This window comes from Eumetopias jubatus, unplaced genomic scaffold (genome assembly GCF_037043125.1).
Source record: "Eumetopias jubatus isolate StellerSeaLion01/CBP00866 unplaced genomic scaffold, mEumJub1_p1.0 scaffold_55, whole genome shotgun sequence".
Lineage (NCBI taxonomy): Eukaryota > Metazoa > Chordata > Mammalia > Carnivora > Otariidae > Eumetopias > Eumetopias jubatus.
The window spans coordinates 1-144179 of record NW_028274861.1 but is presented as its reverse complement, the minus strand read 5'-3'; the positions used below and the strand labels follow the sequence as shown (position 1 = coordinate 144179).

Genomic DNA, 144179 nt, shown 5'->3' with positions numbered 1-144179 from the left:
CTCTCCAATGTAGTTACATCTGTGTGATTTCAAATTTTAGTCAAGCAAAATATGATAGAAAGAAACTCACTGCTTCCCATCTGGTTTGATACCTCAAAAAAAAAATTAAAGGGTACATCAATCATATATCAGCATATATAAGCAGAAAAAGAGCTATCGGGAACCTAAAGAACCATCTGAGTCCGTCTCCCTGCTCACAGCAGGTAGATGTTCGATTAACTAGAAGAGATGTCTGTTCCCTATTCCAAGACTGTCACAGCCTTCTCAGCAGACCATTAAACAGCCAAGAGTTTTCTTTCTTATGGCCCAGCAACTTCCCCAACCATAAGCCCACTTCCTGGTTAAAACCTCTGAAGGTAAAATTGTCAGCTCCTCAAACAAGCAAATTTTAACAGGAGACAATCAATCCTCATTTTTCCATGTACAGTTGATCCTTGAACAATATGGCTTAGAAATGCACAGGCCCACTTACAAGTGAATTTTTTTAATAAATATAGTACAGTAATATAAATGTATTTTCTCTCCCTTATGATTTTCTTAATAGTTTTCTTTTCTCTAGCTACTTTATTGGGAGAATACAGTATATAATACATATAACATATAAAATATGTGTTAATCAGCTGTTTATGTCATCAGTAAGACTTCCAGTCAATAGTAAGCTATTAGTAGTTAAGTTCTGGATAAGTCAAAAATTATACACAATTTCCAACTGCACAGGGCCAGCGTCCCTCACCCCCACGGTGTTCAAGAGTCAACTGGGTATCTGTCTCTATGTGTTTCTAAGGATAGGGTTAATATCGATAAAAGCATTGTAATACTTCAGGTGAATTTTTTCCACATTTATGCCCAAAGGTGTGAATTAAATTTGAAGAATTTATGACATCAAAATTTGAAACAGAACAAATGAATTTTAAAATACATACGAAATCCTGTTGACTATGGCATCTTCGTCTTCTTGTTCATCTGTAAAAATGGTTAAGGTATTAATTTTTTTATCTTCAATAAAATGTTTCATTAATTTATTAGGAAATTAAACAAAAATAGAAACTTAATTATTTTGAAAAGAACTGATTTTCAAAATGCACTGTATTTATTTCAACATGGATCCAAATTTAAATCTCATTAAATCACGTAAGATAGAATGTAGTTAGGTAAGAGTGTTGTGATTAACCAAAATCCTGATTAACAAAACTACCATATGTAAATTGAAATTTTCCAAATATTTATTGCTCAAGAAAATAAAACTCAGTAGAACCTTAGGACCACTATCAAGTTTACTGTCATACAATATAAGTAAAATTATAATTGCTAATGAATGAAATGTTTTCGTTGATAGTATCCAACAAAAATCTTTACTATAAAATTAGAAGTCAGAATCTTAAAACTCATGTAGTTTTCTATGATTTGAGTTTGTCATTATTAATGGTACTAAGGAAGATTCTCTTCGACCAGTCTAAACCATTTAGATACCACTGCCTCAATACTTCATAATTATTGTGCAAGTTATAGAGTGGAAAGTATCAAGTTCTGTATCTCTTACAAGTAGCAGATACCCTCTGCCCCAATGCTCGCTCACCTCCTCTACGTCTCCCTCATGGCTGCTCGCCTTCTCTCTGTCCTCCCACATAAATTTACCAGCTAAAGAAAGTCTGATCCAATTACAAGAATATTGCACAGCACCCCCTGGCCCCTCCTTCTCCTCAATACCTAACTGGGGTTGTCCTCAAAGGCTCTCTCTCTAAGTCTCTGTAATTATGAGTGTCCACCTGCTTCCGTGTCAATGGTTTATTTGAGCCATTCTCTTACTCCAATCTCCATTCTTAATTATGGGCTGCCCAAAATAGCTTTACAACCAAAAGGACCATAAAATAACAGTCACAATTTTTATACTGTTGTACACACCCCCAATTAACCATCCACTACTGAAGAACGTTTTAATAGCTTCATATAAATTTCAATTCTTCTCCCTACACTCTACTAAAGTCCAGGGTATTCATCACCTCTCCCTGCCATTACTTTAAAAATCATCTGATAAGGGTGCCCAGGTGGCTCAGTCAGTTGAGTATCCAGGTCTTGATTTCCACTGGGGTCATGTCTCGGGATCATGGATCAGGCCCTGCGTCAGGCTCCGGGCTGACTGAAGGGGTCAGGGGAGTCTGCTTGGGGCTCTCTCTCCTCCTCTGTCTCTGCCCCCCACCCCTGCTCACTCTCTCTCAAAATAAATAAATACTTAAAAATCATCTAAATCATCTAATAAATCTCCAATTTTCCTGCTCATCATCCCCTAATTTCCCCTAAAATGATGCATTTATATTCATTAATTCTCCCCCCACCTTCTATGTCCATAATCATTAAAACCTGATGCCAAAACAACTTTAAAAATAGCTAAGATACTGTGTTGAATCTGCAGGTCTTCAAATTTTTGAGAGATTATAGATTCTAGGAAGTATTTTAGTGTAATCATAGAGCCAAACTAAAACACTAGAGAGCAAGCATTTACTGACTGCTTTCAAAAGTCTAACAAGTTTAATATTATGACATAAAGAGTCCCTATTATATGGAATCCTTAAGTATTCATATGGTACCTACTATTAGCCCAGCATCACAGGTAGAAAATCCTGTGATTTATAGAATATAGCTGAGATTTAACAGAGGGCAGTAAGGCAACTCTTTAGGTCCTTACAAAACCCTGGCACAAAAATCTGTGAATGAATTAGCACAAAGTTCATTTTTAAAAAAAGAATAGGGGATGGGATGCATGGGTGGCTCAGTCAGTTAAGAATGTGCCTTCAGCTCAGATCACGATCCCAGGGTCCTGGGATCAAGTCTCACATCAGGCTCCCTGCTCAGTGGGGAGCCTGCTTCTCCCTCTGCCTGCCGCTCCCCCTGCTTGTACTCACTCTCTCTCCCTCTCTCTACAAATAAATAAAATCTTAAAAAAAAAAAAAAGAACAGGTGCCTGGGTGGCTCAGTCAGTTAAGTGTCTGCCTTCAGCTCAGGTCATGATCTCAGGGTCCTGGGATCAAGCCCCACACCAGGCTCCCTGCTCAGCAGGAAGTCTGCTTGTCCCCCTCCCTGTCCCTCTGCTCCTCCCCCTGCTCGTGCACATGCACATTCGCTCCCTCTCTCTCTCAAAAATATAAAATCTTTAAAAATAATAACAATGCTGGAGTGGTGGGGGGTGGGAGGGAGGGGGTGGCTGGGTGAAAGACATCGGGGAGGGTATGTGCTATGGTGAGCGCTGTGAATTGTGCAAGACTGTTGAATCACAGACCTGTACCTCTGAAACAAATAATGCAATATATGTTAAAAAAAAAAAGAAGATCATAGGAAGGGAAAAATGAAGGGGGGGATTCAGAGGGGGAGACGAACCATGAGAGACGATGGACTCTGAGAAACAAACTGAGGTTCTAGAGGGGAGGGGGTGGGGGGACGGGTGAGCCTGGTGATGGGTATTAAAGAGGGCACGTTCTGCATGGAGCACTCGGTGTTAAACGCACACAATGAATCATGGAACACTACATCAAAAACTGATGATGTAATGGATGGTGATTAACATAACATAATAATAAAAAATATGAATAAAAAATAAAAATAATTTTTTAAATAAAAAAAGAACAAAGATTTAGTGGTCCCTCTGGTAGACACGATATATATGAAATAATAAAAAGAATAATATACGATTGAATCCTAAATTGATACTAAATGGTATCATGGAGACTCTACATTCTGTATTACTTTAGAGAAAGAAAAGATAGTCTAGTAGTCAGAGAAAAGATGGGATAGGGTATGCATGTTCAAACTCAGAGCCAGTCACAAGAACTCATATATCCTTATAAACTCTAGAATTTCCCAGATACTGAGCAGCCCCACACTGTTCTTGGTTGGACATAAGAACGGTAGTAAACGAGGGCTCAGGTCTGAGAATGACGACCCTGCAAGCAGTCAGATTCCCTGAAGGTTACTGTTTACTCTTAGTACCAGGCTATCGTGTCCTTCAATCATGGCCATACTGAATATATATACTACCACACTGACAGGCACAGTATACAGCCCAAATACCACAGACCAGCGGACATGATGATCTAAGTTTTAACTACAATGTTTCTACTTGCCTGATTTTCTCTTGTATCTTGTGATGATGAAGTAGGAAACAATGTAGAGAATGGCAAAAAGAAGGAAACATATCTGGAAAAAAAAATTAACAGTTCATTTACATTTGTGGCATATTTTTTTAATAAATTATAGAAGATACATCTTTGGTATTTATATGCAAGAAGGATTTCATCTATTAAAAAAGTAAAAATTTTTAGATATTTTGCTAATATAAAGTTTTGATAAAATACTAACTTATATGAACTAATAACTCAAATAGCCCAGTGTTTAATATCATTGCAGAAGAAAAAGCCCAAGGAAGATCTTTCTTTTCATAACTTAACCGAATTGTTTTCAAAATCATATGGAAGTGTAAAGAGCAAGACCAACACCAACAATTCTGAAAACCAAAGTCAATGAGACGCTACTATCCCTTCCAAATATCAAACACACTATAAAGCTTCAGTAACATTTAAAGAGTGTGATGGCACCAAAACTTGACAGACAAATGAAACATCTACTACACAAAATTTATATAATTTGGTTCTACATATAGAAAGCATCACAAATCAATGTGGGGGGAATAATCATTCAATAAATAAACCACATATCAAAATAAACAGCAGTTGAATGAGAAACTTCTTAAATATTAAATTCAAATTAAATTCCATTTAATTTCATGGGAACGATAGGTAAAAGAGGGTGGGTCAAAGAACGGGAGACCTCGTCCCTGTCAAAGACCAAGTGTGCAGAAATACAGTCTCACTAGAGCTATGAACCAGGGTAAAAATAATGTGAAGACTCTCAAATGAAACAATTCAAAGTGACGATAGTCTAGGGAGCACCCCTATGCATAGATTTCTGAAGGACTGTTGGCCACATGACTAAAAAGGACCTTAGATCTAGGTGTGAACAGCCACTGTGAAATGTCATCTAGGAAATGACAAACTAAGAGTGGACAGGAAGACCACGAGCCTCATGTTCTTCCAATACCAGTGGAGTGGGAAAGTGACAACGGACCATAATGACAGTGACCAAAAAGGAGCCAAGAGTCAAAAGCATCAAACTGGCCTACTGCTGGGAGCCCACTAAGAACTCCAGATGGATAAGAGAATGTTAGCACCATCACTACTTCCTCCCAAAATCCTATGAGTAGGGGAAATGGGTCAAAAAAGGAAACCAGTTATTGGTGAAGAAATGTAAACGGAGGGGGTCTCCTAAGAAGATGTTGAGGGCGCCTGGGTGGCTCAGTCGGTTAAGTGACTGCCTTCGGCTCAGGTCATGATCCTGGAGTCCCGGGATCGAGTCCCACATTGGGCTCCCTGCTCAGCGAGGAGCCTGCTTCTCCCTCTAACCCTCCCCCATTTCATGTACTCTCTCTCTCTCTCTCATTCTCACTCTCTCAAAATAAATAAATAAATCTTTAAAAAAAAAAAAAAGAAGATGTTGAGTGTCGGGGGAGACTGTTTATAATGGAATAGTGAAGTCTGAGTAGGGCTGCAAGAGCACTAGAAACAGGGTAACTGGGCAGAATCTCCGTGACTTACAAGGTTAAAGTCAGAGGGATCGAATGACCAAGGCAATTAATATTTATTACAGAAGCTAAATGAAATTCAATTCATTCAACAATTACTTGTCATGAGCTTACTGTACACCAGGCATTCTTTTCAGAACTGAGAACACAGCAGTGAACAAAACAAAACTCCCACCCTCACTGAGCTTACACTCCACTAAGAAAACAGCCCATCAATAAACAGGCAACGGGGCAAATGACAATTGGTGCAGGATTACGGGAACAGGGAGTGCGAGCTCAGGTGAGGGGGCACACTTCACTAATAAGGTGACATCTGAGGAAGGACTTATGGGAGAAGAGAGAGCAAGACATGCAGAAATCTGGAGGGAGGGTACTCAAGGGACAGAGAACAGTCACACCAAGGGTCTGAGACAGGAAAAGCTCTGGTGTGTTCAAACAGCAAGAGAGAAGTAAGAGATGAGGTCATACAGGAGTTCGTACTAAGCGTCAGTTCTCACAAACAGTGAAGAGTTGGTTTTTACCCTGAGTGAGACAGGAATCCATGCAACGAGACTCTGAGCAGAAGGGTGACAGGATCTGACAGAGGGCAAAAGGCTCACTCTAGGTACAATGTGGAAAGTAACTTAGAAGGGACAGGTCAGAAGCAGAGAGACCAGTTAGGAGTGCCCTGCAATCATCCAGAAGACAGGTCACTTGGACCTGTGTAGTAGAAATATCAAAAATTATTAAGTTCTAGGTATGTTTTGAAAACAGACTTGAGAGGGCTTGCAGGCATTAAGGCTTGGCCGAAGAAACTGGAAAGAGAGAGTGGCCATTTCCTGAGTCAGGAAAGATTATGAGTAAAGTTAATTTGTGCTGGAAATAAAAAGTACAGTTTACACTGATGAATGTGAAATACTTATTATTCACTCAGGTGGAGAGGGTGGATGAGCTGTTGGATATACAAATCTGTACAGTCCAAGGAAAGGAGCCTGGCTAGAATTTTTTTCTAAGCTGAGGAGCAGGGGGGACATAAGCAGATAGATAGCTAAAGCCCTGAGACCAGATGAGATTTCCACCCCAGGGAGTGAGTACAACCAGAGAAGTCGGAGAACCAAGCCCCGGAGCTCTCAAATATTTAGAAGTCAACTTGACAGAAGGAACCAGGAAGAGCTAACTGATAAGCAGCAGTCAGCAGGTAGGAGGCAAACAACAGACTGTGATGTCCCAAAAGTCAAATGAAGAAAGTTCATGTAGGAAAAGGGAATTATCAGCTGTGTCAAATGCTGCTGACAGGCCAAGTTAGACGAGCACTGAGAATTGACAACTGGATTTAGCAACATGGAGGTCATCGGTGACCTTGACCAGAGCTGTTTTTCTGAAGCAGTGAACGTAAAACCCTGACTGAAGTAAATTAAGACAGAAGAAGCACTGAAAATAAAATGTACATAGACAGTTCTTTCCAGGAATTTTAAGGTAAAGGGAAGCAAAAGAAATGGGATGGGAACTATGAAGAGGGCTTTTTTTTTTTTAAGATGAGAAAAGTTACACATTGCAATAATAATCAGGTAGAGAGAAAAATTATTGATGCAAGAAAGAAAAAGGAGAAGTGCTAAAGCAATGCATTCAAGGTGAGGAGCTAGAAATAAATGTATCCCTAGTCAGAAGGAGGAGGAGCAGAGGACAGAACATTTGAGTTCCACTGCAGCTAGGTCAACAGATGCGGGGTAAAAGCACAAAAACATTCCCTTTAGATGGTTTCTATTTTCTTAGTAAAATAGAAGCCAAGTTCCTCAAATAAGAGTTACACATGGAGACAGAATGCACACAGGAGGAGGACACCGTAAATGGAGTAGAGAATATGAGGGAATCCTGAGAGCCACGGCAAGATGAAATGGACTTCACAGCTCCAGGCAAGCCCAAGCTGAACCTCCGAGCCAGGCAGGAGGCCTACTGCTGCTCTACAACACGACGGCCTAGCTCTTAGGTGCTGGGGAAGCTGCAGGTACACCAAGCAGAGCTTTGAGGATTCTAACAACGACCCTATTCTCTCCTCCCCTGTACAGCCTACACTGGCAGACTTGTGCTAGGTACCGCTCACTCACTCCTCCAGTCACAGATCTGACTTCATGTCCACTGACCAACTCCAAGTGCTCTGGCAGTGGTCAGTCAAGACCCAGCATCCGAATTCCACTCTCACAATTTCACCTGATCTCTGAGCAGCCCCTCCTATTCCAGCAATCATCCTCCTTCTCTGATTATTCACCCATTTTCCATCACTAGCTTCCCTTTTCCTGCCAGTCTTTAAACATTATTCTTCTAAAACAAACAAAACAAAACACAGCACACTATTTTTCTTCTCCATGATTTCAGGGCTGAGCCAGAAATCTGTTCTCAATCCACAAACTCTTCACAGGTAACCTAATCTGCTCCCAGGGTTTTAACCATCAACCCCAGAAATCCCTGGACAACAGTGTGAAAACCACTGGATTAGGGTATTAGCAAAAGTAAGTAAAGGGCACCTGGGTGGCTCAATCGGTTGGGTGTTTCCCTTAGGCTCAGGTTGCAATACGCTGGGATTGATCCCTGCGTCAGGCTCCCTGTTCATAAGGGAGTCTGCTTCTCCCTCTCCCTCTGCCCCTCCCCCACACAGCTTGTGCTCGCTCTCTTGCACGCTCTCTCTAAAACATAAATAAAATCTTTAAAAAAAAAAAAGAGTGAAATGAATGGCCATAAATCCTAAGTAGATTGGGGGGGGGAAAAGGAAACCAAGTACACAGTGATGGATAAGTGGAGATGTCTATCAACTGAGGCTCCCAGAAGAACTGCAGGAGACCAAGGAACGTGGAAGAAGAAAAGGTTATGATTAAAGAATGTTTATAGATTTTTAAACTTAGTATTTGAATTTAGAGAACAAAAGTGTCAGGAATTCCAGAAAGTTCATGCAGAAGCAGAAGATGAGAAGGCATGAGAGGTAATGAACAAAATGAAATTAAGAAACCAAAATGCATGGCATAAAATGAAAAGACTAATGGAAAGCGATTCATTTAAGAATGGAAATAAGGCTAACAATTATAAAAACAAATATAAGTATTACTAATTTAAATATAAAAGCCACACATTAGGAAAATAAAAATACAACTATAACGGATTAGAAAACTCACAGAATGGGTTAGACTATTTTTCTAGTTCCAAAAGTGAGACTAGGAGCAAATGCCTCCCCTAAATGAGTGCATCTTCAACAGAAAGCAACCCAGAGATGAGTGAAATGAAAGCAAGCTGTTGTGATGCCTTTTATTGTCCCTATATCTGGTGGGAACAAAAGGAAATTCCTAACCAAAAAAGGAGAAAGGCGGGGCACCCTGGGTGGCTTAGCTGGTTCCGCACCTGCCTTTGGCTCAGGTCATGATCCCAGGGTCCTGGGATCTAGCCCCGCATGGGGCTCCCTGCTCAGTGGGGAGTCAGCTTCTCCCTCTCCCTCTGCCACTCCCCCTGCTTATGCTCTCTCTCTCTCTAATAAATAAATAAAATCTTAAAAAAAAAAAAAGAAGAAGAAAGTCATTACAGCTCCTCGCCATTAACAGTGAGTAAGACACAGCTGATAAAAAGGGAGAGGAACAGGCTCTCATGGTTCTCTAAGAAGACTGAGCTCTTCCCTTCTGGTCAGGGAGGAAGAGCAAGGTTACTGAAACTCAAGCAGAAACAATACCAGTTGCATGTCTTCTATGCCAGCTAAACTAGACAGCAGAAAATTCAGCCCTCTCGGGGGCCACATGGCTTTAGTCCTGATGATGATCAAGGATGGCTATCCTAGAAACATACACTCTTCCAAAACTGAAACAAGAAGAAATAGAAAATTTGAACAGACCGATTTCTAGTAATAAAATTGAATGGGTAATGAAAAACCACCAACAAACAAAAGTCCAGGACCTGATGGCTTCACAGGTGAATCTACCAAACATTTAAAGAATGGTTAATACCTATTCTTCTCAAACTATTCCAAAAAGATAGAAGATGGAGAAAAACTTCCAAATTCATCTTATAAGACCAGCATTACCCTGATACCAAAACCAGACAAAAACCTGAGGGGAAAAAAAAACAAGCTGATATCTCTGCTGAACACAGAGGCAAAAACTCTTCAACAAAATACTAGCAAACCCAATCCAACAATACATGAAAAAAATCATTCACCACAATCAAGTGGGATTTATTCCAGGGATTCAAACATGGTTCAATATTCACAAACCAATCAATGTGATACATCATACTAACAAGACGCAGGATAAAAACCATATGATCATTTCGTAGATGCAGAAAAAGCAACTGACAACATCCATTCATGATAAAAACACTCAACAAAGTGAGTTTAGAGGGAGTAATACCTCAACATAATAAAGGTCATATATGAAAAATCTACAGTTAACCTCATACTCAATGATGTAAAACTGAAAGCTTTTTCTCTATGATCAGGAACAAGGCAAGGATGTTCACTCTCACCACTTTTATTCAACAAAGTACTAGAAGTCCTAGCTGCAGCAATCAGGCAAGAAAAAGAAATAAAAGACATATATTGCTGAGGAAGTGGGGTGCCTGGGTGGCTCACTCGATAAGTGTCCAGCTCTTGATCTCAGATCAGGTCTTGATCTCAGGGTCGTGAGTTCAAGCCCCACATTGGACTCCATGCTAGGCATGGAGCCTACATTTAAAAAAAAAAAAATTGCTAAGGAAGAAGTAAAACTACTACTGTTTGCAGATGACATGACACAATATACAGAAAACACTAGAGACTCCACCAAAAAACTATTAGAACTGATACTGAATTCAGTAAAGTTGCAGGACACAAAATTAATATTCAGAAAACTTGCATTTCTATACACTGATAACAAAGTAGCAGAAAGAGAAATGAAAGTATCAATCCCATTTACGATTGTACCAAAAATAATAAAATACCTAGGAATAAACTCATCAAAAAGGTAAAACACCCATATTCTGAAAACTATAAGACATTCATGAAATAAAGATGACACAAACAAACAGAAAGATACACCATGCTCATGGACTGGAAGAATATTATTAAAATGTCCATACTAAAGCTATCTACAGATGCACTGCAATCCCTACCAAAATACCAATAGCATTTTTCCCAGAACTAGAACAAATAATCCTAAAATTTGTAGAGAACCACAAAAGACCTTGAATAACCAAAGCAATCTTGAGAAAGAAGAACAAAACTGGAGGTATCACAATCCCAGATTTAAAAATATACTACAAAGCTAAAGTAATCAAAATAGTACAGTACTGGCACAAAAACAAGAAACACGGGTCAACAGAACAGGACAGAGAGACCAGAAACAAACCCATATCTATATGGTTAATTAATCTACAACAAAGGAGGCAAGAATATACAATGGGGAAAAGACAGTCTTCTCAATAAATGGTGCTGGGAAAACTGGACAGCTACATGCACAAGAATGAAACTGGACCATTTTCTTACAACATACCCCAAAATAAATTCAAAACAGATCAAAGACCTAAATATGAGACCTGAAATCATAAAACTCCAGAAGCAAACAGAGCTAGTAACCTCTTGGAAATCACCTTAGCAACATAGTTGTGGATATGTCTCCTGAAGCAAGAGATACAAAAGTAAAAATAAACCATTGGGACTACACCGAAACAAAAAGCTTTTTGCACAGCAAAGAAAACCATCCACAAAACAAACAGTCAACTTAATGACTGGGAGAAGATATTTGGAGCAAATATCCAAAATACATAAAGAACTTACACAACTCAATACCAAAAAAACAAACACTCCAATTTAAAAATGGGCAGAGGACCTGAATAGACATTTTTCCAAAAAACACATACAGATAAGCCTCTGTGAAAAGATGTGCAACATCAGGGAAATGCAAATCAGAACCACCTTACACCAAAAACAAACAAACAAATAAATACGACCTCACACCAGTCAGAATGGTTAGTATCAAAAAGACAAAAAATAACAAGTGTTGGTGAAGATGTGGAGAAAGAGGACCCCTTGTGCACTGTTAGTGGGAATGCAAATCAGTGCAGCCACTCTGTGAAACAGTATAGACGATCCTCAAAACATTAAAAAAAGAAATACCATATGATCCAATATTTGCACTACGAGGTATTTACCCAAAGAAAACAAAAACATTAATTTGAAAAGATGTATATACTCATGTGTATTGCAGCATTTTCTACAACAGCCAAGATACAGAGACAACCCAAGTGTCTACCAATAGATGAATGAGTAAAGAATATGTGGCACATATATATAAATAAAATAGAGTATTACTCAGCCATAAAAGAGAATGATATCTTGCCATTTGCAACAACATGGATGGACCTAAGGGTATTATGCTGAGTGAAATAAGTCAGACAAAGAAAGACAAAATACCATATGATTTCACTTACGTGTGGAATCTAAAAAAAATGAAAAGCAAACAACCAAACAAAATGGACTCTTAAATACAGAAAATAAACTGGTGGTTGCCAGAGGGAAGGTGGGTAGGAGGATGGGTGAAACAGATAAAGGGCATTAAGAGGTACAAACTTCCAGTTATAAAGTAAGTCAGTCACTGAGATGAAAAGTACAGCATAGGAAATATAGTCAATAATATTGTAAAAATGTTATACGGTGACAAATGGTGACTACATTTATTGTCGTGAGCACTGGGTAATGTACAAAATTGTTGAATCAATAGGTTGTACACCTAAAACTAATATAACATTGTATGTTAACTATACTTAAATTATAATTTTTTAATTAAAAAAAGGGCTAGGCATTTGGGAACTGAATTACCCGGTCACAAATAATCTAATAATGCTTTCAAAATACAATGTTAAAAGCTAAAATTCTTAAATTCCAGGTATAAGATTTGAACCTAAATTCAAACTGGTACATTATAATCAAATGGTACTACCTAGTAGCTTTTCACTCAAGGCCGATAGGCTTCAACTATTTTAGGGTAACCAGAAGGAATGAGTATCATAAAAGAGTCATGGGTGCAAAGACGCTCAAGGACTGTTACCGTGAACACATTTCTGACAAAATCTTGGCAGAGAAATGAGGAAACTATAATTGAGCCAATAATCTCATACCACAGCTGAGAGCCAATAGACACTGCTTTATTTTAAGGTCACTAAATCAAAAAATAGAGACGTTAAGTATCCTTTAACATTACAAGCTAACCACCAAAATAAAATTAAAATTCTTCAAGTTACCCTAAGAGCCAGGAAAACAACAATAAAACAAAGAAAAATCCAGACTATGTAGTAAAAGACAGGAAGACACCAACATTATGAAAATAATAATACAACAGATTAAAGATGAAACACTAAAACCAAAATTGTAAATGAGACAAATGATTAAAAGAAAACTCTCACAGATACAGACATATCTAAAATAAAGTGACTCATGCGCTTGGGTGGCTCAGCTGGTTGAGCGCCTGCCTTCAGCTCAGGTCCCTGACCCCAGACTTCTGGGGTGGAGCCCCGCACCGGGCTCCCTGCTCCGCGGGAAGACTGCTTCTCCCTCTCTTCCTTGCTCTCGCTCTCAGTCTTCCTCTCAAAAAATCTTTTTAAAAAATGAAATAAAATAAAGTGACTCAAAAAGATTGAAAACAAAAGGATAAACAGAGACAAACCAGGCAGATACTAACAAAGAAGCTGTCGTTTTTTTTTTTAATAAGGTGTGAAGACAAAATAGGGTACTTTATGAACAACAGTATCACCCACAATGAAGAAAGAATCCTCATGTACCAAAAACACCAAGATAATTTTTCAAAACTGAGTATGAAAGGGAAAATGTAAACCACTACTTTAGTTGGGAGTCTTCAACTCACCATCAAAGAAAAAGCAAATGCAAACCAAATACATAATAATAAAAATGAATTTTTTTAAAGTAATAATATTGCTCCAGTAAATAAATGGCTTTATCATACTCAATGCTATATACCTATAAATCCATGTCCTGCCACCCCAATGTCCTAGCCCCTCACAACTACTGCTTTCTGTTTCTATGGATTTGCCTATTCCGGATATTTCATATAAATGAAAACATAATATGCGCCTTTTTGTGTCTGTCTTCTTTCCTTAGCATAATGTTTTCAAGGTTCATCCATGCTATAGCATGTACCAATACATCGTTCTTCCAGACTTTTTACAAGAAAAATAAAACACTATGTAATTAAAAACACAGTGAATATTTTGTTGCTAGCAGCTGCAAGCATTCCTTTCAGATACATTTGCATATGTTCATTGTTTATAACTGCAACAAACCACCTTTTAAAGAGATAAGAAAACAAAATTAGCAATATTCTATCTCCCAAACAATTAACATGACTTTGAAACACAAGCTGATATCCACTTTTCTGTTATCGGCACCATCATAATAAATTGCCCTGTGTCCATCAACTTGTGCTTCAATAAAGGTAAAACAGTATTTCCTCATAAACATCTAACAGAGACCTTTAACAAGGAGTAAATATTCTGTTTTTCAAGATTATCACAGTAAATGTCAAATTCAGTAATGTCATCTACAATATTACACTTTATTACTTATTGAGATTTTTCAGATTCTGTCTAATCTTACATTGTATGTCACCAGCCAAAAGTTCTCTAAAAGAACTTTTAGAGACCCAGAGCATTTGACAAAATCCAATACCCATTTATGATAAAAGCTTCTGAGACCCAGACTCCAGCAAAACGTAAACGAAAGACAGCTTTACCTGAGAGAAGCTGCCACCAGAGCCAGCTGTCACTCACTTTGTCCTTCGTGTTCTACATCCCAAGCACAGCTATTCTACCCACAAAGCCCCCCTCTTCTGAACCCTCACAATACTCCTAGTTCACAGTATTTCAGCACAACCGCTGATTTCCATTAAATGTTTCATGTAAATAAAATGTGTCTCCTAAAATTCTTATTATATATAGTTTAGGCACATTAAAGGTACTAATACAAACAGGAACTACCTTATACATCTCTTGAATCTTCCTGAGTGCCTAGATAAATAATTTTAAAATAAACAGAGTAAATTACAATCCTTCCCACTTCTGGTTCCTTAACCTCCATGAGGCCCAGTCACGGCAAAGGGGAGACACTTTGAATAGGATGAAAGACAGAAGTTTAAAATCGACTGGACTTGATTTTTCAATATGTGAGAGTGACCATAAAACTATTAGATGAGCCAAAGTTGTCACCAAAGGAAGGGAACAGAGATCCAACAAAGGATCCTTGCAAGCAGCAGTGGGAGAAAATGAAACTGCTTTACAACTATTTCCTACCAAGTTTACCCACACAATAACCAGTTAAGTACGACCTCTGAACGATACTAAGTCTTCCTTCCAGGAGAGGAACAGCTCTCCACTAATTATCTTCTTTGATTTTTTTAAATCAGAGTAGTTTTCCTCATATAGATCAGGTACATGTTTTGTTAGCTTTATACCTAAGCACTTTTTTCTTCATGCTAATGTTAATGGTTTATTTTTAATTTCAAATTCCAATTTTTCATCCCGGTATACAGGACAGCAACGGACTTTTGTGTATTAACGTTGTATCTTAATGTCTTGCTATAATCTATTAGTCCCAGGAGTTCTATTGTTGTTATTAACTTCCTGGGATTGTCTACCTAGACTATCATGTCATCTCTGAATGAAGACAGTTTGCTTTTTCTCTCCCCAATTTGTAAACCTATCAGTTCCTTTCCTTTTCTCACTGCATTAGCTAGGACTTCCACAAAAAAGCAGTGATAAAAGGGGACATCCTTGCCTTGTTTCTGATCTTAGTTGGAAAGCTTTTGGTTTCTTCATTAGTGTGATATTAGCTGTAGATATTTTGTGGATGTTCTTTATCAAGTTGAGGAAGTTCCCCTCTATTCTTGGTTTATTGAGAGCTTTTATCATAAATGGGTATTGGATTTTGTCAAATGCTCTCTCCGATAGGATATTAATAGGATTATATGCTATTTCTTCTTGAGTCTGTTGATGTGATGGATTACACCAAGTGATTTCGGAATGTAGAACCAGGCTTGCATACTTGGAATAAATCCCACTTGTCGTGGTGTATAATAATTCTTTTGATACGCTACTGGATTTAGTTTGCTAATATTTTCTTGCAGAACTGTGCATTTATGCTCACAACAGATACTGGTCTGTAGTTTTCCTTTATTGCAATGTTTTTGTCCAATTTTAGTATTAAGGTAATGCTGGCATCCTAGAATGAGCTAGAAGTGTTCGCTCTGCTTCTATTTTCTGTTCGAGATTACAGAGAATTGGTATCACATCTTCCTTAACCATTTGGTAGAATTCACTGGTGAAACCATCTAGGACTGTTTGGAAGGTCAATTGCTGATTCAATTTCTTTAAAAGATACAGGCCTACTCAGATTATCTGTTTCTCATTCTATTACACTTTATTTGATTTCTACCATTCCTTCGTTCTTAAAGTTTCCATCTCTTTGCTTACATTATCCATCTGTTCTTGCATATTGTACACTATTTCCATTACCACCCTTGGCATATTAATTAGTTATTTCAAATTCGGGCTTTATAAACCCCAAGTCTCTGTCATATCTAAATCTGCTTCTGATGCTTGCTTTGTATCTTTCAACTGTATATTTTGCCTTTTGGTTCTTAAATTTTTTCATTAAAAGTCAAGGCATTATAGGGGCACCTGGGTGACTCAGTCAGTTAAGCATGTGCCTTTGGCTCAGGTAAGATCCCAGGGTTCTGGGATCGAGCCCCACATCGGGCTACCAGCTCAGCGGGGAGCCTGCTTCTCCCTCTCCCTCTGGTGCTCCCCCTGCTTGTACTTTCTCTAACTGCCAAATAAATAAATAAACTCTTTTTTAAAAAAGACATTATACTAGAGGAGCTAGGGAAAAAACAGCAAATAAAGCCTAAACCCAGCAGGAGAAGAGAAATAATAAAGATCAGAGCAGAAATCAATGAAATAGAAACCAAAAGAACAGTAGAACACATCAACGAAACTAGGAGCTGGTTCTTTGAAAGAATTAACAAGATTGATAAACCCCAGGCCAGACTTATCCAAAAGAAAAGAGAAATGACCCAAATCAACAAAATCATGAATGAAAGAGGAGAGATCACAACCAACACCAAAGAAATACAAACAATTATAAGAACATATTATGAGCAACTATACGACAGCAAATTAGATAACCTGGAAGAAATGGATGCATTCCTAGAGATGTATCAACTACCAAAACTGAACCAGGAAGAAATAGAAAACCTGAACAGACCTATAACCACTACAGAAATTGAAGTAGTCATCAAATATCTCCCAACAAACAAAAGCCCAGGGCCAGATGGCTTCCCAGGGGAATTTACCAAACATTTAAAGAAGAATTAATACCTATTCTCCTGAAACTGTTCCAAAAAATAGAAATGGAAGGAAAACTTCCAAACCCATTTTATGTGACCACCATTACCTTGATCCCAAAACCAAAGACCCCATCAAAAAGGAGAATTACAGACCAATATCCTTGATGAACACAGATGCAAAAATTCTCACCAAAATACTAGCCAATAGGATCCAACAGTACATTAAAAGGATTATTCACCATGACCAAGAGGGATTTATCCCTGGGCTGCAAGGCTGGTTCAACATCCACAAACCAATCAATGTGATATAACATATTAACAAAAGAAAGAACAAGAATCATTTGATCCTCTCAATAGATGCAGAGAAAGTATTTCACAAAGTACAGCATCCCTTCTCGATCAAAACTCTTCAGAGTATAGGGATAAAGGGTACATACCTCAATATCATAAAAGCCATCTATGAAAAACCTACAGAGAATATCATTCTCAATGGGGAAAAACTGAGAGCTTTCCCCCTAAGGTCAGGAACGTGGCAGGGATGTCCACTATCACCACTGCTTTTCAACATATTACTAGAAGTCCTAAACACGGCAATCAGACAACAAAATCAAAGGCATCCAAAACAGCAAAGAGGAAGTCAAACTCTCACTCTTTGCAGATGATATGATACTGTATGTGGAAAACCCAAAAGACTCCACCCCAACACTGCTAGAACGCATACAGGAATTCAGGAAAGTGGCAGGATATAAAATCAATGCACAGAGATCAGTGGCATTCCTATACACCAACAAGACAGAAGAGAGACAAATCAAGGAGTCGATCCCATTTACAATTGCACCCAAAACCATAAGATACCCAGGAATAAATTTAACCAAAGAGGCAAAGGATCTGTACTCAGAAAACTATAAAATACTCATGAAAGAAATTGAAGAAGACACAAAGAAATGGAAAAACGTTCCATGCTCATGGATTGGAAGAACAAATGTTGTGAAGATGTCAATGCTACCTAGAGCAATCTACACATTCAATGCAATCCCCATCAAAATACCATCCACTTTTTTCAAAGAAATGGAACAAATAATCCTAAAATTTGTATGGAACCAGAAGAGACCCCGAACAGCCAGAGGAATATTGAAAAAGAAAAGCAAAGCTGGCGGCATCACAATTCCGGACTTCCAGCTCTATTACAAAGCTGTCATCATCAAGACAGTATGGTCCTGGCACAAAAACAGACACATAGATCAATGGAACAGAATCGAGAGCCCAGAAATGGACCCTCAACTCTATGGTCAACTCATCTTGGACAAAGCAGGAAAGAATGTCCAATGGAAAAAAGACAGTCTCTTCAACAAATGGTGTTGGGAAAATTGGACAGCTGCATGCAGAAGAATGAAACTGGACCATTTCCTTACACCACACACAAAAATAGACTCCAAATGGTTGAAAGACCTAAATGTGAGACAGGAGTCCATCAATATCCTAAAGGAGAACACAGGTAGCAACCTCTTCGACCTCAGCTTCTTCCTAGCAACATCGCCAAAGGCAAGGGAAGTAAGGGCAAAAATGAACTATTGGGATTTCATCAGGATAAAAAGCTTTTGCACAGCAAAAGAAACAGTCCACAAAACCAAAAGACAACCGACAGAATGGGAGAAAATATTTGCAAATGACATATCAGATAAAGGGCTAGTATCCAAAATCTATAAAGAACTCATCAAACTCAACACCCAAAGAACAAATAATCCAATCAAGAAATGGGCAGAAGACATGAACAGACATTTTTCCAAAGAAGACATCCAAATGGCCAACAGACACATGAAAAAGTGCTCAACATCGCTCAGCATCAGGGAAATCCAAATCAAAACCTCCATGAGATACCACCTCACACCAGTCAGAATGGCTAAAATTAACAAGTCAGGAAACGACAGATGTTGGAGGGGATGCGGAGAAAGGGGAACACTCCTACACTGTTGGTGGGAATGCAAGCTGGTGCAACCACCCTGGAAAACAGTGTGGAGGTTCCTAAAAATGTTGAAAATGGAGCTACCATACGATCCAGCAATTGCACTACTGGGTATTTACCCCAAGGCTACAAATGGAGGGATCCGAAGGGGTACGTGCACCCCGATGTGTATAGCAGCAATGTCCACAATAGCCAATCTGTGGAAAGAGCCAAGATGTCCATCGACAGATGAATGGATAAAGAAGATGTGGTATATATACACGATGGAATATTATGCAGCCATCAAAAGGAATGAGATCTTGCCATTTGCAACGACGTGGATGGAACCGGAGGTTGTTATGCTGAGTGAAATAAGTCAATCAGAGAAAGACATGTATCATATGACCTCACTGATATGAGGAATTCTTAATCTCAGGAAACAAACTGAGGGTTGCTGGAGTGGTGGGGGGTGGGAGGGGTGGGGTGGCTGGGTGATAGGCATTGGGGAGGGTACGTTCTATGGTGAGCGCTGTGAATTGTGCAAGACTGTTGAATCACAGATCTGTACCTCTGAAACAAATAATGCAATATATGTTAAGAAAAAAAAAAGAAGATAGCAGGAGGGGAAGAATGAAGGGGAGTAAATCGGGGGAGACGAACCATGAGAGATGATGGACTCTGAAAAACAAATTGGGGGTTCTAGAGGGGAGGGAGGTGGGGGAATGGGTTAGCCTGGTGATGGGTATTAAAGAGGGCACATTCTGTGTGGAGCACTGGGTGTTATATGCAAACAAGGAATCATGGAACACTACATCAAAAACTAATGATGTAATATATGGTGATTAACATAACAAAACTAATGATGTAATGTATGGTGATTAACATAACAAAATTTAAAGAAAAAAAAGACATTATATAGAGGGTAAGAGGAACTAGGGTAAATAGGTCTTCAGTGAGGTTTATGTTTATCTGGCTGTGAGCTGGGCTGTTTACTGTTTGATGAAGCTGTAGGAGCCAGAGGCTAGAATGTCCTCTAGGGTGCTTGGTTTTGTCTCCCCTGTTGCCTCTGGTTTTCTATAGACTTCCTCTTAAAGAGAGTCTGAGCCTTGCAGTTCTTTTAGCTGTAATCCCCTGTTATTATACAGAAGCCTGACTGATATGGTAGAAAGGGGTGGTTCTGGTAAAAACAATTTCCCTCGAGAGCAGGCCTTTTGTCAAGGTGAACAAAATGTTCTGGTTATTGTCCAGAATGGTTACTTTCCCTCCCCCCTGCCAGAAGCACTAGGGGACTTTTTTTTTTTTTTTTTACCTGAGAACCCAATAGAGCTCTTAGAAGTAAAACTCATTAAAGTGTAGAAGCACCCCCTATGAAGACTAGACCTCTGGAGGTTCAAACTCTGGTTAGTCCACACTAAACCTCCATCAATTAATTAATTACAGCTTAAGTGTTCCTACCAGTACTAGCTACTTAGCAGGCTTCTGCTATATAGGCTTTTGTTCTGGGTAAGCTATGATTCTAGGTACCCACCTCTCTTTCCAGTTTTCAAGGCAGCAATGTGCCCTATGATCTCAATTCTCTGACGAATCTAAGAAGAGCTGCTGATTTTCCAGTTCTTCAGCTTTTCTCACTATTGGGAGTTTGGGAATGATGACTCCAAGCTCTTTTCAAATTGGACTGGAAACCAGAAGTCACCTATATGTTTTATTGTTTTAGCTCTTAGCTTTAGGTCTTTGATTTACTTGGAAATTATTTTTTGTGTATGGTGTATATGATGTAAAATACTGTTTTAAAAATACTTATTCTCTTGGAGAACTCTCTTGGATTCATCATTTGGCAGCTGCTTGGGATCTTCCTCTGATATGCAGTCTCTGCATAGACTTAATCCAGATGAGTTATGCCAGGGCTTCTTTCTAACTTATTCTGTTTTACTTTTAATTTTAAATATAAGTTTCTGGTTGGCAGAGTAAACATTATTTTAATCATTTTTTAAAAAAACACAAGGTGTAAGATCATAATGGAAAGTGCTTTCTCCCCCATTTTAATACTAAGTAGTTTGGAATGATCTATCCTTTAATCTCTTAATGTGCCTATTTTTTTTAAAGAGAAAGGAATTCAGTTATTACAATGTTCCAATTAAATTAATATAAGCATTTCCTACTAAGGCAACTTATAATAGAAAACAAGCATTACTTGTAAGAGGCTATTCAAATTGTGTTGATTATGTAATTATTTCTGTGCTTATGTATTTTTTGGCAGTTAGTCTAAAAGAGAGTTCCTCCACCCTGGCACTCTTAACATTTTAGGCCAAATAATTCCTTGTTGCTGTGAGGGTCCTTGCAATGTAGGAGTTTAGTATCATCTTGGTCCTCTACCCACTAGATGCCAACACATAATCCACCCCTCAAGTTGTTACACTACTACATGTTTTCTGGGGGGGTGGGGAGGGGACCCAGTTGAGAACCAGTGGTCTAAGAAATGAATGCTAAATGTGGAAAAAAGAAATAATGTAAAAATTATATTACTTGGTTTTAATTTTTTCAAATAATGTAAATTTTCAAGTGAAGGAATGGAAGCTAAATCTCTAAGGAATGACTTAAAAATTGTTCTGTCATTGTGCAAGACTCTTGAATCACAGATCTGTACTTCTGAAACAAATAATGCAAGATATGTTAAGAAAAAAGAAAAAGAAGAAGATAGCAGGAGGGGAAGAATGAAGGGGAGTAAGTCGGAGGGGGAGACGAACCATGAGAGACGATGGACTCTGAAAGACAAACCGAGGGTTCTAGAGGGGAGGGGGGTGGGGGGATGGGTTAGCCTGGTGATGGGTATTAAGGAGGGCACGTTCTGCATGGAGCACTGGGTGTTATGCACAAACAATGAATCATGGAACCCTACATCAAGAACTAATGATGTAATGTATGTGATTAACATAACAATAACATATATATATATAAATTGTTGTGTCAGAGATATACATGCATGTGATATACAGACCTCAAGGAAAGACTGCCAGGGGCGCCTCGGTGCCTCGGTTGGTTAAGTGGCCGACTCTTCGTTTCTGCTCAGGTCATCATCTTGGGGTTGTGAGATCAAGCCCCACATCAGGCTCCGCATTCAGCGTGGAGTCTACTTGAGATCCTCTCTCTCACTCTCCCTCTGCCCCTCCCCCTGCTCACACAAACTCTCTCTCAGGAGAAAAAGTATTAAAAAAAAAAAACTTCCATCCAACTCTCCTCCATAGGCAATCTGTTGTTTTCCTAAGCCATTTCCGTAATACTAGGAAATGTTTCAGTTTACTGACATTAACAATATATACTGACTACCCAATACAGAAGTTCAGAATTTACCGATTAGCTTTCTGATACTGAGGATTTACGCCAATCAATGACTATTACCACTACTACCTGTCTTCCACTTCCTCCTCTGGCATTTATTATATTATTACTCTTTGTTATTCTCTTGGGTAACCCGCTAAGGATTTAAATCTTTACTTCTTGTCTTACCAGTTTATTCCCAAAGGTGTAGCTGACAGATGTCTTCCTGCTCCTAAATTCTCTAGTAGCTGCTATTACATTATTGTGATTATTAACATCATCATAAGTAGTAAAAAAAAAAAAACTAATTAACAATAGATGAACGGTTCTCTTTAGTTTTTCATGGTTTAAGATAATGAGACAAAGAAAATTTTAATGCATACAAGTCACATTTTTACATAAATGCAATATAAATTCCCAGGAATAAGGTTATTGAATCATAGTGTATAAATACTCCATCATATTGCTTTCCAGCATGGTTATTAGAATCCATTTTATTTTGTTCATATTGAAAATAGTGTTATTTTTTTCCCAATTACATAAATAAAAATCCTTATTAAAAATTCAATCAATTCAGGGGCACTTGGCTGGCTCAGTGGGTAGAACACGCAACTCTTCATCTCAGGGTTGTAAGTTCAAGCCCCACAGTGGGTATGGAGATTACCTAAAAATAAAATTTTTTTAAAAAATCTAATGTATTCAAAGAAGTATAAGGAAGAAAGTAAAAATATGAAATTCCACATTTAGTATAATCCTTCCTGTTTTTTTTTTTAAGATTTTATTTATTTGAGAGAGAGAGAACGAGAGATAGAAAGCACGAGAGGGAAGAGGGTCAGAGGGAGAAGCAGACTCCCCGCTGAGCTGGGAGCCCGATGTGGGACTCGATCCCGGGACTCCAGGATCATGACCTGAGCCGAAGGCAGTTGCTCAACCAACTGAGCCACCCAGGTGCCCCTTCCTGTTCTTTTTAAAAAATATTTAAGTAATGGGCGCCTGGGTGGCTCAGTTGGTTAGGCGACTGCCTTCGGCTCAGATATTCATAATACTAAAGACAAAAAAGGATTATTACATGAGTAATACTCCAAATGGCTGAAAGACCCAAATGTGAGACAGGATTCCATCAAAATCCTAAAGGAGAACACAGGCAGCAACCTCTTCGACCTCAGCTGCAGCAACTTCTTCCTAGAAACACCGCCAAAGGCAAGGGAAGCAAGGGCAAAAATGAACTATTGGGACTTCATCAAGATAAAAAGCTTCTGCACGGCAAAAGAAAGAGTCAACAAAACCAAAAGACAACCGACAGAATGGGAGAAGATATTTGCAAATGACATATCAGATAAAGGGCTAGTATCCAAAATCTATAAAGAACTTACCAAACTCAACACACAAAGAACAATGATTCAATCAAGAAATGGGCAGAAGACATGAACAGACATTTTTCCAAAGAAGACATCCAAATGACCAATAGACACAAGAAAAAGTGCTCAACATCGCTCGGCATCAGGGAAATCCAAATCAAAACCTCAATGAGATACCACCTCACACCTCATAGAATGGCTAAAATTAACAATTCCGGAAACAACTGATGTTGGCAGGATGTGGAGAAAGGAGAACCCTCCTACACTGTTGGTGGGAATGCAAGCTGGTGCAACCACTCTGGAAAACAGTATAGAGGTTCCTCAAAAAGTTGAAAATAGAGCTACCCTACGACCCAGCAATTGCACTACTGGGTATTTACCCCAAAGATACAAATGGAGGGATCCGAAGGTGTATGTGCACCCCGATATTTATAGCAGCAATGTCCACAATAGCCAAACTATGGAAAGAGCCAAGATGTCCACTGACAGATGAATGGATAAAGAAGATATGGTGTATATACACAATGGAATATTATACAGCCATCAAAAGGAATGAAATCTTGCCATTTGCAACAACGTGGATGGAACTGGAGAGTATTATGTTGAGCGAAATAAGTCAATCAGAGAAAGACATGTATCATATGACCTCACTGATATGAGGAATTCTTAATCTCAGGAAACAAACTGAGTGTTGCTGGAGTGGTGGGGGGTGGGAGGGATGGGGTGGCTGGGTGAAAGACAGTGGGGGAGGGTACGTGCTATGGTGAATGCTGTGAATTGTCTAAGACTGTTGAATCACAGACCTGTACCTCTGAAACAAATAATACATTATATTATACATATAATACATTATATGTTAAAAAAAAGAAGATAGCAGGAAGGGAAAAATGAAGGGGGGGAATTGGAGGGGGAGACAAACCATGAGAAACTATGGACTCTGAGAAAGAAACTGAGGGTTCTAGAGGGGAGGGGGGTGGGGGGATGGTTAGCCTGGTGATGGGTATTAAAGAGGGCACGTTCTGCGTGGAGCACTGGGTGTTATGCACAAACAATGAGTCATGGAACACTACATCAAAAGCTAATGATGTGATGTATGGTGATTAACATGATAAAAAAAAAGAGTATATGAGGATTCACCGTGCTATTTTTGCAATGTTTCTATCACTCTGAATTAATTTTAAAAAATCAAAAAAAAGATTTTATTTATTTGTCAGAAAGAGAGAGAGCACACAAGCAGGGGGAGCAGCAGGCTCCCCACTGAGCAGGGAGCCCAATGCAGGACTCGATCCCAGGACCCTGGGATCATGATCTGAGCCAACAGCAGATGCTTAACCAACTGAGCCACCCAGGCATCCCTAAGGTAGGTGTTATAATTCCTATTTTCACAGACAAGAAAAGAAACATTAAGGTTCCAAGAGATTAAGGAACTCACCCAGTAGCACACAGCTAGTAAATAGCAAATATATGACTGGAACCTACACTGCCCCAATCCAAACCCAACAAATCTACCTCCTTGTTCAGCTTTCAGCACTGTTGTGCAATAAAGAGAAGCTCAGGCTCTCAATAAGTTAAAATTTGGAGTTTTGAAAGAAAGTATTACACTATGAATAACAACGGTATAGGCCTCAATAATATATCTGATATTCAAATATACAACATCAATAAACTCATCCATGAATCCCATAGAATCACTATAGAATCATGAATTAGCATGCTAGTGAAACAATCCTGCTTGCAGTCCTGGATGGCCAGCTTTTTGTCAAATTCCATATTTAGTTATGGTGCTCTTTGAAAAATACACAGATTTGAGAAAAATTAAAATACTGTTAGATGAATGACTTCTAAAGGCCAAAAACTGTACTTTAAAGACTATGTGGGGCAGGTGGCACCTAGGTGGCTCAATCGGTTAAGCATCTGACTCTTGGTTTCGGGTAAGGTCATGATATCAGGGTCATGAGATCAAGCCCTGTATCAGGCTCTGTGCTGGGAGCCTGCTTAAGATTCTTTTCCTCTGCCTCTGCCCCTCCCCCCCCACTCTCTCCTTCTCTCTCTAAAAAAAATTAATTCATTAAAGGATATGTGGAATGTTCCTGAAGCCTAAGCCCCGAAGACATGTGAAAAACTGATATTAAGTATCAGAATACTTTAACAATTCTATCTAGAGAATCTATGGCCTACACAACTGAAACACAAGTTTTATTATGAGTACTGCCACAAAAAGACCCACAAAGAAAAGAAAATGATATTTTATTCCCTCTCCAACTTCAAGTTCCCCTCACACAATTTGAAGTCCATGCAAATTTAATTATACAAAGCTTTTTAAAAAAAAAAAATTTCTGGCACCACCAAATTTCAAGTCACTCCTGGTGGCGATGGGTCAGCAAGGGAAAGACAAGTAAAGTGGGATGACAGAGAAGTAGTTTTTACAATGTCACCTCGGGAAGGCAAATCCGAGCTGCAGAGGGACCGCACTACCATCTGTGGGGGCAGGAGAAAAACAGGAACATAAAAGATAACAAGTGCTCTGACACAGAGCTAGGGTTCTCCACGCAGCAATCGGGAAAAGTCACCCAAAGCATCCCCCACCTCCAGCACACAAGTTCTTCTGTGCCAGTGGAATGATAGTGAGGAGTTGGGTCCCAGGAGTCAACAACTCTGAGCCAAAAATCAGAAAGACATCTGGATGAAAGAACAGACATAAGGAAATACTTCTCATAATGCATATTATTCAAAACAATCCAAAATGCATCACAAGGATCCCACTGAAATTCTAGGGAAGGGGATTCTGAAAATTCTAACATACAACAGATAACAGATATTAACTGTAAAATTAGAATTTATTGTCTTTATTGTGTACCCTTTCTGAACTGTTTCATCTTAAGTGTTAAAACATTTACAAGGGCTTTCAAAGATAAATTCTGAACTTTATCACCTCATGTGTGTTTTTTCTTATGATGTCTTAAGTTCTTTGAATTATCTTACCACCAAGGTTTTCAGAAAATTAACCTATATTACTATATTTGTATATAATCTTCAAAACCATATCATGAGTAAATATCTACAATTACCTTCTACAAATACAGTGCAGAATAAAACAAAAGCATACAGCTCTCAGAGTATATTCTATCCTACTGTATAAAATTAGCTTGGAAACAAAAGGAAAACTAACACTAGAAATCGTCCTGAAATGATACGGCATTCTTTGGATGCCTATACCTCTCAGGAAATGTACTTCCAACTATCACTTAAGATGGAAAGAATAAAAAGAAAAAAAAAATCTTACACGCAATCAGAAATGCCTCAGTCTCCTTCAACCCCAAGTAAAAAACTAGAGAGAAGTGAAGTATACTCACAAGGAGAGCGGTGAAGGTCAAAGCCTCCTGATAAAGGATTCTGAGTGGCTGCTGTAACCAACTACCGCAACTGAGCACCTAACATAAATTTATTACCTCATAGTTCTAAAGGTCACAAATCCAACATGGGTATCACTGGCTAAAATCAAGATGTCAGCAAGGCTAGTTCCTTCCGTGATGTGGACTCTAGGGAGAATCCATTTTCTTGACTTTTCCAGCTTCTAGAGGCTATTCAATTTCCTTACCTGCAGAGTGCTTCACTCCACCCTCCGCTTGTTGTCACATCTCCTTCTCTGACTCTGACTCTCCCACCTCCCTCTTAAAGGACCCTTGCGATTACACTGCATTCACCCAGATAACCTAGGACCATCTCTCCCTTAACACAATCACAGCTGCAAAGCCCTTCTGCCATTTATGATAACATACAGGTTCCAGAGATTCCCACACGAACATCTTCATGGGCTACTGTGCCACCTCCCAGAAGTTCATTTAATCCAGTTTAGCAAAATCAAATACAAAGAATCCTCTATACCTCTATCCCGTTCCTTTTTGCTCACCTATGTTATAAAGTCAATATATGTCAGCTATTGGATTTGTATCTACTATGCCGTTCAACTGTAAGACTTTACGGAACACACTGAGAAAGAGAAAAGCAGCCCCTGACATCTGGAAGCCCTGCTACTATCAGCTAGGCCTTGTTGCTACAAACTGGCTAGCAGCTCAGAGTGAGGCACTCACAGCTAGGTCTTGATGATTCTCCTCTTGAAAATAAACAACTTCAGAGAACATCAACATCAGAGAAGGGCACTCTGTGACCATAATGGACAAAGAATAAACATCACTCTGTAATCATGCCTGAACAAAGCCAAAAACATGAATACCATCCAAATCATAAAAATGACTAAATATCTCCCCACCATGGCTTACATGAATGACTTGCTTCTTATTAACAATAAGTTTTAAGTTCAACCCACCCAGTCTTCTTTCCTTCTATATAAGATTAAGATACTCAATCATAGAATTATCTCTGCTTCCTAACAGCATCCAATACAAATCAAAGCCCCATTTCTTTGAACTCTTTCCAAATCACCCCACACAAGCCCAAATCCTATTTTTAAAAGTTCCTTTCAAATGCTCTCTTATTGAAACACCCCACAATTCCCAATGGTGTGCATTTTCCCTTACTGCAACATGCAATCAACCCAACTTGTCCAACTACCGGTATATTCCTGGTGGTCTTTGGCTGGAGAGCAGTGACAAAGCTCAGAAAAAACTTACAGACCTCCAGACACCTGCATTTCAAATTTAGATACAAGACTGATGATTGGCTCCCATCTTCTGCCCGACCTCTATTCTCAAGAGGGAAGGGCTAAAGTTTTTATCTGCAGTACATGGAGTGAGCCATGGAGATGAAGGCAAGACCCTGGTAGAAAAAGGCAGGTAAACTGACCTAGGGAAGCAGTAGAGAGAGCATGATTCCTGGCATCTCCAGTATATCCCCACTCTATGTGGCCAAAAGGAAGCCAAGAAAATTAGAGGGTCCTAAAATCTCCCCTGTTGTAAAAGTCCTAGTGAACCCCAGAACTGCACCAAAAATACTACACCAAGTTAGGGAGCTTAAACCATAGCCAGAATAAGGAAGAATTTAAATTGTGCAGCTAGACCCCAAAATTCCCTGCCAGCTAGTTGCACCAGTTCTCCTTGGTCCTTTCATTAGCCTTACAACAAGCATTTTATGTAACCAATCTAGCTGGATCCGACATAACCCTGTTATGGTGGAGATTTAAACTTTATAAGACTGTAAATATAGTACAGGCTATGAAATCAGCCTGCCTGGATTCAAACTCTCGTTCCATCACACGCTGACTATGCCGCCTTGGCTACATGCTGCGAAATACCTACTTCATATGCTTGTTGTGAAACTCAAATGAGATACCTAGTAAGCACTCAATAAATGTTATTTATTATTAATTTAATGAAGGGATTATGAGGCTATTTTGGTACTGTTATGTATTAATCTGTGACCATTTTAAAGTAACAGCTATATCAGTGAAAGTGGCAACATAAGAAAACCATTTGGAACGTACCATCTAAGTAAATGCACTTGAAGAATAGAGTACTGGGGTGCCTGGGAGGCTCAGTCAGTTAAGCGACCAGCTCTTGATCTCAGCTCAGGTTTTGATCGCAGGGTTGTGAGTTCAAGCCCCCTGCTGGGCTCCATGCTAGGTGTGGAGCCTACTTAAAGAAGAGATGGACCAAAAGACAAGTGATGCTGTGCAACTATGGCAGATATAAAGAACAGGAACATATAAATTACTGTCCATATTTCAGTTCTCCTGCTGGATACTTAACAAGCTCGAGTCAGTGGTTTAGTATCCTGGGTAACAGTTCATGTGTGCATACTATTTAAAAATAGGTTAATCAAAAGCAGGTCACACATGAACCAATGAAAAATTTGTGTATGAACCAAGGATTATAATTAATCCAATTCTGTGCACCTGAAGTTCAAAATAAAAAGGAAAAAAAAAGCCAGCAACAGGAAGAAAGAAAATAGATCATTGCCACCTGGTTAATAGATTTTAGCTACGTAATCATTGAAGTAATTGACAAGAGAACTCAGATATTCATAATACTAAAGACAAAAAAGGATTATTACATGAGTATTTATAAGTTAAACACTACACAATATACAAAAATTAACTCAAAATGGATCAAAGACCCCAAATGTAAGAGTTAAAACTCTTAAGAAGAAAACATAGATAGAAATCTTTATGACATTAGATTTGGTGATGATTTCTTTAATATAACACCAAAAACACAGGCAAAAAAAGAAAAAAAAGATGTATAAAATGAACTTCATCAAAATTAACAACTGCGGTGCATCAAAGAACATCATCAATAGAGTAAAAGGCAACCCACAGAATGGGAGAAAATATTTGCAAATTGATATTTAATAAGGGATTAATATCCAGAATATATAAAGAACTCCTGAAAGTCAACAACAAAACAACCCAATTCAAAACAGGCAAAGGATTCAAATAGGTATTTCTCCAAAGAAGATATACAAATGGCCAGGAAGAACATAAAACAGTGCTCAACATCACTAACCATCAGGGAAATGCAAATAAAAGCCACAATGAGATACCACTGCACACCCGTTAGGATAACAATTATATTTTAAAACAACACGTGTTAGTGGAGAAACTGGAATCCTGGAGCGCTGCTGGTGGGACTGTGAAATGGTACAGCCACTGCAGCAATTTTTCCCAAAAAAATTAAACGTAGAATTTTTTTATATGATGCCACAATTCCACTTCTCGGTATACACATACCTAAAAGAACTGAAAGCAAGATTTCCAAGAGGTATTTGTATTTGTACACCTGTGTTCATAGCAGCACTATTTACAAAGGCCAGGAAACAACCCAAATGTCCAGTGATGAATGCATGGGTAAACAAAATAGGGTTATGTCCATACAAGTGAATATCATCCAATGTCAAAAAGGAAAAAAATTCGGACACATGCTACGAGATGCATGAAACCTGAAAACCTTATGCTGATTGAAATAAGCCAGACATGAGAGGACAAATACTGTACGAGTCCACTTATATGATAACTGGAATAGTCAGATTCATAGAGACATAAGTAGAATGGTGGTTACCAAAAGCCGGAAGAAGAAAGGAATGGTAAGTTAATGACTCATGGGGACAGTTTCAGCTTGGAATAACAGCAAAGTTCTAGAGATGTGCAGTGGTGACGCTTGCACAAGATGTGACTGTACGTAATGCCACTGAATTGTACACTTAAAAATGTTAACCACATGCGATGTATACTGTATCAGAAAGGTAAAACTTACAGCATTACATGGCAAAACCAAAAAAGAGTTAACTAAGAATTGGCAGCATGTCCTAGAAAAAACTCAAGTATCTATGTTCACTCTAAATATGAATGATTTGAGAAAAGAATGCCAAAGACGGGAAACCCAGTGAACGTGCTCACTTCTGCACAGCTTCTGTAGAGGGTGAAGTACGTTCACCACCCAGAGGTGCTGGCTCAGAGGAAGCTGGGGTGACAAGGGGCAGAACTAAGGAACTTTAAAATCAGTGCCAAAACTAAGTCGTTTTCAGAGTGGCAAAGGTAATAAAGCTCCTGGCTACTATAACATGAGTCTTTTTCTCAATCCAAATGACAGAATATCTAATTAATTAAAAAGTAAAGCCGAAAACAAATAGCTCAATGGAACAGCATGGATTACAAAATTAAACCCCACGATTATAGTTACCTAAGTCATGACAAAGGTCCTAAATGGTGCTAAAGCAACTGGACATCCAGGTGGGGGGAAACAAAAAGACTCCTACCTCAAAACATACACAAAAAATAAATTCCAGATGAACTGCAGATCTAAATGGGTGGAGAGGATCAATAAAGCATTTAAAGAAAACACAGAGAATATCTTCATAATTTTGGAATAGGCAAAGATTTCTTAAACAAGACACAGAAAGAACTGACCAGAAAACAATTTCTGTTAAAGTGAACTATATGAAAATTAAGAATTTCTCATCAGAAGATATATCACTGAGTGTGAAAGCATCCACAAAATGGAAAAAAAATTGCAATACATATATTCGACCAAACTATCCTATTCGGAAAACATAAAAGTTGCAAATCAATATTTAAGAGATTAAAGGACTAATTCAAAAATGGGGACAAGGCTTGAAGATGCTTCACAAGAGTGGCAAATGACCGTAAGTATATGAAAAGGTACTCAAATTCATGAATCGTCAGGGAAGTGCGAACACAGTTTTTGTGCAATAAATATGAGACGCTTACTGCAATGGCTTACATTAGAAGAACGTGCTGAGCGTCGGTAAAGAGCAGCCAGCGGGCCCGGCGCGGAGCTGCGGGAGGGCACCGCGGCCGCGCACCCGGGAACCGGCAGGCAGGGGTCCCCCTCCGAGGCACAGCCCCGACCAGAGGCGCACACGGCCGGGCACCAGAAAACACGACGCGCTGCAGCCCAGGCCGGGGACTGCCGGAGCGCCCGTCGCGAGGGCGGAGAGCGGCTACAGCCACACGGCCACTCGCTCAGAGCGCTCTCTACCGCAAGCTACGACTGCGGCGGTCCCCCGGCTGCAGGGTCCAGAAGGGCCCGAAGGAGGCAACGCCACGGCAGAGCTTTCCCAGCCGCGGCGAGGGCCGCGGGCGAGCGCGGGGCTGACGGGCGGGCCGGCCGCTGGGCGAGGGGACGCGAACACGTACAACGGGCCCCGGGCCGGTACGAGACACAGAGCCGAGCACACTCCGCGCCGCGCGGCGGAAGGCAACCACAGCGGACGTCCCGGCGGCGCCGCAGCGACGGAACAGGGAGCCCCCGCGCCGCCGCCCGCGCCGCCGGGCTCCCCACGCAAACCCGCAGGGCTGAGCCAACGGCGCTCGGCCGTCCGCACAGCCCGCGCCGCGGCCGGGCCGGGGCCGCCCCCGGGTCCCGACGCGCGCTCCGAGAAGGGCGCCGAGGGGACCACGCAGGTGCTCCCCGCCGGGAGGTCCGCCCGCCCGACGGCACGGCGCTGCGCCCCCCGGAGCTCCGGCGCGGGGGGCCCGTGGAGGAGGCGGGGGCTCAGGGGCAGGGGGCACCCCGCACCGAGGGCGGGGGGCGCCGGGCGCGGCGGGGGGAGGGGCGGGAGGGGGCGGGAGGGGGCGACGGGCCCGGGCCGACTCACCGTGGTCTCCCGCACTTGGCTCTGGAAGTGCTGTTCCCGCGCCGACACCTCGTCCTGCCCCTCCATCCTCCCTCATGCCTGCCGCCGCGCCGCCCGCATCCGCGCGCTCCGCCGCACCATCGCCCGCCGGTCCGGGACGGGAGCGGACTGACAGCGGGCCGCCGTCCGCAGGGTCGGCTACCGCGACCCCCGCCGCCGCCGCCTCGGCCCCCTCGACCGCCTCAGCCGCCTCAGCCGCCTCAGCTGCCGCCCCAGCCGCCGCCTCAGGCGAAGCCGCTCTAGCTGCGGAGGGCGGGCGCGGGGCGGGGCTGGGGCGGGACCTGACGTCAGAGGAAGACGCTTTTGCGTCAGAGAAGCGCGCCGTGACGTCTGCGAACGGGAGCCGCCGAGGGGCGTGGCCTACTGGGGAGAGGAGGCGGGGCCACGCCCCCAGGAAGTGGAGGCCGGAGCCAGGCTGTCAGGAGCAGTACCCGGCCCGGTGGGGACGGGGCGCGGGTCGGTTTGCTGGAACGGGTTCTTCCCTCTGTCGCAGTGGCAGGTGGGCGGCCGGCCACAGTCTCGGTGCAGTTGTTCCCGGCAGAAGGGAATCATCGTGGCCCGGCGCCCGGCCCCGCCGGCAGAGCACTGCGCAGGGTCAAGCCGGTCTCCCACGAAAACTTGGGCTCGGCCAAAGCGGGTCAAAGGCCAGGAAGGACTGGCTTCGGACACGTTTTGGGCGGACCCCTGGAACCCTGGCTTCTGTGGCTCTGCTAACGGGTTTGCCCGCTCGGGAAGCGTAGATAGCCCTGAATGTGAGGCCCTTGCCAACTCGGTAGAGTCGCCTCCCTGCCCCCGGGGTGTTTTACGACCCCCCGGAGACCCTCAGCAGACGTTGATATTAGGGACCTCCAGACCTACCGAACACAGTCATTCATCCCCATGGTACGTTCAGTATCTTTTTTGGATTTTTTGGATTCTTGCCATGAAAAAAGTTTGAAGGAATATTTATCATTTTCCTTTTGGATTTATTTGACTATAAAGAAGTCATTTAAATTGCTATTGGCTGTGTGATTTTGGGGGGCATCTCTAATCGAAAATTCTAAGGAAGTAAAAATACCTAGAAATTGCTTTCAAATTATTTTAATGATATATGTGCATTTAGATTTTTCAGTATCTTTTGCAATTTTGAATTAAAAATGTTTTCATGACTCAAAAAAAAATGTTTTTAAGGTCTCCAAAAATCCTGTCAACCCCATATACTGTGCTTATGATGCAGTAGGCTGTAAACGGTTGGTAGTGGGAGGACTCAGAACATGAGGTTTGTTCTGAGGGAGTGCCCCTGCAGCCATAGGCTGATTAGAAACCAGGAATGCTTCCAACTGCTTAAATGCAGTGTTCACTTTTATTTTTAAAATGTCTCAGAATCCAAAAGAACCAGGGAAAGACAAAGTATCTGAGTCTGTTTTTCGAGACACCCGGATTCTGAGAGCTGGGTTAAATACTTGTCCAAAATGCTCTGCATAACTTCTGGGTTAATCTCTCCAGATCAGAGGGTAAGCAGATCAGATTTTAAGATGTAAGGTATTTAGGCGCATTCCACAAAGTGGGTGCATGTATTTCTGCTCTTTCTAACCCAACCTCCAAGCATGTAGAACTTTATGTTTTCTTCATCCCTTAGCCCAGGGTAGGAGGCTTCAAAAATGGCCAGAACCTCACCCCTCCCTATACGCCTCCTGTTTGCCTTGCCGTGTTGCCCCTCCTTCCATCAAGAAGTGGTGTTGGGGCACCTGGGTGGCTCAGTCATTGAGCATCTGCGTTCGGCTCAGGTCATGATCCCAGGGTCCTGAGATAGAGCCCTGCATCAGCAGGAAGCCTTCTTCTCCCTCTTCCATTCCCCCCGCTTGTGTTCCCTCTCTAGCTGTCTCTCTCTGTCAAATAAATAAACTCTTTTTAAAAGGAAGGGAGGGAGGGAGGAAGGAAGGAAGGAAAGAAAGAAAGAAAAAAGAAAGAAAGAAAGAAAGGGAAGGAAATGGAAGGGAAGAAGGGAAGGGAGAGGAGAAATGGTGCTTATTTTCCACCCCCTTGAATCTGGGCCTGAACAGGTGACTTGCTTTGGCCAGAAGGACAGCAGAAGCTATGAAGCTACTTTGAAAAGTGCTTGTGCATCAGGGCTGGTCCCTTCTTACCACCCCTGGGCATCCTCCAACCGCTACTGTGGAAGTAAGCCCCAACCAAGCTAGAGATAGGGATCCCAGTTTTCTCTGGCACCTATCTAACACACTCTTTTTTGCATCCCTCTAAAACATAAATCTTCCCAAAACAGTTTTTCTCCCCTGCTAAATGTACTGCAATGCAGTTATTCTCACTAACTGTAGAATTAAATTAAACTCCTTAACTTGGCATTCAGGAGCTTGACTTTGGGGCCCCACCCCACCCTTCCAGACATCCCCCCACTTCATTCCCTGAAGAGCTCTTGGCTACAGCCTGGGTTTCCTCCCCTCTCCAATCCCCAATTCCAAGGGCCAGCCCCTTTACTTACTCCATATCCTCTTTCCTACTATTCAAAGTCAGTGCTACCCTTCAGCGTTCCCACCAAGACCTTCCTTCTCCAAAAAGGGAACCCTCTTACACTGCTGGTGGGAATGCAAGCTGGTATAGCCACTCTGGAAAACAGTATGGAGTTTCCTCAAAAACTGAAAATAGATCTACCCTACGACCCAGCAATTGCACTACTAGGTATTTACCCAAAGGATACAAACGTTCTTTCATCTCCGATCTCCTGTTAAGTTCGTCCAATAAGTTTACTTCAGATATTGTATTTTTTTAACGCTAGAATTTCCATTTGGTTCTTTTTCCTTAAATATATATTTTTTTCTGTACTGTGGTTTCCCATTGCTTTAGGAGAAGATTTTCCTTTAATTCTTTGAGATGTTGAAATTGCTTTGAAAATCTCATCTCTTAATTCTGATATCTGCTCATCTCAGAATTCGTCTTTATTGATTGAATTCTTTCCTGAATATGGATCTTGTGTTCTTATGTCTTCATACGTCTAGAAGTCTGTTTGGATGGTGTCTTCAGCATTTCTAATGATACATTATAGACACTCTGGATTGCCTTATGGTCTTCTAAAGGGTACTGTGTTTTGAATTTGGTTTTGTTCTACTTGGTAGTTCACTGGGCTGAAGTCGAACTCTGAGCTCTAGCTTCCCTGCAATTGGGGGTCTTTGTTCACTTCTTTCAGCTGGACTGCTGGAAAGCCGCCCCGCATGTGGGTCATGTGGGGTCGGGGTGAGAGGATGCCAGAGTTAGGGCCCCTCCGAGGCACTCTCCCACCTCAGGTCTCCACGTCCCCCGTCGCTCCTCAGCCGCTGTGGTTACCCCCATCTTTGGCCTCTGAGTCTTCATGCCTTCAAGTGTGTGATTTTTCTAAGTGCGGAAGCCACGCTAAAACATTTATTCTGAGGCAAACCCACAATATAACAAATAACAAAAAATGAAAATGAGAACTATAAAAATGGTAAACTCTCTGTTTTGGGGGACCTTCAAGACCACCCCCAGTTTTAATGATTACCTGGGAGAATCCCCCAGGACTCAGCACATAGTCCTCCTCATGACCATGATTGATTTTAGCAACGGGACACAGGGCACAGACAGCCGAGTGAAAGGCCCTGGGGTGAATCTGGAGGAAGCATGGCGCACGGTTCCGGAGCGCCTCCCAGTGGACCCTCACAGGACGCGCTGCACACCCCCAGCAGCTCGTTACGAGAACACAAGTGAGATGGTGCCTACCAAGGAAACACAGGAGAGACTCATGGAGGCATTCCTCTGTCTGGCACATGTCAAGGTGCCAGACTCCCAGAAGGAAGCCTATGTTCGGTATAAACCACGCTGCTTGAATAAATCATTCAGGCACAGTGAGTCTTTCTTATCTGGGAATGGTGGGAATGCTCCTGAAATCCACATCTCTAGACCTCACCCAAGGGCCAGCCTTGCTTGTGAGCAGGCCTTTCTCAAGTCTGCGTTCCTTTTTCTGCACAGCCTACTGCCTCAGCCAAGGTGTCTTCACAGGAGAAGTGCTAGCAGTATTGTTCTGGGACCTCACGCAGCCGGGTGAGACCAGTCTGCATGCCTGCTGCCAGGTCTGCCTCGTATAGGCCCTGGCCAGAGCCCGTTAAAACAGTACCGTTCACCTTTTACCACCATGTCCAAGTGAGAAATCCCAGCTGCCAGACGTGCTGTAGGCCTGGCAGCCCCTTTGGATCTCAGATGCCAATCACTGGCAGCAGGAGGGTTTCCTGCTGGACTGGAGAGCCTGCCGACAGTTGTGAGAAGCAAAAGTGCCCTCTTTCTCTGCTCCTCCCCAGTGTTGTGCCACCAGGGGTCTTCATGTTGTCTTCCCAGACTTTCAGCTGAAAGGGTTTTATGCAAGAAGCACAAAACATTTGGGGAGCCTGGGTGGCTCATTTGGTTGAGTGTCTGACTCTTGGTTTTGGCTCACATCATGAGATTGAGGGATCGAGGGACCTCAGGGTCATGAGATTGAGGCTCCGTGCTTGGCGGTGAGTCCACTTGAGATTCTTTCTCTGCCTCTCCCCCCACCCCCGCTCGCTCTTTCTCCTGCTCTCTCTCAAATAAATCTTAAAAAAAAAGAAGAAGAAGCACAAAGCATTTTTTACATGAAATTATTTTTTTCTTTAGAGAAAGAGAGATAGTGTGGGGGGGGGTGGAGGCAGAGGGGCAGAGGGAGAAGGAGAGAGAATCTTAAGCAGGCTCATGACCCTGAGATCATGACCTGAGCCAAAATCAAGAGTCAGACTCTTAAGAGACTGAGCCACCCAGGTTCCCCATACAGGAAAATACTTTCATACAACTTAATCCTGAAGACACATCATGTTTAGGAGTTGGTCAAGAGGAAATCTGAATCTTCAGACCATTTCAAAATGGCTTTACATACCCCACCACCGCTTTTGTCCCCATCATTTATCTGGGGAATGGCCCACAGAGATCATGTACTTTCTGGGGCAGCGGCACTGACTAATCAAACTACCTTACTCTCAGGTGCATACAGGGGGAGGTGAGGGAAGTGGGTTCAGGCTCGTGGTCCACTGTTGCAAACTGCAACTGATCTGGAATGCCAAGCACAAGTTAACAGCAGCCAGACACTCCCGAGACAGATGGGGCTGTGGAGGGTCACCAGCATGGGATGGACCTCCCTCTTGCAGCTTTGGGCAGGGGTCACAAGTTGGTGCCCCTAGCATCTTGATTTTAGATGGCCCATCAGAGCATGGGCCCTTGATCGTGGGCAGCTCAGGGAAACCAGATGGCCCAGCCAGCATCCGGGTTGTTTTAATGGTTCATTTCCCTCCAGGGCTTGTGAATTCTTGCACCTGTTGCAGGTCCCAGCTCTGTTTGCGAGCCTGTTCCTCGATTCAGCTTGGCGCTGATCGTGCCATGCTTGAAACAGCCCTGGCAGACCACGTAGGGTCCAGCTCAGAGTCAAGTGCAGGCATTTGGGGTCTGTTGAGTCCAGGGTTCCAGATGATGGGACTTCCAGGCCATGCTGGGAGAGCTGTGCTAAGACGCAGCATCAGCCCTGCTCCAAGGAGGGCTTGAGGGGACGGTGGAGATGGGGGAGGGGGGTGCCTCGTTCTCAGGACACATTGGGAAGCCCACCCTGTTCAGACACCAGCTTGGCCCTCCATCCACGGCTTTTACCTTGCTGTGCAGTGAGCTTGAGTCTGACGAGTTCTTGTGTGAGTGGCTCGTTTTCTCTTTTTCCATAGGTTTTTCAGTAGTCACTAGATTGTTGTATCAAACCTGCATTTGTATTACAGAATTTACCTTAAACTTAGAAGTCTCTTTTCACTTTCCAGTTGAGTACCTTCAGGTATCTTGAAGCCCTCCTTGGAGCAGGGCTGATGCTGCGTCTTAGCACAGCTCTCACAGCATGGCCTGGAAGTCCCATCATCTGGAACCCTGGACTCAACAGACCCCAAATGCCTTCAGGTATCTTCAGGTGTACGTGATGCCCGTTGTTAACGCGTAGATTATTAACGAAACGGAAAAGGAATCCTAGTCTTCCTTCAGAGGGCAGCAGGGAGACTGGAAATGCGGGCAGCGAATGGGCCAGGGCACTGTGGCTTCAGGGTCCTGAGGGCAGGCAGGCAGCAGCCGTGGCGAGGAGCATGGGGACACAGCGGGCTGGGGTTCTTTCCCTCCTAGCTGATGTGGGTCTTGTTTAAATTTCAGGCCTGTAATAAGGACAGATTTCTGAAACTTCCGTATAGCATTGTACTTGTCCAGCTTTCTGATAGCCAATTAAGAATAGATATATATATTTTAAAACAACTGAAATCCCAAGAACTCAAAGACTTCTGATAGTTTACTCTGAAAGGCTCCAGTATCATCTCCATTGGTGGATGTAACTCACCCACTAAGAATATTACTTGTGTCCACATGAATCAGTTTGAAAAATACAGGAGCATATTTAGATTATAACAAATTCAGTAGGTCACTCTACATCCACATGATCATTTGCATCCTCCCTCTGTGAACTCAGGTATGCTTCCTACCTGTGTGCTTTGGAGTTTTGTCTCCTAATGTCAGTTACACGCCGGTCACGTTAGGATGTGTGGGATCACCACACAGAAGAAATGGGAAGTCACTCGCCCTTGGGCTGTCTAGTAGGCAGTACAGTCAGAATCCTGTGTGGGTGTTGGTGGTTAAAGTCCATACAGGCAAGGAACTTTTTGGTACTATAAATTGTTTGTGATCTCCTGGTAAACATAATCATGCACCATTAAAAAAGTAAAATTTGTTATCAATACATTTTCACCTATTATAACATTATTTTAATAAAATTATATAGAGTTTTAAAAACTAAAATTTATAAATCAACAGATGTACTTTTATAAATTGCCTTAAAATAAGGTGCTTCAGTGTCATGTCCAGAGACTTACTGTTTAAGCATTTACCTGTTGCCTGTGAGTCGGGTAATCTAAACGACTTTTTTCTACTTCAGAGCTAGTTCTGGGAAAGTTGCTGTGATGTGTGAATAGTTAAAGCCTTCCCATACAATTTTATAAATATAGATCGTGGGGATGTGCTTCAGGCACATGGGAGAAATGCAGTATGTTCATAGCTTCAAGGAAGTCACCTGTTTATGGCAAATGCAGTAGCTGTTAGAAAAACATGCAAGTAAATTTAGGAATTTGCTAAATTGTTTTATAGAACTTATGCAGAATTGTGAGGATTATTTAAATCCCACTAAATTCTTGGGTACCCATGTAACTCCTGAGTACTCATACACAGTATGACAGAACTCCACGAAGTATATTTCCACCTTTAAACTTGGAATCTGGGACAGCCCCAGGCGACATGGAGCTTTTGAGCAACTCCCAAGTGCTCGACATACACCTATCATTAAGTAGTAGTCTTTTAGAACCAAGAGAAATTGCCACACCTCTGTTGAGCTTAAAAATTATTTCCCTTAGTTATCCTCCATCCTAACCTAGTGTTGGCACACAAAGTATAGGAAAACCGACCATCACTTTTGGTACATAACATATGAAAAATATTAGTTGGTGAATGAAAAATTTCCAAGTAATTTTGTCTAATTATAATGTAATGAATTCAGATATTCTGTATTCCAGGACCTTTTTTCAGTCAGTGCTTATGTGTATGCCCAGAAGCCACAACTGGATATTCATAGTTTTGAAGGCACATTTACCAGGGTAAGTTAAATCTTGTGTTAAATACAAATATATTCATTGTGTATATAAGTTAAAAACAGCAAACCTTAAATTTGAATAAATGAGAACAGAAGCTTTGAACTGAAAAGGGAAAGCCTAGAGAATGTTTCAAGTTCTTAAATTTTCCCACATCCAGTCTCTGTGGGATATACTCAGTCCAGTGTTTTTGTTTAGCATATTTACTCTGGAGAAAGTCCTTCTCCCTGAAAATATTACGAGCCAGTAAGATGAAGTACTTTCACTAGTTCAGTGTGAGTTTGGATAGGATTTAATAGACTGTGATACCCACATTGTTTCCTGGTTTGTATTGACTGGATGGCTGTGCATCTGCTCATGTACACGTGTGTGCTTCATTGGATTCTTTGCACGATCATGGTGTTTTGCTATAGCTTGAAGTCCCTTCTCCCCAGTGACTCCCCAATCAGATTTGGAGGACTCAGTAACTTTTGATTTTAACAGCTGATATTATAAATGCTTCATAATACTTAAGGGGTTTGTGGGGGCACCTGGATGGCTCAGTCGTTAAGCGTCTGCCTTCAGCTCAGGTCACGGTCCCAGGGTCCTGGGATCGAGCCCCACATCGGGCTCCCCGCTCAGCAGGAGGCCTGCTTCTCCCTCTCCCACTCCCCCTGCTTATGTTCCCTCTCTCGCTGTGTCTCTCTCTGTCAAATAAATAAATAAAATCTTTTAAAAATATATATATAATCCTTAAGGGGTTTTAGTATATGTCTATAGTTTACTTTTAATTGCTGCAGATTTCTGTTGGTATAGTCTGCTTCGTTTCCCTCTTGTTCACGTACCAGGATTAGTGAGCAGTTGTCATCATTTGAGAAAGCACTTGCTAATGCCAGGTAATGAGGAAATTATGGGGATGTAAAAATGAGGATGCCTGTGGAGGAGATAGTCATTGGCCATTGCTTTGTAACTTTATTTTTACGAGTGCTTCGGTAACAGTATGTTCAAGGTGTTCATGGAAACAGATGAGGGAGACGAGGCAGTGCATAATGAGGTCTGGAGAGAATACCGAGATCTTTATGTGTTTTTGTAAAAATATTTATGAAGAAAGCATCTCCTAATTAAAGACAATTTAGCATTATTTGAGAAAAAGCCTTTCCAAAGAGCTTCCTTAGTACGATAAGAGTTATTAACTTAGGGGGCGCCTGGGTGGCTCAGTCAGTTGAGTGTCTGCTTTTGGCTCAGGCCATGATCCCAGGGTCCTGGGATTGAGCCTCACATCAGGCTCCCTGCTCAGCTTCTCCTTCTGCCTCTGCCACTCCCCCTGCTTGTGCGCTCTCAAATCTTTCTTCTGTCAAAAAAATGGATAAAATTAAAAAAAAAGTTATTAACTTAGCCACTATTAATATTTTGGAATAATATTTGCTTACTTCCTTTCTGTTTCACAGATTTATATTGCTTATCACTTGGTAAGAGTTGGAAATGTCTGCTAGACAATGTGTGGAATCCCCCTGAAATCAGTGCGAGGGAGCGAGAGTTTGGCTGAACACAACCAGGCTGCAAAGCGCAGTTCACACAGTGCGTGACTGAGCATGGGACAGTGCGTGACCTGTGTGCATGGCCGAGCGTGTGAGACTGTATGTGAGTGAGCGTGCAGATGTGGGGGAAGGGTAGCCAGGCTCCTTCCTGAAGGTCTTGTCAGAAGAAGGAAGAAGCCATTTAAGGATTTTCAGCTTAGAAGAGAGATTGTAATATTGGTGTACGTAAAAGAGTCCTCTAGACTTCCGGTTTGCTTGGGATGAAGGCAGTCACCTGAATTTGCTCCCGTCCCACTGTGTCCCCAAACCGTACGGGTCAGGTGCAGGGAGCTCGGGCTGCCTGTAGCTCGTGCACGCAGCACACAGGGGAGAAAGAAAACACTGTGAGCTCCAGTTTCTGTAGTGAGGAAAAGTACCCCACATGGCACAGTCACCTCCAGAGCCAGGAGAGGGCACAAGGATTTTCTCTCAGGATTTGGATCTGATGGCAGCTTTGTAGTTCTCTGTAGAGTTTTTTTTTTAAATTTTTTATTGTTATGTTAATCACCATACATTACATCATTAGTTTTTGATGTAGTGTTCCATGATTCATTGTTTGTGCATAACACCCAGTGCTCCACGCAGAACGTGCCCTCTTTAGTACCCACCACCAGGCTAACCCATCCCCGCACCCCCCTCCCCTCTAGAACCCTCAGTTTGTTTTTCAGAGTCCATCGTCTCTCATGGTTTGTCTCCCCCTCCAACTTACTCCCCTTCATTCTTCCCCTCCTGCTATCTTCTTCTTTTTTTTTTCTTAACATATATTGCATTATTTATTTCAGAAGTACAGATCTGTGATTCAACAGTCTTGCACAATTCACAGCGCTCACCGTAGCACATACCCTCCCCAATTATCACCCAGCCACCCCATCCCTCCCACCCCCCACCACTCCAGCAACCCTCAGTTTGTTTCCTGAGATTAAGAATTCCTCATGTCAGTGAGATCATATGATACATGTCTTTCTCTGATTAACTTATAAGTTTCTTTTCTTTTTTTTTTTTGAAGATTTTATTTATTTATTTGAGAGAGAGAGAATGAGAGATAGAGAGCACAAGAGGGAAGAGGGTCCGAGGGAGAAGCAGACTCCCTGCTGAGCAGGGAGCCCGACGCGGGACTTGATCCCAGGCCTCCAGGATCATGACCTGAGCCGAAGGCAGTCGCTTAACCAACTGAGCCACCCAGGCACCCTCTCTGATTGCCTTAGTTCACTCAGCATAACACCCTCCAGTTCCATCCACGTCATTGCAAATGGCAAGATCTCATTCCTTTTGATGGCTGCATAATATTCCATTGTGTATATATACCACATCTTCTTTATCCATTCATCTGTCGATGGACGTCTTGGCTCTTTCCACAGTTTGGCTATTGTGGACATTGCTGCTATAAACATTGGGGTGCACGTACCCCTTCGGATCCCTACATTTGTATCTTTGTGGTAAATACCCAGTAGTTCTCTGTAGAGTTTTGTACACCTTTTGTTTGATTTATTTTTAGGTAGTTAGATTTTGTTGATGCTGTTTCATTTGTTACCTTCTTAAAATTTCATTTTCTATTTATTGCCATATAAAAATATAGTTGCAGTGAAGCCTTTTATTCCCAAATTGGTTTCCCATTAAAAATATTAAATGCATACTTTGCATTTTAATTACAGATCCCAGTCAGATGTTGAGCACTGTCGTCTCAAGAATTTACCCTGTCTTGGGGCGCCTGGGGGGCTCAGTCAGTCAAGCGACCGCCTCTTGATTTTGGCTCAGGTCATGATCTCAGGTTGTCCCGTTTAACACTCTCTCTCTCTGCCCCACCCCTCTAAGAAAAATTATTTACCCTGTTTGGCCAGCTGATAGTTTTTTAAATGAGAAACTTGGTGACTTGTAGCACAAGACTTCACTGCTGTTGGTCAGGTGCTGAGGCCGCCTCAGGGCCCTGGGGAAGCTATTTCCTGTCTGTGTGAGGGAGGCAGATGGTGGGTCCCTGATGTGTAGGTGCAGAGGCTCACAGAAACACTGGAAAAGAAAGCACAGTGACTTGTCAGTTTGGGCTGCTGATGTGCAAGACCATAGTGCAGGATGACCCTGAACACGTCGGCCCCGCCCTTTTTATTCCAACTCCATACACTCCCATGTGTGTTCGGAGTGATGGGGTGTCGCTTTGAAGATGCTTGCCAAAGTCCAGATCTTACTCTTCACTCATGGAATCGGCCAGGCCAGAGCCAGCTCCGTAGTAGTTGTGGGCGCAGCCTGCCCCTGACCGTCCTGACCGGTCCTGAGTCACTCTTCTGCCCCTACCCCACTCACGAGCTCCGTGTGGACAGGCTGTGAAATTCACTTCTGTCTTCTTCCTCCGCTGTTGAGATGGTGATGTGTGTGACCAGTGGCTGAGGGGCCAGGAGCCGACATGACCTCCTGTTGGAGAAAGCTGTTCCAATGATTGGATTTCAAAAGGGGGAAAGATCTGCAGCCTCCAAGTCAGCTATTCTGTAACAGTGTTTTTGCTTGGATTTGAAAGAAATGAGACCAAATGAGAAGTAGATGCTTCATCATGACATGAGAACAAGAATGATGGTGGTTGGCTGCCGTGAGCGGTTCTCCTGTTCCAGCTGTGGGCCAGACTGCAGAGGTTCCAGGGCCGCACCCCAGGCCGGCAGCCTGAGTCGTTCATGCAGAGGGCTCACCGTGGAGAGGGTGCCTTTCAGCCAGAGACCCCAGCGGGCCCAGATGCATCTCGCCTTGAAAGAGCTTCCAAGGGCCACACTGGGCGGTGCGTGGGGCCAGCTGCCTGGCGGTGCTGAGTTGGCCTGGCTGAGAGGCGAGGCTCTGCCCGCGTGCCCGCCAGTACTCCGTGTGTCCTGCCCACAGTCCGTCACTAGTTGTGCATCTAGAGAGGAAACAAAGATGGTGAATTTGCACACAGGCCAGATGACATCGTGGCACTTCACGCAGACGTTGTGCACGCAGCCCTGTGCACGTGGACCATTCTCGTGGAGTGGGGCCCCAGGATGAAGCATGAGCCCCTGAGCTCTGGGAAGACACGTGAGCTAAAGCCTGCCTGAGGCCTGTTGTCGTCGTGACAGGCAGGTGGGAAGATGGGCTGTGCCGCCGTGGATTATAGGTACTTAACAATAGTCTGGGAAGAATTAATTCATTTAAATTCTAGTCATTATGGTGCCATTTCCTACCATCATGTCATACTTATTTTGAAAGGAAATTGAAGAAAAATTAGCTTACCTGCGGTGGATCATTGTTTAAGGGAAATCTGATGACCAACACTCACTTCAGGCAATTCACAGCAGCTTCTTCTATAGTTTAAAATGCTCTTCATGTAAGTTATATGATTATCCTTTGGGAGGAATATGTGTCTCACCTTGCTGTTTTCTTGAGAGCATTGTTTTGTTAGGACAGTTAATCATCAGTCAAGTATCAAGGCTCTGAGAGATGCTGAAGGACACAGAGGAGTGTAGAGTGCATCTCTGGGAGTCCTTCAGGACTGCATTTCCACGTGCCCCCACCCTGGCTCTTTGAGGACACCTTCCTGCCCGACCCAGAACCTCAGGGCTCCACACACACCGCCCCGTCCCTGCTTGGAACTCAGTAGAACCCACTTAGAGTGTGGGAAGGAAGGCTTGAGGTAGAACAGGCAGGTACCGTGGGGTTATTTGTCCTTTGATGACTTTGCTGGATAAAAGACTTGCCTTTGTTGACTGTTTACTTTCTTGGTCGTTGGTTTTGGTCAGTCGTTTGATTTAGTCTGTTCTGCTTTCCCCAAAGTAGTTGGTGCCATGTCAGCAAGTTTTACCACATTTAGATAAAAACAGTGGAGAAAAACATTTTGATAAGCAAAATTTGACCAGTCTTTATTTTATAGACCTTGTGGAAGTATGTGTAGTTAAAGGGAAGTGCTACCAGAGATCTGATTATGGGGATGAGTAGTCCCAGGGAGCATCCACAGCTGGGCTGTGTCTGGCCCAGGAGGCCAGACTGGAGGAGGAGACCGAAGCTCCCGGGAGGTCAGCCACAAGTGCTGACCTCTGATGGAGTTAGGAAGATCCACCAACGGGAATCACGCAGCAGCACTTGGGGAAGGCCGTTGGGTGGGAAATGGCTAAGGTCATAAGAGGTCTGAAAATAATCAGACCAGAAATGAAAACTCTTTTATGTTAATTATTAGTGTGGAATTACTCTTGTCAAAGTAAATCAGTTACTTATGCATTTATGTTTTGTTTGCCTGGAGCACTTTTGCCTGCGTCTTTTTTCATGTAGAATGTAGCCTGATGGACTCCAGTATTGAACTAGCTCACGGTGGGTCCATCCCCCAGTCAAAATGCACAGCCTCTCGGAAATCATACTGCCCCTTGTCTCCTCACATCTGGCCTGGGTGTTCTGTCATATTTTTGAGCACCAAGGCTTGATAGACGACGATCTCTGAGATTCTGAGACTCTTCTCAGATCGCCAAGGAGCCGCAACCCCGTACCCTCTTTGTGATCCATGGTGTGTGTTCTCCAGGAGCAGCCGAGGTGCCGAGGAGCTTTCAGTGCAGATCCACTCGGCCATGGCTGTTCCCGGCTTCAGCCATAAACAGCCCTCATCCAGAGTGAGAACCTGTTGAGTGAACCTGATTTCTTACGTAGGATACCAAAAGCACAAACAATAAAAGAAAAACTAATGTAGCTCCCCATTCATATCTCTCAGGTCACCTCCTCACCTGGTGTCCACCCAGCACCAGGCCTCCTGGTACTTATCAAATCTTTAAAAATATCGGTGGAATGAATAAATAAACAGATGAAGGGATGTAGGGAATCTGAGAATGGGGACTGTTTGCCAGGTTTCTCAAAAGCCCTGAACTCTATGTTCAGGTCTGCATGGGGTCAGTCATGGGCTAGATGTTGCTGGAACCACAGTGTATGGAGACCAAGGACAGAGCCCCTGCTCCTCAAGAGTCCCAGAGCAGGTAGAGCACTGGTCCCCGTAGCCTGAGGTCAACCTAGACAGCAGAGTACGCTGGGAAATGGGGTCCGGGGGAAAACGATCAAGAAAGAATTCTTGAGATGTGTTTAGCTCAAAAAGGGTAGTTTTATTAAAGCATGGGGGTAGGACCCGAGGGTAGAAAGAGCTGCACTGGGGTCATGAGGAGACACTGATCCTATACTTTCAAGTTAGGGGGTGTAATGGATACTGCTAAGTCTCCAAGGAATTTGGAAGCAAGGTTTCCAGGACCCCGAGGGGCTAGCTGCGGTTAGGAAAACGTCACTTACTCCCGCCCAGTAAAACCTCAGTCGTGAGACTCTCCAGAGGTATATCAACGGTCATATGCTTGGGGGATGATGGCTAACACATATTGTGGGGGCGCAGAGATAAAGGAAGTTTCCAAGGGGATTTTTACAGGATCCTGGAGGTCAGGCTAATGTCAAACTAAGGCTGTCTTCTGCCTCCAGCAAGTGTGAACATTGGGGCAGTTAAACTCCCAGGGGAAGGTCACGATGCCTGTCTCAAGGACGTGTCGATGGGCTGTGAACTGTAAGGAAGTTTGATTTTTCTTTTCTCTATTTCTTTTGCCTTTGTGTTCCACAGCAAGTACCAGAGGCCTGAGGGACAGCCCGTGGGGGGACACGTGCGTCGTTGCCTTGACAGGAGCGCCGGATCCGCAGGTGTCTACATGGGTCACAACTTACTAAGCTGCACGCTTCGTGTGTGGTTTATTGTATCAATGCTGTGAAAGAATCTTTCAAGGAAAAAAGGAACAAACTATGATAAAGGAGGCTGAGAGCAGAACCAGGAAGGACGGGCTGCTGCTGAAGAGACCTGGATCCCAGGCTCCGGTCTGGCCCTTCCTGCCTTATGACCCGGGAGGGCGACCCTGATCTCCCTAAGCCAGTTTTGCACCAGTGAAATGAGAAGCACACTCACCACCCGGCTTTCCTGAAGGTCAGTGACAGGAGCAGAGCCCGGGCTGACAGTAAGCAGGGACGACTCGGGAGTGATTTGGGGGACAGCGAGCCTGAGCACACATCCCACAACAGCTCTTTCCAGAGACTCCAGGCCGCGGCCTCCTCCCCCAACCTCGGTGACGCCTCTGTTCTACCTTAACCCCCCAAACACTTGCCTGCCCTAGGACGCAGGTGCACACAGTCTGGAAGTTAGCGCACCGCGAGCCCCGGGGCCCCTGCGCCTGGGCCACAGGAGGGCTGTCCCCACCTGAGCCCGCGTTCTCCCGTGTTCTGCGCCCAGGGTTGAGTCCTGGGGGCGGCCCCCACTGCGCCCGCTCGCCGGCTCCCCACCCCAGGCCAGGCCGCACAGCCCTTCGCCCAGCCCCGAGCACCCCAGTGCAGAGAGAGCCCGAAGCGGGTGCACAGGGGGCGTTGGCAGGACCGGGGAACTCTGCGGGACCAGGACCGCTGACCCCAGGGGCGCCCGCGGCTTCCCGGTCTCCCGGCTCCCAGCACACCGGTCCCAGGAAGCTCCGGACCTCCCGTTGCACCCTGCGGATGGGGGCGCCCCCTGCAGGCCCTCGGGCGCGCTGTTCGTCGTCCCTGCCGCGGCCCCTCCTGCCAGGGGACCCGGGGACCGCCCCTCAGCGGCCTGACTCTGGGGCAGTTCAGCCATGGCCCCGGGTCCCGCGGAGACCTCCTCGCGTACTCTTGGCGCTGCCTGCACCCCAGCCCCTCCGCGACCTTGCGACCTTGCGCCGCGGCTTCCCAGGGTCGGACTGGGACGGCTCCGGGGGACCCGACTCCCCAACGCCCGATGGAGCGAGGGGAGCGAGAACCAGGGTCCAGAGAGGAAATCTCTGGGGGCCTGAGGACCCCGCCGGGTGGAGAGACGGGGTTTCCGGGACCTGCCCGTGAGCACCAGCCTGGGTCCCCAGTCCCGCGCCCCACGCCGGGTCCCCTGCTCGGCCAGCCCAACGTCCGGACGGAACCCGGGCCCGGATAGATCCGCGCGCCCCGCCCTGAGCAGCAGGAGGCCCTGGCAGCCTGGCCATCCCGCCCAAGGTGGAGCACCTCATTCACCGCCTTGGCCCCGGGGCCCCTTCGCCCCCTGCTGGAAGCTGGCTGAGCGCTCCTTGGTGCCACCAGGGCTGTGCCCTAGGATGGCTGGGCCGCCACACTGTGTCCCCGCCAGGGGGGCTGGAAGGGACATTCTGAGGGCCGGCAAGATGCCCGCGATCGCCCCCTCCTCTCCAGCTAGTACATGGCCGGCCACGTGGCAGAGGTTTCTTTCTAGTCAGCAGGGCACCTGCGGTAGGTGCTAGGGTGCTCCTCCTTCCACGGGTGAGGAAGCTGAGACTCAGGGAGGGAAGCACCCCTGAGGGTGGACTCACCTGCCCTCCTGCCTCGCTCAGTCCTGGAATTCCTATTCCTTACTCCCCCCCCCCACTCAGTTCACCCAGGTTCTTTCCGCTTAGAATGTCACCTCCCCTCCGCTCCATCAGGGAGCAGTGTCCCCCAGAAGCCCAGTATCCTCGGCTCGATGCTCCTCTTGCTCACTCTTAGGGTCCTCCATCAGCCCCTCACCCCTTCCCGTCTCCAGGCAGATGATGACATTTCCCCTGGCTTTGGCCCCGCTGACCTCAGGGTGGCACATCTCTAAAGCGCTCAGATTCTGTAGAGACACCTGCACACAGCCTCAGCTGATCTGCGCTGTGTCCTCAGCCCCACCCCACCTTCCCAGGCTCCGAGGTGAGAAGGGGAAATACAAATGCAGCCCTCCAGCGCTGGCTCACGGGGGAAGCTGGGACACCAACATGACTCAGACGCAGTGGGACAGGCTCGCTGGTCATCTGGAGGGTGTGGTGGCAAGCAGAAGCTGAGGACACTGTGCTCCAAGACGGATGGCCGCCTTGCACACACCAGCCCAGGCTCGAGAAGACTGCTGAAGAGCTCGCTCAGCGTGGACACCTCAGAGGGAATTAAAGGACATTCCGCACCCGTGTCTCCGACGAGGATTTAAGAAGAGTCCACTACAATGAGGGCTCCTAGACGAGACGCTAAAATATCTGGACGACACCCAAGAGTGATCCCAGACCTGGAAACAAAGACCCCAAAGTCTCATTGCACGAGGAATAAACAAAGGAGTTTTCATCAGAATTGTGCTGAGCTGAACAGCGGTGCACAGTGGCTGCCGGAGGAGGCCACAGGAGTGCCGCTCCCGTCCACCCGAAGGCTCACGAGCCAGGGCTGGTTCTTCTGAGGCTGGGATGGAGACTGCCGCTTCCTCTGCCCCAGCACCTGGGGGTTTGCTGGTGGCCATGGGTGCTCCTCGAGGGCTGGTGCGTCCCCCAAAACTGCCCCCATCTCTGCAGGCCATCCTCCCTGTGTGCCCGTCTGGCCCTTCCTGAGCAGGTGAGAGATCCCAGAACACAACACACAAGATCGTGGAAGAGTGTCTGCAGAGAGTGCAAAACGACGGCAGGTCTGACTCACGCCGGGTGGAGCAGAAGGGGTCAGGGAGGGCTTCTCGGAGGAAGGGACATTCGGAAGAGAGCTGAGGCACAGAGGTAGTTAGGGAAGTTGGGTGGGCTTCCGCGGAAGAGGAGACCACTTGTGAAAAACCCCAGAGTGGTGGAAGCGGAGGGAAGGGTGAGGGGGGGGAGAGCACAGGCTGTGGAGGGAGGTTCAGTCTGAGGACAGGGAGCCCCGGGCAGGCTCGGGGGCTGAGCTTGGAGCCCAGGACCCCCAAACGGAGATGCCACGTGAGGGGCTGGAGTTCAGAGGACAGAGAGATGTGGGAGCCGGACACGTGGAGTCACCAGTATGTAGCTGGCGATGCAATTCGCTGGTGCGGTTAGGGCCACCCAAGGAGAACACAGTAGAACGGCATCAGTCAGCTACTGCCACGTAAGGACCACCCACAGGATCTCTGTGCTATGAACCGACACGAATGTACTTAGCTTTCCCGTCTGGGCAGCATGGGGTCAGGTGGTGCAGGCTGGCCCTACTGGGCGGCGGGGGTCTCCGCAGCTTGCGCCCGCCTTGGGGGGTGGCTGTCCGTGACTGGTTCGCGCCGGCTCTGCTGCCATTGTCCCCCCTCCCACCGAGGGCGGCCACGTCCTGCTCGTCTCACGGCCACGCCGAGGCCACAGCAGGCGAGGCCACAGCAGGCTGGGAGGAAGGGCTCAGCACAGGACTGCATTTCTGCCTCAGCGGCTAAGTGAAGCATGTCGAGGGGCCAAACCCCAAGTGCAGAAGGGCCTGCACAGGGTCTGTCGAGGGTCACAGCCCTGGGCACGCGCAGGAGCCCAGGGTGAACCCAGCTCTGTGTCCTCACACAAGGGCTGCACCCAGGCCTTGCGTGGGCTGTGGGTGGGGTGGGGTGGGAGGGTGTCACTGTATAGATGGGGCATGGGGGGGGTCAGCATTGAACAGCTGGGGGAGGGGCCCTCACGGGTGGGGCTCTTGTCTGAGGAGGAAGTTGGGTGAGGGGACCCCGGCCATGGTGACCTCACTTCCCTGACAACAGAGCCCATCAGAATTTGGAACCCAGGTAACCAGGAACCCACATTCCAGAGACAGCCCCCGGCCCAGCTCATTACTTTAGAGATAGTCAAACCAACATGTTCGCGTGCTGTGTTCCCAGATCCGGAGGTTGCCGACGGAAGAAAGCGCGCCCAGCAAATGCTGTCTCAAGATGTCCTTTCAGGGCTCCCCACCGCCTCTGGCCGTTTGGTCGGAAAGACCACAAGGTGACACCAGGAGCCCCAGAGCCGGCCACCCAGCCCCACAGGGTCTAATCCACCTGTGCAGCCCCAGGTCCCCACCCGTGTGTGTGTGTGTGTGTGTGTGTGTGTGTGTGTGTGTGTGTGTGTGTGTGTGTGAAGAGGGGTCATGTAGGGTGGGCCAACCCCATTCAAGAGCAGGCTGATGAGGGGTCAGATACCCAGTGGCCAGGTCTTGTTCAAGGTCAAGGGTGGCTGGGTGGGACGGGGTGTGCGCGGATGCGAGCTTCTGCACTGGGTTTATCCCAATTGCCCTGGAGCGGGGGTCACTGTACCGCGTGCAGGGCTGGGCACGCACAGGTGTGTCTGATCTGGGAGCAGGAGGGGGACAGGGCAGGGGGACAGGGAGGCTGGCTGGGCAGGGCTGTGATGCCTCTGGGCCGGCTACCCGTCCCTGTCTTTGCAGACCACGGATGAAATCGGGAGGAGGCTGGCGGACAGCCGTGACGTTTCCGCGACCTGGGGCGTGACCCCACAGGGGTCCCCAGGAGCAGGTGCTGGGGATTGCGGGGGAAGGCCTCCGACACCACCCAGACCACTGTCCCTGGTGGTCATTGACTGGATTGTGCTCCAGGAATGGAGCCCACGGAGACCGAGCTCGAGGCTGAGAAGCCTGGGGCGGGGTGCCTGTGGGTGTGTGGGGACGGGTCGTGGCAGGCCCCACAGGGAGGAGCCCCGAGAGGCTGGTGTGGGGCCAGGAGCAAAGACTGTGTGCAGAGCACCCAGCGGGTGGACTGCAGTCGGGGAGACGTCCCGGGGAGGGCTCCTTCCTGGCTGCGGCTTCTCTGGGAGGCTCTGGGCTGGGCTCTGTCTTGCAAATTCCCACGGAGAGCAGGCACGGGGGTGAGCTTTTCTCCTCTCACAGATGTTCCACGACCTAAGGAGCTAGAGCCGGCTCCAACTCCATCAGCAGCTCTGCAGGGAGGGGTGGTGCCTGCAGAGACTTCAGCAGGAGCCCAGGAGCCGGCAGTTGACCCGGCACCTGCCCACGGAGAGCCTGACGCCGACCAGGAAGGGCCTGCTCGAGAACCTGTGCCCGGAGAGCCTGCCCCTGTTCCTGCCACTGTTCCTGCCGGAGCCAGGGCCCCTGTGCCTGCCCCGAACTGTGGCCCTGCTCCTTGCCCAGACCCCGCTCCTGCCCTGGATCCTGACCTGTCCCTACCCCTGCCAGTGCCCCTGTCCCTGCCCCTGACCCAGATACTACCTCGGTTCCTGTATGTGCCATTGCTGCAGACCCTGTCCCTCCCCTTGCACCTGCCCCTTCCCCTTCCCCTGCTTGTGCTCCTGTTCTGGCCCCTGACCCAAGTCCTGCCCCTTCCCCTGCCCCTGCCTGTATTCCTGTTCTTGCCCCTGTCCCGGGTTCTGCCCCTGCAACTGTCCATTCCCCTGCCCCTCCCTCTGCTCCGGTGCTTGCCTCTGACCCAGCTCCTTCCCCTTTCCCTACCCGTTTCCCTGCCCCTGCATGTGCACCCATTCCTGCCCATGACCCACCTCCTGCCCCTGCACCTGTCCGTTCCTCTACCTGTGTCCCTGTCCGTGCCCCTGCCAGAGCCAATGCCCTTTCCCCTGCCTGGGTCCCCGTTCCTGCCCCTGCCCCTGCCAGAGCCAATGCCCTTTCCCCTACCTGGGTCCCTGTCCCTGTCCCTGCCCCTGCAAGAGCCTATGCCCCTTCCCCTGCCTGGGTCCCTGTTCCTGCCCCTGCCCCTGCCAGAGCCGATGCCCTTTGCCCTGCTTTCCAGCACCGCGGGCCCTTCCCTTGGCCCTGCCTGTGCTCCTGTACTTGCCCATGACCCAGCTCCTACCGTGCATCCGGACCCTGTCCCTGCTCTTGCATCTGGCCCTGCTCTTGCATCTGGCCCTGCCCCTCCTCCTGTTCCTGCAGGGCTCCCAGAACCACAGCCAGAGCCCACATCCTCGTGGGGAGAGCCCCTTGTACAATTCCCCTTATTTCCATCACCCGACCCTGATGCCCCGCCAGATTGTTTCATCCCCTCCCCCTGTGTTCTTTCTCTCTGGTACATATTAACTGTTATATTATCTTTCCTTATCCTCTACGCTGTTTATTATTTATTTTAAATAAAATTAATTGTTTTCTGTTGGACAAGTCTGCAGCATTAATTATATTCCCAATGCTGTGCCACCGCACCACAGAACATTGCTGCACAATATCTGCTTCCGCAAAGGACACCCTGAGCCAGAAGGCCTCCCTGCCCATTCCTCCCCGAGCCCAGCCCCCGGCGACTCATAAGCTGCTTTCTCTCTCTGTTCCTTTCCTGGGTGTTTCCTGTACGTGGAATCACGCAATAGGGGCCTTTGTGTCTGCCCCCCTATTTTCAAAGGGAACTCGTTTCCTTCTGTGTTTATTGGACACAGAATTTCCCTTATTCGATATTGAAATGCCTGGGGCTTACAGATCAGACGTAATCAGAGAGGCCACTTTAGGAATTATGGGCACAATCTTGGGGCCGAGACCCCTGTTCCTGCTGGGACACCTCAGCCTGACCGCAGACAGGACAGGGCTGGTTCCTCCTGTGGCCCACACAGAAACCAGGGAAATGCAGAAAGCTGGAAGACACACCCCAAAAGGCAATGCATTGCTCACAACCCAAGGCCAGAGAAAGGTTTCAGTGGACTCTGGTCCAAACCAGGCTCCAAGTCACTGGGTTCCACAGGGAGAGACCACACGCATGCAAGTCCAAGTGGGGACAGGCACGGGGGGAATCAGAGAAGTGGAGCTAGCAGGTAAGGACTCTGGCAAAACAAAAAACTCTATGGAGGCAGCGCTGGTCACCCTCAGACCGGCAGGTGTCTGGTCTGGGGACCAGCAGCCCTGGGGAGAACGTGAGGAAGCGGAGGTCCCCTGGAGGAAAGGGTGACGGCACCCCTGTCTGGGAGGAGAGTGCGCAGCACCCATCCCAGCCTGCAGGTGCACCCATCACCTACTGTGAGCAGCTCAATCCCAGCTTGTTGAAGGGAAGACCCGTGTCCATAATCCCCTATTTGCAACAGAATCCATAAAGGGGAGTTTGTGGGTCAACACGTATACAGTGTTTAAGGTACAAGTCTCGAATTCCAACATCCATGGTCTGCTTGTCCACCTTGAGCCTTGTTTGGGAAGCAGGGGTGGGGACGCCCGGGGCTGTGACCTGTGGGAGGGGTGGGGAGGGGGAGCTCTGAATGGAGTGACCAAAGCACACGGGGTGACCTGCCCAGGAGGGACCCTCTCGTTCCCCAGCCCCTCTCCTGACCTTGTGCACGATGGCGAGGGTGTGATGATCAAGGTGCTGGCCCTTGGCTGGCGAGTTCCGTAGCTGGTGTCGGAGCTGCTCAGGCTGCACACCGGGCTCTGATCCCAGAGCTGGCGCGAGAGGTGAAGCTGCAGCTGCCCCAGTCTCGGGAGCTGCGGCTCGCATCGCTGTTGGACCTGCCTCGAGCTCTGGGGCAGGTGCTAGAGCTGAATCCCCCTCCAGAGATGATCTAGATCCGGTTCCGCACTTGGATAAGGCTCTTGAACCCACGAACGGCTTTCCTCCCCTGCCCATTTCATGGATGACAAAACTCGGGGCGGTGACGGGACAGGCTACATGGGGGTAATGGCTACGGGGGGATTCAGCCCAAGGATCCTGCATGCCCTTCACCTCGTGCCCCATACAGGTCGGTCCTGAGCTGCCCGACAGGGGCAAGGGCCTGAACCGCTGCTCCCGGCACCTGATCCCACCTGATCAGAGACACTCCCCTGGGTCGTGAAGTCCTCGTTTGACCTCTACTCCGGCCAGCCCCACGCGAGCAGGGACCGTGCGTCCTCACTGCTTGGGCACCATCTCCAGATGGCGGACTGGCCACTGCAGCGGGGTTGGTCACCACTATACCGTCGACGTGGATGCAGGAGCAGCTACAGGCCCAAAGCCCGCTCCGCAGCTCGAGGCATTTGATCTTCTGTTGCGGTGCCACTGCTGGGAGCTTGGGAGCCCGGGAGCTGGAGCCAAGTGCGCCCCAGTGTGAGTAAGCCCGCTGGAACTACGGCTCCGTCACCAACTCCAGAGCTAGAGCCAATGCAATATCCGAGCTGGCCCAGCTCCACAGTCAGCTGCGGGTGTTCCCCGGACACGGAGCAGGCGCTCGCTCCCCCTGCAGAGCTAGAGCCAGTGGGCTCCGCGCAGCAAGCCCCAACCCAGGACCCGCTGGGTTCCCTCTTCCCTCACAGACTTCTGCAGTTCCTCTGTGATTCCCCAGCGCTGGGACAGAGCAGACACTGCACCCACACCACCCCCTCCTTGGGTTTCCAGTTCAACAGGAGGGACCACAGACAGATAGAGGCGTGGGGCACACTCCCCTGAGGAAGGCAGGGGTGCTCACACCCGTGATGGAGGGCTCCCTCTCATGCAGATTGCCGGCCCCCCGCACCTGCTGGCCACACCTGCCCCTGCCTGGATGGCCAGTGTGGGTGGGCTGGGGGGGCCTGACCTGTGGATGGAGCATCCCCAAGGCTGCCCCAGGGGGTGTGTGGAAGGGCAGGCCCGGCCACTGACTTTGTTTCTTGCCCACCTACCTCCAGGGCCATCTCCTCCGTTCTGGGCACATGGCTGGACTAGACTCGGAGGACTTGTGTCAGCCAAAGACGTTCCCTGCCTCAAGCAGCTGGTGGCCCATGTGCAGCTCAACATGCCCTGTTCCGACCTGGAGCACCAAGCCCACTTTCTGCTGACCCAGCTGGAGCACGCAGAGCCCACAGTGGCCGAGCCTGAGGGTGAGAACACCGGGGCTGGGTGCCTGAGTGTGTGGGGGGAAGGGTCAGGGCTGGTCCGACAGAGATGAGCCCCGGAGGCTGGTGTGGGACCTGGAGGAAAGACTGGGCTCCGAGCGTCCAGTGGGTGGACTGCAGTCCGGGAGACGTCCCAGGGAGGTCTCCTTCCTACCTGGGGCATCTCTGGGAGACTCTGGGCTGTGCACGCACAGGTGTGTGTCTGATCTGGGAGCAGCAGGGGGCTGGGCAGGGGGATAGTGAGGACATCGGGTAGGGCTGTGATGCCTCCGAGCTGAGTGACAGTTCCTGTGTTTCCAGAGCCGCATGGAAACTGGTTTGGATTCTGCCCCTGCACCTGGCTCCTCACACGAGTTAGGGACACAGGTGGAGCCTGGCTCTAGCTCCTGAGATGGTGGAGCAGCTGAGAGAGGAGAAGAAAAGCTCAGCCCATGGCTCCTCTCCATGGGCCTTTGCAAGACAGAGCCCAGCCCAGGGCCTCCCAGAGAAGCCGCAGCCAGGAAGGAGCCCTCTCTGGGGCGTCTCCCCGCCTGCCATCCACCCGCTGGGCCCTCTGAGCCCAGTCTTTTCTCCTGGACCCTCACCAGCCTCTGGGGCTCCTCCCTGTGGGGCCAGCCCCGACCCGTCCCCACACACCCACAGGCACCCAGCCCCAAGCTTCTCAGCCTCGGGCTTGACCTCCATGGGCTCCGGCTCCTGGAGCACAATCCAGTCAATGACCACCAGGGACAGTGGTCTGGGTGGTTTCAGAGGCCTTCCCCCACAATCCCCAGCCCCTGCTCCTGGGGACCCCTGTGGGGTCACGCCCCAGCTCATGGAGTAGGAGGAAGTGTCTGCCAGCCTCGTCCCCATTTCATCTGTGGCCTGTAAAGACAGGGACGGGTAGCCGGCCCAGAGGCATCACAGCCCTGCCCCGCCAACCTCCCTGTCCCCCTGCCCCGTTTCCTTGTTGCTCCCAGATCAGACCCACACCTGTGCGTGCACAGCCCTGCACGCGGGACACTGACCCATCCCCGCAGGGCCATCGGGATAAACCCTGAGGCAGAAGCGCGCAGCCCCCCACACCCCGTCCCACCCACCCAGCCTTGACCTTGAACATGACCTGTCCCCTGGGTATCTGACCCCTCATCAGCCTGCTCTTGAACGGCTTGGCCCGCCCCACATGACCCCTGTTCACACACACACACGCACACACGGGGAGGGGACCTGGGGCTGCATACATCGATTAGACCCTGTGGGGCTGGGTGGCTGGCCCTGGGCCTCCTGGTGTCTCCTTTCGGTCTTTCCAGCCAAATGGACAGAGACGTCGGGGAGCCCTGACACGACATCCCCAGCGAGGGAGTGTTTGCACAGTTTGCTTTCCTCAGCCTGTAGCCTCCGGTCTTTGGGATGCAACATGCAAACATGTTTTTGGTTCGAGGATCTCCAACGAAATGAGCTGGGCAGGGGGCTGTTTCTGGAATGTAGGTTCCCATGGCAGCACTTTGTGCATCACGGGGACCCCTGGCATTCAGACTGGCAAGTTACCCCTCCCCACGCAATGGCCGCGGGCATGATTCCAAGAGTTCCCATAGGAGCTTGCCTGTCCCAGGGCTGTGACATGGCTCCGCTGTGGCTTTGAACCCAGGTCAACCTGACCCAAGCCTGAGCTCATGCAGGAGCCTGAGGAAGTAGCCTTGAATGGTACAGCTGAAAGTGACGGAAGCTTAACTTTTACTGAATCTAAATATTAACTGTTAAATGTAAAAATCATAAAACCTGTAACAGAAAAGGGTGAAGGGTGGGGACTCCTGGGTGTCTCAGTCGGTTAAAGCATCTGCCTTCGGCTCAGGTCAGGACCTCAGGGTCGTGGGATCGAGTCCTGGTGCGGGCTCCCTGCTCAGCGGGGGGGTCTCTCTCTCTTTCTCCCTCTGCTGCACCCCCTGCTTCTGCGCTCCCTCCCTCTCTCTAAGAAATAAAATGCTAAAAAAAAGTTTCTCTTGAAAAAAATAAAAAGGTTCGGTGACAGGTGGACCTCGGCAGAGTGGCTTGAGCCATGGGCCGGAGCTACGGCCGATGCCAGGGATGCCCCCGGCTCCTGCCGTGGAACCAGCCCGGGACCTGAGCTGGAGCTGCAGCTGGAGCTGGCTCCGTCCCCGGTGGTGGGGCTCAAGCTGGTTCTGGAATGCACTCCAGGGCTCAGTGAACTCTCAGGCTGGCATTGTTGCCAAATTTGGTGGAGGAACCGGCAGCAGAGAGGACTGCTGCACTGGAGCTGGTCCAGGCGAGCAGGTAGAGGGGCCTCTAGCCCGGGAGCTGCCGCCGGGGGGGGGCCGTCGTCCGCAGTCGGTGCGGGGGCTGCTGTGTGCGGTGGCTCTGGCTTTGTGGGTGGAGGTAATGCTCGCTTGGCGCACGTCTGAGCGTCTGCTCTAGCTCGCTAGTTGGCAAGCGCCCCTGTGTTTGTGCAGCGGGGGCAGGAGCTGGCTGCAGGGGCAGGGGGCTTACCCACACTGGGGCGCACTTGGCTCCAGCTCCCGAGCTCCCGACAAAGGCACCGCAGCATAAGATGGAAATGCCTCGAGCTCTGGAGCGGGCTTTGGGTCTGTAGCTGCTTCTGAGCCCCGTCAACCCTGCAGTGGTGACCAGCCCCGCTGCAGTGGCCAGTCCTCCATCTGCAGATGGTGCCGAAGCAGCAGGAGGAGAGAAGATCACCACCCTGCCAGGGTGATCACCCTGTGCTGATCCCCACCGCCTGTCCCTGTGCCTTTCACAGGAAACCCCGCACAGCCTCCCATAGCAGCACTGAGCTGCCTTGAGAAGTGGCTCTCGATCTCGGGCTGGCTCTTACTCTGGCAATGATGCTGGATCGGATGAGAGAACTGGTGTGCAGTTGGCTTTGCTCCGGACCTCATGCCGGAGCGGGTTTTGCCTGTGGACGGGGTCCACGGGTCGGAGCAGAGGGGCTCTAGTCTGTGGGGGCACTGGCTCAGGCTCTCGAGCTGCTTCCATGGCTGGCTCGAGTCAACGCGGGGGTACGTTCTAGTGCATCAGATGGTTCTAGATCTTAGCTGCCGCCAGGGCTGACTCTGCCCCATGCCTCCTGCAATGTCTCGTGTTAGAGATGCTCTAGCTCTGTATCGCCCGCTAGCTGACTGTGGGTGAGTAGGACCTTAAGACAGCCTCGGAGAGTTTTTCAGGACCTAGAATTCACAGCTGTTAGGATCAGGTCACTTAGTTAGACACGAAAGTGGTTAATATCGTAAAGGACAATAACCTATATCCTTTGATGTTCTATTTTCTTCCCGGACCGAAATTATTTGCTTCTCTACCGGCAAAAACCTTCACGCAAATGTCTAATTTCACTAAGTTGGGGACCTCTACTAAATAGCAGTCAGTTGAACGAAGTCCATTTTCCCAGTCTTCGGGTGGCCTGTACCCTTACGTGAGAAGAAATGACATGCCAGCCTCCTTTCGCCTTATGTCCAAGCTCGGGCGGTCAGTATTCTCTTTATTCTCGCTCAGCTGGCAACTCTGGTTCAGAGGCTAAACATGGCCTTTGGAGCCTGGGTTCGAGTTCTGGCTGTGAGCCAGGTCAGCTGCGTGCCCATGGTGTGCCTCGGGGTCCTCCTCTGCGGAGGTGAGGGACACTCACGACGCGTCATTATGGCCAGTGATCACATGGTCTTCTATCCTTTCACTTTCTGCTTCTCCATATGAGGCCTCTTAGACCTCAGGCATATATCTGGATTTGGTTTGTAGTCCAATCTGAAAATTTGACTTTTTATTGGTGTACTTAGTCGGCTTACATTTAATGTACATGAAGTGACATTCAGGTGTAACTCTACCATCTTATTGGTTTGCTCTTTCCTCCATCTGTTCTTTTTTTGAAAACTCGTTCCATGCCTTCCTAAAGATTATGCAAGTATTCTCTGTCACTCTAGTCCCCTCCATTAACGTGTTATTATGCCTTCTCTCATTATTCCTTCAGGGACTGCTCAAGGGAAGTGCTGTCCCCATAGAAACAGTCCATCCCTGCGCTGTCAGGGCATGCCCCCCTCCCGTTCCCAGATATTAGCAAGGCCCTGGGCCTCTGTAACAGGGGTTGCAAGCTTTGCCTGTAAAGGGCCACATAGGCTTTGTAGGGCCTCCTCAACTCCACCATTATAGCTTGAAAGCGGCCATAGATGATATGTTGATAAAATAGCATGGTTATGTCTAAACAAACTATCTTTACCAAACAGATGACAGGTAGACTTTACCTGTGAGCAGTGTGCTGTGACCCCGGCTTTATAGCCTCAGCATCTCTGGGTAGGGGTTGGGGGGGCATCTGGCTCCTGGGCTCCCCTTGGCTCCAGTACTACTCTTCCTCTTCCGGTCTCTTTGAGCCTGGAGGTGAGAACGGTTTCCCATCTACCTGTCCCCGGAAGTCCCTCCAACTGCTTTGGTTTTTATTCCCACCCACACATCTGTAAACAGTTCCTCCACTAAACTCTTCAACTGAATGCTGCAGCAGGCCATCCAGCTCCTGCAAAGACCCTAACGGAACTTTAGGCTTACAGCACGCACGTATTCATTCCACTGTGGCCCAAGTTGCAGCCAGCAGTTTGCAGATTGGCCTCCCTGCCCAGGAAGAGCCTCCTGCAGGGCAGACGCCATGTCTTAGTTATATTTGCATCCCCACCACACCCATCCCTCACCTGGGCACAGAATGGGAATGAAGAATCTTGGCTAAACTGACCTAAATTAGCAATGCAGAAATGGAGCCAGGAGAGGTCAGCATGTAGAAAAAAGACTGGAGGGGTTCTTATTTAAAGTGGGTAGGTTGTGAAAGAGAACTATCCAGGAGAGAGTGAGTTAATCGAGGAGAGCCAGAGGATTTGTCTCAAAGTTATCACAGAAGGGAAACATGTAAGGACCTGGTGTTACAATGTTAAGTCTTCAGTGTGGTTGAGCTGTTGTGTTAACAGTGTCCTCTGTGGAGTGTGGTCGAGCACTTGGTGTAACAAATGTCAGCTGTTGAAAGAGGTGAATGTCAGCTGCCGCAGTGAGTCGGAGTAAGGAAAAGAATGAGCACAAGTTCATTTTGCACATAGGAGGCCACGGCGTCATTTGAGAGGGGTGTCCACAAAGTGGCCTGTATTCAAGCCACATAAAAAGCAGCGAAATAGCAAACTGGAACCAGAAAGTTGGAGCAACTACTCAAGAATATTAACTTTTTTAAAAATAAGTTTTCAAATGGAGAAGGTAATACATGAAAATAGTCAAGATGAGACTAGAATTTAGAAGTTTATGTTGAACACATTGCTTCAAACACATAGTCATAATGGATTTATAAATTATGGAAACAGAAAACAAAAAGACACAGCAGGGCTCGAAAACACCAAAGTTATTGGACCAGAAACAGAGGTGAGAGTGGCTCCTGTCGGCTGGTTTCTGGGGCTGGAAGTTGGCCACCGGAGTGGGCAAGGGGCTCACCCCACAGGCTTGGGTGAGGCTGTCCTACGTGGTGTAGGAAACTAAACCAAACAACCAACAAAACCCTGTTGCTGACAGCTGCCTAGGGCTTTTGAACACAGTGGGGGCTTAGGAGTACAAAGACAGAGACCCAAACTGAAGACCAAGAATGAATACCACTGCCTGCAGACCCTGCATCTGACATGCTCTCCCTGTTATTGAAAGCCTTGACATGCCACGTGGGACCCCGTTCTGGGCTGCAGGTGGAAGCGATGGCAAGGCCACTGACTAGGGAAGGGTGAGGAGCAGGAGGGGAAGGGGGAAGAGCCGCTATCTCCTGCCCGCTGCCCGCAAACCTAAATTCCAGGACATGTGAAGAAACCCAATGCTAAGAAAGTTAACAAATCAACAGTCAAAACATTTTCTTCTCCTTAGATAATTGAAAGTAAGAAACAAAAGACAGAAATGAAATAAGAATAGATGCATAGGAAAAAGGACCAATTAAAATCTTCAAAGTAAAAAATAAAAGTCATTGAAATAAATACCTCAAACTATCACAAACAAAACGACCTCAAGACAAAATTAATAAAGGCTGTTTACCCATCAACTTGCAGCAAGGGAGCCCTTCTGATGTCACTTTCAAGGGTTTTAGAAAGGAAATTAAGTTTTATCACGTAGAAGGGGAAAAGTCTTGGACTGGGAAGCATCCTATTAAGGCGGGATTTTGGAGTAGAAGAGACTTCAGTTTGTCTGCAGGTACTTCTGACCGTCCTTGGTTGTCTGAAGGGGGCCAGGAAGCAGTTTCGGCAACTTCCAAGAAGACGGACTGTGGGATGCTAGGAGAGACAGGTGTTCTGCAGGGGGCTGCACCTTGGAACAAGTGGGGCCGCGGGGACTCTTTAGAGTGAGTCTCCTCTTGAGAAGTGACCCCATGATAAAGGTGCCTCCAAACCGACTCTCAAGGAGCATTAAGGAAATGACCACCTACTGGGGTGGGTTAGAAGGAGGTCTCCAAGAACACCACTACTCCGTTAGCATTTCCATCTTGGAACAGAAAATCTATTTGCCAAGACACATGACCCTTGAATAACTTTTTTTTTTTTTTGAGAGAGGGAGAGAGAGAATGAGAGAGAGCATGAGAGGGGGGAGGGTCAAAGAGAGAGGTCGACCCCCTGCCGAGCAGGGAGCCTGATGCGGGGCTCGATGCGGGGCTCGATGCGGGGCTCGATGCGGGGCTCGATCCCGGGACTCGATCCCGGGACTCCGGGATCATGACCTGAGCCTAAGGCAGTGGCTTAACCAACTGAGCCACCCAGGCGCCCCTGAATAATATGGGTTTCTACGGGGGTTTTTCCCAATAAATATAGATAACAGTGCTGTAAATGCATTTTCTCTAACTCATGAGCTCCTCTATAACATTTTCTTTTCTTTAGCTTTTTATCGTAAGAACACAGTATGTTATACATACAACATACAAAACGCGTTCATCACCGTTTACTTTACCGGTAAGGCTTCCGGCCAACAGCAGGCATTGGAAGTCAAGTTTTTTCGGTCAAAAATTACGACTGAGGGGAGCAGGCACAGCTAACTCTGTGGGTCCTGGGTCAATTACATCGCGGACAGCTGGCTTTATTTTTGATCAGAAGAAAACCTCAATGTTAAAGCATGGAAAGAGTTCAGACCACACTTCCAAGCTATGAATCAGTAACAAACTTTAACAACAGGAGCGCGAAGTTGAGCACTCTCTGGACTCGACTGTTGGCCCACTCTTTGGAGGCCACTTACGGGAATTGTATTCCGTAGGTGCGGGACAACGCCGCACACACCTGCGCGCAGGGGAAGCCCGACAAGGCGGCGAGTTAAGGGACCGGGAAGTCCCCGGCGACCGGTAAAGGCAGGATTCCGGGGGCCGCGGCCGCCGCCGTCCCCGGACACGCGCACCTGGGGCACAGCCCCGGGCCGGCCTCCGGCGCGCGCCCTCGCGCACGCGCACGCGCCCAGCCCCCAGCGCCCAGAGCCCGGGGCGGGGCCGCCGGGACACACCCCCTCCGCGCGCCTCGGGGACGCCATCCGGCCCCGGCGCGCGGGAGGCGGAGCCTCAGCGCGTCACCGCCTCCGCTTGCGCCCGCGCCGCGGCGTTGACGTCTTCGGGCCCGGACGCGGGACGGAGCCTCTTAACGCCGCCGCCTTTTGTGCCCTCCCTTCGCCGCAAGCTGTCGTCATCAGGCTCCGACGCTCTGTGAAGCTCTCGGGCTCCGTCGCTCGCGGGTCGGGCACGGCCGCGCGGGCGGCGCCTCAGCCGGGTTGGAGCTGAGCGGAGAGGGCGGGGAAAGGCAGCGAATCGAGAAGGGGCGGGAAGGTGGCGGCCGGAACATGGCGGAGCGGATCCCTCTGTACCCGGTGCGCAGCGCGGCCGCCGTGGCCAACCGCAAACGCGCGACCTACTACAGCGCGGCCGGGCCTGGGCCGGGGGCCGAACGGCCCAGCAGGTAACGACGGCGCCGACCTCCCTCCCCCCCGCGGCGGCCCTCCCCCCGCGCCCCGTCCGGGCCCCCCGCCCCCCGGCCCCCGGCGGCGGGTCTGTCCCAGCTCGCAGGCCGCGCACAGTGCTCCGACTCCCGCGCGCCTGCACTCTGGGGGGGCGTCCACCCTTGGGAGAGGCCCCGGGACTCAGCGTCGGGGCCGGGCGGGGTCACCCCCAGCTCCGCCCCAGTCCTGGGCTGCCTTGGCCATCGACGCCCTCGGAGGTGGGGGCCGGCGTGCGGCTGCGGCGCTCTCACGGGAGCCGGGCGGGCGGGGCCCTCATCCCGCAGACACTGCTGCTGTCCGAGCCTCGGCGTGGTTCCCGTAGGGACCGTGAACGTGCAGACACGAAGCCCAAACCTGAGTGGAGAAGCACGGCCTGTCACAAACGCAAAGGGTTCAGGTTATGTGCCAAACCCAGGTGCACTTAATCATGTTCGTTGGCCAGAAGTTTTGCTTTTAGCAACGAGAAACGGAACTTCACAAGGTTAGATTGTTTAATGGGACCCCACTTCAGTCGTCCATTTAAAACATAGAGACCTTTCGTTGAAAATGGAAGCCTCCTCCCCTAGTTGGTTTCAGCTCGCACTTAACTTGTTTCTCGCCCGAAGAGAGGAATACTATATTTTATAAAAAAGGAACTTATAAAAAGAGGAAGTACTGTCTTCTGCAGTTAATCGAAATTTTATTCCTAAGGAATTGTAGAAGCAATTTACTTTTTAAAAAATTTATTTGAGAGAGTGCCCGTGCGTGGGGGGGGGAGGGTCAGAGAGAGAGAGAGAACCTCAAGCGGACTCCCCCTGAGCGTGGAGCCCTAGGCGGGCCTTGATCCCAGCACCTGAGATCAGGACCTGAGCTGAAATCGAGAGTTGGACAGGTGCCGCAGAAGCTGCTAACTTTTAGTACAGAAGAGGAAAAAAAAATTTCAATATCCAGTTGCTTCAGGATTCGAGTTTTAGAGTAACTTTGGTTCTGGGCTCTTTGAGAAACTGTAACATAGAGTCAGAAAGTATGTGTTGTAATGTTGTAGAGCTGAATTGAATCGCGGCTCATTTACTGACTAGCTGTTTGATCTCATTAACCTGAACGCCCATTTCCTGGGATGTAAAATGGGGGGGAATACTGTTGTTTTCCTACAGGATGGTGAAGGGTTACAGGAGAACCTACTGAGGTGCCTGTGTTTAGCGTTTGGCCAGAAGTACCATTTCTCTTTTCCTCCTTGACAGTACCTGTAACAGTGATTGTGTCAGAAATTCTCTGAGTGCTTGATTTGGGGAGATCATTATTTGGAAATATGCTGTTTCTTTCACAATAGGTTTCCGTCGCGGCTTGCATCTCAGTTTTTGCTGCAGGTATTTTGAGGCTCTGTCATTTGGTGTGTACATATTTAGGATTCTTACGTCTTCTGGTAGAGTGTTTCTTTTTTTGCGTAATGTTCTTCTTTGTCTCTGGCAATTTTCTTTGCTCTGAAATCTCCTCCTGCTTTATTGTGGATTAATGTTTGCATGGTGTTTGCTTTCAGCCTAAGTTGAATTTGGAGTCTCTTTGTTGGATCCTTGTTTTCCGTTATGCACTCTGTCATTCTCTGGATTGGTGTATTTAGACCCTTTACATTTAAGTTAATTATTGCTACATTAGAGTGTAGGTGCTATTTTATTATTTGTTTATTTTGTTTCTTCTGATTCTCATTCCTCTTCTGTTTCTCTTTTTGACTTCCTTTAGGTCATTTGAACTTTTTTTGGAGATCTCTGCGGGGTTTTTGAGTGTAGGTCTTCTTGTAGTTTTTGTAGTGTGTGCTCTGTTGGGTATTGTAGTATACGTATGTGACTTCTCACCATGGGGTGTTGGGATTCGTATTTTAGTCTGTGGAGTAGAGTGTGTAAACCTTACTTGCATTTTGGTCCCTTTACCCATCTTCTCCCCCTACACTTCAAATATCCTATCTTGAGTATCAGATGGTGTTACACTTTTTGTTTAAATCATCAAATATTTATAAAACTCATGATTATAAGGATAGTCTAATGTACGTACCCATGTTTCTACTCTTTCTGTTACTCCTTCCTTGTATTCCAGGATTCTTTTTTCCCCATTCCTTTCTATTTGAAGTGCTTCCTATAGCCAATTTTTGAAATTTCTTCCACCTTAGAATGTTCTTATTTCCCCTTCATTCCGGAAGGATGGATGTATTGGGTATAGAATTCCTGGTTGACAGTTCTTTCGTTAGCCTTGAAAACTGGCTACTGCCCACCTTGCCTTCATGATTCCTGATGAGAAGTTCACTGCTGCGCGAGTTGGCGTTTCCCTGCGGGTAACGTGTCATTTCTCTCTGACTGCTTTCAAGGTCTTATTTGTTTTTCATTTTTACAAGTTTAACTGTGATGTATCTTGGTGTGGATTTCTTTTGGTTTATCTTGGTTGGTATTTAGTAAGAGATTTTAATCTGTTGGGTTTTGTTTCACCAAAGTTGGGGAGTTTCTTCAAGGACTCTGGTTTCCACTGTCTTCTCTCTCCTGCTGGTACTGGGGTGATACAAATGTTGGATCTTTTGTTAGTGTTACATAATTCCCTTAGGTTCCCCGCCCCCCCCAGTTTCTTTTTTCTGTGTTAAGATTGTGTGCATTGTATTGATTTTTGTTCGCAAATTCCCTAATTCTGTCCTTTGTCATTTTCACTCTTCTGTTGATTCCATGCAGCAGTGTTTCATTTGAACTAGTGTGTTTGTCAGTTTTATAATTTCTGTTTGTTTCAAGAGAATTGTTATTGCTTGTTGAAGCATGTTTATGTTTGCTGCTTAAAATGATTGTCACATAATTCCAGTATCTGAGTTAATTTGAGTTTTGGTGTCTGTTGATTATCCTTTCTAACTCACACTGTGAATCTTCTGGTTCTTGATGTGATGGATGATTTTTTATTTTATCCTGGACATTCTGTTTCTTACGTCTGGAGAATGTGGGTTCTGTTTATATCTTTTACTTTAGCAGGTGATCGCCCTGTTTAGGTTTACCTTGTAGGTCCTGGCCTACATTTGTGGGTTGTGATCCCAGTGACAGTTTAATTTTGTGTTACAGTTTTTGGTGTGCTTGGTTTATGTGGTGTACTGGGACTCCTTTTTGTCCCTGCTTATCGTGCTGAAAGGAAGAGGCGATCTCCCCAGGCCCAGTGTCTCTTGGTAAGAGAAGGAATGGTCAGTCCATGTGATGAAAAGGCCTTGTTGGATGGGCAGTGGTTGTGATTGTACCCGCTCTGCACGAGCCTGCTGGCTGTTCTGGTGTGTCTGGTTAGGGGAGGAGCCTCAGCACTGCTGTGGCCCTTGGAATCCCTCTTGCTGGTGCTTCCTGCTGCTCTGGTCTCTGGTGGCAGAGGAGGGGAGTTCAGGCCCTGAATAGAAGCGGTTTCCTGGACTGGCTGCTTCTGAAGTGGGGCTGTGCTTGGTGATGCTGCCTGGTTTCCCTCCTGGTTAGAAGAGAGGGGCGTCTCGGCCCACGGGGACACAGGGGCTTTCTGAGGCTTCTAACCTGTTTTTGTGGCAGGGTTCCTCTAACTGCTGCCGCCCAGATGCACCCCTGTCCCTCGATGGGACAGGGGAGTCTTAGTTCCATGGGGAAGGATGCCGTTTCCCACGGCACTTTTTGATCTGTCTTGCTGGTGGTGGTGTACTCTTGCTCCCTCCAGGGGAGGAATGATCTTTCCGGGGTGCCTTTCCTTGCTGGGTTGGGAGTTAGGGAATGCCAGGCCTGTCTCCTTCCTGCTGTTGGGTGAGGGCCTGTAGGACGTCCTGCCGCTGTGTCGTTTCTCAGTCCTTGGTCCCAAGCCCCCCTAACCCTCTTCCTCTTCACTGCTGCCTTCTCGACCCCTTCCAGAGCTCTCCTTTGTTTGGCTCTTGCTTTATTTCCAAGCTTATAGTTGGGCTTAGGGAAGAGGAGCAGGGAGAGATGGATCTTAAACTGGAAGTTGTGCTTTTACGTTATTTTGTGAAGGTTGGTTGTATTTTATCATAATAACATATGGTAAAAGGCTAATGAGAATATACTGTGGCTCTGTACTCCGCTTATTGCTTCCTCCTTACCCCAGCCTCTCACCCCCAAGGCACTTATTTTGGATTCTTCTAGCTGTTTCTTCTGGCATTTAAAATCTCCATATTTCAGTGGCTATATTTCTGACTCTGTCAGCATCGAAAAGTACTTTTCTTTTGAAGCCTTCCATTATCTCAACCCCAGCCAGGATAGAGTTAGATGCCCCTGCTGGCTCCTACAGGCCCCTGTTCCCCCTCAGAGCACAGATTGCACTTGACTGTAGATGTCTCTTTTCCATGAATGGAACGGCAGTGACTGTCAGATTTTAGCCCTGATGCCTGGCCTCATGAGATGACTTGGAAAGTGTTCCCTTCTCTCCTGCTTTCTGGAAGACTTCGAATAGAGTTGCTCTCTTCTTTAAGTGTTTGGTAGAATTCCCAGTGAAACCGTCTGGACCTAAGAGATTTCTTTTTTGGGTGTTTCACTTTACAAACTCAGTTTCTTTAATAGTTAACTAGGCTATTCAAATGAGCTATTTTGTTTGGGGTGAGTTGTGATTGTGCCCTTTGAGGAATCGGTCCTTTTCAGGAAAGTTGCCATATTTATGTGTGTAGTGTTGTTCATCATCTATTCTCTTACTATCTTTTTGATGTTGTTTCATTCAGATATTGGTGGTTTGTGCCTTCACTCCTTTGTTGGTTAGTCTTACTAGAGGTTTGAGTTTTTTCAAAGAGCTATCCTTTATTTTTCTTATTTTTTTTGTAGTTGTCTGTTTTCACTTTTATTAATTTCTGTGCTTTACTTTTCCTTCTTTTTGATTGCTTCTTTAGGTTTTATTTTTTATCTTCTCATTCTTGTTTCTTATGGTGGGAGTTTAGATTATTGATTGGAGACTTTTCCTCTTTTTTTAACATAAGGATTTTGTGCTGTCAATTTCCCTCTCAGCACTGATTTATCGGTGTCCCACAAATTTTGGCATTTTGTTTTACTTTGAGACTTCCCCTCTGTCTCATGGATTACTTAGGAATGTGTATGGAAAATTTGCTGTTATTTTTCTGTTACTAATTTCTAGCATGATTTCTTTGTGGTTAAAGAACATGCTTCGTGTTACTTCATTTAATTTTGGTAGTTTGTCTTGTGACCAAGAATATGGTCTGTATTGGTAAGAATTTCAGGGCCCAAAAGAAGGTGTATTGTGCTGTCGTTGGGTGAAATGTTCTGAAATGTTGATAAGATCCTGTTATCTTTGCTAGTTTATGTTCTAGTTGTTTTCTTGGTTGAGAGTGGGTCGTTGAAGTCTCTAACTGTAATTGTGCATTTGTCTATTTTTCCTTTTGGTTTTATCAATTTTTACTTTACTGTTTTGCCAGTCTGTCATTTGGTGCAGACATGTTTGGGATTGCTCTGTTTTGATGGACTGATGCTTTTATTATTTTATAATTTCCATCTGTCTCTAGTAATATTTTTGCTCTGGGCTTTCCTTTTTCTGACATTTATATAGCCACTCATGCTTTATTTTGACTAATGTTTACCTGGCATATAATTTTCCATCCTTTTACTTTCCACCTGCTTATATTTAAGGTAAGTTTTTTGTAGTCAGCATATGGTTGGCTTATGTTTTGTTTTTGTTTTTTTTTAAAGAATTTATTTATTTATTTGAGAGAGAGAATGAGATAGAGAGACAGCATGAGAGGGGAGAGGGTCAGAGGGAGAAGCAGACTCCCCGCCAAACAGGGAGCCCGATGCGGGACCCGATCCCGGGACTCCAGGATCAAGACCTGAGCCTGTGCCAATCTCTGTCTTATGATTGATATATTTAGAGCATTTATGTTCAGTGTAATGATTGACAAGTTAGGGCTTATATCTGCCATTTTCCTTTTTGATTGCTGCGTTGTTTCTTTGTGTTCTTTTTCCTGTTTTTCTGTGAGTTACTTGAACAATTTTTGGAATTCCATTTTGATTTACCTATGGTGTTTCTCCACTGTATGTCTTTGTATAGATGTTATTTAGTGGTAGTTCTAGATATGACATTATACATATGTGATTCATCACAGTATTCTGGTGTTGATATTTTATCAGTGTTAGTAAAGTGAAGAATCAGTACCTCTTTACATCCCTTTACTCATCCTTACTGGTAAAGTAATTATCTTGTACAATTACATAAATACTTTAATTTTGCAAAAGTACATAAATATTTCCCTTACATATGACTAGAGTTACACATCAGTGTTAATTTTTCTCTCTCTCAAACATAATCTAGAAAACTCAAAAGGAGAAGAAATGCCTATTCTATTCACCCATGTTTTCACTATTTCTGTTGTTCTCTTATTTCTTGAAGGTCCTGAATTCCTTATTATTTCTGTTCTAAGAATTCCTTGCTATTCTTTTAGTGTAGGTCTGCTGAAAACAAATTCTCTTAGTTTTCTTTCGTCTTAGAAGGTCTTATTTCTGCTTCATTCCTGAAGGGTAATTTCACCAGATACACAATTTGGGGTTGACAGTCCTTTTTCTATTTTAAGCCCTTGGAAAATGTTATGCTACTTCTTTCTGGCCTCCATGATTTCTGATGAGAAATCTGATGTCATTGGAATGTTTTCTTTTCCTGTGGGTAAGATGTCATTTCTCACTACTTACAAGCTTTTTTTCTTGTCTTTAGTTCAGTAGTTTGATTATTATGGGTCTTGACATAGATTTCTTTGGGTTTATACTGTTTGGGGTTCACGTAGCATATTGAATCTGCAAGTTTTATCTTTTGTCAGGTTAGGAGTTTTCAGCCATTATTTGTCTAGAACTTTTTGAGCCCCACCCTCTTTCATCTCTTCTAACACTCTCTCTGGAGACACCTTGTGAGATCTTTCTTGTGTCTCAAACGTCCTGAGTTTCTCCTCATTTGTTTTAAGTCCATTTTCTGTCCAGATTGGTTTCTGTTGTTCACTCTTCAAGTTCATTGACTTTTCCTTTGTCTCTTCTTTTCTGCCCCTGAACCCTATGCATTGTTTTCAAATCTCCATTATTGTATTTTTTAGTTTTAGAATTTCCATTTGGTTCTTCTTCATATTAGCTTTCTTTGCTGAAATAGCTGTTTGTTTGTTTTCATTTGCTTCAAGTATGTTTGTAATTGCCCATAGACACATTTTTATGATGGATATGAGAATCCTTGTCAGATAATTTCACCATATGCATCCCTTTGGTGTTGGCATTTGTTGGTTATTTTTCCTTCAGGATTAGAGATTTTCCTGGCTTTTGGTATAATGAGTCCTTTTTTTTTTTTTAAATTGTATCCTGGACATTTTGGGTATTATGCTGGGAGGTTCTGGACTTTATTCAAATAATCTTCTGTTTTATCAGGCCTCCTCTGACACCCCATGGGACTGGGGTTAGGGAGGTGGGATGAGGTGGTGCTGCTTTGTTGCTGGCAGATGGGGTGAAAGCTGGGTTCCCTTTGACACCTGGGAGAAGAGGGTGCCCCCTTCACCGCTGGGCAGACATGGGGTCTGCGGTGCCGCGTGGGGCTCTGCTGATGTCCCCTTGTCTGGGGAGGGGAGGAATGCCTGTTTATTGTAGCCTCTGGCCTCCTGCAGTATGGCCTGGGGGGCCTTTACGTCTGGGTTCCTGTGAACCCAGTGGTAGGGATGGGCAGGAGGGCCTGGGCTGTTCTTGGGGCTCTCTTTGGTTTATGTCCGTGGTTTTTCTGGCTGCTGACTCTCTGGTACACAATTTGGGATAAATGAGGCTGAAGGAGCGCATTGGGAACTCCCTGTTGTGTGACCTCTGGGGTCTGGGTCCCTCCTGGTCTGCCTCCTTCTCTTCACCTTTCCCTCTGTCGTCTCCAGGGTTATAGCTTATGGGGGAGAGGGGGAGGGCGCCCTGTCTGCTCAAGTCTTGTTCTGGAACTGGCAGGAAGGAGTCATTTACCTTTGTTCTGTTTTTGTCTTTACTCTTTGTATTTGAAAGTCCGTCTTATTATTTATTTTTCCATTCACTAACAAGTTTTGGCTACAGGCCTCCCGTTTGGAGTGTAAAATTCAGTGTATTCAAAAAATACACTATTTATGTATTCACAAGGTAAATGCAGCCATCACCACGGGCAGGGTTGGAAGATTTTCTTCACCTCTGAGAGAGACCTAGCGCCCCGCACCTCATCTCTGGAGGTTTTCTTACTGCAGTGAGATATACTTAACAAAGCTAACTGTGTTTAGGGTACTTTTGACTTAATATATAACAAATCTCTAATTTCATATTTCAGAACTGTAAAGTGAGTAAAGTTTTTTATCCAAATTATGGCTTTTCTAGTATTTCTGTTTTGGGAAATGTGTGCTGTAAATTAGAAGACAGCTAAAAAAATAGATAAAAAAATAAAAAGTGCAAATTCAGTCTTCTATTTCCAATAACAAAAGTTTATATTATGGGGTCTTTTTCTTCCACATTGGCAATTGAAAGCTAATTAGTTGTTAGAAAAACAGCTTTGACACGGGCTTTTCTTGCTTTGTGAGCTTTAAAAGGCTTTTTTTTGACCATATAAAAATGTCATTTTGTGTTCATAAGGTATAAGGAACTGTAGTAATGTATTTTAAAGGTTTTCAGGTTTTCCTTGGAGTGAAACTACTTTTATTTCATTATAATCATGCTAGTTTAGGACACAATATATTTAACATGTAGTGATCATAAATTATTACAACTGGTATAAAATTTTTCATCATTGGGTTTGTACTTTATGAAAATTTCAAGGGGACAAATTAGATATGATTTGAGTATGGTTAATACAGGAGGATGTTCTTGGTTTTTTTTGGGGGGGGTGGGTTTTTTTTTTTTTTTGGAAGTTACTAGGTGAATGAAATGCTGTGTCCCACGCATAGTATTTAATAGTTCAGTAAGAGTGCAATTACTTGTTAAGATCGTTTTCTGTGAACTAATGTGAGGCATTGATTTTCTTCTTGTAGTATGTATAGGTGGGTAAAAGTAAGGTATTTGTTAATTTGATATTTTTCATTTCTGTCTTTTAAATGGTACCCGTGTCATTCAAATTATCTTCACATTTGAAAAGAGAATGACTGACACTGGACATCATTGTGTTTATCCATGTCTATTAGTACCTATTCTTTGCTTCATGTTGCAGTGTGGCTTTTGGCCCTGCCTAGAGTCATTTGCAATATTATAATGGTTAAACTTTAGTGTTTGAGAAGAGAGTCATGCTGAGAACAGATGGCTCTTGTCTGATTATCTCTAAAATATTCGTGTGTTTCTTAATAGAGGCAACACAGTTTTTTTTATAGACACTCAGAATGAGTGTCTATACACGATTTCCTCTGAATCTTTAAAAATTTTACAGTTATGATGATCTAAAAAAATGCCTTTACTCTAGTTATAAAGATGAAACTTCTTTTTTGTGTTTTCACAGCTGAAAAGGTTTTTTCAAGTACCAAATGATTCTTCCTTTGCTTTTTTTTTTTAAGATTTATTTATTTATTTGACAGAGAGTGAGAGAAAGAGAGAGCACAAGCAGGGGGAGGGGCAGAGGGAGAAGCGGACCCCCTGGGAATCCAGTGTGGGACTCGATCCCAGGACCCTGGGATCACGACCTGAGCCGAAGGCAGACGCTAGTGACTGAGCCGCCCAGGTGCCGCTACCAAATGATTCTTAAGATAGTGTTTATCAAAGTGCTCAGGCCCAGGACTCCTTGGAATCAGAGACATATTTTTAAGGATCTGTAGTTCACTCGAGTTCATGAAATTCTTTAAACCTGCCAGAACAGGTCTGTTTCACTGTAGTTTCTACAGCTGACAGTATTAGCATGAAGATAGATTTGGTGATTGTGAACATGACAGTTTTGGGTATAACTGGGTCATGTGTCCTGAGCTAATCGGCCCACGTATGTTTTTAATTTCTGGATTGGCGTTTACATAATATTAGATATTGTCCCATTACTCTAATTTAGAGGCTTGTTTCGATTCATGTATAGCGTTGGTGTAATTTCTTATGTTAAGAAATTGGTATTGAGGTTTTTTTACAGAACGCCGTGGAAGAGGAGTCGGTGGCTCCGAGGTTACTGTGTCCATAGTCCACATGGGGGGCATCTCCGGGCGTGGGCACTGACTGGCCCTTGCGCGTCTTGCTTGTTTTTATTGCTGAGGTCAAGGCGTGCCTTTCAGGCAATGTTCCTTTCCTTTTTTTTTTTTTTTTTTTTACACAACTATTCTGCTGTTTAACTCCTCTGCTACTGTAGGAAGGGAAGAGTCCCAGTTTCCCAGTATACAGTTTTGCTGCTTATTAGTGACTCATCAGTGACACGCTTGAACTTGGAAGCTGTGTTTGATGAAGGAAACATACCCATTTCTTTATAGTACTTTGTTGCTTTGTTTTTCTACTCTATTAACATGTAGGCAAAGAGGGCAGTGTTTATTTTTCTTAAAGAAGGTTGAAGCATTAGGCATATTTTAAATGGTTTCTCCCTTTACTATCAGTTGGCTTCTCAGCAATGCTTCTCCTCAAAATGGAAACAATAAGGCTATTACATACTTAATGTGAGTTTAAGCTAGTTACTGTATTGACCTACTTTTACTTAGATACATGTAAATTACGCACCTTCTAGTACTTGAGTGTTTTTTGTTGAAGGTTCCCAATTTTTCTAAACCTTTGGCAGCAGCTAAGAGAGTTGTCTCCGTTTCTTAGTGTGGCAGTACTCTTGGGTTTGGTATCATCTGTTCTGTCTCTTTGTTCACATTGTTTTTACTCTTTTTAAAAATATGTTTCCAGAATTATACTTAATTGCTGGAAACGTTGATTTTTCTTGAGTGACAAACCAATTAAGTGTGTATGACACTAGGCAACACAGACACTTAGGATTTTCTGCTTATCCTGTCTCTGAAAAAATCCATTATTCATCATCTTATTGTTTTTAAATACTGAGGTAAAATTTTCAATACGATAGGAAAATTGCTTTGGAAATGGAATAAATTGCTTGCCAGTTCAAAGGCTCCATCTCTGAAGTGGAGGTTACTAAACGTGATGTTGCTTATGTTCATTATCTTTCAGACTCTTTGTACTACTTTTCTAGCATGAAACTTGATAAGATTGTGACTTTTGCTAAAATGCAGCACAATCGCTGAAAGAACTTAATGAAAAAGACTAAAAATCTCATTTTGTATACTATATTATAATATATTTAAGTGGCATTTTGAATTTTAATTGCATTTTGTATAAATATTCATTTTCTAGTTGACTGTTTTAAAAGAAGTGATCTTATGCAGAGAATGAGAAAAAAGGAATTTTTCTGAGGAAACCTATTGACTCTGTTTTAGGCCCGCTCCCTCACAGCTGAGAGGAGCTTTTGTGTGAGCCCCTCAAATGACGAGTCTCCTGTTGTGGGGATGTTGTGTGGTGTGTGGATGGTGACTGGAGCGAGGGGACCCTGGGTGCTGGTCGGGGCGGGGACAGGTGCTGCCGCTCCTCCCTGTGACTCTCGGAAGGCCCTCCCTCCGCCTTACTGCTGTCAGCGACAGCGTGTGGGTGTCCGACACCCGGGACCGGGTCTCATCACTGGAACTAAAGTCTTCCGTGCTTTTTGGGTAGACTTTTAAGCAGCACAGCACAGTCATGGTCATCTTGGTAGATCAATCTTTTGTACATTTTTCATGTTTTCAAATATTTGCTTTCATGGATCATTAGAAGCTATGGTTAAAGTTACTCCCATTACAAAAAAGGGCTGTCAGGGCATTTTCACAAACTGTCCTCCATAAAAGTTGTTCACACTCTTGCTAGCCATTAAGAGTGCTTCGTTAGCCAAGACTGTTAAGAATGCTAAGGGTGAAGAATTTTTTTCAGTTGTTTTAATTTGCGTGTTTTAGAAGTTCTCTTGGAAACAAAAATGACTCCTAGTCTTAAAACCTTCCACTGACTTCCCTTCCCCTGAGAGTTAAAGTGAGACTCCTTATCCTGGCAGGCCGTGCCCACGGGACTCAGCCCTGCCCACCCCTTCAGCCGCATCCGGTGTCCCTCCCGTGCCTTGCCCACTCCAGCTGCCCCGGCTTTCTCTCCAGTCCTGAGCCCTCAAGGCTCTGCAGCCCCGTCCAGGTCTCCCAAGACCTTCTGTGGTTGGTTCCTTTCATGCAGGTGTCTCCTCTTGAGACTCGGCTTCCTTCTGGCCCTCGCGCCTTCTGTATTAGAGTCTTCCCAGCACGTCTCCCTTTGCAAGTAGGCAGCACGCTTCTTGTGCTTGTCCTCGTCGGGACAGCGCTCGCCCAGGGCGGTCCCTCAGGTGTGTGTGGGAAGGGTTAGAGTTCCTAATGTGGCTGCACATAGTTCTCTAAGTACAGCTGTATTTCTTTTTTTATGAATTGTCTTTGCTCATCTGTCATTCAAAGTGTTTGCTTTTTTTTTTTTAAAGATTTTATTTATTTATTTGACGGAGATAGAGAGAGAGCACAAGTAGGCAGAGAGGCAGGCAGAGGGAGAGGGAGAAGCAGGCTCTCCACTGAGCAGGGAGCCCGATGGGGGACTCAATCCTGGGACTCCAGGATCGTGACCTGAGCTGAAGGCAGTCGCTTAACCAACTGAGCCACCCAGGCACCCAAGTGTTTGCTTTTTTTAAATTTTATTTGTGAGAACTGTTTCTGAGGAATGGTTTTACTGTCATGTGCTGTAAAAGTTTCTCATTTGCGCTAAACTTTTCTTCTTGGACCATGCAGAATACAGGTACCCTGGGTGCCCGGTTGTGGGAAGGGCTCCGTAGACCCCAGCCCCCTTCTCCAGGGCCTCACAGTCCAGGAGGCCTTCAGGAGTGTTCTCTCTCCTTCTGGTGTTTGGTCTCATTGACAGGCCAGCTCCCCAAGTGATCAAACTCTTGCCTGAATGTGCCTGGTGTGTGAGGATTTGGCTTTTCCAGGATAGCCATACCGATTCTAGTTCCTTAACTGCGGCAGCCGGCAGGAGGGTGAGGGGAAGGGGCCTGGTGGTGCGTTCAGGCCGACCCCAGGGTAGAAACCAGCTTCGTATGTTGGAGATGTGGGTAGTGATGAGGAAATACCCATCTTCCGGGGGTTACGCGGCTGCTAGGGAGCTGGATTTCAGCGATATTTATAGAATGTGTTCCTTTTTAAAAAATTTATCAGACCTAACATAAAACTTACCATCTTAAGCACGTCTACCCAAGCGTGCAGTGCAGTGGCCGTGAGCACATTCACGCTGTTGTACCACTGTCCTCACCTCCCGCCCCCAGGCCTCCTTCCTCCTCCCAAACCCAAGCTCTGCACCCGGGAGACGCCTCGCTGTCCCCCCTCCCCGGCCCCCGTAGCCTTTCTGTACCTCCGTGTCTGTGGAGTTGACTGCTGTCACCTCGTGGAGGTGGAGCCCTTCGGGGTCTGTCGTATTGCGTCTGGCTTATTGCACTGAGCGAAATGTTTTCAAGCTTCGTGCCATAGCACACGTCACATTGCCTACTTCTTTTAAACCGGGTGATGTCACGTGGTATGGGTAGACCACCTTTGGTCTTGGACATTTCAGTTATTTTTCTTTTTTATAGTAAGAATTTCCTATGTTAATTGTCTAAAACTAGGAATTAAATGAACGTAGGCGAGGTGCTTAAATTCATGCCTGACAGTTTCAGCAAACACTGGCCGCCGGCTTCTCCTGTCCCTCCTCCTCCTCTCAACGCTGAATTTCTACCTGGGCAGCAGGGAAGGGAGGCCACGCTGGCTTGCACCCACGTTCACTGTCCTTCCTTCAGCCTCGCCCTCTGCTTTCCCTCCCCCAGGGGGTAGCTGTCCCTTGCTCTGTAGCTGGGAGGGGTCACCTGAGGATCCAGATGGTCTTCAGTAGCTTTCAGTCGGTTCCTACTCTTTCCTCCCTCCCCACCCGCTTCAGAGGTCCCCCTGACGCCAGGCCCGCCCCTCCAGGGTCCCAGGGTTCTCCTGCTTCCTCGCGGCTGTGCTGAGACTCCTGTTTTTCTTGGATCTGCTTATTTACCATCCATCTCTCTGCTCTCTAGCTTTCTGCATTTTGTTATCATCTCTTGTTTTCTGTTCTGTAGGTTTCAGCTTTAAGAAAAAGCAGTGTTTTTGGTATTGAAGGCAGTCGTGTATTTAATCTTCCATTTTTATGGGAAACACTTTCTAATCCTTTCTACCTGTGTGTCTGTCTGTCTGTGTTTTCTCTTTCAGAAGACAGCTGTTCTGGGCGTCCTAATCTGCAGAGCGGTGTAGACCTCTCGTCGCTCTCCTTACAGGAGTTGACAGTTGTAGTTATCTCGAAGCAGGCTGCCTTCTGTGTCCCAGCTCCAGTTCCAGAATTCTCACGGATAGCTGTGGCTGAGCTTGGGTGACTGGCAGTCCTTCCTGAGCTGTGCGCTGCCCCACCTACCTTCCCTACCTTCCCGTCCGCAGTGGTCATTCCACACGCACCCTGCCCCTCTACCTGGATGCAGCCCCTGCAGCCTGAGCTCAGTCGGCACCTTCCAAGGGCTAGGGGACTGTCTCGCCAGTAGCCACTGCTATCATTTAAGATTTCCTGGTGAGTGAGTCTGAGCTTGTGAGTTACAAGCTGTGTCCGTTACTGACTGCCGTGTCTTCAGTGTGGGCACGCATGTAGTGGTGCTCAGCAGGTGACTGAGGGTATGTACCCAGCACAGCCAAACGGCTTGCAGAGCGTTTTCTCACCTTCCTGTAAGGATTTTGAGAGGTGATTTTTCTTGGGGTCCTCAGCCTAACGTACTCTTTGTACTCCAGTATTTTCAGAGGTCTCGTGGTTTTTATTTTTTATATGACATTATATTGGGAGGAGGAGAAGTGTTTGCGTGGTTAGTGTTTGCTAAAGATCTGCCCACCGTCTCCTCAGGCTTATTCTCTGCTTTACGGTCTCAGGGCAGGTGGTGCCTGTGTTTGTCGTGTGCTGTGTGTCGGGTCCCCTCGATGCCTAATCGGCACTGCACTGAAGCACCAGAGTGCCCGGGGGAGCCTCAGCACAGGCCGTCGGCACACTTACATCCTCCACGAGGAGAGCACCTCTGTCTTCACCTCACCACCCTCTCTTATCCGAGGGCCGTTTCACATGAGGGAGGAAAGATGAGAGCGAGGCTGCGGGAAGCAGGATTGTCAAATTGACTCAGAATACAAAGAAAAAAATCGTCATTAATTGTTATGCAGTTGTATCAGTGTCCTATTGCTGTTCTAAAATTATCCTAAATGTAGTGGCTTAAAACAAATGTATTATTTTCCAGTTCTGAAGGTCAGAACCGTATGGACTCACAGGGCTACAGTCAGGGTGTCAATATGCAGCATCTCCTCCTGTAGGTCCTTGCAGAGAGTCCAGTTCCATGTGGTTGTAGGTTAAAGTCCTGTTTTCTTGCGCCCAAATTACTCTAATACGATACATTTAAGAGATACTACCAATCAGTGTGGAAGAGATGGACTCTTGCATAAATAACATCGCCATTTCTGTTGTTGTATAGTATATATATCCCTGCAAAACTTCGTATTTCGTAGAAATGCTCGCTGGAAGTAACAGGGTTTATGGGCAAAAGTAAGTTAGGGCAGACCACTGGGGACCACATCACTAACAAAAACCGTCATAGTCCTGGTGACATTTGCTGAAGGGGCACATTGAGTTCCTGGCCAGTGAAGATTTACCTGTGAGGAGGCTGGTGCCACGGGAGAGGGTCCTAGTTCCGGGGGTGCCCCCAGTGCACACGCCCCAAATACGCCCAGCTCCACTGAACAGCATGGGGAGCAGCCTTAGCCACAGTTTGTAAGTAGTAGTGCAGGACCCCGTGTGCTAGCAAACGTGAATCAGTGCCGGTGATGACAAGATGCCATTTTCCTCCCTTTATTTAAGCGAAGGGTACATGTATTTAGCTCTCATCTGATGAGGGTGAGGTAAAATTGCTTTTGGCATTATTCATAGCACTCAGTGGTGGGAGTTTAAATTTGCAGTTGGCAATAATATTTCAAGTGTTTTAGAGCTTATGACTTTGTACAAACTATTGCAGTTCTGGGATTCTTTGAAAGAATTCATGTAAAAATATGGAGAAAGTTCTGTGTACAGATATTTGCACGGAAACGTTATTTAGTGGGAATTTATAAATGTTTTCTCTGTCCAACAGTGGGGGATACCTCAGTAACCTTTAACTCAGTAATCCACTTGCTGGCTTATTTTTTTAGTTACCACATGTTAAAAAGATGGTAAGAGGAGCTTAGGTAGCAGGTCAGCATTGGCCTTATTGTCCAAGGACATCTTTATAGTCATTGAATTCCACTTGTGTTTGGATTCTTTTTTTTCTTTTTTAAAGATTGTATTTATTTACTTGAGAGAGAATGAGAGATGGAGAGGACGAGACGGAAGCGGGTCAGAGGGAGAAGCAGACTCCCTGCTGAGCAGGGAGCCCGATGCGGGACTCGATCCTGGGACTCCAGGACCATGACCCGAGCCGAAGGCAGTCGCTTAACCAACTGAGCCACCCAGGCGCCCCACTTGTGTTTGGATTCTTGACAGCTAGGCACCTGTTTCAAAAAAATAAAGTTTCAAGAAGGTGGAGTCTTCTGGAATCTTGCCTTCTGACCTTTTCACAGAATCCTAGTAAGCAAAGGACTGCCTGGCACCGTCACTGCATATACCCGCACATGCACACGCCCCCACACACATGCAGGTGTGTGAACACCCACATCCACAGATTCCCTGAGGGACTGCTAAGTTGGCACATATAAAGCTCGTTTATGTACTCTGCACTGTGTGTATACTTCATATACATTTAAAGCTTGTTATGTACTGTAGAAGATGTATTTCAATAACGTCTTAGAGCAGAATGGAAATAATTCTGTTCTTGGATATTCCTGACCATCTGGAGTAGCACTCACCATTTTCATTCTTTTTTTAAAGATTTTATTTATTTGATAGGGAGAGACACCGTGAGAGAGGGAACACAAACAGGGGGAGTGGGTGAGGGAGAAGCAGGCTTCCCACAGAGCAGGGAGTCCCCCGATCCCAGAATCCTGGGGTCATGACCTGAGCCCAAGGCAGACGCTTAACAACTGAGCCACCCAGGCGCCCCTCATTTGGTTATATCTTTTTAATTTCTTTTAATTTGGAGAAATCTTTGTGGTGGTTTTCTTTCTTCTCATGTGGCATTTTTGAAGAGTCCAGGCTGGTGGTTTGTAGTGTCTGGATTAGTACCTCCTGGAGTTGGGTGTAGTGCTCTTATTTTGTGCACTTCCCGTCACGTGAAAATTAGCCCCAGAGCAGTGCTTCTCAAGCAGCAGAGTGCGAGGGCTCTTGATACCAACTGTAGGCTACTTCCAGAAGTTTCTTGTTTCTGGGGGTGGCTCCAAGAATTTCTGGGGACTGCACTTTGAGAACCACTGCTCTGGGATTGAGTAAATACGGTAAATGTGTACATGTGTTGGCAGGAATGCTGGATCTGCTGCTTCTTGTATCACACCAGCAGGCAGACATCAGGTTGTCCTGTGGTGACTCGTTCTGAGTGTGAGTTCTAGCTTAAGGTGCCGATCTCTGTAGAATTTCTGCTGTTCGTAAGTTTCCATTTGCAGTTGTGAAGAATTGGATGATTCTCCAGCATCGTGACAGTTTTGTTCCCAAATGGTGCTTCCGAAATTTGTTCCCAAATCCCCCCCCCCCCAGGTTTTAGTGGATTTTCCAAATATCTTTCTGTTACTGATTTATTTTTAAGTTTATTTTTAAAGATTTTATTTGAGAGAGAGTGAGAGAAAGAGAGCATGAGCAGGGAGAGAGTGGCAGAGGGAGAAGCAGACTCCCCGCTGAGCAGAGAGCTTGATCCCAGGACCCTGGGATCAGGACCTGAGCTGTAGGCGGACGCTTAACTGGCTGAGTCACCTAGGTGCCCCTGATTTTTTTTTTTTTAAGATTTATTTATTTGTTTCAGAGAGAGAGAGAGTGCAAGCATGAGTGGGGGGAAGGGAAGAGGGAGAAGCAGACTCCCCACTGAGCATGGAGCCAGAAGCAGGACTCGATCCCAGGACCCTAAGATCATGACCTGAGCTGAGGCAGACCCTTAAGCACCTGAGCCATCCAAGCGTCCCTTTCTGTTACTGATTTTTAAAAGAAATTCCTTTATGGGGCGCCTGGGTGGCTCAGTCGTTAAGCATCTGCCTTCAGCTCAGGTCATGATCTCGGGGTCCTGGCATCGAGCCCCACATCGGGCTCCCTGCTCAGCGGGGAGTCTGCTTCTCCCTCTCCCACTTCCCCTGCTTGTGTTCCCTCTCTCGCTGTGTCTCTCTCTGTGAAATAAATAAATAAAATCTTTATAAAAAAAGAAATTCCTTTATGGTAAGAGAACATACTTTGTCTAATTTCAGTTCTTTTGAATTTGTTAGTTTGTGTTATGGCCCAGGTTGCGGTCCGTGGGGATGAGTGTTCATGGTGCACTTGATGAGAACATTCTGCCGTACAGGGTAGAGTGCCAGGGTAGGTTGGCTGACAGTGCTGACCATGTCTTTCTGTCCTTTCTGATACTGTTTCTTCCATTAATTACTGAGAGAGGAGTTATGAAGTCTTCCGGCAGTATTATGGATTTGTTTCTCCTTTTACTTACATATTTCATACTTTGTGTACTTTGAAACTGGTGGTAGGTGCATGCACATTTATGATTGTTAGAGCTTATGGGTGATTTGATCTTTTATCATTATATAATGTTCTTCTTTATCCTGGGCGGTTCTTTCATTTTATTTTTTTGATGTCTTCTTTGTCTTATAGTATCTACTTGTTTTCCTTTGAACGAGTGTTTGCATCATATCTTCTTCCATCTTTTTACTTTTAATCTTTTAACATATGCCATTATATTTCAAGTATTTTTTTTTTTGTAGGTAGTGATTTTTGTCCTCCAGGTGACATTTGGTGACATCTGGACACATTTTTATTGTCACGACTGGGGGAATGCTGCTACTGGCATCAAATGCGTAGTGGCCTGGTTTGCTGGTGAATGCTCCACAATGCACAGGACAGCTCCGTCAACAGAATTCTGAGACCCAAAATGTTAATGGTACCGCTGTTGAGAAGCTCCACGCTAAGGATTGCAATATACATAGCTAACTTTTCACTGTTCATATTTTACACTTAATGTAAGCTATGGAATCGCCTGCTTCTTACAGGATAGCCGCCATATCAGTTCACATCTTTCTACACTGAAAACTTCACCAGATGATGTGACAGCTTTTGCTTTCAATAGTCATACACGTTTTAAAGAATTTTGTGTTCTTTATTTCCAAAAATCCAAGTTTCCTGATGGTATCATTTTTCTTCGTCTTGAAACTTTCTTTAGCTTTCTTTTGTATGAGGTCAGATGGTAACATACCCTCCAAGTTTTATCTTTCATCTGAGAATGTTTTTGTTCTGCCTTCATTCCTGGAGGATCTTTTTGCTGGATATAGAATTCTGGGTTGAGCCTTTTTCCCTTTCAGCACTTAGACATGGAGTTCCTGTCCTCTGGCCTCATCTCTCTCCATGAGAAGTCCATGGGCATTTGAATTGATGGGCTTCTCCATGTAATGAGTTGTTTTCTTCTGGCTCCTTCCAAGAATTTTTCCTTCATCTTTGCTTCGAGTAGTTTGATTAGTGTGCTTTTTGTGATTTCCTTTGACTTTATCCTGTTTCAGCTTGCTGTTGTCTTTAAGTAGATTGTAGTATTGTCTGGCACTCATTTATGCTGTAGTTGTGGGCTTGGTTGGTTTTATTTGTCTTGTATAAAGTCTGTGGACTTCAGAGGGTGCGATGGGAAATTTCAGTTTCAGTGACTACCATCATGTCCCGGGGACACACAGGTCTGTGCTCTGATTTTTACAATTGAGGTGAATACCTACCACAGGTTTGATGTAAAATCAAATAAGATAGCATTCGTGGGCTCTGCAATCTACTTTCTGATGAATTTTTGGTTCTCAAAGTAAGCTTTTAGTTTTAAAATGTACATATGTCTGTGATTGAGGAGAGATAAAATGGGAACTTGATACAGTAGGCTGCCTGTTTTTGGAATCAGAAGAGGATTATTGAACTCTGAAAGGGATGCTGGTTGTGGAGGAAATTATTTCCTTGAATAGAAAATTCAGAAAAGGGAATAACAGAGACAGAGAGTAAGTGTAAGTGGGACATAGCATCCTTGCTGCGTATATCAAATCTGACAACAAACCAAGGGACCGTGTTCCCACCTTTCAAAAGAAGATACTTCCATAGTTCAAAAGTCACTTCCACGACTTTGATTGATGAATGTAAAGTTGGGCACATTTTACATCCAATCGATCTGTAGCAGAGTATTTAGATATGACCTGGAAGTATACATGTTTTGCTAATATTTTGGGTGATTGTTTTTATATTCCTGAATTGAACACCATGAGTGGGTGGTACTGTTGAGCTGACTGTTCACACCAGTGGCTTTGTGGAGGGCTCCCCTTCTAGCGTGGTCATGTTCGCTTCCTTGGGCAGCCTGTTCCTTTCCTTCTGACCCTGGCTAAATACATTTTTTGTAAAGGAAAGTAGCATCCCTTATTTATAATGGTTTGCCTCTGCTGTAGACAGCTTAGTTTGAAGAAAAAAGAAAAATGTGGTTAGTAGAATGGGACCAGCTCTTGTCTTAAATAATACCCTTACTGGTGACAGAAGGCTGCTTGGCCTGCCTCAGCATTCTCTCCTTACCTCTGACCAGGTACCAGCTGGAAGATGAGTCTGCCCATTTGGATGAAATGCCATTAATGATGTCTGAAGAAGGCTTCGAGAATGATGAAAGTGATTACCACACGTTACCACGAGCTAGGATCAGACAGAGAAGAAGAGGACTAGAGTGGTTTGTCTGTGGAGGATGGAAGTTCCTCTGCACCAGGTTTGTGATCTCTTGCTGCCTAATTTCCTATTCTCTCAGGTATACAGTTAAGGTATTTAGAAGCTCGGCTTCTAACATACTTATTTTTATATCAAATAAAGAAGACACTCTCAATGAAATGACATAACGGAAAGTGTTAAACATTAGTCAAAACCAAACATTGCTAATCAGAAAAGGACAGAATGCCAAGGTCACTTTCTTTTTTTAAAGATTGTATTTATTTATTGGTCAGAGGGAAACAGAGAGCACAAGCAGGGGGAGCGGCAGAGGGACAAGCAGACTCCCCGCTGAGCAAGGAGCCTGATGTGGGGCTCGATCCCAGGACCCTGGGATCATGACCTTGAGCTGAAGGCAGACGCTTAATCGACGGAACCACCCAGGCGTCCTCAAGTTCACTTTTTTCATGCGACGTTTAAATGTTTAGAAAGTGGAGAAAGATTAGTGGTTTTGTATTGATTGCATGGTAGAGTCAATTCTGGTCACTGTGTCAGCATTTGTAAACCGTGCTCTCTTCCATCTTCGGTCCTGCTCTCATCCAGAAAGGCAGGTAGGGGCCTGTAAAATGCAGTTTAATAATACTGTAACTCTGTGTATTATGGGCCTGTAAAATGCAGTTTAATAATACTGGAACTCTGTGTATTATTTGACTCAAATGCTTTGACTTGGAAGAAGATTCTTCAGTAAATTTAACCAGAAAGAAACAAAGGTAAGACCTGCTCATATTTAAACAAGTTCACTGGTGGTTGAGATAAACTTCATCAGCTGTGCTCACCCTTGACTTTAGAGGCTGGTCTGTGAAACCACACTCTGTGTCTAGGACACTTGGCCATTGACTGTCCTCCAGCCCTAGGGACGGGTAGAGCAAGATTTCAGCTGACTGATGCCAACATAACTTGAGTGGGGTATGTCGAATAAATTACTGCTTTGATAGTCTTTCTGCTCTTTAAAGTTTGTGGTCAGTGCCTTTCTTAACCATCATGAACTTAGATCCCTTTGACCATAAAAGAGATACAAGTCATTGTAGAAAGATACCTTATATATCATCCTCATTATCTCTTTAGAAGTTTGTAAAAAGATGTTTTTACAACCAATTTGATTTTGGGGTCGGCTCACATAGTGGTATTCAAACAGTGGTGTGTGGACTCCCAGGGACTCTGAGGAATCCCTCAAAGAGATCGACCACGCAGAATCGGGAAGTGAGCCTGAGCAGGATTTAGGCTTATCACCCCCTCTCAGCTTCCAATTAGTGTCTGTCTTTATCTTTCCTGTATATTGTAAGCTGTTCATATGAAGAAGCAATTTCATGGCTAAACAAGGCTTTAGAAATCACTGACTTGTGTTACTAATTTTTAATGAGTGAGACAGTTTTTTCACAAAACATTTTCTAGGTTAAATAGCCAATATTCCTGGAGTATTCTTTGGGGGTACTTAACCTTGTCTAGACTTAATTCCTTTTAACAGTTGCAGGGCTATGCAGAATTGTTTTTTCTTGTGTCCCTTGTGATGCTTTGTGCTTTTCAAGGGGTTTATCTACTTTCAAATATATAAATTCCTGTAATAGAAAATGTATGAGGTTCTGGAGGGATGTCACATTTTATTATTCCTGATATTGTTAATTTATCTCTCCCTTTTCCCTGTTAATCTTGATAGGAGGTTATCAGTTCTTTTCAAAGAGCCAAACTTCTGGTGTTGTCTTTGCTTTTGAAATTTTAAGCTTTTATCATGAAATAAATCCAGACTTGAAATAAATTCACTTTTATCTTGAAATAAATCCAAACTTATAGAAAAGTTGCAAGAATTCCTCCTATGCCCTTTGCCTAAGATCACTAATGTTTAATCTTTTGCCACATTTATTGACCATTCTCTTTATATCTCACTGTTATTTTCAGAGTGATTTCAGACGAGGTTGCTTGTTACTTCACTCCTCTTTGATCTTAGTGTTCCGTGCATGTTTCTTAGGAAGAGGCTATTTTCGTACATGGCCACCAGGCAGTTGCCACGTTCAGGAGATTTTGCTCTGACACAGCTCTGTCTCCTGCCCACAGAGCACCCTTCCTCTCTAGGCTGGCCTGGCATTTAGGTGGCCATCTCCATGAGCCATCTCCATGAATCTGGAGCCACTCTTGCCCTAACTTTGTCTTGCATTCCATTGATGTTTATGGGAACTACACAACAGGTATTTTATAGAACATTTCAGGTTTTGGTCTGTCTGAGGTCTCCTCGCCATTAGATTCAGGTTAAACATTCTCTGGGACACTGTATGAGTGACACTGTGTCCCTCTTAGGATGTCTGCTTCCTGTGTCATTGAAGTCTGGTCTGCCCTTAATTTTTTTCATACTGAGTTTAACTTGCCTTTCTTTTTCTGGCTTCGTTAGATGGATTCTCAGGTCACCAGCATTGTACTTTTTTCTTTTTTAAAAACAGATGCATTTCAGTTTTGACACATGGTATTATTATTACTATTTAGTTCAAAATATTTTGATTTACATTGCCATTTCTGCTTTAGTTGATGTTCAGTTTAGAACCATGCTGATTAATTTCCAGTCAGGAATTTTCCTGATTATCTTTTTGTAATTGACTGTTATCTTTTTTTTTTTAAAGATTTTATTTTTTATTTGAGGGAGAGAAAGTGAGAGCAAGAGAGAGAGAGCATAAGCGGTGGGAGGGGGCAGATGGAGAGGGAGAAGCAGACTCCCTGCTGAGCTGGGAGACTGGAGACACTGGGGCTGGATCCCAGGGTCCTGAGATCATGATCTGAGTTGAAGTCAGACGCTTCATGGACTGAGCCACCCCGGTGCCATGTGATCGACTTTATCTTAATTCCACTGTGGCCCGAGAACATACTTGGGATTTTTTTCTTTCAGTCTCTGTAATGTGTTGAGACTTACTTTATGATTCATCGTATATGGGCAGTGTTAGTCAATTTTCTGTGTGTATTTGAAAAGAATTTGTCCTTTTTTGTTGACTGTGTTGCTCTGTGTTGCTTTTTTTTTTAAAAAGATTTTATCCACTTATTTGATTAATTTGTTAATAGTCTTGTTTGAATCTTCTGTATTCATATTCGAAGTTTACTTATCAGTTACTGAGAAGCTTGTGTGAGTCTCAACATCTTTGAGGATGTGTCTACTGCTTTAAATTATGTCATTTTGCTTTATATATTTTAGAGTATGTTATTAGATGATGCGAGTGTAGGGTTACTAACTCACTGTTGGATTGATCTTTATCTGATAATATTTCTTCTGTGTGGGCTCATAATGTCTATCTTCAATAGACATTATGAAATGATACCAGCTTTCTTTATTTTTATTTATTTTAATTCCAGTTAGTTGACATGCGGCGTTATATTAGCTTCAGGTTTCCATACATCACCCTGTGCTTAACACAAGTGCCCTCCTTCATCCCCTTCACCTGTGTCCCTCCCCCACCCACCTCCCTCTGGTGAGCGTCAGTCTGTCCTCTGTTATTAACACTTGTTTCTTGGTTTGTCTCTCTCTTTTGCTCTCTCTCTCTCCCAGCTTTCTTTGATTAGTATTTGCATGGTATATGATTTTCATCCTTTTACTTTGTTTTATTTAAAAAAAAAAAACTTTTCTGGCGGCGCCTGGGTGGCTCAGTTCGTTAAGCATCTGCTTTCAGCTCATGTCATGATCCCAGGGTTCTGGGATCCAGTCCCACATCAGGAGCCTGCTTCTCCCTCTACCCGTGCCCCTCTCTCCTGCTCATGCTCTCTCACTCCCCCCCTCTCTCAGTAAATAAAATCTTAAAAAACAAAACCTTTTCTTTTGAAATAATTACAGCTTTACAGGAAATTGCAAACTTAGTATAGAGGGGTCCTGCTTATCCTTCACCCAGTTTCCCCCAGTGGTTGCATCTTTCTTTTTTTTTTTTTTTAAAGATTTTATCCATTTGTTTGAGAGCGAAAGAGTGAGCCTGAGGTGGGGAGGGGCCGAGGGAGAGGGAGAAGCAGGCTCCCTGCTGAGCAGGGAGCCCCAGGTGCAACTGGATCACGGGACCCTGAGCCAAAGGCAGCCGCTTAACTGACTGAGTCACCCAGGCGCCCCCCAGTGGTTGCATCGAACCAGAAAGTTGATGCTGGTGTAAACTGTGTATAGTTCACTACGTTTTACTACATGTGCAGGTCTGTGTAACCACCACTGCAGTAAAGATACAGAACTGTCCCATTACCGCAGGTGTCTCCTGTCTGCTGCCTTCTATAGTCATGTTCTCTCTCCTACCCCAGGCCCTAGCCTCTGGCAACCACTAATCCGTCTCTATTTGTATAATTTTAATTTTGAGAATGTCAAATAAGTGAAACCATTCCATTTGTGATTTTTGGAGATTGGCCTACTCCAATCAACACAGGGCCCTTGATAACCACTCACGTAGTTGTATCGATAGTTTTTCCTTTTAATTGCGGACTGGCATTCCAGGGGATGGATGAATGTTTGTTTAAGCATTCACCTACGATAGGACATTTAGATTGTTCCAAGTTTTTGGATGTTCCAAATAAAGCTGCTATGAATCATCATGTACAGGTTTTTTTTTTTTTTGTATGGACATAAGTTTTCCTTTCTCTGGGCTAAATGCTCAGGAGTACGGTTGCTGGGTTGCATAATAAGCATATGTTTAGTTTTTTATGAAAGTGCTGAACTGTTTCCCGGAGTGGTTGTACCATTTCACATTCCCACCAGCAGTGAAGGAGAGATTCAGTATCTCCTTGTCAACCTTGTTGTCACTGTTTTTTATTTTAGCTGTTAGAATATGTGTGTACTGACAGCTCATTGTGGCCTCAGGTTGTTTGCATTTTCTAAAGGCCTAGTGAGGTTCACTGTCTTATTTGCCATAGGCATGTCCTCTTCAGTAAATGTGTCTGTAGGTCCATTCCATTTTCTTCTTGGTTTGGTTTTTTTCCTGGTGAAGTTTTAAGAGTTCTTTATATATTTCACTTGTGAGTCTTCTGTTAGGTGGGTAGTTTGCAAATATTTTCTTCCATTCTGTAGCTTGTCTTTTCATCCTCTAAGAGTTTTTCCACAGATCCAAAGTCTTTCATTTTGATGAAGTCCAACTGTTTGTTTTTTTTCTTTTGAGCACTGCGCTTTGATTGTCACGTCTAAGGACTTTTCACCCAGCCCTGTGTCTCAAAGATTTTCTTCTGTAAGTTTTATAGTTTAACATTATTTAGATCCTTTTTGAGTTAGTTTTGTACAAGGTGGGAAGTTTTGGTTTAGATTTATTTTTTGCCTATGTATATCCAAATGCTCCAGCACCATTGTTGAACTGATTTTATGCCTGTGTCTCTGGTCAGTTGGCTGCACACGAGTGGGGCTTGTTGCCTGTATTGTCCCTTCGTCTGCCCTGCTAGTGCTACCCAGTCTGGAGAACTGTCTCGTTATCTAAGTCTTCAAATGGGGTAGGTTGATTCCTTGTATTTTATTCTTTTTCAAGGTTTTCTTAGCCCTCTAGCTATTAGGCCTTTCCATAGACATTTTAGAATAATCTAGCCCAGTCTGTAAAATCTTTTCAGGGATTTTGATAGGAATTATGTTTTACCTGTATATTAGGATGCCACCGTGGGTGCCATCCAAAGTAAGGCGACTTCTGAAGATTGATGTCAGTGTGATTGGAGTAAAGGGCTAGTGCGCCCTCCCCACCTGCCGTGGAAGACATGCAGTGATTTCAAGATGGAAGTCCTGATATGCCAACTTCATTTTATAATCACACCTCCTGAGACTGACATTGTCACACAAAATTTCATGTTAATTTTTCAGCTGAGTCTGTCACAGAGTGAAGTTCAGAGCTTCTGCCTTTTGCTGCTGGCTTGCTGTTGTAGCCCAGACTACACCTAGAAGATACAGTTCAACAACCTGCCTTCATAAGCCATTCTAGGTCTCCTGCAGTTTGGAGATTTGAGCAAAGCCAAACTGTTAATGCTGAAGTTTAAATTCACGATTCTTATTTTATGCTTAGTTTAGGCGATTTTGATACCTTTTCACCATTTTCTTAAGTATTTTGAGAAAAGTTTATTCTCTCTATCCAAACATAATGGTTTGGATGTCCAGGAAGTGGAAGTGTTTGTGCTGCTGGAGTCCTGACACTATGGCACATGGACGGACTGGAAGATAGCTTTGGCCCTATCCCCTTAAACATCAGTGTTCTTTCCCAATGTTGAATGGAGCCGTAAGTCTTAATTTTTTATTAATGCTACTAAAATAGTCCTCTTTAAGAGAGGAAAAGAGTGATTACCTGAGAGAGTAGATGTCCGAGGACCTTTGTCATCGGATCACTGAGCGGTGTATTGAGAATTGCAAACGACACGGCTCTCCTTTTCTCCTCATAGAAGAGCATTGATTGCTTCAGAAACTTAATGGTTTTGTCAGTGAGAGGGTCTAAACAGGGAAGATCATTTGCCTGAGGTTCTAGAAGTCATTATGCACTCATACAAGTCTCTTTCAGTGTTTTATGTCAAAGTTATTTCAGTATAACCTATTTGAAGATAACCTTTACAGATTAACATTAGATATGCTTTCGGTGTCTGGTAAATACAGAAACAATCAGTATTGGCTCTAAATATGTAGCATTAATTTAAACATTTTTTAAAAAGCATATATAACGAGTGTCTTTTGTTTCATGCAGTTGCTGTGATTGGCTGATAAATATTTGTCAAAGAAAGAGAGAACTGAAAGCTCGCACGGTGTGGCTTGGATATCCTGAAAAGTGTGAAGAAAAGCGTCCCAGAAATTCTATAAAAAATCAAAAATACAATGTATTTACCTTTATACCTGGGGTAAGACTATTACATTCTTAAGAATGGGTTTCATATCAGAGATTGCTGGCTCCTTTTGTTTTCACTGTTTTTTTTATTTTTTAATTTTTTTTCCCATTAATTGTGTCCTGTCCAAATCAGTGACCTTTTGCTTTTGAACCATTTATGTTTCAAGTAGTTGTTAAATAATTCATGCGCACTTTTAATGGGTACATCATGAAGTTCAAGGTGAGAAAATTTATAGTTTGACTTCAGTCCTAGATAAATATATTTATATTATTGTAGAAATAATCAAGCCTAAATTAAATTAACAGAAAATAAGTCCTAAGTTTTGTTTGGAGGTGAAGTGGAATGTTAAGTTTAAAGCCTGCCAAGGAACTTCATGCTGAAAGTAAAATAATTTTTTATAGAAACGTGACTCAGTAACAAAATATCTATAAGCATTTATAGATAATATTTTCTACTTCACATTATAAATTTCAAGCCATGTTATGTTGTTATATCATTAGTTATCTTTAATTAGGTATTATGCTAGGTGTAAATAATGAAGTTTAAATATTTGATTACTTTTTTTGTTGCTAGTGGTATTTTTGGCTTAAGTTACAAAACTGAGTATGTATTTAGGATGATTGACTAATTTTTGGTTTTTGTACATTTCCTATTTTTATAGACCAATTTATTCGTCTTTCTAAAGACAAAAGGAAGCTGGTACTGGTTATATTTCTATATCAAAGTTTCTGACACATTCTAGTTATTTGCTCTTACGCTCTTTACAAGAAAATGTCTTGGTAAAGTGAAATAAGGGCTGTTTTATTTTTCATGTTTTAATTTAAATAATCATGCTGATTTTATACTGGGCATTGATTGCCCCTCACCACCCTCCCCCATCCATCTAATAGTTGGTGAATGCTTCATATCTAATTAACTCTTTAGTAAAACACACAAAACTACTGTCTCCGTCATTAAAAGACAGCTCTTTTGTCAGGACAATAAAATGTAAGCTGTCTTTCAGGCAGATAAATATTCTCATCTTTCTTGAATGAAGTTACTGTTTTCTTTAAATTTTATTTTTTTTTTTAAAGATTTTTTTATTTATTTGAGACAGAGAGAATGAGAGAGAGAGAGCACATGAGAGGGGGGAGGGTCAGAGGGAGAAGCAGACTCCCCGCTGAGCAGGGAGCCCGATGCGGGACTCGATCCGGGGACTCCAGGATCATGACCTGAGCCGAAGGCAGTTGCCCAACCAACTGAGCCACCCAGGCGCCCTGTTTTCTTTAAATTTTAAATACTCGCAGATTGGCGAAGCATTGTACATTTTCCTAAAGGTCACAAAGTTCATTCAGTAGACAACAGAGTATTGATTACAGTGGCTTAAAGCCCACAGTGCAGCCTCACTCTGACCAGAGCAAATCCCTGCAGCCCACCAGGATGGGCTGTGTCCTGAGAGCACCTGTTGGTGTGGCTGCACCACTGTTACCGTGTGAATTCTCGTTCTTAGATTGTCTCTTAAATTAGGCTTTTCATCTAAAACGTAGTATTTTAGAAACATTTGGTAATTGCACAGTAGGAATTCTATGCCATTTTTAGCACAAATGGCAATTTTTGAATTGCTAATAGATATAATTTATGCTACCTGAGATTTTAAAGAAATCACTGAGGAGAAAGAGCTTTCTCTCCTGCTGAGATTAATTTATGAAATGACTCAAAACATCTTTAGACAGCAATTGAATATGATTATGAATAGAAACGTGTTATCATTGTAGCTGATTTTTGAGTTGCACAAACAGCTGTATGGTAATGTAGAAAACTTCATTATATAAAAACTGTGGTTCCAGACTCTTTAAAAAGTCAACAATAAGTACTTAACCCATTGCTCTGCTCTTGTTAAAATTTCCATACCCTCCAAGTTGCATATAAAATGGCATCCAAAGAGATTTTGATTTGGAAGTTGCAAGGTTGTAAGTTTAATTGCAATGATAGTGTGCCGTTTGAATTATTCTCATCTATAAACATGAAATTTGTTCCATTTTGATTTTCAATTTAAATTTAATAATTTGAGAATTTGTAAATAGAAGTGTCTTAATATACTGGCTCTTGGGTTTTCTTCCTTAAAAATAACTCTATTTGAATTAAAAAACAAAAACAAAGTTGCAGGATTTGCATTCCTAAAATTTTGTTGAAGGATACTTCTTTTGTATTTGAAAATATTATTGCAGATCAACTGCCAAGAGATTATAAAGAATATATAGGTCGCTGTCTTCCGGAGTTGGTGTGCAATTCACATACTTTTTTATGTCATTATTTCTTATACTTCGAGAGAAGTAAATAGAGGAGATTAAGACAGTTTTTGTGAAGTCAAATTGTGTATGTTTTGCTTGTTCGCTCAGTTATTTTATTTTATTTTATTTTTTAAAGATTTTATTTATTTATTTGAGAGAGAGAATGAGATAGAGAGAGAGCATGAGAGGGGAGAGGGTCAGAGGGAGAAGCAGACTCCCTGCTGAGCAGCGAGCCAGATGTGGGACTCGATCCCGGGACTCCAGGATCATGACCTGAGCCGAAGGCAGTTGCTTAACCAACTGAGCCACCCAGGCGCCCCTCGCTCAGTTATTTTAAAGCTACCCAGATGTTCGTGTTCAGAAACGTGGCTATTATATTTTATTTTTTACCGTTTCATAAATATAAGGTTAATAGAACTTTCCCATTGAGAGTTTCTGAGTTATCAAGATACACATTTGTGTGTATATAAATAATATATTTATTGACTTACATTGGGAAGATTTCGCTATCTCATTTGCTTTGATATACATACAGAGATTTACAGAGGAGTGTGCAAAACTGGAAATTGTATACAAGAAAATAAAAACTTTTAGAGGATGCTTTTAACATAATTGGAAGTTCTAATTGTTTTTTCAGTTTATTTTAAATATAATTTTAAATAAATATATATGTAATTTAGTTATTGGGAAGCCAGTGTCAGAATTACTTAATTTACTGTAACTGAGGGCATATTGTCACTGTTTGATGGAAATATAGTTAGCTATTGTGCTGATTTAATTATTTAATTGAAGTTTTAAAGGTTGTCCGTGGAGAGATTGTGTTAATTTTTTCTTTTCCTTTTTAGGTTTTATATGAACAATTCAAGTTTTTCTTGAATCTCTATCCTGCTCACAGTTTGTGCCAGCATTGAAAATAGGCTATCTCTACACCTACTGGGCTTCTCTGGTAAAAGAAAAGATTTTTGAAATTAAGTTAAATTATTAATATTTAGTATTTGGTTTTCAGAGTGGAGATGGTTGAGAGATAAATCGATCAGGTTTTCAGAAGCATGATACTGCTGCTGTGCACCATTGGACTTCACTTACAGGGTTTTCCAGAGCTCTGCCACTGACCGACTTCGCAGCCTCGCCAGGGGTGTTGGGCCTGTGCGCTGCCTGTGCGTCTTGGCTCAAAGGCCACTGGGCGCCTTTGCTGGCGGGCATGGGGGGTGGTCTCCTTGGGGCATCCTGTACGTGCCCTGTGATACCAGGTCTGTCTCTCCAGCCCGGCTCCCCCATGCCGATGGCGCTGTTGGGAACGATGGGGTGGGGTCTCCTCAGTGACTCTCTTGGCATCCTGAGAGATGGGCACTTCTTCCCTTTTGGCTGAAGTAGCTCAGTCAGTAGTCCAGACAGTTTCTGGTTGGCAGCTCAGTGTGGGGAAGTTTTTGGAAGGCAGATGACACTTAACATCAAATATTTCAACTTCAGACATAATGCTGTTTTAATGGTTTGATGCTGTTTGCCAATAATTTTCATTAATTTTCAGCTTATACAGACAAAATGTGTGCCTTCTTTCTTCCTCTCACCTGGAAAAACGTACTGCTTCCTTTTGGCCCCCCAGAGAGGGTCTTCTCAGATGCACCGGGGAGGACTGGCAGAGGGGGCCGAAATCTCCCTGACGGGGTCCCTTCAACTAGCCCCTCCTGCTCCCATCCACACAGACTTTCGAGTAGCATGGATTTGAGCGGTGAAAGTCACTGCATTGTCCTACAAATACAAAGTCACCGAATGAATGAATACATGTCCACTCTTTAAATTAGCAAGGTTGGAGGACAGTGGGGTTGTTTAAATAGGGTGGTCAAGGAAGGCCCCTCTGAGGGGCGGCACTCAAATGCTCTCCAGATGGCAGAGTGGCTGGGCCGTGTGCAGAACAGGGAAAAGAGATGTGCAGGCCAAGGGGCCGGGTGCTGGGGTGCTGCTGGAGCACAGGGACGCGGTGGCTGTGCTGGAAGGCAGGTCAGTGAGGGCTCCCATCTCCTCCTGAGCGGGAGAGGGAGCTGTCTGTGTCTGTGGGTGTCACACAGCACACAAAGGACACTGAGGCTCGGACCCCACTTGTCACAGGACAGCACAGCTGGTTCAGGCCGGACAGCTCTGGAGAGAGGACAGAGACTGTTGGCTTTGTTCCTCGCCCCTTTCTTCCCCCGCAGGCAACTTCTGTTCTGCGTCTGAAATTCAGTTGTTACATCTCCTAATAATTTTACTACTTATGTTTGTGTCACTAAAATAATAGTATTGTTTGCATGCTTTAAAAAATCTATATAAAGATTATCTTACTGTCCGTTTCCTGTTGTATCACGCTTTTTTGGCTTATCATTTATTTCTAAAATGGATCCATGATGACACATTCACTTTTCACTTCTCTGAAGTACTCCATTGAATGAACATGTCCATCTTTCCAGAAAAAGAGACTTTGAGGTTTCTTCTCATTTTTCACAGTTACAGACTTTGCTATAATGGTCACTGTGATTGTATGTTGTTCCCTGTGCACGTGAGCCGGAGACCCCTTAGGCTGTGTGCATCCTGGAAGTCTGAGTGACAGACTGCTCCTTACTTTTCCCAGTTTCCAATAAAAGCAGTAGAGCATGACAGAAATTTTAGAGCATAGAGAAAATACTGGCTCATCCTAAAAACACAACTATACTTACGATTTCAGTGTGTTTATTTCTGGCCACTTTTTCTATCCCCGGCTTCACGAGGTTGCCCTGAACCTCTTCAGTTTCACTCCCATCTTGGGTTGAAATTCACTTTAGCAGTGATAGTCTCAGAATTTAAGATCTTCTTAAAAATCTAAGGTAAAGTGTGTTCATTTCTGTTTTGCTTTTGCATCTTTCCTATTAACTGTGATTTCAGTAGCTTTTAACCAAAGAAAATGTTAGTTTTAGATGGATTCCTGATGAGGAATTCATGCACAGAATTGACTGTGTCGGCCAGAGCTGGAGTGAGAGCGTGCGTGTGAGCGTCAGTGCCTGTCCTTCTTGTGCTTCCGTGTGATGTTTACGTCCTCTGACTCGATTGTCAGCTAGAGGCGTTGGAAGTACTTAGTCCTTCTCTTGTTGGCGTGTGAGAATTAACGACTGCATTTACAGAAGTGCCTAGGTCAGCCCCTGCTGCGGTGTTCAGGGAAGGGACATTGTTACTCTGCTGCACTTGTGTGTCAGGGGCCCCAAAGAAAGATGAAAAGCCCATTTTTCCCATTTGCGTAACGCTTAATGTTGCCTGGTGACATGCCTGGCCAGGTTCTCATGTCCCTGCTTTCATACCGCACCATTAGACCTCAGAAGTGGTCTGCTTTACGAAACCATGTCCTGTTGTTCTTTGGTTGGGTAGCAGCCACGATCGATGCCTTTCATCAGATAATCGATACTGAAGATTTGTTAGTATCTATGCTTGCACTGCTATATACATCTTAACCTCTGATTTAGCAAAACTCTTAAAAGGGTGATGTGTCCATTAGATTCACCTTTGAATCCAAGAGGCAGGCTGAGGTATATTGGTTCGTTGATCCAAAGTCACCTCAGAAAAAAATTTTTTTAAACTGCAAATTCAGATATTATATACGGAAGATCTTTTTTATTAATCTAGGCAAACTTAAAGAACCTTTAAACTAAATCTACATCTAAAATGTGTAAATGTATACACACACACATAATATATATATTTTTTATTTTTTTTTTAATTTTTTTTAAAGATTATTTATTTGAGAGAGAGAATGAGAGAGAGAGAGAGAGAGAGCACATGAGAGGAGGGAGGGTCAGAGGGAGAAGCAGACTCCCTGCTGAGCAGGGAGCCTGATGCGGGACTCGATGCCGGGACTCCAGGATCATGACCTGAGCGGAAGGCAGTCGCTTAACCAACTGAGCCACCCAGGCGCCCTATATATATATTTTTTTTAAATAAAGGAGGTGTGCTTCAGCGGGATTCCTTCCTAGCTCCCGATTCCTTGCTCTTTCTTGACCACTGTGTTTGGCCCTGTCCTGTGTCGAGGGCCTGCACTAGCATGTGGTCCTTACACACACACTCAGTGTTTGACGTCTTTTCTCTGCCTGCTTTCTCAGGTTCTGTAAGTACCTGTAAGGTTGCCCAGAGGAAGGAATTAGTTAGCATTTCCAGATTCCTCCTTGCCAGAAGCCTGCCAGGGAAGCATAAAACCATCATACAGCCGGCAGTTATAAAATCTTACGTCTCACGTCCACTAGTTTTAAACAGGGCACTTCACATTTGTTCTGCTCTCCACCTCGAGGGTATTTCTGAAGACAGTGATGGTTTAATAATCTTTCTATATCAAGCACTCTGGGCAATGTTATTTACTAGCTTCAGCTCTGATCTAATTTCTGTTACATTTGCCATAGAACAGGAGAGCAAACTGAAAATAAGTGATTTTACTGCATTCTTGTGTCAGAATGAAGATTACCTTTTGCATCATTCAGTTTCCACAGCAGCTCTTTGAGGAAAAGCTAGTGTAATCATAGTAAGAAAACGGATTGTAATGCTTCTATCAGTTAATCGGGTAGAATAGATCTAGCCATGCAAGCGGTTCTTAGATAAAGGAGGTCTGGATCGTTAACACGGCATCTTCCACATAAGCTGTGTTCGTGGTATTTTGTTAATGGAAAGCCAGATAGACTGCGTAGGTGATCAGTCAGTCTGCGAGGACTCTGATTTTCGGTCCTTCCTTCTGTCCACTCTTTCTTCTGAGTGTCTCTGCATGTTGGAGGTGTGGATGGAGTATAGAAAGGAGAAACCAAATCATACCTAGACTTATACCTCCTGCTGTCCAGAGACAAACATGCTTAACATAAGCTGCACATTTAGTGTGACCTTTGCAAAGGTACGTGTGCTGCTTGTGTCTGAGTTTCCCTGTCTTAAGTAGAGCTGAGCGTTTCTGTGGCATTTAAAAGGTAGCTTATTTAAAATACATAGAAAAGTTTCTGGTGTGGTTAAACTGATATTCTATCAATAGAATTATATAATTATATAATTTAATATTTAATACATGATATATCAGTAGAATTTTTTCTCTTTTTATAAAAATACCTCTTGTTTTGGCACTTACTCCACATGGCCCCTGGGCCATCCGGAGAAGTAGGAAGAAGGAATTCTACTTTGTGGTACAAGATTTAGTCCCGGCCCATGAACCGGCTGTGTGACACATTCCTGTCAGGCATTGTGACTGACAGACTGATGCCACAAATACTGTGGTTTTGCTGTGAAATACCGTCACCCTCTTGGGTTTGCTTTTGGCTCTTCTAGGTGGCATTACTGTAGCTTCCATCTTTGACCTGCTTGGTGCTGAGGTCACGGGAAGGTCCAGGTACTCCTGTGGGGCCACTTGTCCACATCTTCCATAGGCCACCGGTCTGTTCTGATCCAGTTACGACCCAGTAGATCTAAACCCTAAAGGTGGAGGCCCATGTGGTAGACTCCAGTTGTTAAGAAGGAAATGGTGGCATGGCATCGGCTGTGCCTTTCTCGTCACCTGCTTTATGTTGCAAGGCTGGCTCTTGGGGCTTTTCTCAGGGTAGATATGCCGGCGATTGACATGGTAGTATGGGCGTGACACCTCTTGGTTGTTGCTGGTCCTGCACATCTGTCCTGTATTCAGGTCAACCCTAGATTTGAGGTGTGGCCCAGAGTGGCTTGCAGGTCCTAGCAGTCTTTGCCTGTGACCAGGGCTCTGTCTCCTTGAAGAGTGCTTCCCTCCAGTTTCAGAAGTTGGGACCTGCCCCTATTTGGTGATCTTCTCTAATATTACTGCCTTAGAAATGAGAGCTTATTTTCACTTCCTGAGTTCTTGGAAGCACTAGGAACTATTATGTTTTGTGGTTTATAATTACTTGATGAATGGAGAAGTAACTTTTGCTGTCTTTAAGTCATAGGTGTCCAGGGTGGAAGGCAGACTGACCTGGAGAGTCTAGGTGACATATGTATGTGTGGGCCTGTTCCTTGGAGAGGGGAGGTGAAAGTACACGTCCCAGGCAGAGGGCTCGAGCAGATCTGTAGTGCAGAAAACCTTCCCGGTGATGGTGCCACGTTTGCCTGATTCAGAGCCACTCCTCTGACAATACTGTCTTCAGTCTCTAAGGAACATAGGCTTGACAGCCATTGTCCCCTCTCTCTCTCAAGGCAAGGGGGTCACAAGTAGAATTGTAAGAATTACATATACACTGTGAACATGGTGTGCAACAGTAAATATTCTCCTGCATGAGAACAGCTGCATAGAACTGTATTTCCTGCTTCGGTGGATGCGTTATGTTTCCTGTTACTAAAACTCAGTTGAGACTTAGAGTGTTTGTTTTTAAAGTGGTATTGTCTTCCCACCTGAGACTAACCGCATCTTTGAATTCAGGAAATACAGTATTTCAACATATGGGTGTACCATGAATTTCCTATTTATAGACATTCAGGTTATTTCCAGTTTTTTATATTGGCTGCTGCTGGGATCCTTGTTTTTTTGTTTTGTTTTGTTTTTTAGGATAAATTTCCAGAAGTGAAACTGTTTGGTTAAAGTGTGTGCAAACTTTAAGGCTTTTGATAACACTAAGTTTGTTAAGAGAATATTTTGGTGTCTCCTGCTTTGGATTTTCATAGTTTTTTCTCTGTCTTTACCTGTACTAAAACACATCTAGATAGAAAGGGAAGAAGGAGGCCTGGGCTCTTTTCACAGTGGCGTGATCTTGTACACTGGGAAGTCTGAGGTGTCCACACACAGAGAAATGTTAGAACTAAGAAATGAGGTAGGAATGTTGTCGGGTACAACATAGATACACAAAACCACTTGTATTTCTGTATACCAGCAGTGATCATCTGAAAATGAAATTACAATAACAGTTCCGTTGTTGTGGCATCAGAAAGAAAACAATAGGAATAGATTTAGCTAAAATACAGGGTTGCCTGCTGGAAACTAATAAAACATTTTTTTTAAAAAAAATCAAAGATCTAAATAAATAAAAGTCATCCCATGTTCAGGAATTGAAAGACAGTATTGTTACAGTGGCAGCACTCTCCAAATTGATCTGCAGATTCAGCACAATCTGTCAAAAATCCCACTTGGCTTTTTGGCAGAAACTCACGAGCTGACTCTAAAATTCATATGGAAATGCAGGAGACCCAGAGTAGCCAGTGCAACCCAGAAAAGAAGATCAGCATTGGAGGACTCCTGCTTCCCCATTTCAGAGCTCATTTCAAAGCCACAGTAATCAAGAAGGTGTGGGACTGGCAGAAGGAGAAATGAATAGACCAACGAACACAACGTAGAGTCCAGGAATAAACCTTTACATTCATGACAGATTGGTTTTCGGCAAGGATGCTCACACCGTCCGGTGGATTGTTCAGTGCACTCCACGAATGGTGCTGGGGCACCTGGACAGCTGGATGCGAAAGAAGGAAGTTGGGCCCCTCCCTCAGGTCATACCCAGAAAACCCCTCGTAATGGATCATAGACCTCAGCGGAAGACCTAAAACTGTAAGACTCCTGGCGGAAAACATAGAGGCCAATTTTTGTGATCTTGGACGGTAAAAGCCCAAGTGACTAAAGAAAAACTTAAATTGTATTTATCCAAATTAAAAACTTCTGGACATCAGAGGATACCATCAGGAAAATAAAATGATAACCTAGAATGGGGGAAAATATTTGTACTCTCACATATGCTAATCCCATGTCTAACGAGGTATTTGTTTCCAGAATAATACAAAGAGCTCTTACAGCTTCACAGTGAAAAGACAAATGACACCGTTAACAAGTGGGTGTAGGATCTGAACACACATTTACCCCAAGAAGATACGAATGGCCAATAAGCTCACGTTAAGGGTTATAACCACTTTGGGAGGAAGCTTGGCTGTTCATCAAAATGCTAAACGGGCCACATCACCCAGAAGAGGCGAATTCATAGAGACAGAAAGTTGGACTAGTGGTTGCCAGGGGTTGGGGGCTGGAGGAGCTGAGGGTGACCACTGTCCAGTGTGGGATTTCTCTCTCTTTGGGGTGATGAGAATAGTCTACAGTCAGATGACGGTGATGGTACAACTCAGCGTAGCAGGGAGGATCAACTTTGAGTAAACACAAGGGCTCACCTCATGTGGCCTGTTGGTGACACAGACACAGCCCTGGAGTGACAGACTGTTGTCCTTTGAGGGCAGTTGTCCAGCGTTGGGTCATTCACAGAGTAGCCTGGGGAATGCGCGTCCGTGTAACATGCAGCCTTCTGAAGAGTCTGTGGTCATAGAGAGGTAGACTTGAAGAGTGTTCACACTCGGAAAACACAAGTGTAGCCTCTGAGCTGTCAGCCACATGTCGGGGGCATAACAGATTTCACAAGAGATCACAAGCACATCAGAGTTTATTTCTGTAGCCTCAAGTTGACCTGTTGAGGTTTTGCTTACAAAGAGGACAAGCCTGCACAGGAGGAGGCTGTCGTGTTGGGATTGCGCCGCGTTCCTTCCTGCTTTCTTCCACCAACAGAATTCAAGCGCAGAAAGCATAAGATTTTATGTCAGCCTTTGGTAATTTGATATTTAAAGGCACGAGCGTTCTAAAGAGAATTCCTGGGGTTTTTTTTGTTTTTTTGTTTTTTCAGATTGTTGATTTCTTTTTTCTTTGGGTTACTAAGTATTTTCTGATGTTTAGCTTGTACATGTTATGATATGAATTTAAAAAAATTATTTGGGAATAGGGAGAATTGTAAATCATTTAGTATGTGTTATATTCCTCTTGTAGTGTTTCATTATTACTTTTTTGTCTTTTTTCTTTGTTTTCGTTTATGTTTTAGAAGTAATATAAATGGGGGGGAAGTAAAACTGCTTGGTAAAAGAATATTCCCTTAACTTTTTTGTTAAAGCTAGTTTTCTCAAATACCATATTTTATTTTGTTTTATAGGGATTTGTTTTGGCTGTTACTATCATGAGGGAAGCAATTGATGAATTCCGGCGTTTTCAGCGAGACAAGGAAGTGAATTCACAGCTATACAGCAAGCTTACAGTAAGAGGTTAGCAAGACCCTTTTGATCTAGCTTATCATTTGCTAACTGTAATCATCATTTTAGAGTGAACATAAGTGAAAGAAAACGTGTCTTAATTCTGTTACAAAATAGTATTTTTCGATTACATATGGTATCTAATTAATTTTTTTTAGTAATCTCATGACTACAATTTCAAGAGAACACATGTGAAACCCAACTGGTGTATGCACATTTTCTGTGAATATCACCTTACCTAAAATCTCTGTTTGTGTTCTATTTAAACGCAGTCGTAAAGGTCGGACAGACATCTGGTACCATGGCCTTAAGTGAAGGGACTTGGAGCCCCTACAATAAATGTCATGATCCAAAATGATAACTGCTTTATGCCCATTTCTCCTTCACTTCATTCAGGGCTTTAACCCTTCCCTAATTTTATGTTTTTAAGGAGCTTGTTTATTTGGTCTCTCAGTCCCAGTGGAGAAGAAGCGATGTGTAGAGGAGTGTGGGAGAAGCCATTATAGGCGGGCATTATGCCTGTCGGAAAGTGACACCGTGACAGTCATTACCTCAGCGAGGGACAGTGAAGGAGGGCACTGAAGAGCTAGACAAGTATGCATAAGAACTTGGAAGCCTGTTTATAAAATGAGGTTTAAAATGGAGTTTGTATCTTCTGTTTACATGTGGACATTTGTACACTGAATTTATTTATTTGAAATAATTCTCCAAAAAATATTTCTGTAGCTTATTGGGATATATTTCATATAACATAAAGTTTATCCATTTAAAGTATACAGTTCAGTGGTTTTTGGTATGTTCACAGAGTTATGAAACTATTAGCACCATCTAATTTTGGAACCTTTTTTTTTTTTTTTAAAGATTTTATTTATTCGACAGAGAGCACAAGTAGGCAGAGTGGCAGGCAGAGGGAGAGGGAGAAGCAGGCTGTCTGCTGAGCAGGGAGCTGGACGTGGGGCTTGATCCCAGGACCCCAGGATCATGACCTGAGCTGAAGGCAGCCGCCCAACCAACTGAGCCACCCAGGCGCCCCTAATTTTGGAACATTTTTAACATTCTAGAAAGAAACTGAATATATTAGCCATCATCCCATTCTTGCCCCTTCTGACCCTCTTCCAGGCCCAGGCAGCCCCCGGTCTGCTTTCTGTCTCCGTGGATTTGCCTCTTAGGACAGGTCACAGAAGTGGAATCGTGCAGTATGTGGGCTTTTGTCACAGGCTTCTTTCACTTGGCATTCTGTGTTCAAGGTTCGTCGGTGTTGTGGCACCTGTCAGGCTTTATTTCTGTTTGTTGCCAAATAATATTCCACTCTGGGGTATTCCGCGTTGTGTTCACCGATTCATCTGTAGACGGACGTTTGGTTTGTTTCCACTCTAGGCTGTTGTAAATAGTGCTGCTGCGAATGTCCGTATGTGAGTGTTTTTGTGTGAACATTGTTTTATTTCTTTTGTAAATATACCTAGAAGTGAAATTGCTGGATTATATGGTAACTATGTTTTTGATAAACTGCCAAGCTGTTTTCCTAATTGGCTACCCATTTTGCATTCTCACCGGCAGTGTGTGAAGGTTCCGGTTTCTCCACATCCTCACGGGCACTGTTACTGTCTGTCTTCTTTATTGTGGCCGTCCTGTCGGGTGTGAAGTGGTATCTCACTGTGGCTTGATTTGTCTTTCCCCGACGACTAGTGCTATTGAGCATCTTTCCATCTGCTTAATAGGTGGTTGTATGTCTTTGGAGAGATGTTTATTCAGATTTTTTGCTTACTGTTTTTTTTTTTTTCTCATTGTGTGTACCTCTTTTAAGATACCACCTTTTTTGCTTTTTGCAACGGGTTTGCCGCCAGAACACAGGTGTCGTGAAAACCACCGCTCAACCTAAACCAAAATGGGAAAGGAAAAGACTCACATCAACATCGTTGTCATTGGACACGTAGATTCGGGCAAGTCTACCACTACTGGTCATCTGATCGACAAATGTGGTGGGATCGACAAAAGAACTATTGAAAAATTTGAGAAGGAGGCTGCTGAGATGGGAAAGGGCTCCTTCAAGTATGCCTGGGTCTTGGATAAACTGAAAGCTGAACGTGAACGTGGTATCACCATTGATATCTCCCTGTGGAAATTCGAGACCAGCAAGTATTACGTGACCATCATTGATGCCCCAGGACACAGAGACTTTATCAAAAACATGATTACAGGCACATCTCAGGCTGACTGTGCTGTCCTGATTGTTGCTGCTGGTGTTGGTGAATTTGAAGCTGGTATCTCCAAGAATGGGCAGACCCGTGAGCATGCCCTTCTGGCTTACACACTGGGTGTAAAACAACTAATTGTTGGTGTTAACCAGATGGATTCCACTGAGCCACCCTACAGCCAGAAGAGATACGAGGAAATCGTTAAGGAAGTCAGCACCTACATTAAGAAAATTGGCTACAACCCCGACACAGTAGCATTTGTGCCAATTTCTGGTTGGAACGGTGACAACATGCTGGAGCCAAGTGCTAACATGCCTTGGTTCAAGGGATGGAAAGTCACCCGTAAAGATGGGAATGCCAGTGGCACCACACTGCTTGAAGCTCTGGATTGCATCCTGCCACCAACTCGTCCAGCTGACAAGCCCTTGCGTCTGCCTCTCCAGGACGTCTACAAAATTGGTATTGGTACTGTCCCTGTGGGCCGAGTCGAGACTGGTGTTCTTAAACCTGGGATGGTGGTCACCTTTGCTCCAGTCAGTGTTACAACTGAAGTAAAGTCTGTTGAAATGCACCATGAAGCTTTGAGCGAGGCTCTTCCTGGGGACAATGTGGGCTTCAATGTCAAGAACGTATCTGTCAAATTGTTCGTCGTGGCAATGTGGCTGGTGACAGCAAAAATGACCCACCCATGGAAGCAGCTGGCTTCACGGCTCAGGTGATTATCCTGAACCATCCAGGCCAAATCAGTGCTGGATATGCACCTGTGCTGGATTGTCACACGGCTCACATTGCTTGCAAGTTTGCTGAGCTGAAGGAGAAAATAGATCGTCGATCTGATAAAAAGCTGGAAGATGGTCCCAAGTTCTTGAAATCTGGTGATGCTGCCATTGTTGATATGGTTCCTGGCAAGCCTATGTGTGTTGAGAGCTTCTCTGACTATCCTCCTCTGGGCCGTTTTGCTGTTCGTGACATGAGACAGACGGTTGCTGTGGGTGTCATCAAAGCAGTGGACAAGAAGGCAGCTGGAGCTGGCAAGGTCACCAAGTCTGCCCAGAAAGCTCAGAAGGCTAAATGAATATTATCCCCAATACCTGCCACCCCAGTCTTAATCAGTGGTGGAAGAACGGTCTCAGAACTGTTTGTGTCAATTGGCCATTTAAGTTTAATAGTAAAAGACGGGTTAATGATAACAATGCATCGTAAAACCTTCAGAAGGAAAGGAGAATGTTTTGTGGACCATGTTTTTTTTGTGTGTGTGTGTGGCAGTTTTAAGTTATTAGATTTTAAAATCAGTACTTTTTAATGGAAACAACTTGACCAAAAATCTGTCACAGAATTTTGAGACCCATTAAAACAAAAGTTTAATGAGAAAAAAAAAAAACATACAACCTTTTTTTTTTAAATTTTATTTTACTGTGTTATGTTAGTCACCATCCATTACATCATTGGTTTTTGATGTAGGTTCCACGATTCACTGTTTGCGTACAACACCCAGTGCTCCATGCAGAACATGCCCTCGTAAATACCCATCCCCAGGCTCACCCGTCCCCGGGCTTACTGTTTTAACTGGATTAATTGTTTTTTAATTATTGACTTGTAAGCATTCTTTATACAATCTGGATTTAAATCTCTTGTCAATATATGGTTTGGAAATATTCTGTCTCGTTCTGTGGCATGTGTTTTCTTCTTCTCGGTATCCTCTGACGCACAGAGTTTTCATGTTATGATGTCCAACTCATCTGTGTTTTCTTCTGTTGCTTTTGCCTTTGGCATTGGAGCTAAGAAACAGTTTACCAACCCGAGGTCACGAGGATTTACTTCTTTATTTTCTTCCAGGGATTTTATAGTTTTAGCTCTGACATTCAGATATGTGATCCACTTTCATTTCATATTTTGTGTATGGTGTGTGATACGGGTTCACATTCCTTTGCATGTGAGTATCCAGTTGTCCCAGTACCATTTATTGAAAAGACTATTCTTTTGAGGTTAAGTTGAATGATTAACTATTAAGAAGCTTTGATGCTTAAAGCTGTGGCATGATAGAGGTTAGGTGTGTTGTAGAAAAGAGGTATGCTTGCGTTTTGGAAAAGAGAGTCCCCAGAATGGCCAGGCAAATTAGGTGTAACCTTGGTATGTCTTTTTTAGAATATAATACAGATCCTGGCTTATTTTTTAAATTGTTTTTAACTGTGGTATTTGGACTGTGTAAAGATTTGTTTCTGTGTATTAATTGTATCATTCAGAACTAAATGGTATGGTGGCATCTGAGAAACTGGCAGAGGAGGCAGTCCTGCATGCCCTTCCTTTCTTCCACAGAAGCACGGAAAAGTCAAGCTCCTGCCATGAGGAATGCAGCCCACAATCTGGACTGGGGACTCTGGACCCTGCTCTGAAGGGAGTAGAGCAGAACTTACTTGCAGAGAATTGTGTCTGTCTGTCCAACCTGTGAGGGACACATGAAGGACGGACTCAGGATGTCTTTCTTTCATCTAACATGGATGTCACTCAGGACAGAGGAGCCAAAAGCCGGTGGGCATTTCTCAAGCCCATGTCAGGCTGAGGAGAGGCAGCAGTAGCTTGGGGCCAGCATTGACAGTCGACACACAGAATAGAGGGTCACGTGCCAAGCCGAGGAAGCTGGAGAGGGGACTTCTTTGGAAAATTGGGGCATGTAAAAGTGCCCGTGTTTACTGGGGAGTTTTGAAAGTCACATCCAAGGCCAGCCCTAGATCACACTCAGAAAAGACCCCGAGAAAGCGTTTTGCCTCTGGCCAGTCTCTAGGCTCAGTGCAAGCAGAGGTGAAAGCTCAGGCTGAGTTCTAGGCAGCCTGGCTCTGTGTTGGAGTCCCCAGCACAGAGGCAGTCTGCGACGATCGGGAGAGGTTGGTCTCCCTTTCTCCCTCCCTTGCTTCGTTCCTCCCCCCTCGCAACGCCTTCCTTCTTCCCTCCCACCATCCTTCCCTTTCTTAGTCTCGCCCCCTCCCCATGCAAGGAAATCCTTTCCAAAACACTGGCTGAAAGACTTCTCTCCATACATGACAAAGAATACACACTTTACAAAATGAGTCTACAAAAGTCACTCTATGTGCATGGCTGCAGCATATACCGAACAACAAAACAAACCCAGAAGAGGGGGAAGTGCCTGATTTCCTGAGTTACCAGATTATAATAGTCAAAGTGTACAGGTTTCCACAAAAAACTTACAGAACATGCAGAGAAACCATGTGGCCTAGTCACAGAGGAAATGAACAGAAACCGTCCCTGCAGAAGCCCAGATTCTGGACTTAGGAGACAAAGTCTAGATCAGCTGCCTTAAGTCTGTCCAAGGAGCTAAAGGAAACAACTGAAAAACACTGACAGGATTAGGAAAAATGATGGGTTTTTTTGTTTTGTTTTGTTTTTTTGAGATTATATTTCTTTCTTTGACAGAGACACAGCGAGAGAGGGCACATAAGCAGGGGGAGGGTCAAAGGGAGAGGGAGCAGCAGGCTTCCCGCTGAGCAGGGAGCCCTGAAACGAAGGCAGACACACTTATCGACTGAGCCACCCAGGCACCCCGAAAAATGATGTATTAACATACAGAATACCAATAAAGGTATAGAAATTATAAAAGAAGCAAAAGGCAAAAATTCTGGTGCTGAAAAGTACAATAAATTAAAGGAAAAACTCACTGGAGAGTTTCAGCAGAGTTGAGCTGGCAGAAGAAGGAATCAGTGACCTTGAACCTAGGTAATTTCAATAACTAGATAATTTCAAGTGGAATTACCCATTCTCAGAAGCAGAAGGAAGAGTGAAGGAAAATAAGGTCCTAAGGGACTTGTGGGTGGTGCCAAGTGTACTACATGTGCACACACTGGGCATCTTGGAAGGGAGAAAGGGTGGAGAGAATGTTGTAGGGAGTAGTAGCCATTAACTTCCCAAATTTGATGAAAGACATGACTCTACATACTCGGGAAAATCAGTGAATCCCTAGAAAGATAAATGCAAGGAAATCCGCACTGAGACACATGACAATCAAACTGTTGAAACCCGAGGACCAAGAGGATATTCTGAAAGCAGCAAGAGAGAAACACACAAGGAAGGGCTCTTGAGTCAGAAACGCTGGAGGTCAGAAGGACGTGGGGTGACATTATTAAGATGGGAAAAGAAAAAAATGATCCACCAAGCATTGGATGTCCGTAAACCTCTCATTCACAAATGAAGGCGGATTGAGACATTTCCAGATGCCTTTAGAATCGAAAACAGGGACTCAGGCAGATAGGCATCCACCCATGTTCATGCAGCACTATTTATAATTGCCCACATGTCCACCGGTGGGTGAATGGACAAATTATGGTGTTTTTTCACATTGGAATATTATCCAACCATAAAAATTAATGAATACTGATAAACCCGGATGCCCCTTGGAAACATTACACTCTGTGAGAGAAATCAGACACAAAGGGTCACGGACTCTATGTCATTTACACGAAGTATCAGAACAGGTAGATGAATGGAGCTAGAAAGCAGGTTGTGGTTGCCACGGCCCTGGGAAGTGGCGGCAGCGGCGGGCGGGGGGCAGCTGCTTAGTGGGCATGACACGTCCTCTGTGTGAGGGAAATGTTTTTGAGCTTGATAGAGTGGGTTGCACAACATCGTGAATGGACTCAGTGCTGTATTCACTTTAAAATGGCTGATTTTGTTATGTCATTGTCACCTAAAAATAGTAAAAAATGAAGAAGGCATACTAATCATTTACACTTCTGTGACACTCCAACTCAGAATATTTTAAAAATAATTGTCAGTGGGTTTATTTCAAAGACAAATGCAAATTTACCTTTTTAAACAAGATAGATCATCATTGGTGATCTTTGGAAGGACATTTTTACGTGTAGATGATGATGATACTGCTTTTTTTTTTGACTTCCTCGTGAGTGTCAGTAACTTGCTCATTTGCATAACTGCCATTCAAGGTAGGTTGGCTTATCTCCATGTTACAGGTGAGGGACCTGAAGCTCAGGCCATGTGATTTGCCCTGAGCCACTGCAGTTTTGGTAGAGTTCATATTTGAACCCAGACCATTCTGATGTCAAACCCAGTGTTCTTTCAACTGTAGTGCTTTGCTCCGTGGCTGGTTATTCTGATGCAAATGACTGATAGGTAAAATCTGGGATGTAAAAAAAAATGCATGTATATGCTCATTGACTTTAGTTTGAAATTTGTTTTCTTGTGAAGAATACGTTCATCTCCTTAATTTCTAGTATTTCGTAGTGATCTGTTCTTTGAATGGCATTGATGGCTACTTCCTTATGTGACTTAACTGTGGTTTGTTATATTTACAGTATTTGATCTTTTTGTATTTGGAGTTCTTAAGCACATTCTTGTAGAAATACTCTGGGAAAAGTTTTCTCTATGTTTTCTGTGGAAAAGGAAAGCCATGTCCACTTTTAAGTATGCTCCTATCTTTGGGGTGCTTTGTTAGAAGCAGAGAGTATTTTAACTGGTATGCAGTGTCAGTCAACACTGAGATTCTTTATTTATTTTTTTCAGTTTATTGATTTATTGTTTTAGTCATCTTTGCACCCAGTGTGGGGCTCAGACTCACGACCGTGAGATCAGGGGTGTTATGTGCTTCCTGTGGAGCCAGCCGGGTGCCCTGACACGGACGCTGTTTAGTTAGCTGCATGTGTCGTTACTTGAGAAGCTGCTTCTCTTGCCGTGTGGGAATTCTCTGTGTCTGCTGCTGCCCCTGTCACTGCTTTCTCCCTGTTTGTGATGACTTTATTCTTCATGTTTAGCCCAATGGACAGCATCTGAGTCAGAGCCTAGCAGGAGAATGTGAAATTGTTGGCAGCTCTTACAAAAATCCCTGATGAGGACTTTGAATTGTGGGGCCGTTCTGTACTTTGATTCTTTTTACCTCTTGCTCAGGAGAGGTGTCTGAACTGCACACTTGGCTGCAGTCATTCCACTGGCTGGCTCTCAGTTCGGTTCCCGATAGTCCCTAAGAACCCAGTGTGTGTGAGACACTGCGATGACCTGACGGGATTCAAACATGAGTAAGTCCTGGACGACGCTTTTTAAAGAGTTCATGCACTATCCTAGCAGGGACGATAAATTCAGAGTTTTGTTTTTGTCTTCATCAGCCACCAGATCTCAGCAGGACAACATCGTGTCACCCACTGTTGGTGGAAATTCCAAATTTACACCTAAAGCTAATGTGGGACTTTCGATTCAGAAATGGATCTGGAATTCTGTGATTGCAGAATGATGCAGGTGACTGCAGGTGATGACTGCAGTCAGTCTTAGCTGTTTCTTGTCATGGTTACGGCATTTTGTTATTTAACGTGCTTTCTAATATTCAGACATAGGAGAGAGGGAAGTCTGTTGTCTTTGAACATTGTGGGCATTGTGCGTGTGTGCACGTGTGTGTATGCGAGGAAGAACATTTACATATTTACATGCTTCTGGTGTTCCAGTTTCCTTGCCAAAAAGGAACTTTATCCACAGAAAGTGGCCATGTCCTTTATTCCTGTCTGTTTTAGCATCTTTGATCCTTACCGTCAACACTGTTGCTACATACTTGTTAAAATTCTTAGTAGCTTTTTTTTACATAAAATATCATGAATTATCTTAATGAAATTCGTCTTTTAATGAAATTGTGTGTCATAGTTATTCTTGAAAAATCAAGGGATCTTAAAATCCGTCTTTACTACCTTTTACACATTGTGGGTGATGTGCACTTTCACAGGGAAATCCTAATATGTAACTGGTTTCATGAGTTACTGCATGTTCCACTTGGTAAGAAGGATTTCCTTTTGTGACAGTCATGTCTTCAGATAGTTGGGTTTTTTAAAAAACAGTATTCTCAAATGTTAGCAGAATTTTCCCATCAGAAATTGCTTGAGAGCTCCTAAACTCAGAAGTAATCAGAATGGATTGTCGCCATGCAGTCCGCAGAGAGGCGTCAGTGACTTTCCTTCTCTTATTCGAGTGGTTTCATCTCTCAGTGGTCCACTTTTGTGACAGTGCAGGTGAAGAACAGTGGGTACTTGGAAGTCCTTTCTGTGTGTTTTCTGTATGTAGTCAGAGCAGTCCTTTGATAAATGTGCTCACCTTCTCACGTGTTTACATCATGCGGTCTTCTTTCCTGTCTGTGGTCTGAGCAGCGTTTGGAAAGCATCCATAGAAGAATGTACAGTATACATTACTACATTTGTACCATAGAATAGTAGTTTTTTTTTTTAAGATTTATTTATTTATTTATTTGAGAGAGAGAATGAGATAGAGAGCACATGAGAGGGGGGAGGGTCAGAGGGAGAAGCAGACTCCCTGCTGAGCAGGGAGCCCGATGCGGGACTCGATCCCAGGACTCCAGGATCATGACCTGAGCTGAAGGCAGTCGCTTAACCAACTGAGCCACTCAGGCGCCCAGTAGTTCTTGATCCTAGTATGTGTCAGGAACACACAGACAGTTGAGATTTGTTATCTCATCAGTTCAGTTCTCTGTGGCTGTACCAAGGTGGACATAGATACCCGGAACTAGGTATGTACTCATTACCCTCACCAGTCTTTCTTCCTCACGTCACCCTAAGAGGATCTGTATGAGCTTCACTTCATGATATTCATACACCATGTTTTGTTTTGTTTTGTTTTGTTTTTTAAGATTTCTTATTTATTTGACAGAGAGAGCACAAGCAGAGGGAGAGAGAGGGAGAAGCAGGCTCCCTGCTGAGCAAGGAGCCCGATGTGGGACTCGATCCCAGAACCCTGGGATCATGACCCGGGCCGAAGGCAGCCGCTTAACCGACTGAGCCACCCAGGCATCCCCCTTTACACCGTGTTTTTTATTGCATTGTTTGGAGATTAGGGGCCACGAGAAAGTAATGGAAAAAACTGGCTAACACAAAGTACCTTTTCACAGGTGAGAAGTGATTGTTGTTTTGTGTGTAGGTACCTATATGTGCTAGCATCTGGGACCTCTCTCTGCTACCTGGTGTCACTCTGGTGGTCACCCTTAATTATCGGCTTCTCAGCTGTGTTCATACCGCTATTTTCTCCCGAGTTACGTAGGGCGGCTGGCATATGTAGGGACTCAGGAAATGGGATGACACCCGAGGAATTTCCAGATCAAATAGGAAAAGTTTGAAGCCTGATCTTGTCAGCCAGCCGCCCAGTGAGGGTTCCCTTTTCCTGACGTCCTTGCCCGCTTTACTTTCTTTAACTTGCCAACTTCCGTGGTGAAAAATGCTCTCCTTGTGTTTTGCCTGCTGCTTACCTTTTAACATTTCATTGTTCATTTTGATCTTTGATAAAAGTTTATTCATCTTTTTTCATACATCTTTACCTTTTCATAATTTCTCTAAGAAATTTATCTGGTGACAAATATTTTTGTCTTGACTCATTTTTGTATCTTTTTCTTTTAAATGTAGATAAATTTGTACTTTTTATGTATGTAGATCTGATCTTTTCCTCTGTGGTTTTTACTTCAATCTTAGAAGGTCCATTCAACCCCGATGTAAATGAGTGTTTTAATCTCCCTACAGTGTTTCTGTGTGTTCATTTTCCGTAGCCGCTTGTAATTTTACATATCAGGTGTGCGTTGTATGGAGAAAGGGATCTGTCTTCTTTTTTCTCCTCAAATGGTTAGTTAGTTCCTTTAAAAGCAGTTATTAACGTTACTAAAGCTCTTTTCTCAGACCTTGGAGAAATGGATCAGATTTGTTTGGGCCCTTTTCTTCGCTTTCTTGTCTGCTGCACGGGCTCATCCAGATTTCCGTGCCAGTTCCATTCCAGTTTTAAATAATGTTCCTTTTTAGCATGTTCTAGTGTCTTGGAAAATCTTTCCCTCGCTCCCTCCTCCCCTCCCTTTCTCCATCAGTTATTTTTCGTTTTCATTTTTTTCTTGTTTTCCCTGAGAAACACGAAACACTCTAAATATAAGATGATTGGGAGTTTTTCCTTCTGCTTGTGAGTTAGACCAGTGGCGTCGAAACCTCATAAATAGGCTCATGGTGGCTTGCCGTCTTCATCCGTGATTTCTTCATTCTTCTACCCAGGATCGATGTCAGCCTCCACACTTGGGAGTCTTTGAGCAGTAAGAAACTGCCATGGGATTATTGAAAATCTAAGGAAATGAGAGACTAGGGACAATTTTGAACCATCTTTAGTTCATATACCTCTCAGTAGTAATGTCACCATGCTGATTCATGTAGGGCCTTGGAGTTTTTGTACCTTTGTAGGCCCAGGAGAGAGGAAGGCTTTTTCCTAAAGCTTCTGGTTTTCGTGTTTGAGAACCTTAGAACTTGTTAATTATGGACTGTTCATATTAACAATATTTTGTATTTTAACATTTGGTAGATGTATAACAATTCTTTCTAAGCACAGAAAACAAAGATTAGACATTTCTCTTATGCAAACACCAGCAGGCTTCACCAAGACTTTGAAATGTCCTGTCAGTAGTAAGACCCTAAAAATTTTCATTTGTACCTGTTAGTTGAGAAAATATTTAGTATTGAGATACTAATTTTTCAAACCCTTGTACTTTTCTACAAAATCTTCAGTTAACGCAGTGAATTGCAATCGATACTTAATTTCATTATTTAGTTCTGCATATTGCTTCAGGCAAAAGATGTGTGCCGTGGTGGGCTATAAAGTATTCTGTATGGATACGCTCTTCTGGCAGCTTCTGAACTCTGTTGGTAATTACATGGATGGTATAGACTGTTTTAGCTAGGGACATCATTTTAGAGGGGAAGTGGTTGCCTCATATAATTGATCCAGTAAAGAACATTATGTGCTTTAAATGTTTCTTACCACGATAGAATATTTTATTATTTCCATATTCTTTCTAAAGCTATCTCATTTTTTTTACTGATGGAACAAGAAAAAGATTTGATTTTGTTTAACTTGAGCATCTTAATTTTTTTGTTATTGCTAAAGAATGCTTTTTAAAACTACTCTAATTATTGCTAGTGAATGTTTAAGAGTAAAAGTTGGTTACTTCCAGCAAGATGCTTTATAACCCTCACCCCAAAACAGCAGTATTTCCTTTTTTTTTTTTTTTTAACTTCCTAGGCTGTAATTACTACCGTTCAGACATCACTGTATTTGATCTCGCTCTGCTTTCTGTCAGCTCTCTGGAGTGTAGGTTTCCTGTGGGCAGGGCCTTGCCCATTTTGTTCCCACTTTTGTCCCCAGCCTGTGTTGGGGGAGGGATACCACATGCCTCCCTGCCGCTGCCCGCCTTCAGCTGAAGGCAGAATGGGCCACCCAGCCGGAGCAGAGTCCTGGCCTGTGTGCTCCCAGACGGGTTTCACGGGGCCCGTCTTTGTTTCCATCGCTTACCGGGGACAGCCTCAGACTGTAAAGCGCCCTTCATTGTCACGAGACTTTGTCCATCTCTATTCGTACCCTTGCCTTTTCCGCTGTGTTTCTAGCCCTCAGGTTCCTTCCCTGCCTCTGGCTCCCACCGCAGACCTCTCCGATGTACCTGGTGTACCTTCTGGACTTCATTGAGTGCGCTCTTCCTCTGCAGCCCTGTCACGTGCTGGTGGTTTTTCAAGCAGGGCCTAGGGCTGCTTCACCTGGCGCAAGGCACTCCTCCTGTCTCTCCCTCTTCCTCCCTCCTACACCCGATCCAGTGGCTTTCAGCTGCCGATTCCTTGGTCTTAATGCCTTCACGCTGCTTCCAGCCCCTGTCATGTTCTAGCTGAAGAAGTCTGATTTGGCAGTTTTTTCCTTTAGGATTGTGCTTTTGCTTGGCCTAACTAAAGTTCAGAAAGATTTTCTGCTATATTTCTCCTATGTTTCTTCTTCTAGAAGTTCTTTGGTTTTAGGGTTTGCCTTAGGTATATCCATTTTGAGTAAAGTTTTGTACCAGTACCTGGTGTTTGTGTAAGTACTTTTTTCGCATGTGGATATCCAAATGCTTCTAGCACCATGTTTTGGAAGAGTGATGTTTTTCACATGGCATTGCCTTACACTTTTGTCAAAAATCAGTTGTGTTTTGGGGCGCCTGGGTGGCTCAGTTGGTTAAGCGTGGCTCAGTCGATTAAGCGCCTGCTTTCGGCTCAGGTCATGATCCCAGAGCCCTGGGATCGAGTCCCGCATCTGGCTCCCTGCTCAGCCTGCTTCTGCCTCTCCCTCTGCTGCTTCCCCTGCTTGTGCTCTCTCTCTTTCTCTCTCAAATAAATACATAAAATCTTTAAAAAAAAAATCACTTGTCTTTTATCTGTGGGTTTATTTCTGGACTCTCTTCTCCATTTATCTGTTTGTCTCTCTTTATGCTAATACCATTCTTTTTTGATTACCATTGCTGTATAATAATTCTTGAAATCATGTACTGTTTTCCCTTCAACTTTGTTTCTCATTTTCAGAGTGTCGTCTAGGTCCTGTGTATTTCAATATGACTTTTAGAATCAGCTTGTCGATTTCTGTAGAAAATGCCTGCTACGATTTGGACTGGGATTGCATTGAATCTATAGATAAATTTGAGGGAGAATCAACATCTTATTCATACTACGTCTTCTGACCCATGAATGAGATAGATCTTTCCCTTTATTTAAGTTTTAAAATTTCTCTCAGCAATATTTCTTTTCAGAGTCTAGGTCTCTTTTAAAATATAGTTTACTTCTATATGTAAATAAACGTATTAATTACATTTCCCAGCTACCCACTTTGCTTCATAATCCATGTTAAATTCGGCTTCGACCTCCTCAGCCACTTAAAGTGTTGAGAGAGTTGGTGGGGGGTGCCGGTCCCACCCAAACAACAAAGACAAGCCACACGACCTGCTAATGTAGTGTGCGGTTGTCTGCCTGGGAACTACATGTGTCATCCCCTGGTGACCTTCTAGAGTGCCATTTATATGTCATCAGTTCCTTTTTTAAAAAGTCGCTTAATTATCTTCCACTCTTATTGCCTGTGTGTGTTTTGTTGGGAAAGAAGTAATGATATAATTTCATCCTTATTTGGTAATCTGTGTCTGGTTCAGTGTGGCTTATAGAGCTACTTTGCCATTGGTCCATTACGACATTTGGCTCATTTAACTGATAAGAATAGATTGATCATAAACTTGTCTTGTTTTGAAGTGGGGTAAGTTTGATGCATTTGCAAAAAACAAACTAAATGTCATAAAAGTATATTTCAGTTATGCTTTGAACCTGTCACAGGATCTGGGTTTAGTAGACACTGTGATGTTAGTCTGTTCATAGCAGGTAAGCACATTGTCAGAGGTGTGCGTGCATACTGGGTGCTCCTGTGGGTCCCTGAAGGCTTTGGGAGGCTCTGTTTGCTGTGGAATTAAGGAGGGCTGTGAAGGGAGGGCTTCCAGTCAAAAGAAACAGCAAGTATAGAGAACTCGGGCCCCAGAGAGTTGTAGCATACAGTGCTAAAAGCAAATGTAGACCCTTTTAAAGCCAGAAAATTAATTTGAGATTGGTTGTGAAGAATATGTGTATAATGATGTAAGTCTGAATTATCTTCTAAGTAATTGTCAAATAATGGAGATTTTTTTTTGGTGGAGATAAACATAATCCTTACTTTTGCCACCCACTTCATCTGGAATTCATATTGAATTAGGGAGTTGATAGTAATGGAGACCATTTAGGGGAATATTCTCTTTATTCAGGTAAAAAATGAATAGCACTGAGATTGGTGGGCAGGGGAATATTCTCTTTATTCAGGTAAAAAATGAATAGCACTGAGATTGGTGGGCAGGGTCTATGTTTAAGAAGCTTTGGAGTAAGGAGAAGTAGTCCTTTGAGTTACTTCTTGATCTTTCAAAGAAGCCTGTGAAACTTGGTTCATGCAACAAGCCAGTCGAATGCTTTTCTTCTGTGAGAAACATGTAAGCTGCTGCACTTTGGAAGCATGGTGGCTGGGAACATTTTTTGCTAGGAGGAGAGCTTAATGGAAGGATTTCATTGCAGTCGTTTAGAGAGGGGGAAGGATGGCTGTTAACCTTATTTGGTAACATTCACTGTTAACCATTTCACCAGAAAAGGCCCCAGCTTGTACTCCAGGTAAATTGAAAACAGTATTTTTAAAAACAACTGTCCTTAGGTATAAGTGCTGGCCTATACATCATTACTGTATTTAGAACTTGCTTCTCTCAAGTGTAACTCTGAAATTCTTAAATTTTATTTTATTTCATTAAGATTTTATTTATTTGTTTGACAGGGAGAGACACAGTGAGAGAGGGAACACAAGCAGGGGGAGTGGTAGAGGGAGAAGCAGGCTTCCCGCTGAGCAGGGAGCCCAATGCGGGGCTCGATCCCGGGACCCCGGGACCATGACCTGAGCCGAAGGCAGATGCTTAACAACTGGGCCACCCAGGCACCCCTGAAATTATTAAATATTAAATGCCCATTTCAAAAACACTTTGCGTTGTTGATGGCTCTATTGGGTTGTGAGAGCAGGTGGCAGTTCTGTCTTTTCTTTGTGCTATGACATGTAAAATTTAGGGATTTTCTTTTTTTTCTTCTGTTATCAGTCCCCCAACTCTGATAATAGTATGTCACTATGGTCATCTGTCAGCTCAGTTCACAAAGGGTGGCCGGAAATCAAACCGTTCTTGTGGGCATGAGCTGTTCCCATTGGGCAGCGAGGGTCATGGTGCTGGGCTGTCACTGCAGGGGGTCAGGTGCCTGGGGAGCAAGTAATATTCCTCCATCTTTTCTGTCTAATGTCCTAACTGCTCTTGAAGAAAGAGAAGAGAAGTCAGTGAGTTCATGGGACCAAGGCTGTAAAGGAAGTACAAGGAGTCCCCTGCACAGAGATTAATTAAAATTGTTAGAGAGCCAAGAGCCATTAAGCAATTTGACCAATTCTTCAAAATTCAGAAGTGTGTACTTTGAGGAGGTATGTGAGGCAGATTGCCATACTGGTTTGACATGATAGCCTTCTGTTTTGTTCATATTGTCATATTTGTAACGTGAGAACTTTCTCCAGTGTATTTTACTTTCACTTGTCTTCCTGAAACATATAATTGTAAGTAAGTTCCATAGAAACGAATAAAAATCACTATATAATGCCCCCAAACTAAAGGCTATTAAATATAAATTGTGTTTGTTATGTGACCGAGTGAGTAATATCTCTCTTTCTCAGAAATATAAGATCTTGATTAAGGAGTCAGAAAAGGATATATTTTTCTGTTTCAAAATATGTATCAATTATTTATACATTTATTTTATCTTATTACAGCTCTTTCTCTACCTCTCCTTTTTGAATGGGTCCATTGTAAAGAATATAGAAAAGCAGAAGGGAAGGAAAAGTGGATTGGATAGTAGGAGAGAAAATAAAATTAAGTGATAAGACAGGCATTCTGTTGAGTAATACTCAGCATGAGATCAGTGAGTAACTTTGCTGCCTGGTGCTTAGCTATAGAAAACATAATCGTGGGAGCACAGACAATGAAGCTTGAAGGGACCAAATGAAAAAATAATTAAAATAGACATTCTTTTGTAAGTATACTTTCTGGCTATGAATAGACGTATACTTACCACTTATGAAGATATCTTAAGATTTGTTTCACATGTAATTTTAAAGAACATTGCTATTTTATAATATGAATAAAAAAATAGCTCCCCCCCACTAGTTCTAGTCCTTATGTGTTTATTGTATATTTGAGGAACATGAAAAAATATAATAGTTACAGAACTTTTTTTTGATGTCCTCAAAACATCTTTAGGAACAGGTGTGACACTGATGAAACTCAGCTGCTTCAAGAAGTATTTAGGAAATAAGTTTGTAATAAGTTGAACGTGGTCTAAAAGTGGTATGGCTGGTAATATTAGGTTTTGATAATGTGATATGAACTTACCTCTTGTTCTGTGAGCTTTCAGAATAAATTGAATGGAAAGACATAGGTCTTTTCCCATGTTAAAAGAGCCACTAAAAGGTAAAAACAGATCCACAAGGCTGTTGCCAGTTCTAAAAGGGAGATTGACGGAGGGAGGGAGGGTCCAGAGTCCCAGGGAGAGAGAGAACTTGAGTAAGTTTTGTTACTTATGTAGGATGGCATCTCGAGTTATGTATATAACATTTCATCTACTCTGTATGATCTTCACATTATATAGTGCTGTCTGTTAAATTTTATAGATGATTATGATACTAGATATTATATAGATAATCTAAGAATTTACACACTGTATCATGTAGAAGAATCACTTCTCGATAAGGCTTTCAGCCTTATCGGTATCAGTTACCAGTACGGAACCATCTGTAAAGCTACCAGTGCACGGTGATTTTATGTATCGTTTTCTTTACTTTTGTTCTGTCAGTTCCGTGTCCATCAGTGCCATTCACAATATTAATATGAGGATCTTATATCTTCATTTTATTCACTCATTAAATCATCTTTAGTGCTGCTTCTCGTCGTCATTGCTGGACCCAGACCTGAAATAATGGCAGATTTGGGAAGAACCTTCCGGCTGGAGCCATGTCCCACACCCCGCATCTTTGATTGGGGGGCAGTTAACTGTTTGCACTTTGGAGCTGACTGAGAGAAGTTAATTTTTAGTGACTGTGTGTGAAATAAATTTATTTTGAAAGTATAAGTACAGATAAATTCCTAGTGTTTCCCCCCCTCCCCAAAAGTTATTTCTAAAGTATTATTTGTCAATCGAAACTTTAACTCTGGTGTGCTGTTTCCTTGAGTTGATTATACTTCTTTTTTTTTTTAAGGTAAAGTGCAAGTTAAGAGTTCAGACATACAAGTTGGAGACCTCATCATAGTGGAAAAGGTTGATGCATTTTTTATATATTTTAGACCTGTCTATGCCAGTGATTAACGTTTAGCCTGATTGCAGTAACTTTGAATCTGAAGAGAAATGGTCTGAGACATTGATTCTAACTCGTGACTCCTTGTGTAAGATACGATGGACATAAAGGAAACCCAGACTCTCCGGAGCCGGCCTCAGTGCACTCAGTGTGTGCGGGTGAAAGTGTATTTTGTCTAAAAGAAGACATGTGTGAACTGCTTAATATTGCATTGTTAGGATTATTTCATTGGACCAAAGAATTACATTAGTTAGAACCTATTTAGAATATGTTTCATTTTCTAAAACCTCTTTTTATAGACAGATATATTACACATGGGAATTGGATATTATTCTTGGGATTGAGAAACTTGAAGAAGGAAAGGTCAGTGGAAGTAAGAGAATATTAGAAAGAAAAGGCTTATTAGGCCATTGTAGGAAAAGGCCATTAAGAAATCCCTCAGTGTCAGACTGGGAAGTTTTCAGGTGCCCTGCTGGGTGACTGGGTGGGCCACCTGCTGTGGATGCAGTACTTCTGCATGTCCTGACTTCTCTGAGGAACGGTGCATGAATGCACAACCTCTGGTTTTTCTTTTTCTTTCTTTCTTTTTTTTCTCTCTGTTTTTAAAGCTCTAGAACAGCTTTGAAAAAACATTCTTGTTTGAGAAGTTGTATTAGGGCCTCTTCCAAGAATAGTTGGAGCCCATGCTGCCATCTGGTGCCATGTACCCAGCCTGAGCCCCATCGTGGAGATGTTTGGTACAAGAAGGTCTTTTTCCTCAAGACTAAAGTGGGCTTTATCTTGCTACAGTAATCTGTATACAGAGAATGTTTTGGGGTATGTTTGATTTTACAAAATGGGACTAAATTGAACAAACTGATTTTGGAGCTCATTTCTATAGCATTCAGTTGTCTGGACACTGTAAGTTACTAGCTTTTGATCCATGCTTAGATTTTCAGGTGGTGTCTGTGTTGTGCTGTTATTATAAAGTGCTGTGTGAGCACCCTTCTACATCCATCTCTGCCTGTTTCTGTAGGATAAATGCTGACATGAGAGATGATTGAGCCATATGTGAGTCAAACACCAGTGTTGATTACCTCACAGTTTCTGTGGTCAGGAATTGGGGTATAGATTGGTGTGGGTCCTTCTCGGGGCTGTAGTCAGCCAAGTGGCCGTCACCTCCAGCTCACTCGAGGCTTGTTGGCAGGTTCAGCGCCTCAGTTCCATGAGATTTTGGCTGGAGGCCTCCCTCATTCCTGTCCACAGTGGGGGGGGTGGGGGGGGCCCTCCACAGGGCAGCTCACAGTGGCCTGCCTGGAGAAGGTGGGAGTGCCAGCAGTGTGGACTCGGGGCTGGGACCTGCTGTCAGCAGTGACTTCCATCACCTCTTGTTTCCCTTATAAGAGACGGTATAGTGTTGATGGTGGGATTTGAAGAGCAGATAGTCTCTCGTTGTGATTCAGGGAATGCTGTTTGGCCTTCTCATTTCCTTTGCTCTCCTGTTTATGCGCATTCTCCTTCCCTTTGCAGCCTAGGTTGGTGGAGTGGTGCACCCTTTGGTGCTCACATTTTTACTGAGTCACACGTGAGCCCATCTTGGCCACGTTGTAAGAGCTCATCTCTTCAGTTCTATAGATGGATGTGAAAGACAGACATCTAGATCTGTGTCTGGGCCTTCCCCTTGAGCTTCTCTCTGGCCCCCAGGTTGCTCTCCACCTGTGAGAGATGGATGAGTGACGTGGGCCTTTGTAGACGTCCAGGGAAACGTTTTACTTGAATGCGGTGGTAGCTGTACGTCTTTCTTTCTGTTTGTCACTTCAGTGCTCCCTGGGCAGCACGGTGTGGGTAGTCCTCCCGCACTAGATCCATATTGTATATGAGCATGTGTACGGTCCCTACCTGACCCTGATGTTTACAGATTTGGTAGCAGCAGGACTTCTAAAATATTTTCACTAGCCTTTAGGAAATGTTGTTGTACGCTAAAAAATAGGGGTGGCCTCTGTACCTGACTTAGTTTTTTTATATTTCCAGTTTTACACTCATATTGAAAAATTTGAGATATAATTTCTAGTAATTACTATGAAATGATAAATTTTTAGTGGATTTATATTTGTTAAACCAATTTTGTGATTTTTGTAGTGATAAAAGTTACTGGTTGACTTAACCATCATAAAGAAATAGTAACAATATGGTTGCAAATGGCTTTGTCCTTTTATTTTTTATTTAAGGATCCTAGCAGTACTTATCACTAACCAGAAAAGTAATTTCTCTGTTATTTAACCATACTGCTACTCAGGAATTAATGCTTGGATATTTCCATTGTGGATTTTACATTTGAGGGTAGCCCTTTTAATTCTGTATCTGAATGTGAAATTAAACTTAGTGTATTGATAGTCATTGTGTGGGTGTTTGAAGTGTGTTCACCAAACCTGGACCAGGTTTGCGGGTATAGGGAGTGTTGTACAGCTCACAGGAGAGCAGCAGCCTGGACAATGGGAGAGAGTAGAATGTGGGCTTTCATGTTAGATGAGTCCGGGTATAAACTCCTCGTTTTCCAGCCTCAAACTCTCCGTAGGAGAAGCAGCTCGTTGACATGCACTTAGAAAGTGGTAGGCTAGAACTCTGCAGAGTCAAGGTTAGATCATGCTTGCAGGGCGAAGAAGGAAAACCCGAAGAAGATTGTTTCCTGGCTTAAGAAGGCACCCTCCTAAGAAGTACCTAAAATTGTAGACGAATCTGTCGACTTCAATATTACTACTTGAGGAATGTGTCAAGGAGGGTAACTGTTTGGAACAGGAGACTTAAAAGTTGAAGGTTGTCCAGGTCCTAACATCGGCTCTGAAGTCCAGGTGTTTGAGAAGGATCCAGAGGGACACAAGCAGAGCAGGACTGAAGGTGACACTTGAGGGGTCCTCCTTCGTTACTCAGCCTAAACATCTTTTTTAACAGGTAAATTTGAAAGACAGTTTCTTTATCCTGTTTTTTTGAGGGAATGCAATTTAATAAATATTTTAAACAATTTAATAAGTATTAGCATGTATATTTTAGTACCCAGAACAAACACTACAAAAAATATGCATAGAGATACAGTCTGAGATCCTAAGATGGACTCCCGAAAAGGGTTCAGGTAACACACAAGAAAGCAGGAAATTTGAAACCGAAGAATGAATACCAGAGGAAACCAATAGAAAACAAATAATAAAATGCAGACTTATACTCTAATGTGTCAGTAATTACTTTTATTATGAGCAGTCTGAATATACCAATCCTGAGATAGAGTGGATAAAGAAGTGAGACCCAGCTGTGTGCCATTCACGAGGAATTTAAATCCAATGACACAGGTAGGATGAAAGAAAGTAACAGGATGGGAAAGATAAACCACAAAAAATTGATCAGAAGTAGGAGGGCCTATATTAATATCCAGTGAAATAGAGCTCAGAGTAAAGAAAATGACTGGAGATAAAGAAGGACATCACATAATGATATCAGGGTTACCCATCAGGAAGAAGAAAATAATCCTCAATTTGCACTCACCAGATAACGGAATCAGAAAAGTCATGAATCAAAAACTGTTGGAGCTGAACAAAAGAAATAGACAAATCCACAGTTATGAGTGAGAACTTCAGCGCCACTCTCTGAGCCTTGGATAGAAGTGCTGGGCAGGAAATCAGCAGTGACAGAAGATCCTCACTGAATCCGCCAGTCAGATCTAACTGACGTATACAGATCACTCTACCAAACAGGAGGAGAGCACATATTTATTTCAGGTGTCCATAGAACATGTACCAAGATAAAGCATTTCCATAAAACCTCAAAAAACTGGAAAAGAATTTGAAATCATACAGCGGTTGTTTCATCACAGTAGAATCAAAGTAGAAACTAGAAACAGCGCAACAGGAGAACTCTAAAATATGTGAAAAGTAAACAGTGCGCTCTAGTTATGAGATAAGTATCTCGGAAACAAAATATATATACCTGCATGAAAATGAAAAGACAACAAAGTACACGGAATGCATGTACAGCAGTGCTGAGAGGGAATTTCATAGCAGTCAGTGCCGACTTAAGATCTCAAATTAATAATCCAAGTTCCTCGCTTGGGAAACTAGAAGAAGAAGAGCAGAATTAAACCAATGCATGCAGAAGAAAGGAAATAAATATCAGAGCAGATCAGTGAAACAGAGAATAGGAAGACAAGATAGTAAATCAGTGAAAGCAAAAGTATTCACCAATCTCAGGGATGACAGAGGGGACATTACCGCTGGTCCCGAGCCATTGAAAGGGTCATTGCGGAATACGCCACCGACAGCTGTACCCCAGCTTAGATGAGATGGACCGATTCTTCCCAAACCACAGACTATCCGAACTCGGTCAGAATTAAACAGATCGTATGAATGGTTCTACAAACCGTAAGGAAATGGAGTTAACAATTTAAAATCTCCAGGAAGGAAATATCTAGGGCCAGATGTTTTCAATGAAGAATTCCTTGAGACTCTTAAAGAAGACTAGTGTCATTTTTACACAGTAGTTTCCAGAATATAGTTGAGGATGGAACACTGCCCAGGCTCGTGTTAGGAGTCCAGTTACTATCCTCCTGTCAGCACAAGAGAAAGACAGCACAACAAGAGAAAACAAATATTCCCTGTGAATAGAGACACAAAAAAAATTCTTTAAGAAAATAATTGCGTGTTGATATCCGCAATATATATAGAAAATTCGACATCATGATGATGTGGAGGTTATTCCAGGTACTTAAGGCCCATTCCGACATTCTAAAATCACCCAGTGAAATCCACTCTATGAACAGGTTAAAAGAAAATTATATGATCATATCAACATGTGACTACATCCAACACCCATTCATGATAAAAACTATCCACAGTTTGGATTAGATGGTAATTACCTTAATTATATTTAAAGGGCATCTGTAAAAACATAGAGCCAACATCATACTTCACAGTGAAATTCTGAATGCCTCTCCTTTCAGACTGGGAGTAAGTCAGGGATGTTTGTTCTTAACCACTGTTATTTAACTGACATTTCTAGCTACATAGAATAAGGCAAGTAAAGGAAATTAAAGGAATTCAGATTGGAAAGGAAGAAATAAAAATGTCCCCATTTGCAGACGACATGATTGTGTATATAGACAATCCCAAGGAACTGATGAAAAACCTGGAACTAATGATAATGAATAGGTTCAGCGAAGTGGCCAATTATAAGATCACCACTCAAATACCAATCCCATTTCCAACATGTGGAAACTGAAATTAAAAATGAAGTACTCTTATAGGCAGTACTAATGAAAACAAAATCGTAGGTATGCTGAAAATAACTGTGTTCGTGAAAGTAATCAGACACTATAAAATTCCAGTTTTCCTAAAATTGAATATAGGTTTAATACAGTTCCCATTAAAATCTCAGCGAGGTTTTTTTTTTTTTTTAAGAGATTTTATTTATTTATTTGACAGAGAGAGACAGCGAGAGAGTGAACACAAGCAGGGGGAGTGGGAGAGGGAGAAGCAGGCTCCCCATGGAGCAGGGAGCCTGACACGGGGCTGGATCCCAGGACCCTGAGAGCATGACCTGAGCCGAAGGCAGATGCTTAACCACTGAGCCACCCAGGTGCCCCGAAGTTTTGTTTTTTGTTTTTACTTTTTTAGACACAATAAGCTTATTCTAAAACTAATTTGTCAAGGCTAAAATGGCAAAAACGGCCTTCATAAGGAGAATAGAGTGAGAAGGGTCACTTCCTGATGTTAAGGCATACTACCTAGCTTTATTTACCAACACAGTGTGTAAGAAGAAATAAAGATCAGTGGAATGGTGTGGAGAACCCAGAAATAGACACACCCAAAGGCTCAAGTGATTTTTTTAAGAAAAAAATTCCATTATGATAACATTAAAAAGAATAAAATACTTATAAATGAAATAATTGTTAAGAATAAGCAACAAAAGTGCAACACTTGTACTTTGAAAAGTACAAAGCAGTGTCAAAATATACTAAAGGAGACCTAGGTAAATGGAAAGACATCCTAGATATCATGGATTAGAAGTATTAATATTGTTAAAATGGCAGTACTCCCCAAATTGATCTACATATTCTGTGCCATCCCTCTCAACATCCCTGCTGACTTTTTTGCAGAAATTGACAAGCTGATTTTAAAATTATATGGAAACAGAAGGGACCCAGAATAGTGAAAAACAGTTTTGAAAAAGATGAATAAAATTTTAGTATTCACACTTTTCCATTCCAAAACTTTATTCAACGTTAGAATAATGTAGACAGCATAGAACTCGCAAAAATTCAGAATTGAAAGTTCAGAAACAAAGCCTTAAATTTGTGGTTAATTGCTTTTCAACATGGGTGCCTAGAAAACTCCATGGGGTAGAGGGGTATATTTAGGTGAGTGCTCTTTTTTTTTTTTTGGACCTGGTACTGTTGGTGAGATTCTCCCATTTTGTTGTGGGTAGCCGTAATTCATTCATTTTGTTGTTACGTAGTATGTCTTTTATCCATTCTACTGTTGCTGGATATTTGGGTAGCTTATTAGTCTTGCCTATTAGAAATGATAATTCCATGTCATACTTGACTCAGTTGGTGGGGAAACTTGGAGTTGGGGTTACTTGGAGTTAGAAGTGGGAAACGGAAGGAAAGAAGGAAGAAGATAGGTGTGTCTCTGTATTGACTCCCCAAGGCTTAACAGAGCCTGGGATTACAAGCTTTTCTGAAAGGCAGGGGCTCCCTCGTGGGAATATCCTGCAAGTATTTCCTGCTGGTTTTTATAGTCACATAAATAAAATGCACCCATTTTAAATATATGGTTTGATTTGTTTACACAAGTGTAATCATCACCACAGTCAAGATACAGGATATTTTCATCATCCCCCGAAATTTCCTCAAGGCTTTTATTGTCTCACCCCAAGTCCCGGGGGCGACCACTGATCTCCTCTCAGTCGATGTGGATTATTGTCTGTTCTTGTATTTCATATAAGTGGAATCCCACATTAAACACTGTCTTTTCATCTCACTTCTTTTGCTAAACAATGTTTTGTTTATTAAACAAATATTTTTCATATTTATTCCTGCTTGTTTGTAGCAGAAGTTCATTCCTCTCTACTGCTGAGTAGAGTTTCACTGTACGAATACACCACAGTTTGTTTATCCATTCACCTGTTGATGGATATTTGGATTGTTTTCAGGTTTTGGATGTTATGAATAAAGCTGCTATGGACATGTGTGTACAAGTCTTTGTGTGGACATATGCTTTCATTTCTCTTGGGTAAATATTTAGGGGGGGATTTCTGAATCTTACAGTAAAGTGAAAATATAAGAAATTGCCAAACTATTTTCCAAAGTGGCTGTACCATTATGCAGCCCCATCAGCACTGTATGTGAGTTCCAGTTACTTCACATCCTTACCAGCACTCAATATTGTCTGTCTTTAATGTTAGCCATTCTAGTGTGTGTATAGTGACATATCACTGTGATTTTAATTTGCATTTTCCTGACTAATGTTCATTCATCTATTTATGTGCTTAATGACCATTCATATATGTTCTTTTACGAAACGTCATTCAAATCCTTTGCTCATTTTTAAATTGGGTTGATTCCTATGTTGACTTCAACTCTCAACTAAGGGTGACAGCACTTCTGACCAATTTGATTTAGAGCTGGTAATTTGAGGCTTTCTAATGGCACTGCCAGACTCAAAATTACTAGCCAGGGTTCAAGTGAAAAGGTCAAAAATATATGGAATGCATAAATCAGATCGCCATCACTCTCCTGCTTAAAACCTGCCAATGGCTTCCCTCGATTATTAGAATAAAATCCAAACTCTTTACCTTGGCCTCCAAAGTCCATGTGATATGACCTCTGCCTCCCTCTCCAATCTCATCTCTTGCCATTTTCCCCTCGCCCACCATGCTCCTGATACTTTGATCTTTTCATCCCTCAAACACACCACATTCTTGACTCTGTCCCCTCTGTCCAGGATCATATTCCCATAGAGTTCTGTATGTTGCCTCCTTCCATTCAGGTTTCAACCTCAATGTGAGGACTTCCCTGCCTAATCCTGATAAACAGCACCTCTCAGTCTCTCTCTATCTAGCTCTTGCCACTGTCTGTTCTTATCTGTATTTTATATGTGTTTCTCCCCTACTAGAACTCATGCTTCACGAGTACAGGTACTTTGTCTTGGTCATTGATGCATCTCTGGCACATATAAACAGTGTCAGGAACATAGTACCAGCTAATTAACTGTTTTTTGGAAGGAAGGGAAGGAAGACAGAGAGGGATAGAGGGAATGAGAAGAGAGGAAAAGAAAGCTGGTTTTCACAAAAATACAAGATAAGACCACTCCCATTCAGACTCTCTATATGGAAAGTGCTTCATTCAGGGCTTCGCACAAAGCCTGCTTCTCTTTTCCCTCAGCCGTTTGTCCCTACAAAAGTCCCAGCCTCTAGGATCTGAACGGCCTTTGTCAGAGCCAGAGAGGGCCCTCCTTGAAGAATGCACCGAACGTATTCAATTCGAAAGCATCATCATCTCCCCAGGCGCCCCAGTCATAAGCAGGATTCATAAGATGAGGTAGGCAAGAGAAAAGGGGTAGCTTTGGGGCACAGTGTTTGGCCAGGAGTGGGGAAAAAGGACATTTCAGGGCGCCTGGGTGGCTCAGTTGGTTGAGCGACTGCCTTCGGCTCAGGTCATGATCCTGGAGTCCCGGGATCGAGTCCCGCATCGGGCTCCCTGCTCAGCAGGGAGTCTGCTTCTCCCTCTGACCCTCCCCCCATCTCATGTGCTTTCTCTCTCATTCTGTCTGTCTCTCAAATAAATAAAATCTTAAAAAAAAAAAAAAGAAGAAAAAGGACATTTCAGAGATTCTTTCATTCTTTCACCTGAGCCGAATGCAGATGCTTAACCTTAACGACTGAGCCACCCAGGCGCCCCTCTGTGTATTTTAAAGATGAGATTAACATTTAAAATCAGTAGCCTGGGGCGCCTGGGTGGCTCAGTGGTTAAGCGTCTGCCTTCAGCTCAGGTCATGATCCCAGGGCTCAGGTCATGATCCCAGGGTCCTAGGATCGAGCCCCCCATCCCGCTCCCTACCGGGCGGGAAGCCTGCTTCTCCCTCTCCCACTCCCCCTGCTTGTTTCTCTCTCATGCTGTGTCTCTCTCTGTCAAATAAATAAATAAAATCTTTTAAAAAAATTTAAAAAAATTTAAAAAAAATTAAATATCTTCACAGAAACATCTAGAATAATGTTTGACCAAATATCTGGGTACTGTGGCCTAGCCAAATATGATAAACCGAAGGGTCAATTCATGAGTGATAAGAAAGGGTGCTAACATTTCCCGAGCACTGACTATTATGTGCCAAATCCTTTGCAGACATTAGTTCACATATTAAACCATTGGTAGATTATATATATTATCTGCTTTTACAGATCAAGAAGATAGAGCCTAGAGAAGTTGAATAACTTGTCTGAGATCATGCAATAAGATTCTAACCCATGTCAGTGTGGCAGTAAAGCCCTTGGCAACTTGGGCAAGAGAGTATTCCAGGTGTGCAAGAAAGGTAGCGGGTGGAGGGGAAGATTGGCTGGGTGACTTAAAAGTTCTTCCTCTGAAGTCAGGGAACTTGTTTTTTTTTTCCTAACTCATGATGTCATAATCTATCATTTTTCACTGAGAGATTTTTTTCTGTGTGAATATCTTTCTTAAGAATGGAAGTCTAGAGTCTAGATGTTCATGATTAAGCATGTAAACCTACATGCATGATAAATAAAAATAATATTTAAATGCTCTTCCAAAATGTTTATCCCTGTGTTCTTTCTAGTTTAGTATTTATGTCTGAAGTTATTGTTTTCTTTTAGTTTCTAGTTCTTTCTCTCTTTTAAAAACCACTTTATTGAGGTATGATTGACATAGAAAAATTTGTATATATTTAATTGACACAACTTGAATATGGAGGTAAATATACATTTGTGAAACCATTGCCACAATCTATGCCATAAATATATCCACTGCCTCCCAAAGTTTCCTCCTGCCCTATTTATTTACTTATTTTTTTTATTTTTACTGCTTTGTGATAAGAACGCTTAACATCAGATCTCTTAACAAATTTTTAAGTATAAAATACAGTATTATTATGTATAGACAGTCTGTTTTACAGTAAATCTCTCTGACTTATTCATCTTGAAAAAATGAAACTTCATAGCTTTTGACTAATACCTCCCTGTTTCTCCCCGCCCCCAGCTGTGGCAACCACCATTTTACTCTCTAAACTAAACCATTTTACTCTCTAAACCATTTTACTCTCTAAACTCCTATGAGTTTAACTATTTTAGATTCCTCATTTCAGTGGTACCATGTAGCAATTTTCCTTCCATGTCTGGCTTATTTCACTTACCTTATATCCTCCAGGTTCATTCATGTTGTCACCAATGGCAGGATTTCCTTCTTTTTTAAGGCTGAAGAATATTCCATTGCATTTATATATTACATCTTCTTTATTCATTCATCTTGTGATGAACAGTTAGGTTGCTTCCATGTCCTGGCTATTGTAAATAATGCTGCAATAAATTTGAGAGTGAAGATAGCAATTCAAGACCCTGATTTCAATTCCTTTGGATAGATAAAGCAGGATTGCTGGGTCATATGGTATTTCTTCTTCTAATTCTTTCTGAGTCCTATCACTTCATTTCTCTGTTTTTCTAATTCTGATTTTTTTCGGGGGGGAGTGGGTCATGTCTTGTATTTTCTTCATGTCTTCTAGCTCACATTAAAATAGGAGTACAGTTTTCATCTGTCCTATTGGCTTGTCTTTCTGGAATGGTATAATTATCTCTAACAGTGATTTTTTTTCTTACAGTTTTATGTAGGATTTTACCTCAATAATTTCTGTGGCTTATTTATCACATGAAATTTGTTTTCCTAAACTTTTATATGGAGGGGCGCCTTGGTGGCTCAGTCGGTTAGGTGTCTGGCTTCAGCTCAGGTCATGATCCCTGAATCGGGGTCCTGGAATCGAGCCCCGCATCATGCTCCCTGCCCAGCAGGGAGCCTGCTTCTCCCTCTCCCTCTGCCTCTTGCCCCCTGAGCATGCTCTGTCTCTCTCTCTCTCAAATAAGTAAATAAAATCTTTTTTTTTTTTTTCAAAGATTCTATCTATTTGAGAGAGAGAGACACAGCAAGAGAGGCAACACAAGCAGGGGGAGTGGGAGAGGGAGAAGCAGGCCCCCTGCTGAACAGGGAGCCCGATGCGGGGCTCGATCCCAGGACACCGGGACCATGACCCGAGCCGAAGGGAGACGCACAATGACTAAGCCACCCAGGCGCCCTAAATAAATAAAATCTTAAAAAAAAAAAAAAAAACTTTTATATGGAGGCCTAATTCGGGGCAGCTTTCTTTATAGAGCTCCCTCTTCTGTTGCTTTCTTGGTGTTCAAAAATATAGCAGCTTAACTTCTTATATTCCCCAGGTCTGTCCCCATCTCCCACCTTTACCTACACCTGCTCTTCCCCTCACCTGTTATCCCTGTCATACTCATCTGGGACACTAAGAAGGGAATCCTGGATGGTCAGTTTTGAAAATTCACAAGGGCTAGATTTCTTCATCTTCTTCAGGCCTTACCACTGTCCCCTTGCACTAACCCATTATCAGACTTGGCAAAACCTCTCCCAGAGGGGATATATCATTTTCAGGGATTGCAACCTAGCCCATCAGGCTTTTTAGGAAATACTTAGAGGCGACTTTAGAGATCTGCTCTTCTCAGGTCAAACATTGCATTGTTTCCCTCTGCTTTCCCCCAGTGAAGATGCAGGTCCCATGCAGGTATCATGATAGTTACTGGTTTTTCCTGCTTGCTAGTATTTTACAGTTCACAGGAATGCCTTATGTCTCAGGTTGGGGATTGCCAGAAGCATCCATTATGATGGAGTTTAGAGGGCAGAGTGCTTCTTAGGAAACAACACAGATGAAAGGAATGATGGGGCAGAAGGACTTGCAGAACTTCAGTGCATGCTGGCAATGCCTCCAGCAACCCAGCAGAGGTCTGGAGAAAGTATTGCCTGTCACAACTGTCCCACCGTGGATGCAAACGGCGCCAAGTGTATACTTCCTCTTGTTCAGCTCTTGGAAGTGGCCTGCCCCGGGAAAGGTATGATTGCAGGCAAGGTGGCTCTCTGCAGCTGAGGCAGATCCTGAAATCGCTGAGAGCTCCTCGGAGCTGGGCAGCCAGTCTTTCCTTCAGGGGCACATGTCCTTGTCTCCCACCCATGGTCACCTCGTTTTGTTGTAAATATTGTCGGCTGCAATTTTACTTGGGATTGCATTGAATCTATAGATGAATTTAGGAGGACTATGTCTTTACAATATTGAGCTTTACAGTCCATGAGAATGATACATCTCTCGTTTAGTTATATAGTTTTGTGGTTTTTATAAAGTTTTATAGTTTCCTGTATAAAAGTCTTGCATATCTTTTATTAGATCTTCCTCCTAGTTATTTAATGTTTTCAGTGATATTGTAATATTATTTTTAAAATTTTATTTTCTAATTGTTTGTTGCATCTTGAATTTTATATACTGATCTTATATCTAGTGACCTTCCGAAATTCACTCATTAATTCTAATAGTGTTTCTGCAGATTTGTTTGATTGTCTAGACATGTAATCATGACATTTACAATTCATGAAAGATGTATTTGTTTGTTCATTTGTTTCAAATTTTTATATATTTTATTTCTTTTGTTTGCCTTTTTCTGTGCCTAGGATTTCCAGGAAATGTTGAACAGAAGTGATGATGGCAGGCATCTGTCTCATTCCTGGGATCGGAGGGAAAGTTTTCAGTATCTCACCATTAACTATGATTTTACTGTAGGTTTTTTTGAAGACACATATTTACAGATTAAAGAAGCTTTCTCTATTCCTAAGTTTTTAAATAACAAATGTAAGTACTGAATTTTACCAACTGTGTGTTCATCTTCTGAGAAAATCATATTATTTTTCCCCTTTATTCTGTTAATGTGTTGAGTTACATTGATTGACATTTTTAATATTAAAGAACCTTGCATGCCTACCTAGAATAGAACTTGATTATGATATATTACCTTTTTTAATAAATTGATATTCTATTTGCAAATATTTTGTTTAGAACTTTTGTATCTATATTCAATTCTTCTGTCACTCCCCAGACAATATTAGGTCCTTAGAATATTTCAACTCCATTTACATCACCATCGCCTTTTTAAACTCTTATTTTCATGCCTTTTAATTGTGCATATATTTAAAACCCAATAACATCATTATTATGGTTTTTTTATACAATTTTTCCATTATCCATTATATCTTTCTACCTATTTACCTCTTCTGTGGTTCTTCATTTATTCCTGTATTTCTCTATTTCCTTCTGGGATCATTTTGCTTTTGCCTAAAGACCTTCCTTTAGTAGCTTTTTTTTTTTTTAGTGCAAATCTGTTTGTGAATAATCCTCTCAGTTTTTACCTGAAAATACCTTCATTTCACCTTCTTTCTGAAGGATATTTTTGCTAGGTATACAAGTTATTCTCTTTCAACTCTGAAAATTCTGAAAGCTACCTAATAATGTTAGCTAATGTAGCATAAGACAGCTTATTAAAGTGTTTTTTTTTTTCTTTATGTCTGCAACTAGGAGCGTTCATGACTGCAAGGTTGCAATGACTAGTCAGGTGTCCTATTGAATAATAATGATGAATCTTAATTATACTTTTATCATATACTAATTTCTTACTCATATTTAACACTGCCTCTGGATTATATATTACATTTTACCAATTACTCTGTCTATTCTTGGTACATAAGAAAACTGCTTAAATTATTTTATTTGTAATACATTAAATATTTAATAATGAAATTCTCTCTTCACTCTTTTTCTTTTTTAAAATTTTACTGATATATTCCCATCCATTTATTCTTCTGGGTAATCTTAAGAACTGTTTTATAAAGCTCCTACATAAGTGTCATTAGGATTTTCATTTGAGAGCAACATATTTATAAATTAATTTACAGTACATTTACAATATTCTCTTTAGCAACAGGACAGCTTCATTATGGAAGTCTCATGTTTCTGAGATTTGTGTGTGTGGGTATCCTGTACATTGCACCATAGTTTTGTTAATAAGTATAGAAGCATTTGTTGATATTATGGATGAAATATTTTTCTACAGTATTTGCTGACTGGCTGTTATACAGGAAAGTCACTGTGCAGAGCTTTTTAATTAGTTATAATCATTTTTCCTTAATCCTTTTGGTTTTCAAGGTAGACAATCATATAATCGGAAAATAAAGATAATTTTCTCTTTTATTTTCCAGTAGTCATGCTTACTTTCATAACTTAAAGGAAAATATTAAATAAGAGCTACAACTTAAAGGAAACTTAAAGAAAAATATTAGCCAACCAAATTACAGTTTTAAGGAAAATATTAAATAAGAGTTGTGAGATATGGGCATATTCATACAATGCAATATTATTCGGCCATAAAGGGTGATGAAGTACTGATACATACTAGACATGGGTGAACACTGAAAATACTCTAAGCAAAAGAAGCCAGTTACAAAAGACCAAGTATTATACGACTACATTTATATGAAAATCCAGAATAGGTAAATCTGAAGAGACAGAAAATAGATTAATTGTTTAGGGCTGGATGGAGGAAACATGTGGAGACAGGGGAGGGGGCAAAGGGGGTGATAAGCCAAAGAGCACAGGATTTCTCTCTGAGGTGATAAAAATTGCCAAAAATTGACTGTGCTGTTGGTTGCATGTATCTATGAATATACTAAAAAATCACTGAATTGTACACCTAAAATGGATGATGATATATATGTATATCATCATATATATATGCATATATACATATATATATATTTTAAAGGAGTTGTGATACCTTGCCTCTTTGTCTTGTCCCTGACAATAAAGGAAAATATTCCAGGCTACTATTTCCGTTTTGTATGATTTTGGTTACCAAGTTTGTACTTTGATATATATAGTAGGAGGGCTGGAATACCAAAGACCGCATTTCGCAGGTATTGTCACCAGCTGACTTTTGATCTTTCTGCTGGTGGGAGACCAGAAGACGAGGATGGAACCCTCTTCCTACTTCCAGTCTCTGATGGCATATCTGGTGGCAGCACAGCAAGGACAGTGGCAACACCACCACCAACAGTGACCGTGGCAATGGCCAACAGTGGTTGGGGGGTGCAGGCTCCTGAGTCCTGCGTAGCAGCTGACCAAAAAGCAGGAGCCTCTGTGGCATCATTCCCTTAACTGCTGGAAAACATCGTCCCTCAAGCCCGAGGATACTGGTCATTCACTGCGGTTACTGTTTTTAGTGACCTTACCTTCCTCCCGTCCTTCCATTATGCTTGTAATCAATTCCCATATCAAATTACTTTTGTTTTACAAGTCTAGAGTGGTTTCTATTTTTTTTAAATGGACCCTAACTGATAGAGATAGTAAGGAAATGTTTTCCATTCAAATTTTAACAGTAGTTCTCATCAGAATGGATGTTGAATTATAGTGAATTTTTTTTTTATCTGTTAAGAGGATTATATTGCTTTTCTCTGTGGATATACTCATGAAATTAATTACATGAAGAGATTTCCTAATATTGAATCATTTCCACATCTTAGTGTGTTTCCCCAAGAGCAGAACCAGAGGCAGGTATGTTGGTACAGGTAGTCTACTTGAGAGGTGACCAGGAAACTGGAGTGAGGGAGTGGGGAGAATAAGACAGGGAAGGAGGTGAAGAAAATAAAGGATGCATTGATAAGCTCATGACTACTGAGGGCAACTAGTGTTCAATTTCTTTTAAGCTCCCTCAGAGGAATTGTGTATGATGCACCTTGTAATTCATCCTCATTGAGTTTTCATCCCAATGGCTGTGAGTTGTCTCTGAGGCATAAATTCCTGCACACCTCTGGGCTGCACCTGCCTGTAGACAGCTCAAGCCCCTAGGCTGGGAGATGCCCCAGGGGCAGAATAGCTGAGGATTCACTTTGGTGGAAGTCTGATGTGGGCGGGGCATCAACACATCCACAATACCTGTATTTCAGAATAAACCTTAGTCCCGCTTGTTTTTCTAATCTGATACTTCTGCATCAGGCTAGCTTTATACATGGTTTTCTTTGAGCATCAGTTATTATAAAACCCAATTGTGAAGGGTTGAAATATTTAAAATAGTGTTTCTTTCAGGAAAGTTTCCAGGAATTGCTTGTAAGACTCTTTGGATCCAGTGCTGCCCTGGAGGTAAGTCTCTGACGACCTTCAAGATGTGCCTTCCTTTGCTTCATTCTATTATTATTAATTTAAATTCAATTAATTAACATATAGTATATTATTTGTTTCAGAGGTAGAGTTCAGTGATTCATCAGTCTTCTATAATACCCAGTGCTCATTATAACACATACCCTCCCCAAGGTCCGTCACCCAGTTACACGATCCCTCCACCTCCTCTCCCCCCACAGCAACCCTCAGTTTGTTTCCTCTGATTCAGAGTCTCTTATGGTTTGTCTCCCTCTCTGATTTCATCTTGTTTCATTTTTTTTCTCTCTTCCCCTATGATCCTCTGCCTTTTTTCTTAAATTCCACATATCATTGAGATCATATGATAATTATCTCTCTGATTGACTTATTTCACTTAGCATAATACCCTCTAGTTCCATCCATGTCATTGCAAATGGTAAGATTTCCATTTTTTTTTTAAAGATTTTATTTATTTATTTGAGAGAGAGAGAATGAGAGAGAGCACGAGAGGGAAGAGGGTCAGAGGGAGAAGCAGACTCCCTGCTGAGCAAGGAGCCCGATGCGGGACTCGATCCAGGGACTCCAGGATCATGACCTGAGCCGAAGGCAGTCGTTCAACCAACTGAGCCACCCAGGCGCCCAAGATTTCCAATTTTGATGGCTGCATAATATTCCATTGTATTCACTGTATTCCATTCATCTGTCGATGGACATCTGGGCTCTTTCCACAGTTTGGCTATTGTGGGCATTGCTGCTATAAACATTGGGGTGCAGGTGCCCCTTTGGATCACTACATTTCTATCTTTGGCGTAAATACCTAGTAGTACAATTACTGGGTCGTAGGGTAGCTCTATTTTCAGCTTTTTGAGGAACTTCCATACTGTTCCCCCGAGTGGCTGCACCAGCTTGCATTCCCACCAACAGTGTAAGAGGGTTTCCCTTTCTCTGCATCATCGCCAACATCTGTCATTTCCTGACTTGTTAATTTTAACCATTCTCACTGGTGTGAGGTGGTCTCTCATTGTGGTTTTGATTTGTATTTCCGTGATGCCGAGCGATGTTGAGCACTTTTTCATGTGTCTGTTGGCCATTTGGATGTCTTCTTTGGAGAAATGTCTGTTCATGACTTCTGCCCATTCCTTGATCGAATTGTTCTTTGGGTGTTGAGTTTGGTAAGTTCTTTATAGATTTTGGATACTAACCCTTTACCTGATATGTCATTTGCAAATATCTTCTCCCATTCTGTCAGTTGTCTTTTGGTTTTGTTGACTGTTTCCTGTACTGTGCAAAAGCTTTTTATCCTGATGAAGTCCCAACAGTTCATTTTTGCCTTTGTTTCCCTTGCCTTTGAAGATGCATCTAGCAAGAACTTGCTGTGGCCAAGGTCAAAGAGGTTGCTGCCTGTGTTCTCCTCTAGGATTTTGATGGATTCCTGTCTCACCTTTAGGTCTTTCATCCATTTTGAGTCTATTTTTGTGTATTGTGTAAGAAAATGGTCCAGTTTCATTCTTCTGCGTGTGGCTATAATCAGCTATGGAATCAGGATATGATCCACTAGTTTTATATATGGAAACCAGCATGATCGGCCAAATAACCAGAGCTCTGCTTTTATAATTAATGTAAAAATGAAATCACAAAGCAAAATTTTTCATCAGGTTTGGGTATAGATAGATATATAAATGTAGATCATGGACATAGATATGGATTTTTAAATATGTTCATCTCTGTCAAGGAAAAGAATGTTGAAAAGTACCCAGAGATCTCACCCACCAAAAAGTCCACAGAGTACTGGATTTCTCAGTTCACAACATTCACTAAAAACAACTGAATTCTTTAACCTCAGCATTTCTGTTACAGTACATCAGGGCACGTAGAATATTCTCTATATAATAAATAGACAAATGTACCTGAGGAAAGAGGCAGCAAATGCTAAAGTGGAGGGGTCCCTAGGGCACAGTAAAAGATGTTTACATTTGAAGAAAGTTAATTTTTTTCTTGTCATGAAAAATAAATTATTTAAGATTTCACATGAGATGTTTTGACTTTCCCTTCTGTGCAAAACCATTTTTCTCAAATAATTTACCTAATAGACATGAAAAACTGCTATCAAGCCTTTTCTCCTCCAGTTGCAGCAGTGAGAAAATTATTTTACATCAGCTGCTGACAGCTAGTGTCCCTCTCAGAGGCATAATGAGAGAACTGTCAGGCATGATGAGTGTCCAGTACAGAAATATTTAATTAATGAGCTCTTATCTTGCCTCTAGGTAATTCTTCACAGTCCTAAGGATATATAAGGAGCACCCTCTGATCAGTCCAGGGAATTAAAAAAAAAAAAAAAAACAGTTGCTGCTGAAAGAATTTCAGTTTTCATCTTTTTAAGTCCAGGTTACCTATAAAATGTCATGAAAACAAGGGTTCAAGGACAGTAGAAAAACTGAGGCAGAGTGAGGATGACTACACACCCCAGGAAGTAGCAAACCTCCCGAGGAGGACACTGGACATCTTCATACCCCATTCTTGCAATTTAACAGATGCATATAATTTAAAGAAATTAAATAGTTGACCTTCTCACTGAGGTAACCCCCAATGTCAGTATCTGGGGTGTAGATGCGCAGGTTTGAGAGAACACGAATGCAACCCTCTGTCTGAGGCAGGGCAGTGGGGTAATGTCTGTTTGCCAGTGATCTGGAAACAGGCTAAGGAAGGCATCCTGAGGATCCACATTCTATCTGTAGACTGGAACCAAACCCTCTAGTTTTCAGCCTCCATGTCGCCTAGTGTCCCATATTCTAGACTCTCTCTGGTGTTATTTTTTTAAGTTTTGATTTGAATTTCAGTGTAGTTAATACACAGTGTCATATTAGTTTTAGGTGTACAATATAATGATTCAACACTTCCATGCATTACCGGGTGCTCATCACGTCAAGTGCCCTCCTTAATCCCCATCCCCTATTTCACCCATCCCCCACCTACCTCCTCTCTGGTGACCATCAGTTTGTTCTCTATAGTTAAACTCTGGTCTTATTTCTTTAGAAAGAAAAATCTTTCCTTCTTCTATGGGCTGTGTTTGAGGAGCTAGAATTGTGATCTGGCTGTGTGGAAAGTGAAGAGGAACCTGCTCTCTACAGAATGTCAAAGCAAGTCCCACACTTCTAGGTGGAGGCACCTAGAGATGAATAAGAAGCTATCACGGATGGGGATGGAGAAGCCAAAGCTAAAATCCTCCGCGGTTGTGTGGAGTTGTGAGGACAGAGCAGAATCCCCGGACTGCGGTCAGTGAAGCCGCGCCCACCCACGGAGATCCCCACCAAACGCAGAACACACGCCCTCCCCCTGCCCCTCCCTTCTGATTTCCTGCTTGCCTCCCGTCCGCAGAATCTTCTCTTTGATCCTCCCGTCCTTCCAATAACCTCATCATAAATACTTTGTATTTAAGTTCTTTTGTTTGGAAAAAAAAATTTTACGGGCTTAATTTAACATGCTTAAAATTTTATTTTATTTTTTTTTAAGATTTTATTTATTTATTTGACAGAGACAGCGAAAGCAGGAAAACAAGCAGGGGGAGTGGGAGAGGGAGAAGCAGGCTTCCCGCTGAGCAGGGAGCCTAATGTGGGACTCGATCCCAGGAGCCTGGGATCATGACCTGAGCTGAAGGCAGACGCTTAACGACTGAGCCACCCAGGCGCCCAACATGCTTAAAATTTTAAAGGAGTAGACTGCCGCAGGATCCTGACCTAGGATCTTCTATTTTAGAGCTTATATTTATATTAAGAAAAAGTCCAACAGAAAGCTACTGTGAGTTCATTTCCACATCACTTTGTGGAAGGAACTTTGGAATTTGATCCTTCAAGCAGCACTTCCATGTATTAGGAAACAGCAGCCCAGGATGTGTGAGGTCTACATGCGGTGTGTCCACGAGTTGGGAGGTGTGTTTAGGACTCACAGATCTCGGGTACTATTTCCACAGTCCCGGGTTTGGAAACCACTCATCCTCTGGACTAGAACAATGCCAGGCTGATCCAAAATGTTGCTTCCTTACATCGAGGCCTTTTTACTCTTCCTGGAGATTCTTACTCTCTGCACCTGAGCTTGGTTAGCGTTCACTTTGAGAGCAATGAATAGCACCTTATTCCTAGGAGGAGATTCTTCCCTTTGGTTTGTTGTACTAAATGCTGTTGACAAAAAGACTGGGGCTCAGGGCACCGGTTGGAGAAAGGTGAGGTAGAGGTTCAGGGTGGATTGCCAAAAAGGCATTAGACTAAAACCCAGATCCCTGAACATCTAATGCACAGCCCTTGCCTTTTAACTAAGTCAGCAGGGGCGCCTGGGTGTCTCAGTTGGTTGAGCGACTGCCTTCGGCTCAGGTCATGATCCTGGAGCTCCGGGATCGAGTTCTGCATTGGGATCCCTGCTCGGCGGGCAGTCTGCTTCTCCCTCTGACCCTGCCCCCTCTCATGCTCTCTTTCTCTCAAGTGGATAAATAAGATCTTTTTTTAAAAAAACTAAGCAAGCAAAGAAAGCATTGAAAGAGTGATTAGGCTAGGGCCTCTGGCTGGCTCAGTCAGTGGAGCCTATGACTCTTGATCTTGGAGTGATGAGTTCAGGTCCCACTTTGGGTATAGAGATTACTTTAAAGATTTATTTATTTAATTGACAGAGAGAGAGAGACAGCGTGAGAGGGAACACAAGCAGGGGGAGTGGGAAAGGGAGAAGCAGGCTTCCCGCGGAGCAGGGAGCCCGATGTGGGGCTCGATCCCAGGACCCTGGAATCATGACCGGAGCCGAAGGCAGACGCTTAACGACTGAGCCACCCAGACGCCCCAAGGGTGTAGAGATTACTTTAAAAAAGTGATGAGGCCTAAAGCAAATAAAGAAATTAAATTTCCCCATCACCATTGTTCTTTGTCCACCAATCCAAAGAATTTCTTCTATTCCTGGTGAAATTAACAGCACATTTACAGATAGGGTTCACCATGGTTGTAATAACTCTGTAAAAACTGACTCTTCTTGGGCTCCTTTTGGTAGGTTTTTACCATGTTTAATAAAACAAAATTGTAATATTTTTAACTTCACTTAACATTCTAAAAATCCTGAAGATTAAAGGCTTACATTTTTGTAATATTCATTTCCACTTAATACATTTAGAATAATATATTATTTTAAATGAAGGCTCTGTCTATTGGAATTAACTTTTAAGAAGTTCTGAAGATTATTCTAGAAGGCATAATGGTGGTCACCTGGCATGAAAACTGCACCCTGAGTAAAAACACTGGAGAATGGAAATTTTAAAGGTATAGGCAGTAAAAGAACATTGTATTTTTATAAACATGACTGAAGACCTCTTTTGAAAAATTATATGCTTAAAGAATTCAGTAGCAATACAAACCCAGGGATCTGGGTTTTAGTCTAATGCCTTTTTGGCAATCCACCCTGAACCTCTACCTCACCTTTCTCCAAGCAGTGCCCTGAGCCCCAGTCTTTTTGTCAACAGCATTTAGTACAACAAACCAAAGGGAAGAATCTCTTCCTAGGAATAAGGTGCTATTCATTGCTCTCAAAGTGAACACTAACCAAGCTCAGGTGCAGAGCATAAGATTCTCCAGGAAGAGTAAAAAGGCCTTGACGTAAGAAAGCAACATTGTGGAGCAGCCCGGCATTGTTCTAGTCCAGAGGATGGGTGGTCTCCATTTGTAGCAGGCGCAGGATCTGCAGTATTTTTGTATAGCTACTTTCATATCAAACCTAAATCACTTCTGAGCTAGAGCCCTTTTAATCACAAGCAACAGAAGCTGTTCAAATTAGCTTAATCCAAAGGGAAGTTTTTTTGGCTTGTGTGACTGAGATGTTCTAGGACAGAGCTGGTGTCCAGAATTCAAGGTATGTTAGCAGGTCTCTCTCTCTCTCTTTCTGTTTCTCCCCTTTTTTCTTCCCTTCAGCGTCTCTCAGTGAATTGGCCTCATTGCCTCCTCCTAAAGTCAGCTTTCTCCTAGGTGTTTGAGAGCTGGGGACAAGAGAAGAGTTAAGAACCTTATTTGGCCAAGTCCAGACCACACCGGGGAGGAGGCTAGCCACTCAGAGCCAGGCAGACAGAAGCAGTATCAGCAGCTGCTTAGAAATACAGAATCTCAAGCCCCACTCCAGACCTATCTAAGCACAATCCAGATTTTTATCAAGATCCCCAGGTGATCTGCATGCACATTAGTGTTAAAGAAACTTTTTCTCCTAGGAAAGATGCAGTGGGGGCTGATGTCATTATAGGAGTGGCGGGTAAAGATACCAAATGTGCACTCCAACACAACTCTGAAAATGCAACTTCCTCTTGTTTAGCCTTCAGTGGAAGAATGGATCATTGTTCTAAGTAAATTTTAAGACTCATTTAAAGAAACGTCTGTAGGTCTCCCTGCAGTTTCCTGTTTTTTATAGTTCCTCTTTCCCTTTACTCTTACTTTTCTAGAAATTATTTGCTATACCAGGATTTTTGTTAGGTAGGAGGAAATCAACACCATGAGTGTTCCTTTCTGTCTTTGACTCTAACTAAATTGCTCTACTCCCTGCCAACATATGTGCTTCCTTACTGCTGGAGGTAGCACAGCCTACAGGTTATCAGCATGGATCAGAAGCCCTACAGGCTGGTTTGAATCCCAGCTCTGCCCCTTACTCGCTGTGATACTCAACCTCTCCTAACTTTGGCTTCCTCATCTGTAAAACGGGACTCATCA

The 144179-nt window shown here is 43.7% G+C and overlaps 1 protein-coding gene across 18 annotated transcripts; it reads left to right on the top strand.

The window, feature by feature from the left end:
• The first annotated feature begins 63978 nt into the window (after positions 1 to 63978).
• LOC148161802 (putative phospholipid-transporting ATPase IIB) lies at positions 63979 to 142349 on the top strand. 18 transcript variants are annotated; one of them, XM_088020552.1, is made up of 13 exons: positions 63987 to 64314; positions 85016 to 85189; positions 90496 to 90600; positions 91824 to 91974; positions 95078 to 95178; positions 103151 to 103259; positions 103678 to 103841; positions 111353 to 111707; positions 113108 to 113345; positions 133086 to 133339; positions 133950 to 134127; positions 137410 to 137463; positions 140494 to 142349. In XM_088020552.1, the coding sequence occupies exons 1-5, from the start codon at positions 64199 to 64201 to the stop codon at positions 95141 to 95143; spliced, it is 612 nt and encodes a 203-aa protein (XP_087876678.1). In that variant the 5' UTR covers positions 63987 to 64198; the 3' UTR covers positions 95144 to 95178; positions 103151 to 103259; positions 103678 to 103841; positions 111353 to 111707; positions 113108 to 113345; positions 133086 to 133339; positions 133950 to 134127; positions 137410 to 137463; positions 140494 to 142349. The 18 variants fall into 18 exon arrangements, with proteins under 18 accessions (XP_087876689.1, XP_087876688.1, XP_087876690.1 ...); XM_088020549.1 differs by lacking the exon at positions 140494 to 142349 and having other exon boundaries at positions 111353 to 111480; positions 113112 to 113345; positions 133950 to 139487; XM_088020548.1 differs by lacking the exon at positions 140494 to 142349 and having other exon boundaries at positions 111353 to 111480; positions 133950 to 139487.
• The last annotated feature ends 1830 nt before the right edge of the window (positions 142350 to 144179 follow it).

Coding starts and splice junctions, on each gene's coding strand:
- LOC148161802 (XM_088020552.1), top strand. CDS start 64,199: ATGGCGGAGCGGATCCCTCTGTACCCGGTGCGCAGCGCGGCCGCCGTG. Junction 64,315..85,015: donor GGGGCCGAACGGCCCAGCAG/GTAACGACGGCG, acceptor ACCTCTGACCAG/GTACCAGCTGGAAGATGAGT. Junction 91,975..95,077: donor TATTTACCTTTATACCTGGG/GTAAGACTATTA, acceptor TTTCCTTTTTAG/GTTTTATATGAACAATTCAA.